A 136,164-nucleotide genomic window follows, 5' to 3' on the forward strand; every position below is an offset into this window, starting at 1 on the left:
TTGTATAGATTCGTTGATGATTAATGCAGATTGTTACGACGCGTCAAACTGCGGGGTTTAGGGGCTAGGTGGCAGAAAGAATGTTTTGGGCGGTAATACTTGTAGGGTGGTTAGCAGAATGGAAGTGCACTAACAAAAAAAATTGGGCCAATAGATGGGCTTAAAAGTGATGCCCGGATAAGAGTGATGCCCGTGTATCAATTCGTGATGCCCGTGTATCAATTCCCTTTAAAAATAAGCTTTACTTTTATAATTTAAAAATATAGCTTAATATCTTTAAAAAGTAAAAGCTAAATAGATTAAATCTTAATATCTAATTCTTAGCTTATACTTCTATTAGTATAATCTCTTAAAGCTTATAACTTAGAATTAAAGCATTTAAGCTCTATTTTATTAAAAAAGTTAGTAATTACTATATAAAACTATCTTAAGTTATTTTATTTAATAGCTTAAAGTTTATCTCTTTAAAAGTTACTAGAAGTAATACTAAAGTTTTTTATAAGAGAGATTATCTCTTTAATAGTTTTTTTTAATATTACTTATTTATCTTAGCTATTAGCTAAGTTCTATAAGATCTCTAATATTTTATTTTACTTCTCTAAGAAATTAAAAAGCTAGTTTAATACTTTAAATACTTCTAGTAGCTTATAGATTATTATAATAATATATTCGATATAGTTATAGAGATTTACTACTAATATTTTCTTTAGGTTTTTTAAAGATATATACTTTAAAAGCTTATTACTATATTAAATAAAAACTATAGCTTTCTCTTTTAGTAATACTATCTTTGTATAAGTAAAGCTTATGGGTTATAAAATAAGTTAGTATTAAATAGGTTTTAATATTCTTACTATTTATCAGTTATATATTATACTATATACTACTAAAAATAGATAGATTAATTTATCTTAATAGGGTGATTCTTTTATAATATTTTTAGGTGGTATTCGAATTGATTTGTAGGTGCTGATTTCAAAAATTTGATTTAAGCTTATGTAGTTGTTTTCTCAGGTACAGCAATGCCTCGTTCTAGCGGTGGAGTTGGGCTGGAATGTCGAGGTGCAGATTGGGGGAAAGTGACGTTGTCTCGCTGTCGACTCGATGTAGTTGTGAGAAGTATCTTTTTGGCGGCACAGTGGGCAAAAGTACATGTCGCCCGCTGAAAGGAGGCTCAAGTTTCGGTTGCCGGCGGCTCGAGGCCAAGGACCCCACTGAACAGCCTCAGGTTCTATGATGACAACCTCCCGGTCGGTACCTCAGGACAGACATAGGGAGAGGGACCATCACCTCCAGGGCAGTGCATGAACATCTCAACAAGGCTGAACACTGCCCCACGCTCTCTGCCGGGGAAATCGTCTCGTCTCTCGCTCGCCTGGTTTCGGCTCCTGTGTCTGGTCCAGTCGGGACGTTGCTCTGGCTGTTCCCTTGAATTTCGACTGAAGGAGCCTCGTCTCGTCTATGGCCTCTAACACCGTCCCTGCCTGGCTGCTGTCTGCCTTTGAAGCATGTACCTTTTCTTGTCAGGCGAGGGGAGGTACCTGCACACCTGCAGTGGTCACAGTAGTGGTGCTGGTAAGAGAATGCCTGCTTCTCCCTGTCATTGGTGCAGAGCCAGTGCCTTGAGGAAGGCACTTGCTTAAGCGCCGTCTTTGATTCGGGAAGCAGCGAGCACAAGTACCCTCCCTCCGAAAACATGTGCAGCGATACTTTCCCCATCCTCCTCCCCGGCATGTACTTCGTCATTCTTGACTCCAAGTACGACGGAGTAAAGTACCCTCCTTCACCCCTCGTCTGTACTTGTACCACCCTCGAATACTCCTACAACAGCGAATCGACGGTACCTCGACATCCATCACAACCCAAAGAGCAAAAAAGACCCCCATTATCGTTGCATTTCCAGCATTGCGCCTGCCCTCGTCTGCTTTACACCGTCGCGACTGCTGCTCTTCCGTCGAGCTTGTTTGCTCGGACTCCCGTCTGCAGTCTGAAGATCAACATCGCGAAGCCGCGAAGAGCAAAAAGCACTGGCAGCGGGAGGTTGGTCACGCGACGACCCTTTATTACCCATTACTTTCCTCGATACCTGCGCCCAAGTACTGTACCGACCAGTCAAGTCATTCAGCGACTACCTACTACCTACCCACCTATTTACGGCACGCCCTACGTCGAGTCACAGGTGCTGCCTCCTCACGTTGCCCAAAAGGTACCTGATCGATTCCCAACTCCGCCTTTGGCCGTTGCTGCTGCTGCTGCTGCTGCCATTGCTGGCGTCGTCTCCCCCTCGACTTGCCATCTCAAAGACTGACTGCGGGAAATAAACAGCTTCATGTCAAAGGGCCAAGCAGTCAACAAGCAACGACGACCCCAAATCTCCAACTCTCCACGAACGCGAGACAGCCCGAGTCTCCCTCCAGACGCCGCCTGCCTTTGAGTCAAGGCCCCGTCGAGTTCCAGCGCAAGCCCAGGGGTGTGTCGGGGTGTCACCTCCTGCCCTCGCTCTCTCCACCGCACCGGCACCAGGCATTGCAGGCCCCCAACCTAACTGCCTTAGCCTCTCTCGCCCCGTCCGCCGTCGTCCCTCGTCGTGTCACAGTCGCCCTTCGCCCTGGAGAGCCTCGACTGCTATCTGTCTGCTGGAGGAATCACTGCTGCCGCCCGCTGTTGGCTCCCTGATGCTACTTCGTCGCCCAGCGTTGCCGCCGCCGTTGTTTCTATCGTCGTCCACCACCTCAACGACATCTTCCTCTCCGGCCTCTCCTCTCTGTCGACCTTGTCTTGCGCTGCTCTTATCCCTGACTCTGTCGTCCGCCTCTGCCACCGCCCAAAGACACGCCTCCGACATTGAGTTCAGCGCCCGTCCACAACCTCCACATCCACGTTGGGCAACACAGAGACCAGATTACCTACCTTTTCGTCTCCTCTCTAAACCCACCCGTGTCTCTCCCTGACGTACGTCGACCCCAACCCGCCTCGCCTCGTCTCCTCCTACGTCTCGTCACAGTTGGCGCTCCATCCGTCACACACAACAAAAAACCATACATTTGCCCTGGTTGCCCTCAGCCCGGCACAGCGCTGCAGCACCAAGCAAGCACAGGTACCTCCAACCCCCGTCTTGCTGCTCGTCATCCGCACCAAGAGGTCAAGGTACCTAACCCAACCAACGCGGCCCAGCAAACTACTCCTCCTCCTGCTGCTTGCTCCTCATCCCCCGTCCGTACCTCACCGTCCGGAGCCTCTCCATTACCATTTCCCGTGGGTCAGGCGTAAGCGTCAGCGTCCACCATCGTCCTCGTGGGACTGGTCCGCCTTTACTACTCAAACGACCTTTTTGGTGACAAATCCTACGGTTCCGCGACAAATCGACAACAAACATCACTCACTCCGGCCCCGTCATCCACACGCTCGTCGACGACCATTATCTCATCGGGGGCTCGACTCCCCGACCTGCCCAAAGCCCGAAAACCCCGCGACTCCCTCGATCGGCCGACCGACCCTTTGCTCGCTCGTCCTTACCCGCTGTCGACGTCTTTGCCGCCCATTTCTCCCACGATGAGGCCCGCAGCCCCCTCAATAGAAATCATGGCTGCCCAGTCAGTCACCCCGGACTCCCGCTCCTCCTCGTCCACAAACTCCCCTGCCCCTGCCGACAACGAGGAGTCGGATTTCTTCATCGCCGGAAACGACTCGCAATCGTCACTCGGCGTGCCCAACATCGAAGACATGCAGGTTAACGACGACCCGTGTCAGCCCGCCGTCAACCGGTTGCCCAGCGAGATCCTCATCTCCATCTTCGCCAAGCTTAATGGTCCCAGCGATCTCTTCCACTGCATGCTGACGTGCAAGCGATGGGCAAAGAACTCCGTCGATTTACTGTGGCATCGCCCGGCCTGCACAAACTGGAAGAACCACATGTCTATCTGCAGCACGCTTGGAATGACTACGCCCTTCTTCGCCTATCGGGATTTTATCAAGCGCCTCAACTTAGCCGCGAGCCCGCTCGCAGACAGAATTAACGATGGGAGCGTCATCCCTTTGTCTGTCTGCAAACGCGTCGAGCGACTCACGCTCACCAACTGCAGACAGTTGACCGACAACGGCTTGACTCAGCTGGTGCAAGGCAGCGCGTCGTTGCTCGCCCTCGATATTTCCGGGGACAGAAACATTTCCGATGTCTCCATCAGAGCAATCGCAGATAACTGCCGTAGGCTGCAGGGACTGAATATTTCCGGTTGCACCCAGATCACGAATGATAGCATGATCGTGCTGGCCGAAAGTTGCAAGTTCATCAAGAGGGTACGTTTACTTCCACGTTGACTCACCAAAGCCTGACCCGGCTCTCGCCTGGTCCACCATGGTACCGCCTTGCATTTTGGGACTTTTGCTGATACGACTCCTGCTCCAGCTGAAACTCAACGAATGCGCCCAGCTACAGGACGTTGCGATTATGGCCTTTGCAGAACACTGCAAGAACATTCTCGAGATCGACCTCCACCAGTGCTCACAGATCGGAAATGACCCTATCACCGCCCTCATCGCGAATGGGCAGTCCCTCCGCGAACTCCGCCTCGCCGGCTGCGAGCTCATCGACGACAGTGCATTCCTATCCCTGCCGCAGAACAAGACTTATGACCACCTCCGCATTTTGGACTTGACCTCATGCTCAAGACTTACCGACCAGTCTGTGCAAAAGATTATCGAGGCCGCCCCTCGGTTGCGCAACCTGGTGCTCGCAAAGTGCCGCAATATCACCGATGTCGCCGTTAACGCCATTGCGAAGCTCGGCAAAAACCTGCACTACTTGCACCTGGGTCACTGCGGCCATATCACAGACGAAGCCGTCAAGCGTCTCGTCCTGGCATGCAATCGTATACGATACATTGATCTTGGATGCTGTACACTTTTGACAGATGACTCGGTGATGCGCTTGGCGCAGCTGCCCAAGCTCAAGAGAATCGGTCTCGTCAAATGCAGCAACATTACTGACGAGTCTGTGTTCGCCCTCGCTCGCGCAAACCACCGTCCTCGGGCACGTAGGGATGCCAACGGCAACATTGACGAGTACTATGCCAGCAGCTTAGAGCGCGTCCATCTGAGTTACTGCACAAACCTCACATTAAAGGTTAGCAACCCTTGGTTCCAAAGATTGTACTTGACTAACAAACAATAGAGCATTATCAAGCTGCTCAACTACTGCCCGCGCCTCACGCATCTCAGTCTGACAGGAGTTACTGCCTTTCTCAGGGAAGAGTTTGCAGAGTTTTGCAGACCTCCACCACCTGGTACGTTCCGCTGATGCCGACAGACTGGATGTTTGCTAACTGTATTAGAATTCACCGACCACCAGCGCGGCGTCTTCTGCGTGTTCTCTGGCAACGGCGTGCAAAAGTTGCGTGAATACCTCAACACCTCGGCAGAGTACGAGGGCTTGCGCGATTCTCCTGGCCCGCGATTCTCCGGCGGCTTCTTGGTCCGCCGTAACATCGGTGCCCATGCTTCCACTGCTGCAAATGCAGGAACGGTGAACGGCGACGCCGAAGGAGATGATGGCGAGGCCGCGGAAGACGACGAGTTCGAGGGTCTCGACGGTAGCGAGATGGCTGTTGATGGACAGCCACTGCTTGCACAGAATCTCGTCAACGGTGACGCACAACAGGATGGCCAGGCTCCGCCGCCCCCGCCAACCCATGTGCCCCCAACTGGAGCAGTGCCAATGTTTGCTCAACCACTTGGCCAGGCCCCGTTGTTGTTCAGCCCTACCAGTCCTAGCTTCCCCCAGTCGGCTCGTTCGCCGACAACAGCGGGTCCCGCGAATCATCCACCACCGTTGGTCGTATCTAGTCACTACTCGCCGACGTCTCCAACAGCCACGGCAGGACCCAGCTTATCAACCGCCACTGCCGTCTCGCCCCAGGGAACGAACCTAGGTTTCCCCGCGTACACCAACAGACGGCCTGCACCGCTCGGTGCCAGCACTGCGTCAATGGAGGCGTCGATGTTGAGCCCCGCATCGCATCGCAGCCGTCCGGCCAGTGTCATTTCCATGGAAGCGTCAATGCTTGGACCTGCGGACTCAGACTTGGCGGAGCCAACCACACCGAGCGCGGTGCAGCATTCTTAAAGCGTCATTGACGAATATGGACTTGGACGAAGCCAGCTCGAGTTCGAAGGGCAGAGGTTTTGACATGTACGGCATGAGATACGCAACGGCAATTATACCCAGGAGCGCGCGGAAAACACGGAACACACCACTAGACTGGCACAAGGGACGTGTCGATTAGCCTTTTGACCCTTGGTTGGGCTTTTATTTTGGTCCTTGTAGCACTTTTTTGGCATTTCTTGGAGGAGAGAGGTTTGGGGCTACATCTCTCCCCGAGGCGTTGACTGGTGTCTTCCTTCAGGGTTAACCCCCCTTGGTTCTTTCGGTTCTCTTACACAAATTTTCATCATGCGCATTTTTTACCCTCAGTGGTATGAGTCACACGGAGGCGATGGTAGGGGGTTAGACATTGGGCCTTGGTTTTGTTTTCCAGCGCTTCCAGCCTTCCCAGTTTGGTATCACAAGGGAGTGGCGAGGAGCAGAAGTATGGCGACGGGGGCGAAATCAAATATTGACGAATAACAATGCATACGTTACTTTGGTCCAGGAATGAATTTCGGCGACATCACATGGTATGACAGCCCGAGGTTATGATCATAGAGACTGTAGTAGGGTGGTTCAGACCGCAAGTCTGCTTGTAGGCCTTTTATTTAGGGGTATTCTATCATCTACATAACTCCCAATGCTATCCCCGCTGCCAGTGATTGACTGACTACATACGACCATACCCATTGGAGACGTATTCTCCATCCGAATGCGCTATCGTCTCGCTGACCTTCAACCGTGTGAAGTAAATGTCTATAGTAACAGATGTTGAAATCGGCGCTCCCAACGCGTCGCTTACCAAAAGCCCATGATGGCTGGGTTCTGATTCTGGGCCTTCAGTTCCACGCACTTCTGCGTCACGAACCAGTGCACCAGGTCTCGGGCCGCCAGGGCATCCTCCAGGCTGTCGTGGCCCATCTTGCCAACCTGGATTTGCCGACCCAGAAGGTCATGGGTGAGGTTCTTGAGCGAAAGGCCGCTGCCCTTTTGCTTTTTCGCCTTGTCCTCCCTGCCCTTCTGCTTGCCTTTCGAGTTCTCATTCTCTGACTCAAAAGAGATGAGATCTTCGTCAGGTACCTCAGTCTCTTGGATGCTCTTAGCTTCCTCGAGAGCCAGGGCCTTTTTTCTCTCCTCTTCCTCCTCCTCCTCTCGCTTCTCCTTCTCGGCCTTGGCTGCCGTAGCGAGCAGCATCGAGTCGACGACGAGGGGATGAATCCAGCGCAGCGAGGTAAGATCGTTGTTCACGCCGTGTCCGACGACGATCGTCTCAGGGCCGACCCAACGCCATACCTCTTGCCGCGCCGCGGCCACGCCTCCGGTGATACACTTGCCCTTCCGCCGGGCCTCGTCCATGGCCTGGCGGGAAACGCCAGAGTAGCGAGTGTTGAAGTGCGACATTCCAACCGCAGGGAAAACAAGGCTGTCCAGTAGAATCTCGGCGGTGAAGTAGTCGACGAGGGTCAGGCGAATGAGCTCTGATTCTCCATCAAATGCGACGCCCATCTCGCAGTCTATGGCTACTGCACGGCGCGACTGGCGGGGGCCCGAGGGCGTGTGGGCGTCTGTCAAAGAGAGTGAGATGAGTGGATCCGGGTTGAGGTCGACAAGGGTCGACGGGGGTGTCCTATGGTATTGGTGACGATCGAAGAGCTCTTTTTGGGTGTACGTCCTCGTGAGATGCTCCGGGGCAAAGGTGCAGCCGGGGGTGGAGGCGAAGGTCCGGCAGCAATTCCAGTGCTTTGCGGTTAGTTTAGGGGGCAAAGTGCAGGCGGAACTGGGGAATTACCATGTTGAAAACGCGGCCAGTGTGATATCGGCACTTCAGAATGGGTTTCTTCTTGTCCTTGTCTTCCTTGCCATCGTCCCTGTCGTTCCCGTCCTTCTTGGCGTCTCCCTGGATGTCGTCCAAGTCGACGATGGGAATGGACCTGGGCTTGGGGTTGGGCTTGTACGCTGCGCTATGCTTACGAGGATTTCTATTCCCCTTTTTTCCATCTTGGGCGTCCCCCTTGTACTTGTTTCCCCCCTTATTACCTGGAAAATATTAGCTACCGTGCTACGACGAGACGTTAGGGCAGAGGTTACTCACAACGTGCATTACATCGTCGGCAGCGCTTCTTGCCCTCGACGTCTGACAGAGACAGCTGAGCAATGATGAAACCACTTTTGACGAGAAGGTCTTTGTGGTGCGTCATAGACCGCAGCTGCTGGATGTACTCCGGGGTTGGTTCGATGGCTGCCGAGGGAGGGCCGTAGGGATTCCGGGCAGGAGCCTGAGCAGCAACTCGCGTCGACACCTGAGGTACGAAGAAGGACATTTTGAGGTATGGCAGTGATCTGAGTTTGGATGAGTGCGCGCAAGGTAGGCAGAAGATATGTAGTGAAGGTGTGAGGTCTTTGAATATGAAGTCGGAGTTTGTGAATTGCGAAAAGAGGGTTGTTTTTCAAGATGCAGGCGGAAAGATGCAAGTCGCCGAGGTGGTAGGCAGCGAAGTTTTGCCACGATGTGAAGGAAGTCGCGAAAGGGTGAAGTGAGGGAGGTGAGGTAGGTGTAGCGGTGGACGATGGCAGGTGGGTTCCTGCGTGCGCCTGCGTTTGTCTCAAATGGGCTGTCGCGTCTCTCGACCGTTTGCTCTTACCCGTTCCGTCGACAGTCGACTCAATTGAGTGAGGAAGGTGTGCCTACCTGTCGTCTACCCTTCTTATTTCCCAATTATTCTCATGCAAGGTTCTTAGCATCGTTGTGGGAAGGCGCAATCACAGATCCGGCGAGGCGCATCCAGGAAAAGGAAGAACAGAAGGACCCACCTCGGTTGATGTTTTTTTGACGCCGGAAGTCGCGATGGGCCTCCCGTCACTGCCCCCGGCCTCCGATCCGGCCAACTCAGCCACGCAACAGGTGCATTCAGAATAACTTGGTGAGGCATATTTGAGAAAATTTGTTGTCGATGCATGTGGAGGCCCTCAAGTGTAAATACTGGCACGGCTGCAGCGGTCCTCGGACAGGAAGCCGCTTAGACCTTGGCCAGTTCCGTTTATTGAGAGGACCATGCAAGCCTCGTGAACTCAAAAGCCTAGCTGGGCATTCATATCAATTGATTTTAATTCATATCGAGTAATGTCAATATCTACGATGACCTTAAGTGTGGACCATGCACAAGCCGGGGCGGGCACGAAACGCAGTCTGGTGGTCTGACACTTCGCTCGATGGCTACCACCAGTAACATCGTGACTACATGAGTTCTCGTCACGTCTGGGGTAGCATAGTATTAGAGGTTGATTAAAGGGAAATGAGACATACCAATCTTTTGTTTTGGGACTTGGACTGTCGTTCATGAAGTATTGGTTTGATTTTGATTATGTATATCTAGTCCTCCCTTGGCCTCGACGGTTGCCATTTAGAACTTTGAAATAAAGAAGGAATAAATTCGAACAAAGCCGTCAATTGCTACTGCACGACCAAATTCGTCATAAACCAGCTTTCATAACACCCAAGACCACCCTTGAATACTTTAAGTATCTACAGACCCATCTAGACACTCCATAGAGTTGGAGTCAATCTCAGGAGACCCCTCCGGAAGCCCGGCGCACGGCCGACGTCACATCACTTCGAGACCTAGCACGCTTTTGTAAGAGAATCAGTTTGAGTAGATGGAAGGTTATTGAAATAAACCGCGCAGGCACCTATGCTAGGCAGCTTCGTTGGGTGTTGTGGCAGTTGTCATCACAGCTGGTTGGGATTAGCAAGGTGTTAGGCCTTTGCCAATTGTAGTTCAAGACAGCAAGCACTGATCCTGTATGGAGTAGTTTACAACAGTAAAAAAAATCATTATAATGAAGGTTTTATTGATTTGCAGAAGGGCTTTTCTCTTACAAGAGCGAGACGATGTCCTTCGTGATGGTCTCGGTGAAGACCGACCTCACCGAAAGAAGCTCACCGAGCTTCGGTGCACGGATCTCCCATACCAAAACCCTGGCACGTGATGCGAAATGCAGCGAAGCGCGTTTGTGGGTCCATTCTCTCAAACAGAGCACAATCATGGCGTCGGGCTGTTGTGATCTAGTGTATGTTTGTCGCGTCTCGATTCATCTCACGACCTTCGATCAACAAGGCTGATAACATAACAAATATGTTTCGCGTTGCTTCAAGACATATGAAAGCTAATTCGAAGCAGCGTGTAACACTAGCAGCTTCTATAATTCCTAGTACGTCTCCACGCCACGACTGTCAACATGCCGAGTCGCGACACGACTCAGTATGTGCATCGACCGCAGTATGAGCAGTCCTGCGAACAAGCAGTGACATCATCGCCGACATCTTCACCATCGCTCCAAGTCAGATCGCCTCCAGCTACTTCATCCACATCCTCGTCCTCGCTGCTCATCACAGGCTGCCCCAGCCATGATGCCCATTTCACCGACACGCCTTCCGAGAACGCCGGAGTCACCCCTGAAGTCTGGGCTCGGATCTCAAGTCTGTCCAGAAGTTGCCGGCTGATCTCCAGCTTTCCGCCTGGCTGAGTCCGGGCCAGGCCGATGATGCGATGCAGTAGCGCGCCCAGCTGCGAGAGCTTTCCGTTCATCTCCCTCTCCCAGTCGCGGATCTTCTCCGACACATCCATGACCTCGATGTCATTGAATCTGCCGCGATCGTGGTATGCGAGTACGAAGTTTGGTATCTGTGCAACCCACATACGAGGAAGCTCCTCGCCCAGGAAGTCCTGACCTCTGCGCATATTAGAACGCGTCTTGAGATCGAAGACCGCCGACTGAGGCACGTCGAATCCACCTGGCTGTATGTGCAGCTCAGACGAAGGGACAGGGTTCACGGAGGTTACCCCATTACCCTCGAAGCTGGCGATGAGTTCTTCAAGAGTGCTCCCACGCCCCTTTCCTAGAAGCTTTGGCTTGCTTGACGAAGTCAACTTGTCTCTGAGATAGCCATCGCCCTCGTGTCGGACAATGCACCTAAGACCGCCAAAGGTGTATTGCAAGATTCTCTGATGAGATGCTGAGCCCCGTACATCGGCGTCCCAGGTTGTGTAGGCCTCTGGAAAAGTGTGGCCGTAGCCTCGGACATTCGGTATCGTCTCCTTGGGCGAGTTCTCTCTGCGGATCAGGTGTACGGTGTTGCCAACTACCTCGACGAGCATTCGAAATGGCTTTTCGTCGCCCCGAATGAAACGAAGAAGATTTCCAAGCGTACTCCCGCACGCAACGATGTCTACCCCTCCTTCGAGAGGCTCCGGGTGCGTTGCAAAGACGGCTTGAACCATGGGCTCCATCGGATGGGCGGGATACCGGGCTGCGTTCTTGTCGCGATAGTAAACACCATCGTCCTCCCGCAGTTTGACAGGCACTGCGAGCGGTGTCCACATGGGTGGTGCACCTTGTCCGATCAGCAGGAGTAGTTAACAAACTGCCTCAAAACATACCAGGAACAAGGATACTTGGTGTCGCTTGGTCAAGCCAGTTGTATGAGGCGAGGAGACTGCACTCAGTCACCCGAGCGGATGATGCAAATGTCGTTGCAGGCTTCGAAAGCTCAGCGATGCTTATCGACTGAATGATGGCCCCGAAGGGTGGAGCTGGTGATGATTCCTCGAGCTCAGGCCGACGCCGGCGATAGTTTCGTTGGTATGCGGTTTGATACATGCTGGTCCTCATCATTCTGGTGTTTTCGTCGCTTGCAGACGTGTTTCTTGAATTGAGACTGATCAGTGATCGCATCTTGGGCTGGAGTATGGCGCATACCGGGCTCTCCTTATGAAGCGCTGCCCACCCTGCAGTCTGCCTTGGGTGTGCATAATGGGCCACTCAGAGGCTGTGATGCTGGAGGCCGACCAAAACCCCAACCGCGCCACCAACGGCCGTCCAGATTGGCCTTCGATGGATTTCTGTTGGTGCCTTTTTCTACTTTCCCGCGTCATCTCATTATCTTTCCAACAAAGCTGTTGGACGCCGAAGCCTAACCTTGTCTCGCCGGCCTGATGCTTCACATGTGATAAGTACAGGCAACCCCTCGTGAAATCTACACTTCTCATCTCGTCAATGCTACATCGCTGCCGATTTCTGTTCCAAGACTAGGAAGCCACTCGGAAAGATCTTCTACAGAAAGGAAGATCTAGACACAAATCCACATAGCTATTGCTTCGTACAAGCTAGTATTCCAGTCCCCGGACCTCTCTCGCTACTGGAACAAACCCGCTCAGCATGACTGCCACACAAGTCCCTCAGACCGACCCGCGTCGCGCTACTCGTCTCTTGAAAGTCTTCAGAGATGTCACCAAAGGAGGACGCACCCTCACGACGGCCGCTGATGCCCGTCTCTTCCTCGAAGCGATTCGGACGAACGAGTCCCCGGCCGCATGCTTGGAGATCATCACAGCCAGCAATGCCGCTCAGAACGTTCTTCGTCACAGCCTTCGAATCGACTCCTCGGTCTCTTTCATCCGCTCGCATGTGCTCTCTTTCGTCGCTTATCTGAGCGAACCCGCCGTCAAGATGGCCTACAATGGCCAGCTGCTCCATCAGGTTCTCCAGCTCATCATTCAACCTCCCGTCCTCTGGGGCAATCTTTTCAAGGCCTACGAGCAAGCTCACTTCAATGAGGATGATCTTCGTGTCTTTGCATGGCTGTGCTTCGAGCTTGCAAGCATTCAGGGCAAAGACCATGATAGTATCATTGGCGACATATCGTCTGCGCTGGACCAGAACCCATTCAAAGAAACTCAGGATCATAGGACCTGCGACCTGACTTATAGGATCAAGAAGGTTCTTGCCCTGAGATCTTCTGCCAGCCCCGGAGAAAACCTTGAAACTGCTGGTGGCCGCCACGATAACGACTTTGCCAACTTCCGAGAGATCTCAATCTTCCCCACTAGCGACGAATTCTATTCCAGCGAAGTCCCATTCTACAGACGGGCATCCGAACTTGCCGCCATCGGGGCTGCTGACCGACCGCGACTCCATCTCGACAACCAGTTCCGTCTCTTGAGAGAGGACTTGCTTGGCGAACTCCGCGATGACCTGAAGGTGGCCATCGGAAGGAAGAGAGGAAAGAAGAGTCCTCAGATCCTCAGCGGACTTGTCCCGTTCGGTATCGATACTGGCGATGAAAAACGAGGACGCTCGACTGCCTTGCTTCTTCATTGTCATTCCGGATTGGAAATATTGCGTCCTCTTTCTCTCGCCAAGCGCAAGAAGTTCCTGGAAGACAACAAAGGGTTCCTTCGTCACCAATCTTTCGGCGCTCTTTGCGGCGACAACAACATCGTCGCCTTTGCATTCCTGGTCAGGGATGTTGACCAGCTAGTGAAAGGACCGCCTGCAATTGCTTTGCAGTTTACTAGCAGCGAGGCCCTCGCTAGAGCCCTGAACGCTCTTCAATCACCCAAGGACCTCCGGTTCGTGCTGGTGGACACCCCCGTCTTTGCCTATCAACCAGTTCTCGAATGCTTGCAAGATATTACTGAGATGCCCATGGAGGGAGGCCTTCTCCACCTACCAGACGATGATGAGGATAGCCGGCCTAAGCCTCTCGAGCTCTCGCCGAGAGCACAGGCTCATGTGAAAATATTGGAGAAGATGATAGAGCGAGGCTCATCAGTGAAGGGTCTCGCCATAGGCGGCAAAAACTTCCGGCTCGATGATTCCCAGACCAAGTCTGTGCTGCATGCGCTTCAGAGCCCAATCGCCCTCATTCAAGGCCCGCCTGGTATGTATTTCACCTTCTAGGCTGCTGTGCCTACACTACCTATATCGGAGAGACATTGTGACTGACAAACCAAACCAAATAGGTACTGGGAAATCCTTTGTTGGCGCATTGGCGGCAAGGATTCTTCGGGACAACAGCAAGCGTATCCTGGTTCTCAGCTACACCAACCACGCTCTCGACCAATTCCTCGAAGACTTGATGAACATCGGTATCCCGTCTGGTGACATAGTGCGCCTCGGCTCCAAGTACAATGAAAAGACGGAGAAGCTGCTACTTGACAAGCAGCTAAGGAGCAGCTCTTTCAAGAAGACTCGGGAGGCATGGATGATGATCGACGCGGCGAAGTCCGATTTGGCCGACATACGTGAGGAACTCCAGAATGCTTTCAATGCCCTTGCCAAGGGCAAGGTCAGCTTTGTCGACCTGTTGGATGCCCTCGAATTTTCGGACGACGACCAAAACTTTTACGATGCGTTCGCTCTCCCAGAGCAAGAGGATGGCTTTCAACTTGCAGGAGGCTCAAGAAGGGTCATGTCGGCCGACTATCTGATAGAACGATGGGCACAAGGCAAAGATGCTGGCGAGCTGAGGAAGACAATTTCAAAGGGCAGCAAATAAATTTGGCAGCTTCCCATCGCGCAAAGACATCAACATGTCGACAATTGGGTCCGGCGCCTACGGGCAGAACAAATCGAGACAGTCTGGCGCCTCGCGGAGCGTTTCAACCAAAGCCAAAGCCAGCTCGAGACGCTGTTCAACGAGTCGAAATGTAGTCTGGTGCAGGACAAAAGTGTCCTAGGCTGCACGACGACTGCGGCTGCCAAATACAAATCTCTCATCAAGGCCGCCAGACCCGATGTTGTTCTCGTCGAGGAGGCTGGTGAGATCCTGGAGGCCCACGTGCTTACTGCCCTGCATCCAGCAACGAGTCAACTGATCCTAATTGGGGATCACAAGCAACTGCGACCGAAGATAAACAACTACACTCTCAGCGTGGAGAAAGGGGAGGGCTTTGATCTTAACCGGTCACTCTTCGAGCGTTTGATACTCCAAGGCCATGAGCATGTGACTCTCCAGAAACAACATCGCATGCACCCAGAAATCTCACATCTCGTCAGGCAGATGACCTACCCTTAACTCCAGGACGACGAGAAAACCTTCCAACGAGCGGAGCCCAGAGGACTGCAGGGCAGAGTCAGCTTCATCAACCACAGCCATCCCGAAGACTCCGCAGACGAGATCGCCGATCGTCGCGACTCTGGTTTCACGGCAAGCAAGAAGAACCAATTCGAAGCTCAAATGGTACTGAGATTGGTGAGGTATCTGGCACAGCAAGAATACAAGACCAACAACATTGTCGTTCTCACCCCTTACCTTGGGCAGCTTCGTCTTCTCAGGGACATGCTGAGCGAAGAAAATGACCCTATTCTCAACGATATGGACTCTTATGAGCTCGTCCGCGCTGGACTGCTGACTGCAGCTGCTGCCAAGGTCAAGTCAGGCTCTGGCCGCATCAAGCTTTCGACCATAGGTATGTAAGACAGCCTGCGTGCATTTGCTTCGCTAACGATCGCAGACAACTACCAAGGCGAGGAAAGCGACATTGTCATTGACTCCATGACTCGCAGCAATAATAATGGCGATATTGGGTTCATGAAAGCGCCCGAACGGTTGAACGTCCTCTGCTCCCGCGCCAGGGAGTGTTTGATCATGATCGGAAACATGGAAACATTCATGAAGTCATCTCAGGGCAAGCAGGTCTGGGTACCGTTCTTTGCTTTGTTGAAGGAGAAAGAGTACTTGCACGATGGCATCCTTGTCCGTTGCAAGCAGCATGCCGACAAGACAGCGCTTCTGGAAAACCCCAAGGACTTCGACATCAAGTGCCCCGATGGTGGTTGCGACGCAATGTGGTAAGTTTAGGCCTTTGTGGCATCGGTTACTGCTGCTCTACCTCTGTCACTTTCCTCCCAGCTGACTCAACCTGCTTAGCAACGCTCCATTGTCCTGTAGTAAACATTGCCAGAGACGATGCCATCCCATTTCGAATCACAGCAAGGTTACATGCCATGAGCGCATCAAGAAGACGTGTGATCGCGGACACAAGTACAGCGTGCCCTGCACTGACGAGAAAGCTGGCTGTGGGGCTTGCCTGAGAGAGGATGAAGACACCCGCAGGAGGATACAGAGGGATCTGCGAATGGAGGAGGAAAGAATGCTGGCGCAAAAGCGATACGCCCAAGAACTTCAGCAGGTGAAGGACGAGCTTGACCACGAGAAACGAAGGCTCAAGTACGCTCAAGAGGATGAGGACCACAAGATCGCCATGGAAAAAGCTCGTGCCGATGTAGAAGCCCTGAAACAAACGAGGGCCCGTACAGAGGCGATGAAGACAGCTGCTGAGGCCGCCAAAAAGGTTCCAGGCGCGTTCCCCGAGACCGAAATATCGTCGTCGCCACCGCCTGCTCCAGGTAGCGCAAGGGAGGAGTGGGACATCTTGAAGAAACAGAATGGAGAAAGTAGCGCCGCGCTGGATGATGTAATGGACTTGATCGGCTTGGAAAGCGTCAAGGAACAATTCTTGTCTATCAAGAACAAGGTCGACACATCTGTGCTGCAGAATATTTCCTTGTCCAAGGAGAGGTTTGGCTGCACTTTGTTGGGCAACCCGGGCTCTGGTATGGCTGCACTCCCTCATAACACAGGTGTTTACTAATGTTCTGTGTCCAGGAAAGACAACCGTCGCACGAATCTACGGGAAGTTCCTCACATCCGTTGGGGTCATCGCCGGCAGTTCGTTCAACGAAACTACAGGCTCAAAGCTTGCGAACATGGGCGTTGGTGGCTGCCAGAAGATGGTCGAAAAGATTCTTGAGGACGGTGGTGGTGTGGTCTTCATTGACGAAGCCTACCAGCTCTCATCTGGAAATAGCCCCGGTGGAAAGGCAGTGCTCGACTTCTTACTCGCCGAGGTTGAGAATTTTACAGGGAGGATCGTCTTCATATTGGCCGGGTACAACAAGCAGATGGAGACTTTCTTCGCCCACAATCCTGGCTTCCCGAGTCGCTTCCCGATACAGATGAAGTTCGATGACTACAACGACGATGAGCTTCTCCAAATCCTGCAACGGCAAGTCAGGCGGAAGTATGAGGGTCATATGAAATGGGAGGGTGACCTTTATCTTCGAATCGTCGCCCGCAGACTCGGCCGTGGACGAGGCAAAGAAGGATTCGGCAATGCTAGAGCGGTCGAAAACCTTCTGAATGTCATATCTGGCAGGCAGGCCAACAGGATCCGCAGAGAGCGCAAGAAGGGAAAGAAGCCGGACCATTGGTTGTTCACGAAAGAGGATATGATCGGCCCAGAACCCTCCAGTGCTCTCGAAAAGTGCCCGGCATGGATAAAGTTGCAGAAGCTCATTGGAATTTCATCGGTAAAGGCGTCCGTCAAGGCATTGGTTGACAGTATTCAAACCAACTATCGTCGGGAGCTTGCAGAGGAACCCACCATCGAGTATTCCCTCAACAAGGTGTTTCTCGGCTCACCTGGTACCGGAAAGACCACAGTCGCGAAGCTCTACGGACAAATACTCGTTCATCTGGGCCTCTTGTCCAATGACGAAGGTGAGGTTGCGACCAAATTCATGTTGGCTTTTCTAATATTTGGTAGTAATTGTAAAAAACCCTGCCGACTTCACGGGCGCTGTTCTGGGAGGGTCCGAGGCCCAGACCAAAGGCATTCTCGCCGCCACCGTCGGAAAGGTGTTGGTCATCGACGAGGCGTATGGCTTGTATGGAGGCGGTGGTGCTTCTGGCGGAAACGCCACTTCAGACCCTTACAAGACTGCAGTCGTTGATACCATCGTTGCCGAAATCCAGAGCGTTCCAGGAGAAGATCGTTGCGTCCTCCTGCTCGGCTACAGAGACCAAATGGAGGAGATGTTTCAAAACGTCAACCCAGGCCTCAGCAGACGCTTCCCCATATCATCTGCGTTTAATTTTGAAGATTTCAGTGGCCCTGAGATGCGGCAGATTTTGGACTTGAAGCTTAAGGATCAGGCATTCACGGCAACAGATCAGGCGAAGCGAGTGGCGATGGAGTTGCTGGACCGCGCGCGCAACCGCCCTCACTTTGGCAATGCCGGTGAGATCGATATCGTTTTAGACCAGGCAAAGATTCGCCATCAACAGCGCCTATCCTCCAACCAGACGACCCAGGTGTCAACCCTCGAACCGTTCGACTTCGACGAGAACTATGACAGAGCAGAAAGAACGGACACTAATGTGGCTTAGCTGTTCGAGGGCACTGTTGGTTGTGAAGCGATTGTGGAAAAGCTGCAAGGCTTCCAAAAGAATGTCCGCGCGATGAAAGAGCTCGGCATGGATCCCAAGGAGAACATTCCCTTCAGCTTCCTCTTCCGTGGACCGCCCGGAACCGGAAAGACGACGACGGCAAGGAAGATGGGCAAGGTGTTCTATGACATGGGGTTTTTGGAGAATGCGAGAGTCATCGAATGCTCGGCAACAGATCTCATTGGATCGTTTGTTGGACAGACGGGCCCCAAAGTACAGCAGTTGCTTGACAAGGCGCTTGGACGCGTCTTGTTCGTTGACGAAGCCTACCGTCTTGCGGAGGGCGGCTTCGCTAAAGAGGCTGTCGATGAGCTCGTTGATTGCGTGACGAAAGACAAGTACAAGGGCAAGTTGATCATAATTCTTGCAGGTTACGACAACGATATCAACAGGCTACTGTCGATCAACCCAGGCATGTCTAGCAGGTTCCCGGAGGCCATTCAATTTCATCCCCTTGGGCCAGGACAATGCTATGACCTCTTGCTTCAGCTGCTGCTAAGACAGAAGTGTGAATTTGAGGCAGCGAAATCGACGACAAAGGTTCTGGTAGACTGCCTGCATCAAACTAGCGACGATTTCAAAGAGGACGTCCTCATGTACTTCAGCGACCTTTCCAGATTGTCCAGCTGGGCCAGTGCCCGAGACGTGGAGTGCGTCAAGAAATCCATCTTCAATGAGGCCATGAAGTCGCGACAGGGCACCACGATCGAAGTTACAGAGGAAATTGTCACGGCGGAGCTGCACAAAATGCTTGAAGAGCGCGAGAGCCGCGAAAGACACGAGGGAACCTTTGGTAACATACCGCAATTGCAAACCCTTCAGATGGGGCCTTCACCCGAAGCTCATCATCAGGTTCGGACTCAGCAGCAGACCCAGACAACGACGACCGCTGCTTCCGAAGGCGAGGAGATAGTCTACACGCCACCTGAAAGTCCAGTCGAAGAGGAGGTTAACAATGGAACTCGGCTGGCCAATCGAGATTATGGTGTCAGCGACGCGGAGTGGGCGCAACTCGAGCTGGACAAGAGACTCCGGGAGGAGAAGGAAGAAGAGTATCGCGTTTTGATGAAGGCTCAAACACAAGCGACCGACGCCGCAAGGGAAGCCATTCTGAAGTCTTTGCTCGAAGAAGAGGCTGAAAAGAAAGCTCAGGAGGAGAGGGACGAAGAACGTCGGCGCCAGATCGAGGTTCGAAGAAAGAAGGCGGCCGCGGAAGCTGCCGCCGCCGCTGCCGCGCGAGACGCCATCCGGAACCAGATGATCAAGGAGGAGAAACAGCGGCAGAAAGAGGAAGAAGAGCGTAGGAAAGCAGCGATTATTGGCCAATGTTGTGCAGGATTCGAATGGATCAAACAGCATGGCGGGTACAGGTGTGCTGGAGGCAGCCATTTCGCCACGGACGCCGAGATTGCCAGCGCTTGAGGGTGTTCGCGAAAACTCGCCGACGTAGAGCAAACAAACGGAGTAACTTGATAAGGTAGCTAAAACAATCTTCAAGTCCAATCCCTCTACCGAGATACCATTCAATAACCCGAGTCAGTCGTGATAGCGGCTGGACGGCATCTCTGGAGAACCCGAGAAACTCTCGCAAGTAGCCAGGCCCGCGTCAAGCCACCTCTTTTCTCAACGGAATCAAGTCCAGGGTTATAAAGAAAGAACACAATCTGACCCTTAAGCCGGTTAAGGTTTGATATCTTTGGTCAAAGTCCCATATTTCTCGGCTTTGACCGACTTCCTGGCTGTCCGCAGGTCACATGGATGAGTTACAGCCTGGCCTTGCGGAGCGTCGCATCGACTCGCGCCGTCTCAGCCTCCCAGATAGGAAGTTTCCTAGTTCATATATAGCCGTGTCAACCCCAGAAAATATGATTTAAACTGGAGCACCGAACCGAGCTGGTGGAATTCGATCCCTCTCAGTTCATCCGTTCTTTTTCGTGCTGCCTGCCCTCTGCCAAGTCCTTCCAACCGCGTCGATCGCTGGATAGTCCTACGTCAACCATCTTTTCGAGTAATCTTTCACTTCTTGTCAGTATTAAATCACAGTACTACACGACTTCTTTCTCATCATCAACATGCATGTTTCTTCAGCTTTTCTTGCCGTCTTGGTGGCCTGTTCTGCCGGCGTTTCTGCGCTCCCGTGGGTGTTCCGTGCTTCTAGCCTTGCTGTTTGTCAACAACCGCTTACGGCGGTTGATCGGTACTTGTCCTTGTTGCTAATTCTTGATGTTCTGGAACGTAGGCAAGCCATAACGGGAAAAGCCACTGACTTCGGAACCTACTTTTGCCAGACTCGCACCGACGCCGGCAGCAAAATTGTGGCCAACAACAACTTTTGCAAGGCAGCCGGCGGAGCAGTCTTGGCTTCGGAGGGTGTAAGTACAACCATATGCCGTCATTCTCTCTCGGCCAAAACAGTTTGCAAGCATTGCAGCAGGCAAGAGATGAGCTACCTGAGAAGAGGGCTAAAATGAAGCCTCACAGTTCTGCTGCATCCGAAACAACAATTTCAAGGTTCTCCAGGCCATGGTGAAGGGCTGCAACGACAACAAGCTGGTCTTCAGCCAGAATGACACTCCTTGCTCGCCTTAAGCAATGAGATTGTTATGGGACGAGCTATTGCCCTCGATACGGATGAAGCAAGGTCTAATGGGTAGTAGCATGCGTTAGAAACAGACCTAGTTACTGTACAAAAGGTCATCTGAAATAAATCAATCATTCGCCCAAACTCATTTGGTCAAAGTTCCTACAATATGAGGAATGACTTCGTTTGGTGACTCGCCCGCCGGTGGCGCCAGATCGACCTCAGCCCACGGTCCAACTTGTTGTAGAGTCTGTCCCGTCCGCCGACAGAGGTGGCAAGAGCCCATCGCTTGTTCCCAAAAGATATTTGTGAATCCTGGTAAAGTTAGCGACTACCCGGCGACACAGAGGTTCGACATCTTACTCTGGTAAAGCGGGATCACCAAGCCACGCTCAGCCTTCACGTGCTCATACACGTACCACCTTCCTCCCTTCTTGAGATAGCCATAAAGCAAGCGTATGTTCTTCTCGGGCTCTGGGATGCTGCATAGACACTGAACGGTCATGATGCAGTCCACGCTTCCGGGCTCGATCTTGCCCCCCCATGCCGTCTCATTCTGCAGGTCCTCGATGCCGACCGGCACAACCTCGTACGTCTTTTCCAGCCCTGCCTCCTGTGCTCGACGCTTCAGCGAAGCAGCAGATAAGGGGTTCGGTTCAACACCATAGATCTTTGTCGGCCCACGAAGACTTTGGGCTTTTGCAGCACCGAGGACTTTGACATGCGCATCCACCCACATGCCACTGCCGGCGCCGATTTCAAGAACGATCCCCTCGAGCGGCTTGCCAGACATCTGAGCAGAAATATTGCCTCCGCGAACGCGACCCTCGAGGAGCGGGAATACCATCGGTTCTGCGCCGGCTTTGGCCTTGGGGCCCATAACGACCCAGAAGTTACCGAACCATGCTTCCTTGAAGGCGGACCAAGACAAGAACGCTTTGACGTCACCGGAGGCGACCAGCTTTGCGACCGTTACGGGGAGATAGACGAGGGAGAAGGCCATGAACAGCCATGGCTGAATCAAATAAGTGATCATTTTGTTAACTAGATGAGTGAATCCTCATTGGAATGATGAGGTTAAAATGAGGCCAGTTCAAAGTCAGGCCATTTATGTAGCGGAGCTGAACCCCGGAGAGTTTGTCGCCCAAAGTGTCCGCGAGACCCCTCATTCAAACCCCGCCCGAACCACAACTTCGGCCGAGGGACACGGGCGACTGTCGGTTGTACAGTACTCAGCACTCGGACATGGGAGCGAGTATCACTGATTCATTCGCAGGAAACTAGTTCGTCGTATCAAGCGATGAAAGACAGCTCGAGTGACGCAATTACACGAATTATGGAAATTATTCCTGCATGGGAGGCCAAAGCCCGAGATGAGATTTTCTATGTACAAGATGCGACTAAGTCTATGATGAGATGGTAATATTACATGAGGCATTACTGTTCAAGCCTCTAGAGCTTCTTGGCAGGCTTGACGGAAGGCTCCTTGCTGACGCGCTTGTTCACGCTGTCGTGCTCGTGCAGCTCGGGCTTGGAGTCCAGGGGACGGTCAAGACCGAGACGGTGGTAGGTGCTGTAAGAAGCGATGCCACCCTCGGGATCGGCCTCAGTCACGAGCTCCTTGCGGCGGGTGTCGACCAGAAGACGAATGAGATCGGGGCGCATGTAGTGGCCGGCGAAGTCAGCGAGGACCTTGGTGAGGTGGTTCTCGTTGAGGTCGATGTCGACGAACATCAGACCGTCGAAGTCCTTGTCGGGCTTGGCGACCAAGCTGCCATCGGGCTTGTAGATGCGAGCATGGCCGTTGTAGACGGAGGGATCGGTCTCGGGCTCGACACCCTCGGGGGTGTTCTTCTTCAAACCCTCGACGGAGAGACGCTGGAAGGGAGCGAGGACCCAGGTGCCGGTCTCGATGGCGTAGGCAGGGGTAACGAGGTCGGAGGCAGGGTCGGCGTAGTTGGTGGCCGGGTCGGGGGCGACCTGACGCTCCTTGCCGGGGTAGACGGGCCATCCGGCGACGTGGACCTGCTCGCCCATGGAGACGTTGAGGGACTTGAGGAAGGGGTTCATGTTCTCCCAGCAGTTGAGCTGGCCGACGCGGCCGATGCCGGTCTCGGAGACCGAGAGGAAGGTGTCGCCGGAGCCGTCGCCGTAGACGAGCTTCTCGACGTGGGTGGGCTTGATTTTGCGGCGGTGGTTGATGACGGTGCCATCGGGGGAGATGAGGACCTGCGAGAGGTAAAGGGTGGCGTGGTCGAGCTCGGAGAAGCCCATGGAGACGTAGATCTGGTTGTCACGGGCGGCGCGGCGAATGCGGCGCATCTCCTCGGAGTCGACGCGGAGGGAGTTCTCGCGGTACTTCTTGAGCATGGGAAGGGATTGCATGTAGGTGACCTTCCACATCCAGTAGGGGTAACCAGGAATCCCTGAAAGGGGTAAGACTGTGGGCTGCTTGATGAAGAACGGGATACCACTTACAAACTTCGGGGAAGGCGACCAGCTTGCAGCCAGCCTGGCCGGCCTCGTTGATGAAGTTGATGGTCTTCTGGACACCACCCTCGAGGTCGAACCACTGTTCAGGTTAGCATTGGGTTGAAGCTGAGGGAAGGGGAGCTATTACACCGGGCTCGGAGGTGACAGCGGCGGCTTTGTACTTGGTGATAGGCATGTTGAAGATTGTTGATCGAACGAGTTCGAGATGTGAGATGGTTGTTTGCGTGAGACTGTGAGTCTGGATTGATGTGTTTGAGTGTGATGCTCCAGAAAGAAGATTCGAACTTTCAAAAGAATCCAACGTCCTTATATGGTTTCTAAGTTTCCATGTCAAGAGTCTGTCGGACAATCAAAGACTTCATGTCTGTCACCGGGCTTTGAGAAGCATGGGCAAACCATCTGTGTCACGCTATGGTCCAACATGGCCTGCGTTGTCAGCATGGGCATCGAAATGTGTACAAACGCCGTTGAACGCCTCATCAAAATGCTCGGTATCAATGCTCAAGCAGATTCTTGGGTCAAGTTGAGCAAGTTTCCTCAAGCCCGAGCCCCGTTCTACGCCGTCTGGGTGTGGCGTGATCGATATCCATCTTTTCCGGGAACCAAGTGCGGAACGCCGTTGCTATGACTAGAGGCACATCAAATTTTACGCAGCGATTACTTTACCATCATAAGGCAATCTGGGGAATGAAGCTCGGACTGCTCCCTAAGGAGCATTCGCTCTGAAGTCTGAAGTATGATTCCGAGAATCAACGAATTTCCTCCGGAGTCACGCGGCCAGCAGAGCAAAAGCCGCAACCTGTCGTGGCACGACTGGTGTGACGTAAAGCCACCGCCGACTGCCGCGTTTCTCCGGATCGATCAGACCAGATCGGTGGATGAATTAATTTAGCTCCCGTCTTCCCGGCGGCGCAGATCAAATCTGCGCCCCTCCGGGACCATCACCGGTGGTGGGGCGCCGGGGTCTGGTGTTACGTGCTGTTTTCAAATCCCGGCGGGGGCAGCGCAGACACCTACATCGTCCGATGTTCGGGAACGCTCGATCCCGATGGCAAATAATATGGAGATGGCCGGCAGTCACGGGGGATGGAAGATATGATGAACGCCTCTTTGCGTTTATTGATTCTGTGTATCTGAGTCCTGGTACTCCCAAGCTTCCAAACCCTGATGTCCTGCTTACAAAATGTCCTGTATTCCCGTTTTCCCAAGTGAACGCCGAAACCTGTTCCTCTGTTGTCAATCAAACCAAATCAAAGACAACCTCTATGAATCGATTCGAAGTCATACGCGCCTGCCCTAGTTGAGCAAGTGGTCACGGCCGAGGACGGTAAGCATGAGGGCCTTCCAGAAGGGAGCCTTCTCGACGTAGTCGCCGGCGGCATTGTTGGTCTTGTCCCAGAGGCTGGGAAGACCCTCAGCACCGTACTTCTTGCGGAGCTCGTCATACTTCTCCTTGCCGTAAATGGCCCAGAACTCCTCCTCGGTGTAGTAGTGATGAGCGTAGAGCCACTTGAGGCCACCGAGCTGGCGAACCTTCTTCTCGATGTTGCGGTTATCCTCGACGAAGCGCTTGAAGGCGGCGGCACCGATGGGGTTCTCGTACAGAGGCCAGGAGGCAGTCTTGAGACCCCAGAGACCGACGTTGATGACGGTCTGGTCGGTGTTGAGACCGTTGGCGAGATGAAGGGTGGCCTCGGTCTTGGCCTTGATGGGGCAGAGCCACATGGGGTAGACGTGGAGGGAGTCGTCGGCCCACTTGAGGAACTTCTCAATGTTCTCCTGAGGAATAGCCAAGTCCTGGACGATGAAGGACTGGGAGCGACCGCTGTGGTGCATAGTCCGGTAGAGCTTGCTGGTGTGCATGAGGGGGTTCATGAAGAAGCGCGAGAAGCGGTTGAATAACGCCGGCTTCTGGCCGTACGTTCCCATCCAGAAGGCGCCTCTGTCGTAGCGGAAGAGGTAGTCCTTGACAGGGACGAGCTCGACGACGGTACCCTTGGCGCAGGGGTCGCGAGCCTTGGAGTAGGTGCAGGTGTCACAATCGGTGTGACGAGCGTGGGCAATGGACTCATGGGCGTGAAGGTAGAACCAGGGATCCTGAGCGCGGCTGAAGCGGACAATGGGAACGCCCTTCTTGGCATCATCAGTGAAAGTGCCGAGGATGATGACACCACTGGTAGGACCAAAGAGAATGGCCTCGACGAAGTTGACGAACGAGACATTGTCAGTGTAGAGCTTCAGCTTCTCGGTGGCGTCCGAGATAGAGTGGACGGGGATGTAGCGAAGCTCGACGTAGCGATGAGCCTCAATGAGCTGAATCTCGAACAAGGTGCAGACGCCAAGGGTACCGCAAGCTCCAATGGCACCGTTGAAGAGGTCGGGGTTCTCCTCGCGGGAGGCCTTGATGAGACGACCGTCGGGGAGGATGATCTCGACAGAGATTACGGACTGGTCAAAGTAGCCATGCTGGAACGAGGAACTCTCGGCAGCGGTGCCAGAGAAGCTGCCTCCAACAGTGATGCCGGGGAACTCAGGAACAACCTTGGGAATGAGACCGTGCTTGAGAGCGGCGGTGACGAGAGCGTCCATCGAGACGTTGGGCTCAACGACGGCGATCTTCTTGGCTTCGTCGATCTTGATGATGTTGTTCAAGTCGCTAATGTCGAGAACCTCGGAAGCCTTGCGGGTGCTGGGGCGAGTGCTGTTGGTGTCGCCATGGTAGATTCTGAACTTGGTGTCAGCGGCGATGAAGCTCTTGATCTGGGCAATCAGGCTCTCGGTAGCAATCTTGTGCTGCTTGAACTTCTTCGCGTCCATGTTTGCGATTGGCGATGCGTAGATCGTCTTCTGGTGGTCGAGCGATGATTTGATGATTTTTGTGAAGCCAGTCGAGATTTTGACCGAGGTGGTTGTGGGTTGAAAATATTTTCGAGGGCAGGATCGCAAGAAGCGAAAATAAAATTCTTCAGGTAGGCAGATCCCATGGAGCAGACGACTAAGCGGCCAGAAGAACAGACTGGTGAAGCAAAGGAGCTGTCCGGAAGGCAGCGGAATGTCCTGAACAGCTGAGTCGTTGTGTCTTGCTCGGGAGTCTCATCCGCAGAGTGACTCCGTCGAGCTCGGAGGGAATGAGAGCAGTGAACTTGAGTCTAACCCTAAGGTATGAAACTGACCGGCAGCAGATTGGGCAATAGCAGAAGGAACGACATAGAAGGCTTTGAGGGATTGAAATTGGACGTCCTCAAGGACAAAGCATTTGGCTTACACCCAGGAGGAACTCAAAATGCAACATTGTTCTTTGGAGGGCTGCTTTGTGATACGTCCGGCTTCTTGGGATACAAAGGCTCTGCAAACAGTCGACCAAAGGCTACCTGAGATGATGGGGTGGTTTTAATTGAAGCAGGCTGATCTTTCGGAGACCTTACGCAAAATTATGGAAACTAGGGTTTTATCTACTAACTGTAGTGGAATGTTCTGGCATGAGGGGTTGGGATGAACTCTCTTGAGTTTGGGTGTGTGTAGATTTTGCCCACTTCGCACCTTTCTATAGAGTTGTCTGAGTGAAATTGCCCATCAAAGGTTTCTTGCATATCTATGAGCTAAATCTAGACTACTATATGTATGTGGGACTACCTTTGCTGGAGACCGGCTTAGTGGTCGCAAGACTGGATACAAGCAAACTTATTGACTGCATGGACAGCCGCATCAAACAATCATGGTGAAACTTTTGATCAAATGCTTTTATCACGAAGTACTCTCAGAAAGAAAAGTGACCCAGTCAATTGATGCGATTGCCCGATGTCGGATGCACACAAGCTATTGCGATTCAACTGGGTATGATACCAGCTCGCCCAATGGCATGGATGGGAGATATGACATGCGACAACTCTCGATATTCGCATCCAGATTTAGCAGCAGAGAGAAAAAAGGGTTTATATCAAGAGGGGAAAGGAGTGCAATCCAAAAGCAACTTGCTCCCCACCGGAAGGAAGATTGGAGGGTTTGTTGATGGCGGGCCGATGGCGGCCTATGAATCCGGATGCATGAGATGGCGGGCGATTAGCTGCTTAAAGTCGGATCTGATAAGTCAAACTCTCGGCAATTGTCAATCTTTCTAAAGGGAAACGTCGTCTGGCTTGCTTATCGCAGATGAAGCCACTTTTGGCTGGGCTCTCAGGGTCCACGAGGTGGCTTGCAGCGTCTTCCATATATTGGACGTCATCATCCCGTCAAAAGCAGCGGGACCGCTCACCGGCGGCACCTGCTTGAAAATTTTCCAACGTTCTCATGGAAAGCATCGTTGAAATCCAACGTTGGTGTTTCCATCTTAATTCTGAGCTGCCGAAGGGAAAGAAGCCACCAGGATGCCATCCGAGATGAAGAAGGCCTGACCGACATCCCCCCTGATATTGCCCATGCCCGTCACACCCGCCTCTTTGCCCTTTCCTGTCACTTCAATATTCTTTCCAGAACTCACATCAGTCTTTCGTTTTGATCTTTCCCAGTTATTTCTGTTTCCCTTTGTCACCTGACTGACATCGATGGCCACTTCTCGACATCCCGACGTCGCCGCCGTGGTCGTCAATCGTCCCTTGACGTCCTGCATCGTCATCCTCGTTTGTCATCTGTCTTCTCTTCACCAATTTCCTTATCAATCCAAGCTCGAAAATCCGTGGCGTGAGTCACTACACCCACGATCGCAAATTTGTCTATACTGTATTTCAATATCGACCTTCGCCGCCCGCCTTGTCCCTCCGACACTACCATAACCTCGTTGTCGGAAAGACATCCAACGCCCTATTCTGCTTCCAACATGTCTCAGAGTAACAGGCAATTGGCCAGTTCCCTCCTAGCTTTTTATACTGCGCTTGATGCACTGCGCCAATTGCATCGCCTCATGGACAACGCCCCCGCGGAAGAACTTGTTTACTTCACCTCTATGCTGGCCCTTGACGCCTGCGACTACGACTGGGAACTGCAGTCAGAATGTTCAGACTCGAACGACAACATCGATGCACATGTGGCGGATCCTGCCGACATTCCTACAGATCCATCGAAAAATGACCACTATACCGATGCTGACGGGGACTTGGAGATGACAGACGCCCCTACACAGGAATTCGGGACTCTGCTGGATCTGGACGACCTGTCAGAGACCTTCAGCCCGGTAGACGAATTAGATCGTCAAGACCAACGATCTGACGCATCTACGCTGAGGAACCTTGCGGCCATAGAGAGTTTCACGAGCATCCAAACCCATCAGATCGCTGATGCAGAAACGCTGGACGTCCAAGAAGCAAAGAATATGAACAGTCAAAGCACTCAGGGCAACGTTCTGCAAGGATTCGTGACTTCAGGAGAGGACTCATCAGATGCGGCTCATGTGGAGCATGTTGAGTTCGCTAAGGACGAAGAAGTTGGAATGGTTGAGCATGTCGAGTACGCAAACTCGGGACAGACCGAGAGCGACGAAGGTGGCGGCGGATACGACGGCGGCAATGATGACACCGATTCACAGCCGAAAGACCCCATGGAGGAGCTCCGACAAGAGCTGAAGGATCAACGTGATGACCTTGACTGTTATTACAAAATGACACGCCGCCAGCCGCCTTTGGACCACGAGGCTACGGCACCATACTTGTACTGGTGGTACCTCCACGTCTGTAACAAGCTTCGGCACCGTGAAGAGCTAAAAGGGAAGGCCGGAATGGCCACCATGCTAGAATCCGAGCGGGGTAGAGAAGCATCCAGCAGATGGAGGGAGGCCAGCGGTAGATCACGATACCAACTGCTGAGCACTGTCAGCCCTCAACCTGATCACAAACGGGAAGCTCGCTTATATGGCACAGGGCTCTTTCATGCTGCGAGGGCAACGTTAATCTCACAGGGGCGGAGCGTTGACTGCGTGGAACAAGTACAAAAGAAAGGGCTGTTTCGTGGAGTATCAGTCGTAAATCGACCGGTGGAAGACTCCTGGCCTGGCTCCTTGCAGCAATTCTCGCAGAGACACTCCTTGAGAAAATCATTGACAATGGAGGAGTATGAGAAAATGGAAAACCCAGAAGACGTTTTCCCGGAGCCTAGACAGATCCAATGGTGATAGGCAAGACGAAGGCAGCGTTGGATCATGATGCTTTGGAACAGCGGATAAATAATGCGCTTCAGTAGATTCTTGGATGCATAAATTGAATATAGCAAGGTGCATTCTGACATTCACTACTCTCTGTTATCTCTGTCCACATCATCTTTGCTGTGAGCATCACCAGAACCGCATGAGGTACATCAACCGCATCAGGTGTGTCAGCATGCCGCAGTGAACCCTCAAGTGATGTCGGAAACGTGCAGAGTAAGGGAAATTCTCTCCAGCTGTTTACAGTGTACCATTCATTCTTTCTCGCGATCCTGTATGCGACGACGAACCCCTGGATCCTGGGTCTGCTTGTGGAGAGCAGTTTCAGTATCATTTCCAGCAGGCTTGCCGGAAAACACTAGAGGCAAGGGTTAGTATTCGGAATTCAAAAAGACGCTTTGATCGGCCGCATAGGTGACTGAAACTTACAGGCTTCCATCTCCTCGAGAGACTTGCCCTTGGTCTCCTTGATAAAGAACCAGACAAAGACGACCAGAGCCCAGTTGAAAATGCAGAACATGAGGAAGGTCTTCCAGCCGAGGTTCTGGACGGCATGTGGCGTGGCTTGCGAGAAGACGAAGTTGAACAACCATTGCGTGGATGTGCCGATGGCAATGCCTGCTTCGCGGATGCGGGAGGGGAAGATCTCGCCCATGTAAACCTGAATTTGGTCGGTTAGTGCTTCGTCTTCTCGGGATTGAAAGTATTGAGACTTACCCAAGGCGCTGGGCCCCAAGAAATGTTGTAAGACATGGCTTCCAGGTAGATCATTGTCATTGATGCGATGGCAGTAGAAGTCAGACCCTGGTCAACGGACTTTGGTGGGTTGGTGGCTGTAAGGCATGCGATGATGAGCATGTACGCTCCCATGAGGAAAGCACCGGCCAGGAGAGAGCCTCGACGACCCATGCGCTCGACGAGGAAGAGGAGGTAGAAAAGACATGAGACTACTTTGACGACGCCAAAGAAGCCGGTAATCAGGAGGTTATCTTGGCCGGCGCCGACAGCGGCAAAGACCTGGGGTGCATCTGCAACATCGGTTAGTATCAAAGGAAAGACGAATCGAGAAAGTTTCTGGCTTGGGGCAGAAGAAACGATGGTTGCTTACAGTAAGCCAAAGAGGTATTGCCGGTGAGTTGGACACCTAGCAAAGTCAGCTTCGAAGTGCAAGTACAATCCGAATCGGCGGTTTACGTACCAATCTGAAGAGCGATGATGAGGAGAATACGGTAACGGTTGGTTGGCTGAACAAGTTCCCTCCATGTCAGACCCTCCTTCTGGCTTTCCTCCTCCTCGATGGTGGCGATGATCTCAGCGAACTCTTGCTGAACCTCAGGCGTATTCTCGCCGCCACGAACCCACACAAGGGATTGCAGGGCTTCCTCCCTTCTGCCAGTCTTGGCCAACCACCTCGCACTCTCTTTGCAGAGCAACATGCCCAGACCCAGAATCGCACCAGGGACGAGTTGGAGTCCGACGGGAATCTGCCATTGCTTCGTTGAGGGTTTCAGATGCTTGCTCACCCCGTAGTCGATCCAGTAACTTGTCATGACGCCCATTGTGAAGAAGAACTGGAACATGCTGCCGAGCATGCCTCGGATGTTCTTGGGCGCCATCTCGGCCGAGTACATGGGGATGACAACGGTGGCCATGCCGACGCCGACACCGCTGATGACTCGAGCTACGTAGAACGCCGCCAGGGAGTGGGTGTTGATCGTTTGGACCACGGCGCCGATGCAGAAGATTGTCGAGGCGAGGATGATGGACCATCTTCGGCCATACTTTGCGGTGAAGGGCCAGATGAAGAAGCAGGAGAAGAAGGCTGGAAGGAACGGTTGTTAGGATTTTGTGTTACGGGATGCTCTTGTTGAGAGTAACTCACCACCTGCCTGCAGCAAGCTCGTAGAGTTAGAGCCGACGTTTGCCTTCTGTGATGGGCCGTATCGAAAGTCAGTTTGAAACCCCTCAAAGGTGAGAATTCCGCCGATGATGCCAGTGTCGTATGCAAAGAGGAAGGAGCCTACGCAGCAAAGTGCTACGAGGTAGACGGCTCGGAACGTCCCAAGTGCCTTCGACATGTCGAAACAGATAGGATGCAAGCTTTGATGATAGATCTTCACCCAAGTATCCCGAGGCACCGGCTGCTATTCATATTAAGGAATTTCATGCTTGAAATACTGATCCAAGTCCGATATCCTGACTACCTTACTCTGTTCAGCACAGTCCAGCACGCCATACCGAGACACCCATTGGCTGGATACCGCAGGATTCACGAGAACCGCAACATTCGGGCGATTGTTGAAGTCCTCCAAGCACGCAATGAGACCCTTGACCCCAAAACCAGGGCCTGCCATGCTCACCAACCAACTTGCCCCATTGTTGCCCCGGCCTGTCTGCCGGATGTCGGTCGGGAGGCCCAATCTGGGCTGGTGCAATGTTCGGAGTTGCTCCACATTCCAGTTTGGGCGACCGGACCGACTACCGAGAGTCTCGGCCAGCTGCGGGGGACATCTCGGCGAAAGCTAGGAGAGCCGCCCATCCGCAGCCATTGACCTCTCAAATTGTCTGTTCCGGTGATGTTCATGCCGGATGTCGCGCGGTCTTCTGTTTCGAGGATGATGTTGGGCCACGTTATTTACCCCAACGAGGGGCACTGATGGAACAGTGATGCATAGCTGTGGAGGGGCATCGTTGCAGCATGGAGCTATCTTGAGCTCTCATCGAAGGACTATATGCCCAAGCTGCCGTATATGAGTTCGACGCGTTCGTTGAGAGATTTACGTGTTTTTCTCAGACTCTTTCTGCCTGGTAACTCTCTCTTTCGACCTCATTTCCGTTGACTGTATTTCAAGATGACGACCCAGAGGCCCAACATCATCTTCATCATGGCTGATGACCATGCTTCCAAGGCCATTAGTGCCTATGGAGCTGGCATCAACCACACGCCCAATATTGACCGTCTGGCAAGCGAGGGGATGAAGTTCAACCACTGCTACGTCACCAATTCCATCTGCACCCCGTCGCGAGCAGCTATCTTGACCGGTACTCACAATCACGTCAACGGCGTGATGACCTTGAACGACAGCATCAACAAGCATCTACCCAATGTTGCAAAGCACCTACGAACAGGCGGTTACAACACGGCTATGGTAGGGAAATGGCACTTGGGTGAGGGCAAACAAAACGAGCCCAATGGCTTCGACTACTGGTCTGTCCTCCCAGGGCAAGGTGACTACTGGGATCCAGAGTTCATCGAGCCATCCGGCGAAAAGATCGAGGAGGGCTACGTCACAGACATCATCACAGACAAGTGCCTCGACTTCATCAGCAAGACCAAAGACACCGACAAGCCCTTCTTCGTCATGTGCCACCACAAAGCCCCCCACCGCTCGTGGGAGTGCGACGAAAAGCACAAGAACCTCTACACCGACCCGATCCGCGTCCCCGAGACCTACGACGATGACTACAAGAACCGCGCCGAGGCGGCGAAGATCGCCAAGATGCGCGTCGCCGAGGACCTGACGTACCAAGACCTGGGGCTCGTGCAGCCCGACGGCGGAAACAGGGTCGGCGAGCGCGTGGTGCAGGAGTCAAACTCTGCGCAGCGCAAGATCCCGACCGATGCCAAGAGGCTGATTGACAAGGAAGATGGGACGGTGTTCACTTTCAAGAACGGCGACGACCTTGCGCACTTCAAGTTCCAGCGATACATGCAGCGCTACCTTCGCGTCATCCAGTCTGTGGATGATAACGTTGGCCGTATGCTGAACTACCTCGAAGACAACGGGCTGGCTGATAACACGATTGTGATCTATACGTCGGATCAGGGGTTCTTCTTGGGTGAGCACGGGTGGTTTGACAAGCGCTTCATGTATGAGGAGTCGTTCCAGATGCCGTTCCTTATTCGCTATCCCGCAGCAATTGCCAAGGGCGCAGTATGCGACGACATCATCTGCAATGTTGACTTTGCGCCGACATTCCTCGACTTTGCGAATCTGCCAGTGCCAAGCTACATGCAGGGCGTCTCGTTCCGGGAGCTGCTCAGCGGCAAGACGCCGGCAGACTGGCAGCAGATTGCATACCACCGATACTGGATGCACAACGACATCATTCATCACGCCTATGCGCACTATGGTGTTCGAGACCAACGATACAAGCTCATTTACTGGTATAACGAGGCCCTGGACGTGGCGGGCGCCAGGCCAGGCGGCGAAAAGGATAAGGAATGGGAGTTGTTTGACTGCGAGAAGGACCCGTTGGAGCTATTCAATGTGTACCACGACCCAGCATATGCTGAAGTTGTGAAGCACATGACGGGACTGCTGGAGTTGAAGATGGTGCAGATCGGGGATGAACCCGTTCATCCAAGGCTTGGTGCGACGAGTGGGTCGGTTGAGCTCGCGAGTAAGTTATGAGACAACCTCGTAGGTCGCATCTGATGTTTCCATGGGCACTCTGAATGAATCATGAAAAGTCTATTTTGATTATTAGCTGGGTGAATGTTCGTCCTTGGTTTTATTGTTCCTGTGCAGTTCAATGTGATGCTGAAATACTGCTGAAGAAACACCCGCGATGTGGTTTTTCAGACCAGCGCAATTCCCCAGAAATTCACGCCGACATGGTGTTAATTGACCGGGGCACAGCTCCTGTAGACATTCTGCCATTGGCTCATGAAGCTCCGTCTTGGATGTCGTTACCCAACCCACTCCTCACGTCATGTAGACCTTACTTGAGTAGGCAAAGCGCGAGTTCTCCGCATGCCCAGAGAAGAAGAAAGGCCCCGCCATTGTCCAGGGGTCCTTCGGCACCGGGAGACGGGGATGTCATGTGGGAAGGCGCAAGAAGAACCCTTACCAACCGGATTCAATCATCTGCTGCGTAGCACGTTGAGCAGTTGTTCTTCAGACCTACGTCCCTAACTTTCACCGACCACCGCGCGGGCCCGATAGACTGGTTGAGTCGCGACAGGCATAACAACATGAGACGAGAGCTAAGACGATGAACCGGGATGCCACTGTTTCAACAACAAGATGATGGACTCGTTCGTTGGGTGCTTCCAGGCCGGACCAGCCACCGCACGTCAAACATGCTCACAATGCAGATGGCGAAAGGTAAGCGATACCGACAGCATGGCCTTCGGTCCATCTCCCGTCCCTACCCAGAGTCCTTGGGCCTAACTCGGTTCAGGTCCGATGCGATGCTGGTTCCGAGCAGTGTTGCGGGAACTGCTCACGCCTAGGGCTGAGTTGCTCTTTTTCAACAGCAGAGGAGGACGCCAACATAACGATGTTGGCTGCGCACCAGCTTGCTTCAACCAAACCACGGCGACTGCGAGGAACCCGGGCATGTCGGAGCTGTCGAGATAAAAAGGTTCGGTGTTCCGGAACATCTCCATCGTGCACAAATTGCAAACGACACGGGCGAGAATGCACATACCCCAGCCCTGCCCGCAGCGTCCGGGCGCCATCTCCGCAGAGCACGTCCACCGAGGGGGAGGACTCTCTTCACGGTGCCGAGATCGCCCAGCACATACCCGCTTGCGTAGAGTCCTTCTTCGAGAAGGTTTACCCACTTCCATCCCATGCGTTTCTTCATCCGGAAACGACAATGGAGAGGTGCCGGGCTGGCAAGATTGACCCGGCCTTGGCGTATGCCATCTGCGCCCTGGCAACGCTACACTCGGCTTCGGACCTTCAAACCCGAGAGAGAGCCACTCCCTGGGTTCAAACGGCCGAACAGAGGATATGGCACCATCTGGAGTGTCCTACAATAGCACGTCTCCAGGCTCTTCTGCTCATCATCCATTATCAGATGGAGACTGGACGGTTCCAAAGGGCTTTTATGCTGACCGCTACGGCAGCGAGATTTGCTGCCGCCATGCGGTTAAATCATGAACGGCCTGATCTAGACCTTGTTGCTCAGGAGGTGCGACGTCGTATCATGTGGTCCCTCAAGATCACTGAAAGATACTTTTCGGTTGGGCTGCCGGAGTTTGAGGCTTGCCCGATTGAAACAATTTACTTACAGTTCCCATCAGCCGAGGAGGACTTCTGTCCAACGTTTGAGCCAGGAGATGGCAGCTGCTACAGGCTATATGTCAGGCTTGAGATTATCCGGAGAGACATCATGAAGTTGACGAGGGGTGTTGCACTCTGTGACCAGCCTTTCATGCCCCTGGCAAAACTCATTGGGGACTTTGAGAGAGACTTGGCTGAAATCGGATCTCAGATGCCTGATGGTACAGAGTTCCCTCTGTCTCAACTTGAGGTTCACTTCAATGACCGATGGCTCAGACGACGACTCTTCATGCACGTCTCCTTCCACCAAGCGCACTGCGATCTTTACCGAATCTTGCTTTCTGGCTACCCTGAATCAGCGCCTCGGGTGGTCCTCGATGCTATCGATGAAGGCTACATAACGGCTGCATACCGCAATTGCCTCAAGCACTCCACGTCTATCATTCAAATTTTGACCAACTTGAATCAACACAGCCCCAGCCATCTGCTCCTGGAGTTCGATACCGCAATATGTGCATATCATGCTACAAGGCTTGTGCTGTTCCTCTCTCGCTCTGGAAGAACGCAAGATTTGCCATCTCCCGAGTTTGCTCAGAGTCGCGCAGCTCTGTGTCTGGCGGCGTTGAAGCGGTTCTTCCCAGCATCCGCTTTGGTCAAGCCCATCATCAACGATATGGAGCGTTTGACCCAGGGACATGCGCCACAGAAAACAGGCATTGGTGGACTTTCGTCGCCGGAGTTCCAAGAAGGGAGAAGGAACTTGGAGCAACAGCTCTCCACAGCCGCTAAGGCCAGACAGAGGCTCGCCATACATAGTTTGTTGAGACAAGCCGATTTTACCGACGAAGATGACGGGGAACACTCGTCTTCAATGTCAACAACCGGACTATCCCCCGTCATGACAAGACGGACGCCGTGAGACCTCGTCTAAAACAAGCCTCTGTCAGCTCAAAGTTTAAATAATATATGAAGAGTCAAGCTTTCTTCAACTCGGAAAGTGGGTTGAGTAATCGGGTAGCTCCTAGGTAGCATCGTGAAACTATTAGATTAGTGGAGTGGGCCATGTTTTAGTCGTGAGGCCAGAAGTCTGGTTGGCCTGGAAACTTGCATCAACCTCTCTTATCCATAAATACGAGGGATGAATCCGATAGGTAATAGGTGCAAGGACTTACACGAGAACAAAGCTTATCAGTTACGGCCCAACAGGAAGCTGCGGCCCGTTTGGATGGCGTGGCCTGTTGTCGCAAATAGAGAGACTTGACACGAGCTTGCGCGCGCGTTAGGGCGCAGAATGGCCTTTCCAGCATATCAGCAGTCGCTTATTCCCAAGAGTGCAGTTCATGATCTCGAAATAAACTTTCGCATCCCCCGCAGGACACTTATTTATTCATTCCGTACTTCGCCTTGTAGGGCCCCTCCTGTCTGCGACTACTCTGCGTTTCAGCGCGCCTCACGGCGTGCCCGCCCTGTTGGTACCCTAGAGGCCTCAACTGTCAGATGCCGTCTCAACATCCCTGCCAACTGACTCGAAGGCGTAACTATCATGGTGATACTGCCGGTGGGAGGACTTGTAAGTGAGCAAACTGAAGAGGATAAATATCTCTTGATTCTCTGGGAATAATCACGCAATCAGCCCAAATCAAGTTGCAATCATCCAGTCTTCTTTACAACATCTTAATTAATACATTTACAAACGACTTGCCGGTCAAAGTCTCATTATTAAATCATTCAAAATGAAGTTCTTCTCCGTCCTCCTCTTCGTCGCCTCCGTCGCTGCTGTCGCCCTCGACACCGACGTTCCTCCCGAGCTTCACCAGCCCGGCCGCCGCGGCGTTGACTGCGGAGCTTGCGCTCGCCTCAACTTCTGCCCCGGCAAGCCCAACAACAACGTCGAGTGCGAGCTCGACGGCTGCTGCAAGAAGTAAATTACTTCAGCTGATTTTCGAGTCACAAAGCTACCGGTAAGCATTCGAAACTTTGACGGTGACTCACTGGAGCTGTTCACTAACTCACCCTAGAGACATGCACACCTGATACCCTAGACCAATGGAAGCTACTGTGGTCGAGAACAACTTGGGAGTGAGAGGCCCAGAATGGTTCTGAATCTACGTCGACTTAGGAACATGATATTGCAATAAGATACCAAATTTCTCGCCCAAAGGACTTGCTCAATTGTTCTTGCTTTAAGTTGTGACTTAAAGGAAAATCCCACATCAATGCTAATATGCGCCATAACAAAAGTATGCTCTAGCGACTGAGCAATTTCGAGAACATGAATATTAGGATACGTATTGTGATGAATTACGAAACTAGGCCTTATTCTGTGAGTCTTGTTGAGATGTATGATTGATGAAACAAGAGCGCCGTTGCGTTACCTGTGAGTTACACCAGAGTTGCGTTCAGGCTTTGCAGATCCTCAGTTCTTGAGCTGCTCCCCACCCAGAAATTGTAAAGTCCTGTCTCAACCTCCCACTCTCCACCGACGAAATAGCCGAGTTCGTTGTACGGGACAGACAGTGTGACTTCTTTCGACTCGCCTGCTTTAATTCCCACCTTGTGAAAGCGAATGAGCTTCATGACTGGAAACTCGATCTGGGTATATTCCGGACGGTAGTAGAGTTGAACAACCTCTCGGCCGAATACACTGCCAGTATTGGTCACATCTACTGTGACGGTCACCTGGCTGTTTTGGTCGCACACAGCGGGAACGCTGCTGTTGCTGGCAGATTGACATGTCAGAGAAGGCGACGAGATGTTGAAAGTCGTATAGCTCAGTCCGAAGCCAAATCTAATGGGAGCATAGCGTGTTAATTCCGGGAGATGCCAGTCGTATTGTGTCGCAGTACCGAAGCCGCCCTCATCATCAGACGGGAAGTAATCGTAGGCAACAGGAAACGCGCCCTCTGCTTCGGGGAATGTGATTGTCAGCTTCCCACTAGGGCTGACATCTCCGAAGAGAATCTCAACCAAAGCATCAGCCGTGTATTCTCCAGCGAGCCAGGTATGAAGAATCGCCTTGGATCTCTTAGTTAACTCATTCAACAGGAATGTCTGTCCACCACTGAGGACCAGTATTGTTGGCACACCCGCATCAAGGACGGCATCCAAGAGATCTTGCTGCAGACCCGGAAACCCTAGATCAGGATGACTAAAACCTTCGCCATCGGTTCGATGCAACGACTCATATGATGTATCGAATGATCCCCAGCCAGATCCGAGAACAACCACGGCGAGTCCGATCTCCTTCGCGGTGGCGACGGCTGCATCAATGCCAGAGCTATCGTTCGTGCTGAGAATGTCGACGCCAGCCACATACTTGACATTTTCGGCCCCAAGCTCCCGCTCAAGACTTGTTCGAAATGTGTCACCGTAAGATGAGTCCGATGCATTGTTGGCGGCGTACTGGCCGGTGTTCAGGATGTCTGCATAAGGCCCTAGAAGTGCGACGCGGGGAACGTTGCTTTTTGTCAAGGGCAAGGTTCCGTCGTTTTGGAGCAGAACAATAGCTTCTCTGGAAATGTTCCGGTTGATTTCGAGGTGTCTTTCGTTCCGAAGGGTAGCGTTCATGTTTTCGATGGAGGGTAGAGGAAGATCGAAAGTTCCAGTTGCGAACTTGATCTGCAGAATTGCGTGCACTGCCTCGTCGATGAGCCCCGCGATCTCCGTGTTATTTATCGAATCGATGAGTGTTGGGAAGGCGGATGGTGGTCGCGGAGATAGCTCATGCTCCAACCCACCGCGAAGGGCTTTCAAGCCAGCATCGGCATACGACTTGGCCACCTTCGACTGGGTGTACATGTTTCTAATCGAGCCGGCATCGGACATAATCAGCCCCTTGAAGCCCAGTAAGTCCCTCAAAATGTCCTTGTTGAGATACTTATTCCTGGACATGGGTACCTGATCCACGCTTGCATATGAGACCATGAGAGATAGGGGGCTGGCCTCTCTGATAGCCTTGACGTATGGGGCCCCGATGTCGTTCAGAATGTGGTTCAGTCCGCCCTGCATGCTAGCTGTGTTGACGCCACCACTGCTCGAGCCATAGATCCAGTGCTTGATCGTAGTGGCCACCTTAACAAAGCCGTTTTCGTCTTTCTCTTGCATGGTGTTGATGTAGTGAGATGCAAACTCGCCAACGAGGTATGTGTCTGCTCCGAACCTTGTGTCATAGTTGGTCAGTCGAATGAGGCCAATCATGAGCATGGGCTTGGATCTTACATCTCGCCATTCCGACCATTTCTCGGATCCTTGGCCAAGTCAACCTCGGGCGAAAGTACCCAGTGAGTCCCCACCGCCATGTTCTCGTCACGAATCGCAGCGATAGCTTGCTCGTAAAGTGGGATATTCCATGTTGCGCCCATGGATATGGCCCCTGGAAAGATGGTGGCGCCTGATATCATCAAGCCATTGACGGAATCGGCGATTGTGATGTAAGGAATGCCGAGACGAGTGTTGTTGATTTGCTCGGCCCGTACCTTGTTGGCGATTGGTAGCAGCTCATAGGCGTAGTTCGTAGGGGCACCGAAACCTGCGATCGTCTTAGCTCCCAAGCAAAGTATTGCACTTATTAAACCTACCAATTTGACCATTTTGTGTCTTTCTAATCTCTTCAAAAGAGGTCTCGTTGTAAGACAGTGCACCGTTGACCCTTTCAGCAAGCCGACGGATACCGCCCAACTGGCCAACCTTCTCCTCCCAAGTCATCAACTTGAGGAGGTCGTCGGCTCTCTCTTTTGGAGACCGTGATGCATCTTGATACACCGACCCGTTGAATTGGGATGCCACAGATGCAAGCGCTGTGATCTGGCACAAAGAGATGGCGAAAAGAGAGGCCAAAACTTTCGCCATCTTGAATGTGAGGTCCGCCTGATGATCAAAGTGGATGAAAACATGATCTCATTCCGTGCTTTGACTTGCTGTTTATATCGCGAGAAACTGCATGATGAAAGCACGTCATTTGATGAGTCCCACGTTGGACCATCAAGCCGGTGACAAGAGTGCCTGGCTCCATGTGTTCGGCAAGGAAGCCCGGAGCGGGTGACCCACTTAGACACCCGGGCCTCCGGGCTTCGAGCCGGATGTCGGTCGGCAGTCCCGAACAGGAAGGGTGCAGAGAAAATATCCAGGCACCCCCGCTTCCTACCACGGCGCTAAAATTGCGTCATTATAGCTAGCGGTGTGTCGGCTTTCACACCTCGGTGACGGCTTTTATGACTGTGAGCTGACCTTATGCAGAGTTTCATGCTGCTCAACATAGGTAATGCATGTCATTAAGCACGAACATCGCAGTTCCAGATGGCCTAAAGGCGCTTCAGACTCCACTGATTCACTGTTGGCACTTTTGCGACTGTTGCTCTACCAGTGTCACCTGCAAACGGCAGTTGCGGCTCTATCTCGCGGTTTTCGTGTACTTCATGGCCGCAGCGACGCCCGAGCACCGTAGTGAGCATGAAGCCGAGAAATCACCCTCAACACGCTGACTGGAGAGAATTCCTTGCATCATGTCATACTCCGACGCCTGGAGTCGACTTGATCAGGGCGTTTTTAGTAGATAAAGACAGCCAAACATTCAACCTCCCGAGGGGGGGAGAAGCCATTTTGCGGCTTGAAGTAAGGGGCCATGACACAATTCCATACCCAAGGTTCTAAGTAGGACTTCTACCTGCAGCCATCAGCAGTAGGATGATAAATCAGCGGAAAAATACTCGATAGCGGTAAGAGATGAGCCGAAGATGGTGAGGTTCTCCTTGCTCGTCTTTGGCGGAATAATTGTTGCTTGGTGAACTATATGAAGCCGAGATATTGACCACTCGTCTAGATCAATCAACTGACTCAAATAATCGCATCTCACTATCTAGCCAAGCATCGCTTCCCTGTACTTATCCGCTCATCTGATATTCGTGGGCATGGCAGGGCGATACAAACATCCAAGAAACGCAAGAATGCGGTAATTGGTGTTTCAAAAACCCGATCTCCTAGCGATTGGTTCATATCGACCGACCAGTAGTATGTAGCTGAGTCGTTGACATCAGCTGAAGCAGAAAACGAGGACTACTGCGCAGGTTGCATATTCGAGGTTGCTACCGAACTCGGGTATCTCGTTTGATGGAACGGCGTGCGAACATGCTGGCGATCATTGTCTGGCAACCATCTTCCTGCTCGGTGCCATTTCCGTGTGGTCATTCGGTAAGCTGGCGATTCATCCCATTCGTGCGAAATCCAAGTGGTGACGATCCCAGCCTCACTTGGACAAGGCGTGGAGAACGGTTAGGCCGATCGGCGCATGGAAGCCTCGGTGTTCATGACAGCAAGTCTGGAACTTGGTGTCAAGTCAACACTTGGGATGCGTGGTAAGATTAGGCCAGGATCGGGCGGCAGCAGTTTGCAGCTTTGGAGATGGAAATTGGTGAGAGTCTGCCATTCACCAGTCTCAATTGTGTACCATCCTGAGAGGCGGCCGATCTTGTGCGAGTGAGGAAGCCTACCCTACATGTACCGTGTTGAAATCATTACTGTACTATTATAACGGTCTCCTTTCAAAGCCTGGCATACGCTCGGTTATTGTCTCTCCTTTTCCCTCAGATAGAAGAGATTCCCGCCTCTTGTGGAGTTTCGGTCTTTTCTCTGGTTTGAATACGAGCTGCTAGGAGTTTCAGGTACTAATCTCCTGCGTTGTATTCGTAGCCATGAAAAAGCTGCCAAGGCTGGATCGATATAAAGCTCTTGGCGTAATTGTTTTGGTTGGGCCGACGGGAGATCACAAAGGCCGCATCAGGCGGGCGAAGCAGAGAGGCGCAGAAGAGGAGTCGAGCTGGTGAAAGGTGAGAGATGAGAAACAGATGTGAGAGGGGCAGGTGCGCAGAAAACTTGCGGGTGATTGGCAAGAGACTTTGCCAATGCAGAATGCCAATATTCGCAGTCTTGGCGGCCAATCCCCCTTTTCATAGTGCTACACGCCAAGACCACACTTCTCGCTCACTCACTTTGTTTCTCACTCCATCGGTCGCAATCTCACTATCTGGTTTTTGAAAAATCGAATTGACTGTGTTCAAGCTTTCGATGCCAGGGAAGACGGTCGTAGAGATGTCGTTGCACGTTCTTAAGACTATTGGCTTGTATTTAGGTGAGAAGGGTTGGCAGTTGTATTGCGTCTCACTGTGTTAAGGAACAGGGGTCTGCCCCCTCCTCAGGACCACAGCACGCAACACCCATGTCTTCCCCCATCCGATCAGCAACACATCTGCTCAGATAGGCGACGGCTCCCGCTGTAGCTGCACGGCGACACTCTCATTCAAGTTCTTCCTCCAACAGCCAACGCGTGTTCATTTGGATGAGTGCTTGGCATTCATCTATCTCTGAGATGCCGCGCGCGCTACCGCACTTTCAAACGCTTGAAACATGCACGCTTGGCAACTCTAGCGCAGCGTCACATCATCGCGTGCTGGGCAGCGGTACTGCCCATTTTGGGGGCTGGCTGGTTCGTGGTTTCGACGATGAGTGGGTAATTGCTAGTCATCCGATGAGCCTATTCCCAACCCCTGTAACCTTCTTCACTTCGTCTGTTCTTTCCAGCATCCCAGTTGACAACGTCCCAGTACCACAGCTACGCAGTACATTCATGACATACCGAATCGCAAACGAGCTCTGGACTCCACACAGCAGGCTGGCTACTGCCGGACCCCTTCCCGTTCTATTTGTCTCCTACACTCTTTAGGAAGTCAAGCCATGCCCAGCCCACTGGTTCTGGCAAACATGCCAGCCGTAAGGGACCAGAAAGTGAACCTCCTTACTCGCGCCGTTCATTTCAATGTGACGGTCTTGTGTGAGGCCAATCAGATCTGACGGCGGGCGGTCACAGCCAGCTCTCTGTCCACGGCCTTTTCGTCACGAGATTCCCAACATCCTGGCGTTCCTCTGAGGCTACCCTAGTCTTTGCTGACGGGGAAATAATCAAGGGAGTCGATGGAGCTGCGGAGTGCATGCGATAGGTTGATGTGGTTCTGGAAATCAACGTGGGTTGACCTCGTTTGCCGCTTCCAGGAATCACGAAATACCCCATCTAAACTAGAAGCCAAGATTCCGGATCTTCGATCTTTGTATATAAGACCTCAGTTATCGTCCCAAGTTTGTGCCCACAGCTTCTCTTGCTCCTCATTCGCGCCTTCTTCAGTCTTTCATTCTACCTTCAGTTCGTCTCATTATTCTGACCAATTTCCAGTGCTAGTCACTCGGTTCACACTATCTTATTTCAACCTAAACCAAACAACCCCGTACAAACATCAAGATGAAGTTCTCCGCCGTTACCCTCATGGCTGCCCTGGCTGCGGCTTCGCCTACCAACATCCTCAGTGCTCGCAACGAGCTTGCCCGCCGCCAGGCCGCCGAGGCTTGCAATATCGGCTACTGCACGGAGAACGGAGGTACCACTGGTGGTGCCGGTGGTGACACCGTCACCGTCAAGTCCGCCGACGAGCTCGTCGCTGCTGCCAAGAAGGAGGGCCCCCTGACCATCATCGTCTCCGGTGCCATCTCCGGCAGCGCTAAGGTCCGTGTCTCCGCTGACAAGACCATCATCGGAGAGAAGGGCAGCTGTAAGTGGCATACTGTATCAAATCAAGTAGATTGGTTGAGATTAACTGGCTGTTTGCAGCCCTGACTGGCGTCGGTCTGTACATCCGCCAGGTCAAGAACGTCATCGTCCGCAACATGAAGATCGGCGGTGTCAAGGCCACGAACGGTGATGCCATCGGCATTGACGAGTCAACCAATGTCTGGGTTGACCACTGCGACCTTTCCGGTGATCTCTCCGGAGGAAAGGACGATCTCGACGGTCTCCTCGATGTTTCCCACGGTGCGGACTGGATCACCGTCTCCAACGTCTACTTCCACGACCACGTATGTTTACCATCATACACAGTTCTATCTCAATCATATACTAACAGAGACACAGTGGAAGGGATCTCTGGTCGGTCACTCTGACTCCAACAGCGGCGAGGACACCGGCAAGCTCCACGTCACCTACGCTAACAACCACTGGTTCAACGTCAACTCCCGCGCTCCCCTCGTCCGCTTCGGTACCGTCCACGTCGTCAACAACTACTACGACAGCTTGATCCTCACGGGTGTTAACACGCGCATGGGTGCCCAGGTCCTTGTCCAGAGCTCCGCCTTCAACAAGTGCCCCGCCAAGGCCATCTTCTTCGCCGACTCCAAGCAGACCGGTTACGCTGTCGCTGAGGATGTCGACCTCGGCGGCTCTGAGAACTCTGCCCCCAAGGGCACCCTCACCTCCTCCTCGCTGCCCTACAAGATTGCGGCGCTCGGCTCCAGCAAGGTTGCCGGCACCATCCCCGGCACCGCTGGTCAGAAGCTGTAAGCGGCTCTGTGAGACGTGGATTGAACGTGGTGGGATGAACGCATCTTTCTTTGTACATACTTGACTCAGTATATATGAGTGACGGCAATGGCCAGTTGATATACACCCCTAATGTGTACATATGGGGTCGAAATGTTTTGCCAGAGCTGGATATTTGGAGGCATTGTATATAAATCTGCCGTCTACTACGTAGACTGAACAAGATTTTCTCCCTACAACCTGGCCTTCTTGCATGAATTCCTGTGCTTCTCTAACGTCGCATTACTTCGAGAGACGTTTTGGAAATGTATTTGGGCTGATGATCCTACCCCGTTATTGACATCCAATGATCTTCTAGTCTATTGTGCCACTCTACAGAGCCATGCCCAGAGTAAACGCCTAATCTCTCTTCTTAATGCGAGGGAAACACAGCCATACGATAGCGACCACAGCAATGAGAGCCAGAATAATGGGCTGCAGCACAGCGACACCCTTGCTAGTCGCAATCGCGCCAATGATGAAGGGGAAGACAGTGCCGCCGGTGCCACCAATCGCCATCGCAAATCCGATAGCACTCACATGGATATGTTTAGGAAGTAGCTTGGCGGTCATCATCACAGCACCGGGAAACATGGGTCCCAGAAAGAAGCCCAAGAAGGCCACAGCAATAGCCGAGACGACGAACTGAGGAATGAGCCAGAATAACAACTGAAGGGCAATGCAGAAGGCCAAGTAGATGGTGATGCACAATCTTTCGCCGTAGCGCTCAGTCACGAAGCCCAGACCCGCTCGACCGAGGGCTTGTCCGGCCCAAAAGCCAGTGGCGGAGATACCTGAAGCATAGGCAGACGCTTTGCGGACTCGCAGCATGAAAGTGACGATCCAGCCACCAAGGCCAACTGGGGATGGGATTAGCTATGAACGCATAGTGACGCCAAGTATTTCGGCGACATACCTTCAACACCCATGTATGCAAAGAAGAAGAGGGAGCAGAGCCAAGTGACCTTGGACTTGAGTGCAGCTCTGGTGCCAGCACCGCCCTCCTGATCCTCGTGCGCGTGCTCAGCGCGGTAGACAGCGCCCGTCTTTTGCCAAAAGGTGATGGTCAGACCGACCAGCTCAATTACGGACATACCGACCTGAGAAGTGGTTAGCACAGGCTCTTATTGGCTGGATTCGTGTTCCTTACCATGAAGTAGTAGTAGTTGTACCACGGTAGCTCAGCCTTGACCACCATGGACGTCGCGATAAGAGGTGAGATCAGGGCCCCTACGGAATAGAACGAATGCAGGAAGCCCTGGATGGTATTCGCCTTGTCCATTGCGCCAATCCAAGCACAGAAGCATGCATCCGTCAACCCATTACCAAAACCACTGATTGTGTTGGCAATGACGAGAACAGGATAGGGAGGATGGAGGGCGAGGATGATGTAGGTAGTAATGTGGCAAATGGGCGCCATGATGGCGACGCCCCGCTGGCCAAGCTTCTGGTGAATGCGAGCATTGGTGAAGGCCGCGACGGAATAACCGGCGAATGGGGTCAAAAAGATGAGAGATACGATGGTGTAACTGAGGTCATAATAGGTTTCGAGCTGTTCATCAGTGAGCATTGTGGACCCCGCGTCTTGAATATGAAAGCATGACATACATATGGGATCAAAGCCTGTAAACTGTCAGTCAGAGTTGCGGGTCAAGAAGAGGTAAGATGACTTACACCAACTGCCGCGTCGTTCATTCCGGCAATGATGAAAGAGACGAAGCAGAAAGCGAGCCGGCCCATGTTGCCTTTCGGCGAGTTCCATCGTTCAATCTCTCCATGGGCATTCGGTGGCGGGGTGACATCACCGCCCTTCGAGTCGATGGACTGGTGCTCTTCGGGGCCGTCTTTCTTGGGCGAGATATCTCCAACAGAGCGGCCGTTGTTCGAGCCAAGACGGCCGAGCTCGTACGCCTCCGGGCCGAACGCCGTGTGGCGTGTGTCAACGCGAGTCTCTGTAGCAGTTTGTGACATGGCGATTGGAGACGCGACTGCGCGCTGTCGTTTTCAAAATCAGGGTGTCCGACGAGGCCACTTGAAATTCAAGAAGATGAAGAAGTCATCTTGGATTAAAATACGGTCAGCGGATTTGACTTGGCCCGCCCTCGCTTTCGCATCCGATGGGTGAGAACGGCGGGGCGGGGAAGCCGGTGACGGTGCCCCGATGATTACCCGGGCGATCGGAGACTCAACCGGAAGAGCTAGCGGAGTGTCGCTCGGAGTTTTCGATGACTAAAGCGTTTTGAAGGCGGCTTTGGTAGGGTGTGATTGGCTGATTCTCCTGACTCGGCCCAGTAAAGTGGTTCATATCATGCGGGCCGAGTCAATTGAGGAAGTTCTCCGCGAGTTTTCCGCGACTGAACGAGACAGCGAACGCGACCTTTCTTGTCTGACTGAGGTTCAACAATCTTTTGGTATATGCTGGTGATCTACAAGAGATAAGCTTTGGCAAAGTCTGCACAATGATCGAGCTTCTGAGCTCAATCACCGATCATGCAATTCCTCATCTGCTTATTCACCGATAGGAAAACATGTGTCATTGACATATTCATCGGAATGACAAATTACGTACAATTGATCGAAGCGACCGCCTGAATTGTCACATCCCTGATCGTATGATGTGATTCACAGCCGGGGTAAGCAATTGTTTTACATATTCGGCGCTCGCTTGGATCCCGGGCGCCGTCAGGACCGAGATGCCCCATATTTGCGGTCCAGATACCGGGTCCGTCATGGGATTTTCGTCCGGACGCCCTTCCGGTAATTCTGGGGAGTCAAATCCACGATGGCAGATTGGATGCTCGCATCAAATGTCTCTTCAACCATTCAATTCAACCCTTCATAGCGCATGGCTCCCTGTAAACAACATCACGAAGGACCTTGCTTCCCGGCCTACAAACGGTAGCTTTCAAATTGGCTACGTGTTGACTTGATGCCCTAGGAAAGATGAGCTTCATAGCGCTGAGCCTGTAGAGGCGATAATGAGCTGAGATAATCCCATTTACTTCGCACCTCCGTCACTCGTCAGCATGAAAGCCCGCAGTGTCTCTACGCATATAACACACATTGGAATGGCCTCGGAATTCCCATTCGTTTAATACATCGAATGGGGTGAATTGAGCTACCGATCTCAGGTTGTTCCATTCCACACTTCAATCCAAGGTGCGAATCAGGCGATGCGCCGGAATGCGCGGGAGCCTCCCTTTCGTGACAGTGGGAAGACCCGGATTGTGGGAGCCCGACACGAACCGGACATATCCACAAAATCTCCTACTCCGGCAAACTGGCCCAGTCGTGCCCCAGCGGACTTTGAGGTCATTGAAACATGCGCCAGTCAAACGCTAACTGGGAACCATCAGCGGAGACTTACGCGTAGTTAGGTAATCGCGTTGTATCCGGAGCCAGCATTGAAGAATCATTAGCGGCGGCTCCTTTATTCGCTGTGGATGATGCGGATTGTCGCAAGGTGCCGTCTTAAAGCGAAGCTGACACCCGACTCCCGTGGGCGGCACTTGTTACCCCGCCTGCACCTCGTGTAGCTGTCGCATTTCCACGAAAACGCCGCACGATTGCAGATTGCAGATCACAGAGGATCCCCGGCACTGATCCACATCGCCATGGCCACACCGGGTGCCGACTCGGCGACAACAGCGGGAGAGCCGCCCGAATTCATTGAGGTGGGCGACACGGCCACGCCCGAAGAGGCGTCTGAACCTGAGGACTGGGATGCGCGCTCATCAACGTCGACCTCGCTAGCATCAGGTATCCAGAGGCATGCGTTTGCCAACGGTCGGAGGTGAGATATTCTCAACTTGGCTGCGGCACTGCATCGGGACTGACAGGTCTATCAAGGTATCATGCCTATCGCGATGGGAGATACCCCATTCCCAACGATGAGACAGAACAAAACCGTGAAGACATGAAGCATGCCATGGTACTGGAGTTGAGTGACGGGAAGCTTTTCCATGCCCCGATCGGCGATCACCCCCAAAAGATTATCGACCTTGGAACGGGCACTGGTACAGTCATCCTGCAAGTCCGAACGCGGCGAGATGCATGCTAACAATACTTGAAAGGTATTTGGGCAATGGAAGGTATGTCAACGATAGTATTGAGATCCCATCCAGGTCGACTGGAGCTGAGATGATTGATTCAGTTGGAGACCAGTACCCTGGTGCCGAGGTGACTGGCGCCGACTTGTCCCCGATTCAACCTGATTGGTAAGTCATACGCAGATCTAAGCCAACTTTATTGTCCTATTCTAACATTACAAAGGATTCCGCCAAATGTGCGCTTCATAGTAGATGACGTCGAAGACGAGTGGTTGGTAGGTGTAACCTGTGTGTTACTATCAGTACCTATGAAGGACTGTTACTGATAGAGAGCCGCCCATCTCAGTTTGACAAGGACTTTGATTTCATCCATATGCGCAACCTTGCGACTTGGGTTCACAATCTTCCCAAGCTCTTGGAACGCTGTTTCGCGTAGGACTCTTCTTCCCCGAAGTCCCTGTACGCCCTGCTGACTCCGGAGCTGTAGTAACCTTAAGCCCGGTGCTTGGGTTGAAACCCAAGACTTCAACTCCAACGTCAACTGTGACGACGGGACCATGCCAGATGACTGGGCCCTTATCAAATTTTGGGCCCTTCTTCACGAGGCAATGCTCAAGCTAAACGTTGACATTCGGGTTGCTCCACAAATCGGCGAACTGATGGAACAGGCCGGATTTGTCAACGTGAGAAAGACAGCCTACAAAGTGCCGATTGGCACTTGGCCTAGAAACAACATCCTCAACCTCGTCGGCGAGTACATGCGCACAATTATGGAGGATCTGCTTGGCGCAGCTGCGAGCAAGCCACTCAAGACGTTAGGCATGACGGACACGGAGATCCAAGTCTTCCTCGTGTCTGTACGAAGCGCGCTGAGGGATCGCAACGTGCACGCTTATGGCACATACTACTCATGGGTTGGGCAGAAGCCGCTTGATGCATAGTCACGGTCGACAAGAATTGTCAGTGTCATCCTTGGTTTGAATGTACGATCGATTGTTTTCTGTCGAGCTCTTCAGTGAAAGTTTGGATATCACATAAACGGCCGCTCTTTATGGTATTGGATCATGTATAGCAACATTCAGTCAAGCCATTTACGAAACAGCAGAGAAGGAACGCACCTGTGGTACAACTTTGGGTGACATATAAACAAGAAAAAGCAGAATTTGTCTCGGAACCAAGAAGAATCTGGAATGCAGTGGGAAAGACATCTTGTGGTCACTTTCAGCTGATGAGAAGACAGGAGAGGTCCTGATGTCTTTAGCCACAACGTGCCCCCTTTGTTTATGAGAACTTCGCCAGTGCCCCTTCAACTTCTGACAGGTCAGCTTCTCGCGATAAGCAGACGGGACTCGGGAGCAGAGGATCAGCCAAGACGAAAATTGTCAAAGCACACACCGCCAGCAGCGTTGGTCTGGTATGCGCCAACAAACTCATTGCCTGAGACTTACCGTACATCGGGGCTTGCTGGAATCGCGGGTGCCGTAGTCTGGATCGGTACTGGTCTTTATCATATCTTGCAGTGCGAACCGATCGTCCTGAACCATGCACACATGTGCGACGACACGAATGATGGCGTTCTCATGTCGCTCCGCAATTTTCCATGACCATTCCAGGTTGTGTTCAGAAGGCACATCTCATTTGGCATGGGGACGCGAGTGGCACAGAAGGATGCAAGTTACCGATTGTGCTTCCCTATTGTCTCGAAAACTCAGAACCGTCCAACAATTCACTCGCGCGTCAACCCTAGTTCGCCCAGCCATGCAGGTGCCCTTCTGTGAAACCAGCTGAAATTCTGTACCACGTTGGAGAAAGAGGGGATGATCAATTGTCTGGGAATGATGGCTTCTTGACCTGGGCCAAGACGATATCGGTATGTTTGTCGAAATGCCGAGAGAAAACGATCCGTAACGGGCTTGTCTCCTCCATCTGATTTACTCGAGCCTTACTGGGTCGGGAAGGCCCCGGTATCTCGGTAGTCACAGGTAAGACATTCCCAAGTCCAATCGGTGTGAGACATACCATGTGGACTTGGCACATCTGCAATAATAACGCCAGATGCCCGTGGCTTTGGGCCAGCGAATCCTGCAGGCAAATGTTACTCAACTTTGAATGCCAACTGCACTCGACCGCTGTCCTCCGGTTTCCATGAAAAAGGGGGCCCTCTCCGAGCTGCCATCTTGTCAACTTTGAGGGGCACAGTGTTACGTTTGTCGGAACATTACAGTCCACACATCGTTACTTCTCGTATTACACGCTGGTATATCCTTATTTGATCCCTCTCCCCCGCTGCCGGTGTTTTCCTGAGCTATTCAAGAAGCCTTATTCACAGTGCCAACCCTTACCAAGGTAGATTCACATATCCATCGAGCTTCTCAACTCGACGTCTATCAGCATGTCGAATCTTCACGGCGACAGTCATGAAACGGGGAAGGTATTCCCCCGCGACATTGAGCGCAAGGCAAGCGATGCCGAAATCAGTAATACCACTCCGGACGCCTCGTTGAGAGAGAAGCACAGCACCGCCCATATCCAAGGCATCTACTCAATCGATGACGGCGACAAAGCAAAGCTGCGGTCTACCATTGTACGCAAGTTCGATGTACGCCTGGTGCCAGCAATGTTTCTGGCTCACCTTCTATTCTTCCTGGACAAGGGAAATATTGCCCTCGCCCGTATCAATGGTCTCGAAGAGGATCTCAAACTCAAAGGCAACCAATTCAACTCATCGTTGGCGATGTTCTTCATCCTCAACATTCTATTCAACATCCCTGGAAACCTCGCTGTGCGTCGTGTTGGTGGCGCTGTCTGGCTACCATCCCTGATCGTCGCATGGGGGCTCGTCACAATCTCTTCAGGCTTCATACGCAATTTTGCCGGATTATGCATCACTCGCATATTTCTTGGTCTGACCGAGAGCTCTTTCCTTGGGGGTGTTTTGATATATCTTGGCTTCTTCTATACGGCCGACGAGCTTATCCTGCGCGTCGGACTATTTTACTCCAGCACTGCCCTAGCAGGATTCCTCGGAGGTCTTTTAGCCGGCGGACTTGGCCAGATCAGAGTCGCACACTACAATGGATGGCCTTGGATCTTCTTCGTCGAAGGATCTCTAACCGTCATTCTTGGAACTGCCTTGTTCTTCTTCCTTCCACACACACCGGCCGACGCAAAGTTCTTGTCTCCCGTAGAGAGAGCGCTCGCTGTCAACCGCATGCAGGCCCAAGATCGCTGGCACTTCCTGGAACCCCAGCAGTTGGATGATCGCGAATCGCATGAGAATGATTCAGCTATGGAAGCGACCGTTTCGAAGGACCCTCTTAACTGGGCAACAGTAAAGAGCGCCATCTTTAACGTTATCACTCTCACTATTGCTATCGGCGCCTTTTTCTCTATCGAAGCCATTTACAGTTTCGCCATGTTCTTCCCGACCATCATCGCTGCTATGGGCTACAAAAGCCTGCAAGCATCGTTGATGACGGCTCCGCCCAACTTGCTCGCCCTGATCTTCACAGTCGGCATTTGCTTCTGGAGTCAAAGGTCCGGGAAGACAGCCCTTCCTCTGAACGTATGCAGTGTCATCGGTGTTTTGGGATACATGATGCTCATTGTTGGAGCAAAAGTTGGCCCGCCGCCGCTGGACATGAACGCCAAGGTCCAGTACGCTGGCTCGTTCCTCGTTGCGATGGCAGTCAATGGAACACCGCCTCTAGCTCTCACTTGGCTTAGCATCAACGCATCGCCACACTACGTGCGAGCCATTGCTTTGGGGTTTGTGTTGTCAATTGGAAACACTGCTGCATTCCTGGCATCATTCACTTACATCAAGACAGAGGCGCCTCAGTAAGTTCCGCACTTTGATTGACGTTTTTGATGCTGACTTCACACGCAGATACATCAAGGGGCATTCAATCAATTTTGGATGCCTGTTTGGTCTCCTTATCATCGGTGTTACACTTCCGTTGTACATGAACTGGGAGAACAAAAAGCGTGAGCGGGGCGAACGAGACTACAGGCTGGATGAGAGCCGGCAGAATGGCTTGTCCAAGGAGGAACATGAGTTTAGACTTGGGTGGATGCATCCGGGTTTCCGTTTCAAGGTCTGAATATCTTTTCAGAAGTTTTCTGGGCGTTGCGTGTCCGGCGAGAGAAGACTTGTAAACATGAGGTGAAGTACACGTACACATGGGAGGGCAGATGGTCGAGACGTTGTTGGGATACCACAGTGAATACACCACAACCTTACATCGAGGACAGTAAGTATCATTTTGCATTGTGCGCCTAGGTTGACATCACGGCACACGACTAATACATGTGGTTCATCTGCCCGTCTATCGAGTCAGGAGTTCCCAGAAGCGCCTGGAACTCACCACCAAACACGGCCCGTGAGTCTGCCAAGAGGTTGTCTCCAGCCCACGCCTTATTCTCCTTACTCGTGTATTCAGCTGACGCGGCTGTACAAGAACCTGCATCAACGATGAGCGATGTCACCAAACAGTCTAATTTCAAAAGCCAAAGAAACGAAGGCCTTTGTAGCTCATCATCAAGGTCGTCAACGGGACCAGACTGATGAAAGATACGTACCGGATGCCATGCTTAAACGCCGATCCGCTCGGTTATCGCCGCTGTGCAGCCGCCGTCACGACGCTAAAACACAAAACACAGGGGCAAACAACAGCAATTTCGATCCGTTGCCGAGGTGGATCCCCCCGTCAATCAACCTCCTTTCACCCTTCACTTCGACTTCGGACGACACCAGTCTTCGGCACTGAGCCGACTTCATCTGTGCGGGCCGTGCTGCATGTTGCGAGACGGGCTTCATCAGAGCGTGCATCCATCCAGACAGGAACGATGACGGGCCACGGTCTCCTTTTCTTCATCCCGGGCAATCCAGGCCTTGTCGACTACTACACCGACTTCTTCGACTCGCTCAAGGCCCGCATCGGATGGGCAGATGGCCACATCCACGTCCATGGCCGCGATCTGTTTGGCTTCCGCGACGACAGCCATGAGCCCTTCAGCAATGAGCATCCGCCGTACGACCTGGAGCACCAGATCGAGGCTGTTTACAACCATCTGGCGTCGCTGCGGCGAACAGATTCGACGCGGAATGCGCCGGGAAAGAAGGGCGAGCCGTATGACTTCATCATCTTAGCGGGGCACTCGGTGGGCAGCTACATCGCGCTTGAGATTTTTCACAGACAACTCAAGGACCCCTCACGTGCACCGCACCTCAAGCTTCACGCGGGTATCTTGCTGTTCCCGACGGTTACGCACATAGCCCAGTCTCCTGCAGGAAAGAGGCTGGACCTCATCCGCACGACACCCATGCTCAACAACACCGCACATGTCATCGCGCAACGGTTTTTGGACCTGTGGCCCGCGGCTGCATTGCGTTGGTTTGTAAGCAACGTGTTAGGGATGGGTACCAAAGCTGCAGAAGTCACGACGGGGTTCTTGAAAAGCCGCGACAGTGTGTGGCAGGCTCTGCATATGGGCAAGGATGAGATGAAGGTCATCACTGAGGAGAAGTGGGACAAGGAACTTTGGGAAATCGAAGAGGACGACCTTGGCAGTGGCAGCGGGAAGAGAAGTACGCCTAGATTCTTCTTCTACTTTGGAAAGAAGGACCACTGGGTTGCAGACCACTTCAGAGATCACTTCATCCGAGCCCGTGAGAAGCATATTGAGAACGGCTGGGCACGAGTGGAGATTGATGAGAGAGGACTCCCTCATGCGTTCTGCACTACAGAGAAGAACAGCGAGCTGGTTGCTGACAAGGTTGCACAGTACTTGAAGGAGCTTTGGGATGGGCTTACACCATCAGAGTCGTCGTAAGGCGAGCAGGGAACATTATGATTTTAGAGGGTTCATGATACTAGACAATAGACAATAATTGTATTGCTCCCATCACTCTTGTGATATCCTACACACAAAGAAAAGTTTTTTGGTGTCAGAATTTTGCTTGCTCCAAAACTCCGTTCACTCCCCATGCAACAGCTTGCCTCGAGTCTTCCACTCTACATGCATGCTTCCTGTCGTCGCCCCTGAGGCCTAGTGTCGTCTTGCTGACATTTAGCTGTGATCTATATTTGCCGGATCTCTGTCACGTCCTCCGATTCCTACGTAGAGTTTAGTTAGGCATCGGCCTGCCAATCTGCAGGCTACTAACACTGGCAGTCTGTGGCGAACGTCAGTATGATATCCATTGTACTCGCACTGATCTTCAACTCACCTCCGCCTCAGCCTTCTGCTTCTTACGCCTCATCAGGCCGTAGATAAACACTCCCATCGCCAACAGTGATACACCGGCTGCGAGCCATGTCAGTTTAATTTCAAGTGAAGCTCATGACAAAAACTTACCAACACCACCAAACACACCCAACAACACAACAGCGGTAGGAGTTCCACCAGCGCCCTTGGGCATGGAGCTGGAAGAAGCAGAAGATGCGGGAGGAACAGCCGCAGCAGGAGGTGGTAATGGGTTTGCGCCGGTCGGAGGAGGAGTAGCACCGGGAGGAATGGGAGGCGCGAGACCTAATGAGGAGCTCATGGGAGGCAGGGGAGGAGGCGGCGGGTTCATGACTGGCGGAGGAGGTGGAGGCGGCGCGGTGTTGGCCGGAGGCGGAGGAGGAGGAGGTGCCGCACTGGTAGCTGGCGGCGGCGGCGGCAGCGGTGCTGGCTGAGGATTGATCACAGGAGGCGCCGGCGCCGGTGTTGCAGTGACCGTGACTGTTGTCGGGATCATGATCATCACCGTCTGTGTGATGGTCGCAGCTGACGGGGTCACTGTGACGAAGATCGTGACTGTCGGGACGTTCGCATTATTATTAGGTGGCAGTCCATTTGCCGGGGGAGCTGTTCCTGGAGTTCCCGGCTGTGGTTGGCCATTGTTGATGATGATACCGCCAGCTTGACCCAACACAGACAGAAGTTGGTTCGGATCGATGGGGAGAGCGTTGGCGTTGGGAGGGCCATTCGCGGCTGCCGCAGCCTTCACCGCGTCGGGGTTGGTCTTCGCATTTTGCTCCTCGCGCTTGACAATTTCCGCCATTTTGGTATCCGTTCGGCTTTCCTTCACTTCGACTTGTTCTTGTCCTTCCTTCCTTCTTTCAAGACAACCCAGGTCTTGAGTCTGACCAGCGAAGGCGAGGGTCTTCTTCGGTAGACGGGCCGAGAGACGACTACACACTTACAAGCATATCACAGATTGCTTGCCGTACGAGACCGATTTGTTGCGCAACCGAGAGAGGGTGGTGCTAGGGTATGGTGAACAGCCGCCCGTTGCTGAAAGACGTGGAGGCACCCATGCAGTTTTAATTCAGGCCCTGTCTTGGACGTGCAACTATTTGACTTCTGGCTCGTGTCAAACTTACAGGACCGAGGCGCCACCACTCGGGCCTTCGGTATGGCCCTACGGCATTGGGATTGCCTCATTGGGTAAGTGGGCAGCAGGTTTCTGGGTGAAGATGCTGAGGTTTTGGGTGTCAAATCCAATGTCCCCGAACACTGGAGGAAAAGAAGGTGTAATTGTGGGCTTTGGGAGAACGTGCGCTCCCCGACCCCCTCGTTTCCCCTCATCGTTCTCATCTTCCACTCTGAGTTCAAGGTTCGGCTGCTCTGATTTGCGTTGAAGGGGCCCTGGAGGGGATTAGGGGCCACACCCTCTGATGGGTGTAACCGCTGCGACGCCGTGTCGAAGCAGCCTCGGTGTTTCATGAGCAGGCCAGAATTGGTCCAGAAGATGGGATGCCAAATGGCTTTTTGTGTTTTTCGAAACCAGTTTCTGTAACCTGCAGTCGCCGTGCATATGAGAGGGTGGGAGCTCGGCCGTGCGTAGAGTCGCAGGCTACCCCCGTCCAACTCTTCAAGGGGTCAGACTTGTTCCCGCTTTCTGCCACGCTCTTCCATCCCAATGGGTTGTAATTCATCAGCTTGTTTTCTGAAAAGGATCAATTGCTCCTTGAATTTCTGTATTCGCGATCCTCCTGACGTCAAGGCCGATTATGGCCAGCAACCGGCTGCGTCACTGCGTGGCGGTGGAAAATAAGGCTTTCCTTCAGTGAGAATGAACGCTGGAGCCCTTATATGCTTCCATGCAACCGAGCGCAATGTTCATTAGTGCCGCTTAGATAGGTTTCCATAGACTCTCTTCGACCGACGACGACCGAAGAGAAGGCAAGATCAACAGAGCTATGAACCCCAACAGACTCCAATCGCAGCAACAAAGGCCCGGCGTGAAGAGGGGTGTTCTGGGAAGTTTGTCTGCAGCTTCAGCGGCAGCCTACAACTTTCTTGCTCACGACTTTGAATTTGTGCCGGACCGGTATCATGACGACAAGTTCTTTCCCACACGGCTATCTCGGGCGGGATCTAGTATCCGACTCGGTCGCGCTCGCGGCCGGAACAACTATCCACTGAGACCGCCGCCAATTCGGAAGAGGACATGGCAGAAGGATGCGAACGGGGAGTTGCGCAGCAAATCATTCGAGGACTCGCAGTTCAGCCACCCATACGATGAAGCACGCGGAGGAAACGACCGAAACCCGTTTGACGACGCCAATGAGGTGGAAGAGCAAGACGATGAAGCCGACGACGACGAACCGTACCACGTCTTTCCGAAGCGACAAAAATGGCTGGTCATTGTGATCATTGCTACAGCCGGCCTCTTCAGTGGGTTGTCATCCAATATCTACAACCCGTCTCTTGATGCCGTTGCGCAGGTAAGACTCGGCCCGTTCCAGCGCTTGCGGTGAAAGCGAGGGTGATGCTGATGCTGATTATGATTACTCGCAGGACCTCAAAGTCAGCTCCTCGCAGGTTTCCCTGACAATCACGTCTTACCTTATCATGCAAGCCGTGTCTCCTCTCCTATGGGGACCCATGTCAGACACATTGGGCCGGAGGCCGACATACATCGCCTCCTTTGCGGTCTACATAGGCGCCAACGTCGCGCTTAGCTTCTCACCGAATTATCCGGTGCTGCTCATTTTCAGGGGTGTCCAGGCCGCAGGGAGTGCGTCAACTGTCAGTATCGGTAAGTTGCCATAGTCTCCGTTTCTCCCTTCGACTACCCAATTTGGCAACTAATGGCAGTTCCAAGGCAATGGAGTCATTCAGGATATCTCACCGACTTCCGAAAGGGGTGCGTTCATTAGTTTCTACCAGGCCAGTAAGCTAAGTTGTCAACATGCTACAACACCCTCAACTGACACAACCGCAGTTCGAAACTTCAGCACAGCGATAGGTCCCGTGCTGGGCGGCGCCCTGGCTAATTCGCTTGGCTTTCGTTCAGTATTTGTCTTCTTGCTCATTGCCTCGACGCTTATTATTATTGCAATCATTGTGTTTCTTCCCGAGACAATGAGAAGCATCGCTGGCAATGGTGCAATCAGACTTAAAGGTCCAGTCTACAAGCCTTTGATCAGGTACATCAGGAAAGAGCCTAGGTACATGCAAGATCCAGACGGTCCTCTAAATTCCAACAAAGTCACCATCTGGACGTTTCTCAGACCCTTCAGACTGTTCAGGGAGAAGGATCTTGTCATCAACCTCATTTGGGGTGGGTTCGTCTACGCTATCTGGAACATGGTTACCACCAGCACCACACCCGTTTTCAAAGCACGGTTCCCTTTCCTGAACGAGCTGCTCTTGGGTGTGGCATTCTTACCCAACGGTAAGTGGGGACTCACACTCCAACCCTTACCTCAGCTGCAGCGAATCCCAACGCTTCTCTCGGCTGAGGGAAGCATATATCAACTCGACTGACATATCATATGCAGGCTTCGGGACCATTGTCGGCTCTGTCTTGGCCGGGAAGCTGTTGACCCGGGACTACAAGGCCATTTCGGCCGAATACAAGGCAACGCATAACATGAGGGAGGACGTAGAGTTGTCCCCAAAAGACATACCGCCAGACTTTCCCCTTGAGAAGGTTCGCTTACAACGGCTTCCGTGGATAGTAGCATTATTCACCGCTTCCATCACCGGCTACGGCTTTTCCTTGGCATATCCTGCAGCGACATCTCGACCCGGTTGGATAGCACTCCCCCTCGTGCTGCAGTTCCTCATTGCAGCCTCGGCAAACGCTATATTTGCTCTCAATCAGACAATCATCTCGGACCTTTGTCCCGGACAAGGTGCGAGTGCAACAGCTATCAACAACTTAGTGCGATGTGGTCTTGCCGCCTTGGGCGTGGCCTTTGCGGAACAGATGATTAACGCTGTGGGACCGGGGACAGCATTCCTGGTGTTGGCTTTGGTGGTCATAGCCGTGTCGCCCATCCAAGTTCTTAACCAATACAGAGGGCCCAAATGGCGGGCGGACAGGGCAAGGAGAGGCGGCTCAAAGGCCACTGCGGCCGTGGAGGATCGACAAAAAGCCTAGGTACGGGTCTGGCATGACACAAAAACATTTGGAGCATTGTCTGCAATCACATTGGGAATCATATTGGACGAAGCGAGCGTATTTAGCATTGTTAGAATTCACACGACACAGATCATTACATGAAATACCATCATACAGACCATGGGGTGTCGAGCATAAGCCAATGATATCCATGGCTAAGATACACTTATTGGAAGAACTGGATACTATTTCTGTAGATCTCTCAAATTCTATCTGCACTGAAGTCATTGCAGCGAGATTGACTCCAGCTCTAATTCATATGAGATATCATAGGACCCTTCATGAGCTGGAGTAGACTTCCGCCTTGTTGCTAGGCGTTGTCATCCACTGCCATCAATCGAAGTCAACCTCGCACGATCATCTAAATGATCCTTCATGATCAACATACCCATATTTCTGGCGAAGCGAACGATTCGACTGGGGTAAACCCTCCACCAAGACAAATCATATGGCAATCATTTCCGCTGAACACAGTTTAGAGTTGCCCAGGGGGCGATCTTGTGCGTTGCAGGCCGTCTGGTGTTTGCGTTGAAACACGGGACCCGGGTCCTGTAGCCAAGGAGATCCCGGCAGTAAAGCATCCCAAACCAACATCGGTGGTCCGTACTCGATGCCTGGCTGCCGCACAGGTTTCCCAAAGCGGTGGGCATTGGCGCCACTCGTCGTGCGCCGAAAGTCGCATTCACGTGGCATCTCGGCTATTTGGCATTGTCACATTTGATAGATTAGACAGCTCCTGTCAGATGGAGTACGGAGAAATTTGAAAAGAGCCGGTCGCCGGAGTCACGGCAGCGCTAGGGCTGCAGGATTCGGCATGCTCATGTCAGTTTGACAGATGCAACTGCCGCCTTCCGTAGCCGGTGTGTTGAAGGATTCCAACCTGACCTGCTTATCTGTGAAGGTTAGTTCTACCGCTGCTCTATCCTATAGCATAGCCTTTTAAACTTAGCCGATTCCGCAAACCAAGCGGAGCAGCCCGCCCTCTTCCAAAAGTCTACTGGAACTGAACTGCAAATCCCACGCTCACATACCGTTGGTCTGAGCTGCTGAGACTAGGACATCCCTGCGGCGCGATAGAACCCTATGATCTTCTTGAGCGGCTGTTTTATCTGGCTAGCCAGTCTATCTGAATCTGGATTGACGAACAACTTACATCAGCCGCTAGAACGTGTCGCGAAAGGACGAAGATCCAGCAGCAGTATGGGCTGAGAAGCTTAGTCAGACTCTGCTGGCTTCGGGTCCAAAGGCCCGGAAATTATGTCGACGATAATAGGGCATGTCTCGCAAGTTGTTCTCCTTAAGAAGTGGCCGGAGTACAGAGGTGTTTCCGGCGTTTATTCTGATATTCCGGTCCCTTTCGGAATTATCCAACCCCGATTGAGTTTTGTAAAGTCTGGTTCGTGATTCAATGAAGGGCATGGCGACAAAGATAGAGGCGCGAACTCGTATGATTGATTCACTGTCTGGGCTGCGACCGTTCAAGACCATCTTATGGATTCACTAGTGAAAGGCGTGATGTATTTAAGGAAGGGATCTTGTGATATGTTTCTGGTTTTCGTTCTAGAAATAGACACTTCAAAATCATCAAGACTCTGCAAAAGCAAGTTCCATGATCAAAAATGGTCGACTTCATGCCTCTCCCAAGGTCTGACAACTATGACGTGAATGGGGCAAGATATCTCATTCACTTTTCACTCCCAGAGTACTCCGAAAGGTGGCATGTTAAATGCATGAATCTTGCAGCACTTGCCAAAGATGATCCGGATTGGGGATGGGACACGTCCGATCCTCTGCCCGACGAGAAGTTTGCAATTTTAGAACGAGGACTCGAGCAACTGAAAATGAACGACATCAGCATCAACATCAGAGATGACTCAGAAGATGTTATCTTGATCACAGGCTTTGACGACGCTTACAGGGCCAGGCAGAATGCAAATATGAGAGTACCGTATCTCGATGACGATATCGCAGAACTGCTTTCTCAATTTCGATTCATCGCCTTCTTCTTCTATGAGGTCGAGTTGCTCACTGCTGTTACTCACTACTGCCAAGGAGACTTCGAGTTTCCTGGTAAGAACTTCGCGAAATTTGTGAAAAGAATACCCCAGCCTGGCCACAGCCTGCAAGAATGGGTCGCCCCTGACAAAAGACAGCAAATCATCATCTACTTCAGCCACAAAAACTATGAGAATATCTCAAGGTCAACAATCGGTCTGTTCGACAGATATGACATGGACCAAGACCCAGAGTTCCTCTTCATGAGTGAGTACGCGTCTAGCTATGACGCGTGTGCTTCCGAGTCTCGAGCGCGCGGGGAGCTGTTACCTCAGTTACTTTTCGGGCTGGACGATGATGCTCTTGATGACGAGGATGTTCCTTCGCCAGGTGAGGGCTTCGGAAATTTCACCGTCATGACGTTACGGGACAGTAAGGATCAGTAAGAGATGAAATGGTTGGGATTGGGATGTATTCAGATAGAGAGCGAATCAAAGTATCCATGCTAGATTGAGTATCTCACTTTGCCCAACGAATATCCCATGAGAGACATAGATCTTTTCGTGTTTTCTTCATCTCTGGTCGCATTATGATTTCAAAGAGGATTTCGTAATACTTCAAGTCCCAAAACTCATATACACAGCTATTCCGCTCTAGAAATGGCGAGTACGTCTCCCTGACCTCATCAGTAACACGTTGGAGATCTATCTCACATTCTCTAGAGTGGCTTCCGGAATGGTATTGTGATTCTTGTTGAGCATGATCTCTCGAATTTACTAACCTTGTCCTCACGAATAGAAAGGGCTCATAGCACTTGCTGACGGACAGGTCATTTATGAGCTTTTCCAAGACACAGAGAGCCTATACATACTTCTTGATGTTTTAGATATCTGAGTAGCTCATCTGCCACATCTTCGGTTCGCATTAGACCCGTCGCTATACACGCAGGTAGGACCCGTGGATCTCCACAGTATCAGTCCCTGTCTATCTTACATATGGAGGATGCCGAATTAAGTATCAGAAGCCAATTATCGCCATTTTACACCCTCACGATTCCCAATATTCAGTCGTTCTGTAGGCCTTCTCCAGTGTTTCACCAGCAGATGCTGTCCCCCGAGCGTCGATGCCGCTACGGCTGACAAGCACTTTTCTCTCAATATCGAAACAATTGTCTACGTTCGTTTGAGTACAAAGATCGTACAGCCTTTTGACTGCCATGTCGCAATATTTCCCTTCTCTGAGAGAAACAACATCCCATCCGTCAGAAGTTGTGCTGTTGCATACAAGTGAGGCTTCATGACCTTCGGCTTCTGTCACGATGAGATGGCTGGGATCGCGGTTGGATCCTCGCCGCTTGGTGAGAACATTCTCAGGGCAGTTCTGCGCGGGCTCCGGGATAGAACGCCGCAGCTCCTTGATCGTTTTGGTGCTCTTGATCTTAGGCCTGGTGTAGACGCCTTTGTCCCATACGACTCTGTCGACAGCCAATTCAGGACTTTTGTCGCAGCCCTCCAGCCCGGTTTCCTTGTCCACATCATACTGAAGCGGTGGCTTGAAGAATGGAACAGTTCCATCAGGTTCGAGGCGTCGCCACCAGCCGAATCGTGGAGTGCTCCTGCAAAGGTACTTCTGCTGATCCTTGCGGTACATCTGAATCTTGGAAGGTGTCCCGAGCATGTCGTTTACGTGGAAGCTGATAGATCGAGGATAGTTGTCCACGATACCGCCAGAACTCATATATACGCATTTCGGGTACTTGTCCCCAACTTTGCGCTGGCTGAGAAACCACTTCGCACCGCAGTACATGGCGAGATCGCCATACCATGTTGCACTGAGTTTGCCGTTGGAGACCTGGACAGCTGAGATGCAGATGGTCTCGGAGTACAACTGTGATATCATCACGTATTTCGCTGTTGCCATTGGGTCCCTGTTCTGGGTGTGTGGGATCTTGTAGATGTTGTCATTAAGGTCATTGCTGACCGGCAACTTGTTTCTGTTGTCCTCGACCCAGTGCTGGCCGATTCTTCTTCCATCGTCGTCCCAGAGTGAGATGAAAGGCTCAGAACCAGACGCTTCCAAGTTGGCGCCATCTCCAGTGACAATGGTCACCCATGTCTCGGGTATGTGTTTGTCGGGAATGCCAGCATCATGTGACCACTTGAACGGCATGATGAGATTGTCTGGGCTGAAGAGAAACCCTAGGATACGGGCTCCAGCGGCGAGGTTAACGTTGACCATACTGAATGTTGCGAAAGGAGGAAACCATGGTCGGATCACCGAGACAGTGAGTCGCCGGCGTTCAGGCTCGAAGCGTCAGTTTTCGGGTTTCGGGGGCAGAAGGAGGAGTAGGGCAGCCACAGCCTTTGGTCAGGATTCTTGGAGCTGGTTTTATATAGTGCAGTTTTCATTCACCTTGGGTTTTGAAATATCGGAAGATTCCTCCAAGAGGGATTGTTGGTGGCTTGCAGCCTCCCTACGACGAATGTGGTCGTTACATTGCTTTATTTCCTCGCCTATTTTCGGGTACCAACATAAAGGGAGAGACGCATGCGTCTCGACACGAAAATTTGGCGTTATACAGTGCCACACATCTGGTGACATATTTCAGGATTTGTCTCCCAGTGGCAAGAACGTGAGGGAGGTTTTCGTCCTGAAGCTCCCTCACGGACAAATGGCGGGTTCGAAAACGTGACATATGTATCCATAAAGCTTCATTCTGCACGCAACTCATTCGCAAATGACGTCAAGCCATTTTACCAAGGTCTCAGGTACTGAATTGAAGCCGTCTCCGTTCTGGACGGCGAACACGAGCAAGCTAGACTCGGCAAGAAAGAAGTCTTAGCGTAGGGGCCGGAGTATCTTGCGATGCAGAGAGTCGCTGGCAGTCTCTTATCGTGTGGATCGACTTTGTGTTGGGCTTGTGATTTATGCGTCCCTTTCTTGAATCCCAGCTCCGCAGCATCCAGTAGCCTGAATATGTATTACTATATCCGCTTGAGTTGGTCTTGCTGCGTGAACGCTGTGCTTGCTGACTCTATCCTAAGATTTATGAGATTTCTCATAATGAGAGGTCCTTTTTGTATGGGAAATCCTATCACTTGAGAGCTTTGGCCGATTCTTACGTAGTATTCTCTTAGAATATTGCCCTGGCAAATATTACTAGCTCATTTCTGCCAGCTTTGAAGGCGACTTTCATTGCTAGGTGTTTCTGATCTTGCGAAAGAAGCAGGATATCTTTGGGACTTCAACATTCCAAAGGCTATTGTTTTAAGCTTAAGCTTGGTGAGGATACCAGTCACCTCCTTCGTTGCCATTCAAGAGCGCACCAATGATGTAATTTGGAGGCACACATTATTCCCGCTATGGAAGTCTTTCGGCGGAAAGCGGTAAACGCACGAGGCAGCTCGGTTGCCGACTTTACACTGAGCCTCTCAAAATCTTTGGATGGCATTGCGTCTAAGGGCCAAAGTGTTCAGTGTGGTCAGCAAGCGCCAACTCTACGCCTGGAAGCTTTCAAATGAGGCAACAACTTGAAATGGCGAGACCGAGGTCTCCGCCAGTCACAATGGCATTAGGCAAGCAAACATTCTCGTGTTAGCGTGACTAATGTCAAGATGCAACGGCCGTTTCTTTGTCGTGAGCATTCCATTTTCATTCTGAGAAACACAGTGGAACGACGATGGCTTGGCCCAACGCACCGTGTCTGAAGAACGTCTGGCCATAGCCATCCCACTGACGAGTATTGCACTTCGCGAGGGCTATCTCATACCGGGAAGAAGATCTCAAAGCAAGACATGGTGAGCCGTCTTGATCATACGTAACCCTCATAAAACGATTGTGAAAAACTAAATCAGCGGCTCATTGACGAATGTGGCTATGTCATTGGCCCGGGCGTGTGGCCACACGCATCAACGCACCCCATACGAGAGCGAAGCTGCTTCAGGAACAAACTTTATAACCGTGCCTCGCAGCGTTGAAACTTTTTAACCTGCATAAGAAGTTTGCTTAACCGGAACAAGCTTCAGAGTATTTCTCCGCTAGCCAGGGGCCGGAGACGACCGAGAGGGACCAACCATGTCACGGTGAGGCACCAACGGGTTAGAACGACCAACGATCGCAGGTCATAAATCATCAATTTTCTGAAATCATACCTATGTACACAGTACCAATATTTCCCCTGTTTCCGGCCAAAGCCATCCCATACCACACCAGGCACCGTCAACCCCTTATTCGTCACAGTTCGGTATCAAACCACCAGGAAGAGTTACCGAGTTAAAAGGTTTAGATTGATTACCCACGAGCAATGAAATGACCGTTATCGATTTGAATCCAAGCTGTCTGTTCCCGTGTGATCGCTATCTCCGTAGTGTACGCTAAACTCAATTCCCTGCACAAAGTGACTCGTCAACACAAATTCACTCGGCTTGATTTCTCGACGGAACGGCTAGGGGCAGGCCTGCCGCTCCGGCTGGCTTCGGGGGAGGGGCGACACCAGGCTTCGGAGGCTGCGTGCCGGGCTTGGGGCCCTGAGCACCGCCAATGAGAGCACCGGCCTCGATGGCTCCCGGGGGTGCGGGAGCCGGGCTATTTGGATCGGAGCCTTTTTGCGGCGCGGGAGCAGCGGCCGGTGGTGGCTGCTGCTGGTTCGGTGTTGCTGGGGTGCTGCCCGGCTTGGGCTTGACACCACCCGCAGCAGCACCAGCAGCAGCACCACCTCCGACCAGAGCCCCGGCCGCGACGGCTCCGGCGGGAACAGGAGCGGGTTGGTTGTTGTTTGGTGGAGGCTGTTTACCTTGAGTAGCGCCAGCTGCGGCAGCACCTGCGTTGGCAGCGCCAGCACCAGAGGCCTTCTTCGGAGCGCCTGCGGGAGGAGCGGCTGGGACAGCGGCGGGCGGTACGGCGGCAGGAGGAGCGGCGGGCGGAGCAGCTGGTGGAGGAGCAGCCGGAAGAGGCGGGTTGCTGGCCTTGGCTGGAGGAGTCGTCGCCTTCGCCTTCGCCTTGGCCTTCGCCGGGGTGGCAGCCTTCGCAGCCTTCTTCGCGGCCTTCTTGGCCTTCTTCGCCTTCTTCTTCTTCTTCTTGCCGAGGACCTTCTTGAGCAGGCCTAGCAGCTGACGGGTCTGGAGTTCGGTGTCGTCACCGCCGCGGGCGGCCAATGCAGCATTAGGCTGTTCAACAGCGGCTACATCGCGACCATTGATCTGGGGAATGTCGGCCTGGGGGCCAAGTTCACTGATTGTGTTAGTGACCTATTACCTGTAACCTCCATCACGTGTGCCTACTTGAAGTCTCCTCTGGCGACGTCCGTTCCAGCTGGGGCACCGTTGATGCCGACCAGAAGGGCCGAGGCGAGCAGGAGTAGGGGAGTTGAGAACCTCATCGTAGTGAGTGAACTAAATATTGACTAATAGTATGATGAAAGAGAGATGAAGTATCTTTGACCAAGTCAAGCTTGGTGGCTCAGTGGGAAGATTTTCTCGTATCTGCAATGCCTTGGGGGTGGGCGTGAACTGAGGGACCTGCCTGCTCCTTCAAAAAAGAGATTGGGTTGGGCCATCTTCCTTTAGTAGTTTCTCTGAATGGCCTCGACTGTGTATTGTTGTCAGGGATACTCTACCCTCGTCCAAACCTTGGGCGAAGTCGTCCACACTATCCCAACATGCGGGTGTGCCGATCGATTTGTCGCGATTTCAGATTAAAATTCGCCGGAAGGACGACTCGCGAGTCTCTGAAACCAATAATCGCAACTGCAGAGAAGAGAGAGAGATGCCAAAGTTCACCGGTTCGAAGTGCCCGACCCCGCGTGGATTCGCGCCTCCGCATGTTGCCGGATCGACGGGGACGGGGATACCACCTTGCATTGGAGTTTGTTATGGATCAGCGCAGATGAAGGCATTGCCCTGCGACGCCCGATATCCTGACTTATTCGGGCGAAGTGGCGTTTCGCTGTGGTGTTTCGGGGGTGGGGAGGCTCTCCTCGTCTGATGTCGACGATAGGCAAACTCCTGCAGGAGGAAGCGAGAGATATCAATTCGTCCCATCTGATGTCGTTTCAGTCCCCCTTCATTGGTGGTGTGCCTGAAAGGCGAAGCTCCTCACAGTCTTCGGCAAGCGGAGCCCTGGTCTTAAGCTTACATAGGGCACGATGTTGCGAGCGACCGGGGCATCCAGGCAGGGGGATGGCGGTCATTGTGGAGGGGAGCCAACTGGCGGTTCGACTTCGCCCGATGCAGGCTGGAGGCTTCGGGAACCTTGCACCTCTCGACCTTTCCCTGATTCTGACGATAGTTGGAAGTTAGGTTTGTGTTAGTTCCACTTCGAAAACGTTTTGGAAGTCAGAGGGCGCGCTGCGTGGCCTGGGTCTTGGTTGGCCACCTGCAGGCTGGGAAGTTATTCATCGTCTGCCGAAAAAACTAAGCTTCTCAGCCCATGCGTGGGAGAAAATTGTATTCGCCCGGATCCATCTCGTCCTAGAACCCACGTTGTCCCTCGCGCGGGCGCGCGGAGAAAGGGGGAGAGATCAAGGGCAGCATAGTTGGATTAGCTTGCGGCTCTAAGCAAAGTTTTGCCTTTGCTCACGCAATGCCAATCTTGCGTCACGAACGAGGCAAAATCGACGTCGACTCCATGATGCGACTCCACGTCGTTGGCAATCCCATATCCACAATCGCGAACAGTGCTTCCTTGAACGTCAAGCAATCCTCACAACGGTGACAGCTGCCGTGTGGAACGACAGTGGGTTGCTTCAGATGGCGTTGAGAGGAAGCGCAGCATCTCGTAGCGAACCGCAGTGCAACAACAGACAGGAGACAGTCAGATGACAAGACCGGCGCTCATTCCTGTTCTCATGCGGATGCCGTGGCAGTTCCATTCGCAGTTGAGACGGCAAAGCAGTTGTCCGCTCACGGACGTGCCTCGGAGACCAGCAGAACATGGCACGACCCGTGTGTGGTGGCCCAGGTGCGGTGCATGAGTGCGCGGGCAGGCATGGTGCGAGTTCATGTGTGTCCGACGGTGCTCTCCCAGCGGCTTGGGATGCGCCCACCGGGATCGACGCCAAGCGAAAATCGTTTCATGCGCCTGTTCGAACGAGGGAGGATGGGCAACTATGGCCGACAATGGCTTGCCAAGACTGGGTGTTTGGGACTCTTGCATGGGGTGATGGGTGATAATGGGAGGCTGTCTTGACTTATGCGGAACGAGTGAGCGTATCAAAAGACAGGATGTTATTTCTGGCGGATATGCAGGTACGGCGACGATGGTCCAGTGATATTCGGTGCTTTGTGATCTCGTGTGTATGTTTATTCGTGAGTGAGGCGGCTGTCGTGTGCGAACAGAGTTTATGAGGGCTGTCGCGGCTGTTCCGTCGCATCTCTTCGCCTCGGGGCGGAGATCTCGGCAGTCCCAATAAGCAAGTCATTGGGGCTCCCGCTTCAACATACACCGCGAGGATGTCTCCGCGCAGAAACGCATCCCACGGCAAGGCAAGGACCTGTCGCAGCATTGTGAGAGTAGAGCCCTTGGAGAATCAGCGTGTGGTCCAGGCCCCCTACTCTACACAGCCACATATGCATATTCGGCGGGGAACGTTTGTTGCACGTGTGAAAAGACCCCGGCGGATGTCGCTATTTTCAGGATTAAACATGCTCAATTAGATGGGTCCATGATCTCCCAATCGGATCTAGCCAAGCTCTGGGCTCAATCTCGTTACCAAAAGAAGGGTCTCTTAGAGGTGCATGACCGAGTCAACGAAGGCCTGGAGATGGTTATGTCATGGCGTCCGAGAGCGAGCTGCTGCTGACGTACGCTCGTCAGGCACGAATAAGGGCAGGAAAACTGGTCCGTGAGGAAAATGAAGGCATCACGAGCCATTCGCAATGATGACATACGCAGTCCGAAGGTTCCGACCGCGAAATTCTTGCGTCCGGAGATGAGCCGGAGTTGGTCCGAATCCACCGGCCGGAGTCCTTGCCGCCCGGAGGTACGTACCGGTCTCCACCAACGGAGTTTGCCCCGCAAGTCACCGGAGTACAGTCTTCTCTTCCCCGCGCGATCCTTCTCGGTTCCCATCAGCTTGGTAAGACACTTGGATCGGTATTTTGTGCAACTCGCGCTCAATAATCACCCGCATCCAATTGCTACCGATAATGGAGCTGTGCTGAGGACCTGTCTCTCCGCCCATGCTGCATGTAACCGAACCACTTCCCAATTATTTACGTCATGACTTTTCTCCCCCGGCTCTTATCAGAATGAGCTGCCTGTCCGGGTCGAGGACGCAATCAATCTGTGCCGGCTCAAGCTACGCGATCCCCGGAACTGCTTATCACTCGCTTGCCGTTGTCGGTGCCGTGCCGAGAGTAAACCACGCGATGCACCGGTAAACCGTGCTAGACATGCAGGACGAGATTGGCCTGACCGGGATATCAACATGCATTTATATGTGCTCGCGTCCAAGTTATGGTCCGAGCAACCTCAGGAGCCCGTGAAGCATCACTCAACACCAGCCAATTGAGCTGGTCCCAAATCGCCGACACTTGCCTCCCTCTCCTCACCCTCAAACATGGCTGTGCAGCGGCCGTTTCTGGCCGTGGCTCTGATCTGGCTTAGATTCGCCAGCATCGTCAGCTGCTTGACTGGTGCGTGTCGGCCGACCAGTCACCTGTCTCACGTTCGTGAATTGACTTTCGTCTCAGTCAAGGGGACCCCGTTCCCGAGTCTCATTGATGCTAACATCGATGAGCTGGCGGAAGGTCTGGAAAACGGCCTCTTCACCAGTGTCGATCTTGTGAACGCCTATCTTGGGCGCATCGGCCAAGTCAACAGCACCTTGAACGTCGTGACGGAGGTTAACCCCGACGCAGTCTCCATCGCAGCGGACTTGGATGCCCAGCGGGCCAATGGCACTATCAAGGGACCGCTTCATGGGATTCCAATCCTCATCAAAAACAATATTGCGACGGCTGACCAGATGAATAACACTGCCGGATCATGGGCTCTAGTTGGCGCCAAGGTTCCCCAGGACAGCTTTATGGCGAAGAAGCTTCGTGAGGCTGGAGCGATCATTCTGGGCAAGACAAACCTCAGCCAGTGGGCAAACTACAGAGGCAACAATACCAGCAACGGCTGGTCTGCTTACGGCGGACAGGTTTATGCGGCCTACTATCCGCAGCAAGATCCCAGTGGAAGCTCGAGTGGCAGCGGAGTGGCATCGGACTTGGGACTTGCCCTCGCAGCGCTGGGCACTGAGGTTTGTTATCCTTGAGTGAATGATTTCTCATAGCTCAAACTGACAACATGCAGACTGACGGTTCGATTATCTCCCCTTCACAACGCAACAACCTTGTGGGGATCAAGCCCACAGTCGGCCTGACTTCTCGACATCTCGTGATCCCCATCAGCGAGCACCAGGACACCATAGGACCGATGGCCCGAACGGTCAAAGACGCAGCCTACATCCTCCACGCCATTGCCGGTGCAGATCCCAAGGACAACTACACCTCTGCAATCCCCAACAACGGCGAGATCCCAGACTACGCAGCCGCTTGCGACATGTACGCCCTTCGCGGAGCCCGCATCGGCATTCCGCGTAACGCCATAGAGCTCTTCTCCGACAACACCACCGGCACAGAAACCGACGCCTTCGAAGCAACCCTTGAGGTCTTCAAATCAGCCGGTGCGACCATAGTCGACAATGCCAACTTCACCGCGGCAGCCCAGCTAGCCAACTCAACCTCGGAGACAATCGTGTTGAACGCAGACTTCATCACCAATCTCGCAGCCTACCTGGCCGAGCTCAGCTTCAACCCCAACAACGTGACATCTCTCGCGGATGTCCGCAAATTCACGCAGTCTTTCGGTCTTGAGGACTACCCAGACCGCAACACGGCCATCTGGGACGACGCCCTGGATGTGCAGGGCTTCAACAACACAGACCCGCGGTTCTGGGCCGCGCTGCAGGAGAGCAACTACCTCGGCGGCGAGGGCGGCCTGCTTGGTACTCTGGAGAAGCACAAGCTCGACGCTGTGATCCTGCCGACGAGCTTCTCCAGCACCTGGGCGGCCATCATCGGGGCGCCGGTCGTGACGGTCCCGCTTGGGTTCTACCCGGCGAACGCGACGGTTATCAAGAATCGGAGGGGCAATCTGGTTGACACTGGCCCACACGTTCCGTGAGTACATCGATGGAGTTTTGAGCGGTTTGCCATCAACTGACAGATGTTAGGTTTGGAATCAGCTTTCTTGGGGCCAAGTTCCAGGAGGCCAAGCTGATCGGGCTAGCGTACGCTTATGAGCAGAGGACGCTGACTAGATCCAAGGTCCAGCCGTACATCACGCCGAACATTGAGATTGGCGACTATGCTGGGTACTAATTGAAGTTTTTCCGACTGTTAAGGGGTTGCCTGTACAAGATTATGACTGTACTTCTATTCTGCAGTGCTCACGGATACTATGAAGCCGTTGGAGATACCTACTGCATTCGGCCGCAAGCTACCGGACCTTTTTCAATGGATATTTGAGCGTGTAATACAGCACAACATTGTATATACAGGACCGGAATCTTGTGCAACGAGGCTCATCAAAAGAAAAGGTCCATGAAGCAAGGAGGGGTGCCGCGAACACTCCGAACCGTCCGCAGCCCGTGTCCCCACTCGGCACCGAATGGCCGGCCCGGTCGTCTGAGGGCTGGTCCGTCTTCACGGATGAGGAATGGCGGTTGAGCGTACATATTTCCTACAACGATGTCAACCGGAGTTGCGCTATGTGGCCCTGTTACATTGCAGCCTACGTTCTTCTACTTTTTCAAGCCCAGCCACGTCCAATCTTTGGAGGTTCATCCCACACCATGAAATGTCTGGTGTATGCTTCGATAGATACGTCCTAAGCATTGCAGTGCTGTTCATGAGAACCAGGTCCAGGTTCGCAAGAATCTTGTCAACGGCATAGGTCAACGGCATATGTTTATTAGAAGCGGTAAAAGTAGCAAAAACAGTCTTCCTGATTACCTGGTGACCAAGCCACAGCCTCCGGAGAGTGCAAAAGGAAGAGCAGTGTTGTGAAAGAGAACCCAAAAGAAAAAAGCAAAAGAAATGGTAGCACAACCTGGTTTCGATCCAGGGACCTCTGGGTTATGAGCCCAGCGCTCTACCCCTGAGCTATTGTGCTTGGAGGGTGGTTGCTAAACCCTGTTTCAGTCACACAAATGAAGGGTTGAAGGTGTGACTCATCGTGCGGTGGAGAGTATTCCCCACGCTAACTCAACACAGACACAAACAAATTTAAAGCCGATGATCTCCGAAGGGCAGTGTCAATGCATTTCTCGTCTTTTAAATCACATCCATTGCATTTCACCGTCAACTTTTGAAGAGATTATTATGCGCAAAATCATGATGCTTGGTCTAGATTGGGATATCTATGGAATGACTAGGCGGACCAAATCGCCTTGGTATATTCGCAGGACATGATATTCAGAACGACAGTAAAACACCCTTTTTCTTTCTCCCATTTACAGCAGCCACGAGACGAAGACTCTGTAGAACCATCCTCCACGGCTCTCCTTGCCGCCGCGAGCCTCCTGCTCGGCAGCCTGGCGGGCCAGGAACTCCTCCTCCTCACGGTCAATGATGTCCTTGCCGGTGTAGAAGTCGGCCTCGTGGGGCTTGACGCCGCGGGTCTTGTAGTAGAACTTGTGGCCGAAGATGAGGATGAGGTAGAGCGGGATGCCGAGGTAGCCGGTGATGAAGGTCTTGTACTTCTCCTTGCCGAAGTCGCCGCCGGTGAAGACGTCGTAGTTCTTGGTGAGAGCGACGATGCAGCACATGGCCAGGGCGGCGTAGGAGCCCCAGATGCCGAGGGGAGCGACGTAGGGCATGATCTCGTTGGGGATGTTCTGTGCCTTGCGGGCCTTCATCCACCAGATGTGGGTGACGAGGATGGAGATCCAGGTGAGCAGACCAAAGATGGTGGTTAGGTTGACGAAGTAGCCGAAGATCTTGGTCGAGTCGCTGGAGACGTTCATGAAGGCGAGGAGGGCGAACAAGGCAGAGAAGCCGAGGGCGTAGACGGGGACGCCGCGCTTGTCGGTGCGCTTGAAGATGGCGGGCGCGGAGCCCTCGGAGGCGAGACCGTAGAGGGTTCTGCTGGCGATGTACAAGTCGGAGTTGGACGCGGAGAAGACGAAGACGCAGATGCAGGCGTTGATGATGTGAGGGACGACCTTGACGCCGGCAACCTGGGCAGCAACGACGAAGGGGGAGGCGGAGGCACCGGTAGATTGCTTGTTGGCGAAGGCGAGCTCGGGGGAGTTGTAGGGGACGAGCATGCCGATGAGCAGGACGCTGAGGCAGTAGAAGAACAGGATACGGTAGAAGGTCAGCTTGATGGCGCGGGGAACGGTCTTGCGAGGGTTCTGGGCCTCAGCGACAGTGACACCGACAAGCTCGGTACCGAGGTAGGCGAAGGTGGCGTTGACCATGCAGGACCAGAAACCGAGGAAGCGGCCGGCATCACCGGTGTCGATGTACTCCTTGAAAGCACTGGAGACGATGTTAGCGAGGGGGCACTGCGAACTGCATCGGGCACAACACATACCCAGGATCCTTCCAGTAGCGGAAGCCGGTCGCTTCGCCGTTGGGTCCACCACCGCAGACGAGAATCAAAGAGAAGAGAATGATGGCGACGATGACGATGACCTTGAAACTGGACAGCCAGAACTCGAACTCGCCAAAGAATTTGATGCCGAAGTAGTTGATGCAGATGATGACGACCAGGAAGATGGCGATGAAGACACCGGGGTTGACTCTATCGCGGTCAACCCAGTATTGGATGACGAGGGCCGCGGCGGTAAGCTGGTTGGGCGTGACGATGATGTACTTGAACCAGTAACTGTATGTGACGCCCATTAGCACTCTGCCCGAACGGTTGCCGCGGGGAACATAGCAGGAGAGACTCACGTCCAGCCGAGCGCAAAACCAAGGGAAGGGTCGCAGAATCTCGAGGCGTAACCAGTGAAACCAGAAGAGATGGGCAGCCAGGCGGCCATCTCACCGAGACCAGCCATGACGAGGAAGACGATAAAACCGACGAGAGTGTACGAGATGAAGACGGAGCCCGGGCCGGCCTGCGCGAGGGCCTTGCCGGTTCCGATGATGAGACCGGTTCCAATGGCACCACCGATGGCAATCATGGTGATGTGACGGGCCTTGAGGCCTCTCTCCAGCTTGGTGTCGGCGCTGGTCTCGAGACCGCGGATGTGGACATTTTCGGTGTCGTCGTAGGTCTTGGTCTGGAAGGCCGTCTTCTCGGGGTCGTGGGCGCCCTCCGAAGAGGACGTCCGCTTGACGAGGCCGTCGCTCATGGTTGCGGCGTGAAGAACGACGAGTGGTGGTTCTTCTTACACGTCAAACACGGGAATGAGACTCTCTTGTCTGTGGGAGAGGGATATCAAAAGAGGGTCTCGATTGGGCAGACAAGAGCTCAAGGAGCGAGAGAGGGATGAGAGGAGAGAAGAGGGAATCACAACCGAGCAGTGAGGGGGGGATTGGAGGTTCTTTAATTAAGTTCTGGGTGCCGCCTCGACGGGACGGAAGACGGGGGGGCGGACGCGATAGAGGCGTGTACCGCATGTGAGACGGAAGCACATTGGGATTGGCATCCGGCGCACCGCACCACGACCTGTGTCCCTCCCGTTTCCGCATGTAAGAGCAGCAGAGCTCACCTCAAGTCCGAATTGCCAAATTTGCCTCGCGGGTTCGTGGGCTGGACCTGGAACCTGGCCACACTAGCTTGGTCTTGGGGGTGATGGAAGACTGGGGGTGCGGCCGGGTTGGCGTCGTACGCTAAGATAGACCCCGTCGAGCGATCCCTGCAGACGCCGCCGGGTTGTGTTGGGTTGACTGGCTGCCACGGCGAGGTACCGAACGGTCCTGACTTGTATGTATTACATGTAGGTTATTGACTTGCTAGCGCGGGAGGCTGCTATCTTGCTGCTTGCCTGCGGTATCTCTATCTCTTGTGGGTTCTTTCTTGGGGTTGTGTTCATGAACCCCGTTATGGAGTCAGTGTCCCGCCCCGAGCTCGCGGTTCCTTCTTCAGTGTGGAGACTGGAGCAGGCAGACCGGGGGCACAGTGAGCAGCGTGCGACGTGCGTACGTCCCCTTGTTGTGTCTCCATGTGTCTCCTCAATGAGCTTCCCTTCCCCGTCTCTCTGCGGCCTGCGGTTGGGCCAGCGGCGGCCGAGGGTTCTCGCGAGCATGAGGGGGAATTGTCATTGCCAATGGGCAGCGGGTTGGAACTTGGAGGAATGGCGTCTGGCAGCAGCTAGACCGCACTGGGAGACAGAGCTCAGAGAGATGGGGTCGTGGCAGGGATACGGTAGGCGAAGGGAGGTAGTGGTCACTGGTCAAAGACAAGGATGGAGAGGGTTTGGTCTTCGGTGGCTACGGTGAATCATGGCGGCAGAGGCAAAACGGTTCGGAGTCTGTCGTGTGTAGTGTAATCTGCAGATATCTCTGACGGTGATTGGGCGCGCATCCAACGCCATTCAGCCTTGGCGGACGACACTGACGGCAGGTGAGAAGGGCGTAAGAAACTTGATCGTGCGGGGTGGGCGTGATAAAAGTTGGGGGCGCTGTCACTGTTCATCTCGAGAGTTCCGGGTGATGATGGCGGCGGTACTTGGCAGACAAAGTCACTCGTTAACGCCAAGTATCGTCGACCGCCGAGCACGAGTCGTGAATTTGCAGCTGACGACCCCGGCTGCGGTGCCTGAGATGCCTAGAGATTGCCCAGTCTCGACAGCAGAAGTTGGCGTGGTGATACGGGCAGTTGGGAGAAGCTTAGACGGGACAAGCAAAAGGACCAAGACGCAAAGTACCTGGAGCCGCGAGACAATCCAGACGATCCTGGGACTCCTGGCCGAGGGTGGGCAGCCATCGGTGGTACCAAGAAAACACCAAGACATTGGGCGAATGCAAGAGATTCCTTCCATGCCTTGCTGCACGCATTCGGAGTGCCCTGCTGAAGAGCTGCAAACAGCGCCCGCAGACACGGAGTTGCCATTTCATCCATGGGAACATCACAAGAAAAATTTGCACAAAAAAGAGACCTGTCGCGTGTTGAGTTCCTACTGAGACCATGCGATGCTTATCTCTGGGGCGAACTGAATGAAGACGACTGAAGGTTTTTTCCTCGCTAGATTTCCTTGATCGCAGATTTTAGTGGCTCCAACAGCGAAAACAACCTTGTCTTGTCCGCTAATCCAAGACGGTCCGTCACATTGAAACCACGCGAATCCGCCCGTCAGACACGGGATATTTCGTCAGCCTGGCGCGGATGTTGGGAAGCGCAGCTGAATGTGCAACAACTACAGAAGAAAGCCTACCTGCCAGAGCAATCACAGCTTTGAATTAAGGTATCTGTCTAGAGTAGCAGAGGCGTGGGTGACCCGGACAAGGCGCATCTCCAACATGCAGTTTTCCAGTGCCTCGGGGGGTGTTGTGTAGTGTTGCCAGGGCCTCTTCCTCCACCACACCACACACCACCATGACCACAGTCTTCATCTCCAGCAACTCACAGAGAGCCAAGAGATAGAGAGCTCACGCGATGCGAGTTCATTCGGGCAATCTGCGGGGGCATATTTCAGCCACGATTCAGCATCTTGCCAATCATGCCCCAGACACTCTGACCCAGAAAGGCTGCTCGCTCGCTGCTCAGTGCTCAGTGCTCAGTGCTTCTCATCACTCACTCGGACTCCCGCTGAGGTGACCAGGTCCTTTCGCGGCTGCTGCTGCTGCTGGGAAGACCTAGCCTGGCAACAAGGGGTCGCCTAGGAAAGGTTCACAAGACATGATAGATATCGGCGTGCCCGTTCATCCAGTGACATTGCCGCTGAAAGTAAGTAAACTGACACGGACAGCTACAGGCTACAGAGGACCAGGCCATTCACAGCCTAGGCTAGAGCCGTCTGCCAAAGTGGCTGCAGTGGCCCTGATTCCTGAAGCTTGGGTGGTGGAAAACTGCCCTGGCGCATCTGCACGAGCGGCTTGTCCATCTCTTGGTGGTTCTTGTGGCCTCGAACATCCCGTAGCTAGGCATTGCTTGTTGCTCAACACAGACTAAAAGGGCAGAAACGCCTAGCAAGTGTAGGGCCCGCGATTGGACGCCTCCCAGCCTCTCCCGGCCTGTCTCACCGAAAGAATGCCCAGCAGCCTCAGCTCATATCTCAGGGTCCTTTGCGAGAGCCTCGCGGGACCAGGTCCAGGCCTAGGTGCTCGAGTCACGATGTTTGTATTCACCGTCAAAACACAGCAAAGAGAGACTGGACTCCGGTGCAACCAACTGGAGCACACAGCATCTATGTCGTACGTACTCGTTATGCGAAACTGTTAGGTGTCCAGCTGATGGCGGTACATGACTTGAGGGCCTAATCACCCGCTGCCACTAACATGAATTGATAATATCAGCGTCCCTGAGGATTCCATTTTGCGTTCTAGAAACGAAGGATGCGTCTCTCACCTCGCACAGCTCCGCCACCCTGCCACCATCTTCCCTGCCCGCCCCTCCCCCATCACTTTCCCAGCTTCTCCTCGTCCATTCAGAGGCGTCCATCGTCTCCCCGCCAAGACGTTTATCTCTGGCCTAAATAAGCAGGTCCTTATCTCCTCCACATGACGGGCCCCCTCCCCTGTTCACAGTCGAGTGGGCATTCAGAGCATGGATTTGGCCGAGCTTATCCTCGCCCTTGACCGCACTTGGCTTAGACTGCCGAAGGGCCACTCCGGATGGCTTGCGATGGCCTCGGGCAGATTGTCTACTCCTGACAAAAGTCAATGGCTGGAATGTTTCGACAGCAAGCAAACACGCACACAACAACTCGCGTGTGTTGGTACTGTTTGTAACTTCGGACCGGCGTTGGCTTCAGGTGGCTTTCGAGTTTTCTTAGTCCCTACCGTTCGTCGCTGACACGGACACATGGCCGAATGCGTGTCCCCTGCTAGCCCTTCATGTTTTTTTACGAATCAGTTGGCGTCTTTTGACGTGCGGGAGCCATTCCCAATGGGTGTGTAGCCCTCTCCCACATTCCACGCCCATCGTCTGATTTTGCATATGTCGGGACCTCTGGCGCATGGCGTCTGCCCTGGCGCTGGCGTACACACATACATATTCCCACCAGCTTGGGCTGACGGGGAACAGGTTCCAGCTCAGCTGTCAGCCTTCTCCTGCCCTCTGTAGACGGGCAAAACGTGAAGACGCGATGCAACGGTGGCCTGGGCTTTTCTCATATGCAGCCGGCGAGGACCTCGCAGGGTCGGTTAGCATGCCGAGAAAACCATGACGGCTTCATCGAGCCTCGATGCGCCAGGCCATCACAGGTAGTTAGTGTTAGTCGAGGTCTGCCAAGTGCACTGCCATCACAACGTGTCGTTCATAGCTCATGATGCCTGGCGATCAATGCGTCTTTTACACGTCAACCAAACGGTCTACGGACTCCATCTTCCCCTCCATCACGATCCTCCAAGACGGCATTCCATTTCGTCTCCAGTATTCAGCGGCAGACAACTTTGCCGACAGTCGACTCAAGACACGCCAGTTCGTCATTTCAACAGACCCAACGTTTAATTCCCGACGTCCATCCGGCGGTGCTAGATCTGGGATCTTAGGCGGGTCAACCACCGGGTTGGCCCCTCTCCAGCAGAGCGTCAGGGGTGATGCTCGCGCGTCGGTGAAGGGGCCGTTGGCGGTTGAGGACCCTTTGGTCTCCGTCTTCCAGTGCGCGCCCTAGTTCATGACGAATTCCATCTAGTCACCACAAACCGACCGACCGCCAACCAGACCACCAGACGGTGTGGTGCCGCGAGGCGTCCCCCAGTGCCGGGACGATGTGCGCGCGTCTCTCTCCACGACCCAAGACTCGGGATCCCGAAGTCGATAACAAACGGCCTCCGCTCCGGCGCTTCCAGCGTAGTGCCTGGGCGGTGATGGAAAGACGAAAATTGGAATTGCGCCATTCGCGACCCGGGCCAACTTCGCCAAGACTCTGTTAGATGAGGTATTTTTGACAGGCAGTCAAGTCATGGTCAATTCCTGCTCATCGCTTCCCCATCGCATTCGTATGTGCGCCCGCGTTGGACATTGGCAACATGGTCTTGGCCCCGGCTACTCGGAGACGTGATGTGGTATTGATCGACTATCAACGCGATCTCGAGCCGCATTAAGTTTACGGCTCTTCCGCGAAGGTTTGCCGCATCGGTGAAGACGTTGTAAACATGTAGCAGGCTTTTTTCCCGAGCCTGCCCTGCGATGCGCCTTCTGTTCTCTTCGATGTTTCTCATGAATGGTGTTTATTCTCTGACTACTGCCCTCAACTGCCCTACGCTTGTATGTGTAGGACAGAGAACCAATACTGGATGAAGCCATCGCCGGCTTGGGTGCCATCCCACCACCACCATCAATCTTCCCCCCAGCCTAGACCTCTTCGGCTACCGACGGGCAGTCCTACGTTTCTCTCGTGAGCGTTTGAGTTTGCCCTGCGCCTTAGGGCTCTTTGCCGGTCCAACCCAAAGCTGCTCCCTCGTAAAGCCCTGTCAGACACTAAGATAGCGTGCTTCCATGCATTTTCTAGCGCTTCCGTCGCCGTCGCCTCATGTTCAGCGGTGATGTGAAGCAACACTGTTGATGCGAAGGGATATGATGCGACGCGATGCCTGCCAGTGCCTGTCCCAGTCCCTGCGCGTGTCCCCTGAGAGTTGAGTGTGGACCTTTACCCCAGTCTCCAGCTTTCCCCCTCTCCATGAAGCTGTCACGCCCCCAAAGATCAAACCCCAGACAGGGCAGTGCAAATGCAAGATGATATTAACGCCGGTCCGTGGTTGCTTTTCCAAGCTTTTCCAAGCGTCCAGTGGCGTTTGATTTAATTCCACGGACAGAGACGCACAGTTGGGGAAATGGGGTAAAGAATGGAAACGATGGGGTAATGTTCTCGTAAGAGTTCACATCGTTGCGGAACCGTTCTGACGCCATTCCACGCATTGGCCGTCTGAAGGTCAGGACAGTTGTCACTTTGGCACCAGCCGCCCCGAGAGGAATCTCATTACGTGAAAAATAGGAGACGGATTGATTGAAAACGTGCAAGCGATCTGGGGTAATGGGGTACGGATACGGGGGAGGGGAAAGGTAGGAAAGCCAAGATGCCGCCGCCGGTCTTGCGGATGCTGCGGAGAAAGCAACGACGACGCATTGAGGCCTGGTTCGTGAGCAATGAGGACACAACAGCGGACGCCGCGAGACGCGCATGTCTTTCTCGAGCCCAGCGGCCATGTGCACAATCAAAATGCAATTCCCAATGGAATCAGCCTCATGTGTCGTTCCAATGAAAGAGAGCTCAAGTGAGCCCGGCGTCTCGGCTGCAACCCCCGGGCGGCTACTTCAAGTCGGCGACTCACTCGGCTCAGCTGAAAGAGCCGCTGGTATGTGAGGCTTTCTTGCTGTCGCCGGTGAGCCTCACTGTCGATCTTTATGCAGGGCCACTTGTCTGATGCCGGAAGGGACCTTGAGTCAAATGCAGAACGCTGCACTTTGGAGCACAATCGCGAGAATGGTGTGGTTGGCCCGAAGGCTTGCTCTTACATCCAGAAGTCAGGCTTCATCGTCTTCAGCCTCCAGCGCAAAACCGTTCTCAAGGCAGACTTCGACGAAGGGACAGGTCTAGATGGAATACATCGGGACTGTGGTGCTGGCTGGGAGCTTGGTTGCCGTGGCCAGACAAGTACACGCCATCGTCGCGTGCCCAAGACTGCTTGGGCACGATTGACACCGGGGTAAATGGAACGATCGCCTGAAATACTCAATCATTGTCCAGGCTATTTGTTGCGATGATGACCTGTCGGTATTCGCTCGCCATGCCTTGTCAGTGTTTGGATCCATGGAAATCCCATCAGTCGCAGGCCGATGCTACACGATGAAGGAAGCGACGTCATGCCGGACGAAGATCACCAGGGCTGGAATTAGCCTGGCCCCGACTTAGCCATGTTTGTCAGGGTAGACTCTGATCCAGCAGTTTCGAGTGGCGTGTGGAGATATTCTTGTTCCATTATTGCTCGCCTCTAAGCCCGCGTGCCTTTCTCTTGGGTATCTGGCTTTTAGGAAGTACAACCATGAAGACCCCATCTCCAGCACTATCCAGTGTACAACATACCAGCAACGCTGGCGGAAGTCAGAGTCGACAGGATACCTGAAAACAACGCGGAGACGGCTACTCTGGAGACGTCGGCTGCACGACCGGGCGCGATCTGAGAGAGAACGCCGATTTGCGTGCCGAGGGCGCCGACATTCCCGAAGCCCTGTGAGGTGTGAGATTGAAACGTTACCGATATGAAAGATATATACTTACACAGCATGCATACGTAGCAATAAGCCGTGAGCGAGGTGACATCGAGACGTATGGCTCGGCGTTGCTTGAGAGTGACTTGAAAGCCAGGAACTCGTTTGTTATGATCTTGATGCCGATGAGTTCTCCTACGACCAGAAGGTCCTTGTTCGGCACCCCGAGACACCATGCCACCGGATAGAAAACGTATCCGAGGATGAGTTCAAGCGTCAGCGGCGGGTTGATGATATTCAAGTACCTCCCCCACCAGCCGAGGAGGCCATTAACGAGGGCCACAAAGGAGATCACGCAGAGAAGAGTTGCGACGATCATGCCAGCCACTTTGACTCCCAGCCACGCCCCATTTGCGAACGCATGTAGGGCATTGGCAGCCTTTTCTTCGTCTTCTGGGACTGTGATCTTGCCCGAGCTGATGGTCTCTTCGGTCTCCGGGTATCGCAACTTCGACACTGCTAAGCTCGCAGGTATCGACATGATGCACGATGAAACGAGGACTTGCGCGTTGAGGCCGAGACTGATGTACCCGACCAGCACCGACCCAGCTATCGTCGCGAACCCGCAGGTCATCACCTGGTGTATCTCGGCGAGGGTCAGATGTGGGATGAAGGGCTTAATGAGCATCGCCGATTCTCCTTGCCCCACAAACGGGGTCGCGGTGGCTACTACGGCTTCGGCGCCGGAAACCCGGAGGGTCCAGAAGAAGAAGATGGCGAACTTTCCGATGAACCACTGCAGTAGCCCGCAATGATATAGTAGCTGTACAAGAGAGATAAAGAAGATGATTGGCGGGACAACGTTGATGAGAAACCATGTTTTCGTCGGGACCTCGTCGTCCGTGAGAAACCGGAGGCCATCTTTTGCAAACTCAAGGAGCGTCCTAGCCATCTCTGAGATGAAGGCGAAGATGTCGTATCCCACGCTCGTCTTCAGGACAAACACGGCGATGAGAAACTGGGTGAGCATGCCTCCGATGACGGTATGCCATGGAATCTTCCTCCAGTCTCGGGATGTGGCCGTGAGGAGAGCGATCAGGAGGACGAGGCCGAAGAGTGAGATCGCTCGACTTGCGCGGGTGTTGTCGCCGACTTCTGCGGGAATCATCGCGCCGACGATGAAGACTGCCACAGTGATCACGGCGGCGATTGGTTTATGCAGCTTTTGCGGCGTCATGTCGTACGCCATGAACATCGTGTTTCGCCAGATGAACCGCAGAGGGATCATCACCGAGGCAGCAGGGAGCCATAGTGTGCTGATGCGGATGGTGATGGCAAGGTACACCAAGAACGGCTTAAGCCATCCGAGGCTATCTGACCGATGGAAGATGAGGCCGACGATCCACCATCTGTTCGCGTGTGATGTCAGCTCAACACCTCCGATGACATGTGTTGTGGCCGTCATCTACTCACGCCGTCCATGCCAGCCATATGACAATGTGTATCGGAAGCCTGTACTTCTTGTAGAATTTTGAAATCCTGAACTTCTTCTTCTTCGTGTCTCGGACGCCTTCCACCTGCTCAACGCCAGCTTCGAGGTCGCTTCCATCCGTGCTTCCTCCGGTCTTCGGGCTGTGGTCCTCCCGCTGCTTTGAGTCGTCATTCTGCGTCTGTTTTGTCTTCTCAAAATCACTTCCATTGCTGGTTTCATGCGCTCTATCTGCGGATGGCCGTGCATCTATTGAAGTCATATTCGCTGGCGTTACGAAAGGATCATGACCCACGCTCCTCATCCAAGACGCGAGGTGAAGGTAGGTCTATCTCAGATGATCGTGGTAGTGAAAATGGCGCTGGGACAGCAGACAAGCTAGTGAACAAGGTGTGGCGATTAGATCACCGTGTCTTAGTTCGATAGGGACATCGGACGATGATGCAGGACAGAACTGTCAAGTCTGTGTGGAATGCTACAAGCGAGCTATGGAGTTGTTTGAAGAGAGGAGATAACATAATCGTCAGAGACAGTCATTCTTGAAAAGCCCTTTTCATCATATCTTTGAACACTAACATGTCGTCGTCGCCAATGCCGAAGTTCATGAATCGACTTGCATAGTGGCGGCCAGCCAGGTACATCCTCCCACGCGGCGCTGATGCCGCGTCGCACTTACACGATTTCACCACGATCCAGCGCGAACTCATGACATGTTACTTCAACAATTGGAACATTGCCCCAGAGAAATATTGAAGTCAGAGAGAAATACCATGGTGTAGTGACCTGCTGGTCAACAAACCTGTCTGGTCGCTGTTCTCCGCACCCGGAGGTCTTCTGCGCAGCAAGGTGTGGGGTAAACGACGGTGACGTCGATGTTTCACCGATGTCAGCCGCGCTTATGTATGGTTAGGCGGTCCGGACGAACTCTATCTCAAAAAAACTTTGCCGAATTCGAACGGCCTGGACGGGCCTGCCGATCGCTGAGGGATCTTCACCACATACTGTCCACGAGATCGTGAAGCGCACGAGATGGGTTCGCAGGCAGACCTGAGCAAGGGATCTCGACCCCAGAGGCCAGTCCTCTTCTTGTGAGCCACCATCAAACACTATGAATACTGGCCGTGTGAACTTGTTGCTGACTTGTGCACCACGCAGCGACATCGACAACTGTTTGTATTCGAGAGGTGAAAATTGTACAGATTTGCGAGAGGGATTGGACGCCGTAGCTAACCGTTCGGCTAGATGCTAAGATCTTTGACCTGGTTTCCGACTTGATCGATGAATACTTTGAGAAGCACCTATCTCTGACTCGAGAAGAGGCAGTAAAGCTACATCACCAGTACCATACGGACTATGGACACTCGATCGAGGGCTTGGTCCGACACCACAAGATTGACCCCATAGAGTACAACGCCCAGGTTGATGACGCGCTGCCCCTCGAGGATATCTTGAAGCCAGATGTGCAACTCCGAAAGCTGCTTGAGTATGTCGATACCTCTAAAGTCCGGCTCTGGTTATTAACCAACGCGTACGTGACTCATGCCAAAAGAGTTATCCGGATTCTTGGTGTCGAGGATCTCTTCGAGGGGTTGACGTACTGCGATTACTCGCAAGTGCCCTTCATCTGCAAGCCGAACAAGAATATGTTCCTAAAGGCTATGAAGGAAGCTGGGGTGGAATCAGTTCAGGATTGTTACTTCGTCGGTATGGCCTCCATCCATGATGAGTCCTCAGAGGCGTTTCCACGTTGACATAGATGCATAGATGACTCTCACGGGAATTGCGTCGGCGCTCAGAAGGCTGGCTGGACAGCGGCTCACTTTCTTGAAAGAGGGCTTCCAATGCCCTCGAAAGAAGCATCGCAGTATCAAATACAAAGTTTGGAGGAGCTTCGAGATATCTTTCCTCAGTTCTTCAAGTCTCGAACTTGTTCTAAGACCTCATGACAGAAGCCAGGAGTGGCAGTAGCGGCTTGGAGCAAAGATCAGCACCTGACAACTGAAAGAATATGGAGTAGACCATAGGCATATCTAACAATCCAGCTTTGCAGGAAGCTAGACATCATAAACACTAGATTAGAAAATCACTTGTGTGCTGCGAAGAATCGACTTTTTGCCTCATACTGTTCTTGTGTCACGGAGTTCAGTCACACAACCAGCAAGTTTGTGGAAAACAATTCCCAATGCGGCCTCTTCAATTTTCTATCATGTTTCTTTCAGTCTCCTTTGCAACGAGAGTTTTCCCGACATTGGATCCTCATGGAACAGGATTGAGACAATCACATAGCTGGTAATCTCGGAGGCGGCCTATTTCTCCACTCCGGAACCGGAGACACTTGAGTTGTCCAATTAAGTCATCCCTTTGGAGGATTTAGTGGAGCAATAAGTCCGCTATTTAAGGTTTCGCGTCCGAGTCGTCATCTCCGCCGTCCACCGGAAACACTCCAGACGGACGGAGAGGCCACTTTGTGAACCTGCTGTCGGCTTCAACCCCATCAGAAGACTGTCGAATACGAGAAACCGAATCCTCATTTGACGCGTGTGCATTGACGCGGGAATTCTCAATATGCCCTGCGAATCGGGTTGTTGTGGTCCGCCTAAGGATCCAGTCCCGACCCCCGGACCAGCTGCCCTCCCTGGGCCGAACACTAGTCTCACCGTTGCAGAGGAACGGATTGCAGAGGGCGATGGCGAAGACAGCATCGACAACGTTGAAGATTTGAAAGATAGAGACGGCACCCAAAGCGGCTGCGGCTCTGAGATCGACAAGCCAACCTTGGGCCGTGGAGTCAATCCCACAGATCTCAATGAGAGTTGCCAGGATCGGTGTTGTTCTTCAACCGCTGCAGATAAAGATGGCTGCGATGCCGAGAAATCGAAGAGTGAAGACAATTGTCAGGACGGTTGCTGTGGCACCGTCAACATGGAACGATGCGATAATGGGAAAAGTATTAGCTCTGCGGCTGCCAAAGTTGTCGACTCTTGCTGCGTTTCCAACATTGCAATTGAAGACACCTGCAAGAAGGAATGTTGCGGCAACAACACTATCAAGAACACCAATGTCGCCTCCACTGACCAAGTTGCACTCGAAGATGATTGTAAGAAGGAATGTTGCGGCGATTCCGTCAAAAATGCAAGTGGGATTGTCGATGTTGTTGGCGACAACACGAGCAAGCCAAACGAAACCTGTGGTTCGAAGGTCAAGGCTGAAGAGAACTGCAACAAGGGATGTTGCGAGACAATCCGAGAGAGCAAGCCCGTCCAGCCAAGCGGCACTTTGACTGCTATCGAGGATGACTGCTGCGCTCTGGTTGCCAAGGCTGAAGAGAATTGCAAGAAGGGATGCTGCTCCTCCCCAGCCCCAAAGTCTCAGGAGGAGAAGGTTCCCAGCTGCTGTGAAGGCAAGACCTCTCCTTGCTGCGACTCGACTTGCATTGATCGTCTCGCTCTACGCGAGTGTACCAGCGGCAAGCGTTCCAACAGAAAGAGTGAGTCACACGCACGCCACCTCAATCTATTTGCGACTGACACGGCTCGTAGCTCGATCAGGAGCGGAAGGCTGCACTGGGGGAAAAGACGGGAAGCCATGCCGCGGCCACGCCCGTACCGTTCGCGAGACCTATCAGGCAAGGCTTGAAGCCTTGGGCTGCATCTGCCGCGCCCTCCTCGCTCTCGGTCAAGAATCATGCTGCGCACCTCGTGATCGTTCGTCTGTCGAAAAGAAACGAGCATCGATCACCTCGGTTCGGACCCGCAGTTCAGTTGATTCCTGTTGCGTATCAGGGCCGAGCAAACCGGTCTGCACAGCCAACAGAGGTCTCAGGACCAAAAGGGCAGGTCGGTCTGCAAGTCCAAAGTTTAAAAGCAGAGGGTGCGCTGATGGATGCTGTGCCGCAACCAACACCCCGAGAATTGTTGGTTCTTGTGCGGATTCTTGTTGTGGCGATGGGGATTCGCCTGCCGCTTCCCAACCTCTCTGCAAGTCTGGTGCAAACATCACCAACGATAACGACCTTGAGAGGGGCGTGTCTGGAACAGAGCATGTTGTTCTCAGTATCTCGGGCATGACATGCACGGGTTGCGAGACTAAACTCAAGAGAACGCTTGCCACCGTGGACGCAATCAAGAATTTCAAGACTAGTCTTGTTCTTGCGCGTGCAGAGTTCGATCTAGACGTCGGAGTTGGCTCGGCGGACGATGTCATCAAGCATCTCGAACGGACGACGGAGTTCAAATGCGAGAGGATCACGAGCCAGGGGGGCAGCAAGCATGTTCGCCATGTTGGGGTGATGACTTTACTCTCCATCGTCCTGACTATTCCGGTTCTCGTGATGGCTTGGGCACCTTTGCCGGATAATGAGATTGCTTATGGGTCAGTTTCTTTGGCATTGGCAACTATTGTTCAGGTTGCTATTGCTGGACCATTCTATCCTACAGCACTTAAGAGCTTGATCTTCTCCAGAATGATTGAGATGGACTTGCTCATTGTGCTGAGTACTAGCGCCGCGTACATCTTCTCCGTGGTGTCGTTTGGTTATCTAGTCTCTCACAAGCCTCTGTCGACCGGGGAGTTCTTTGAGACGAGCACACTCCTCGTCACTCTCATTATGGTTGGCAGATACGTTGGTGCGCTGGCTCGTCAGAAGGCCGTTGAGTCCATTTCCATCCGATCTCTGCAGGTGTCCACAGCGACAATCATCGACACCTCGGGCCAGGAAAAGGACATTGACTCTCGACTGCTTCAGTATGGAGACACTTTCCGAGTTGCTCCCGAGTCTCGCATTCCAACCGACGGCACAGTCATTTCTGGTTCGTCTGAGCTAGACGAGTCTATGGTCACGGGCGAATCAAGAGTAATCGAGAAATATGCAGGCTCTTCTGTCATTGCAGGCTCGATCAATGGTTCTGGAACCCTCAACATACGCCTAACCCGTCTGCCCGAAGACAACACAATCAGCAACATCGCCGGGATGGTTGACGAAGCCAAGCTGTCCAAGCCTAAAATACAGGATATAGCAGACCGAGTTGCGTCATACTTCGTCCCAGTCGTAGTCACATTGACGATAATTACATTTGCTGTATGGATTGCCGTTGGAGTCGCTGTCCGCAAACAGTCCGGCTCCCAAGCAACGATCCAGGCAGTCACATACGCAATCACCGTTCTCATCGTGTCATGTCCATGCGCTATTGGACTAGCAGTTCCTATGGTGATCGTCATCGCCAGTGGAGTTGCTGCGGAAAAAGGCGTCATCTTCAAGTCGGCCGACAGTATCGAGATCGCTTACAAGACCTCGCATGTAGTTTTCGACAAGACAGTGACACTGACCCGTGGGGAATTAAGCGTGTCTAAAGAATCGTACGTTACTGGCGATCCAGAAGCGACGCAATCGTTGCTTCTTGGCCTTGTTGGTAGCATCAAGCATCCCGTATCCGCAGCGGTTGCCGCCCATCTAAAGGCGAATGGTATATCGCCAGCGCCGGTATCCGATTCCAAGACTTTGACGGGTAAGGGTGTCGAGGGTCAGGGAACCATCTCTGGTCGCAAGCTCCGCGCTGGCAATTCGCGATGGCTGGGTCTATCGTCTGATCCTGCTGTCGAGTCCTTCTTGTCGCAAGGATACACCGTCTTCTGCTTCACGGTCGACGGGACGTTGGTTGCATTGTTTGCGCTAGAGGACTCGGTGCGGCCCGAGGCTTTCGCAACCGTGTCCAAGCTGCAGGCCTCCAACGTCTCGGTCCACATCCTTTCGGGCGACGATGACGGGGCGGTCCAGGCGGTTGCTTCTCAACTCAACATACCCGAGGCTAATGTGCACTCGCGATGCAACCCCGCAGACAAACAGGACTACATTCAGCAACTCTTAGCCACACCCTCCACCCATGTGTCCAAATCGGAAAAGAAGCCGAAGAAGCCCGTCGTGATGTTCTGCGGAGATGGCACTAACGATGCCGTTGCACTGGCCCAGGCTACCATTGGCGTCCACATGAACGTGGGCACTGACGTGGCTAGATCTGCAGCCGATGTTGTCCTGATGCGCCCCAGCCTGACCGGTATCCTCACCGCCATCGCGGTGAGCAGAAAGGCCATCCATCGGATTGCATTCAACTTTGGCTGGAGCTTCGTCTACAACTTGTTTGCCATCCTCCTCGGCTCAGGGGCTTTCGTCAACGCCCGCATCCCACCGGAGTTAGCCGGCCTCGGCGAACTTGCCTCCGTCTTACCTGTCATCGCCGCTGCGGTGCTGTTGCGTTGGAGTAAATTGTAAGGTACTCAGGCTGATGGGTAATCATAGCGTCCATCGGGATGCTTCCAGGAGGGGTGTGTCGGAATACTGGCGGAAAACACTGGCGGGAAACTTTCCTGGAGAGGAGGGTGACGGCCAAAGGGGGGACGCTTGAGGATGTGCGTCGTCAAGCAGATTCAACATCTGTTCTGCGGGGTGAGACTTCTATTCACAAAACTTCATGCTTTAATTGGGCGATTGCAGCTTTCCGCAGCGTTGATGTGGAATCATGCTACCACCCGAACGTGATCGATTATTTCAATAGGACAGTTTGTGATTGTCTAAGTCACATTTCACATTCATCGCGAATGCCCCACGGTCTCCACCTACAGCTGTGTGCCTATCGTCTCGCGGAAGCCGGATGTTGCGCGTTTACCCACTTGGGAACGTGTCCCTGCGAAGGGTTGCTCATTCGGAACCCTGTAACATCCTTTCGAAAATCTAGACAAACTTCGGACCGGGGACCTTCTGGTTTGAAGCCTTGAACGTGAGCAAGCCTTGTCTGTTTGTTGACCCTCCTCCACCCGCCCTACCGATATGAACCCTGCGAGCCTCAACCCAATCTCAAAGTGAACGAAGTTGAGATCTTTGCGGTCCTCCGGGACGCCACATTGCTTTTTCCAATTTGATGCAGGGTTCCAGAGAGGCTGTGTCGCTTGCCGAAGTACAGGCTACAAACATCCAAATATGGCCACTTGACAAGACAGAGCGGAGGGGGCTCCGACGGAGGCAACAAACCAAGGCCGTCACGCGTCGTTAATTGGCCGTTTACCACTAATTTCCGATCCCTCTTACATACATGCGATGTGCAGCCCCTTTTAGCTCCAAAGCATGGCTCTAAGGATCGAAAAATGACGCGAAAAGACCAAACTCCGATGTGAAGCCTGCGGGACGGGACGAGCCAAGACGCTCAACTCGCTTGTGTAGCGCTAGCACGTCTCTCAGACATACATACCGCCCTGACTTTTCAAAGCAAAGCTTACTCGCTCAGAGAAGGTCTCTGAGACTCCTTGCCTCGGTATTTGAGTACCAAAGATGAGGGCCACCTGCTACTGGGTACCGATCGCTTATTCCTTCACCGGTAGTTTCTGCGCCATTATAATCATGACCGCGGAGATAACAATGACCCCACCTCCTCAGTAGATCAGTCTTGGCCGAACGAGGACTTCAATAGCGACAGGGGCATTCTAAGACCCTGGTTTTCTGCCGTATACTTGGACAGGACTTTCACATTTCGTACCCTGGGTGGACCAGTCAATCCTCCACAGTCCAGAGTTGCACGAAGAGCATGGCAGCACAACGGGTCACCCGTCCGTGTTCCGCGCAACGCACGACATGCTCATGTGGTCACTGCCAAGAGGGTATCTGCCCCTCTCGGTGACTTCAGGCTGTCCGGGATCTCAGGTCTAGACTTTCGGTGACCAGACGGCTTTTGGCCTCACCGGGCGTACGCTGAAATATGCATGGCCAAAAGCGCAGCAGGCTGTACCGGGACAAGGGATTACGACCCGCGGCACGATTTGGTTGGTAAATGGCGCAAGAGATGATGGTGTTTACGGCCGTTGATAGTGCCGCATCGAACAGAATCACCTCGAGCCATGGAGCCGGCGCCGCTAGGGCCCAAGGCCTTAACCCAGGATTCAGGGTGCTGTCAGCCTGCCAAGACCTCATGCAGAGGTGAATAAAAACAGCTCAAAAGAAGAAAAGAAGACCTTATGCGAACCCGAGCAAAACGAGCCATTTTTCATTCGAGGAGGACACGTGAGCGTGGTTCTATCCGGAGCTAAGTTCCGGTGTCGGAGCCGGACACATGCGCCGGAACAAGTGGGTCCGGCATGCGATTCAGTCCGAGCGGCCCCGGTAACCCCGGGGTGCAACCGCCGGCAGGCAATACTTAGATTGTTCTTGGTGTTTCAAGACTCTTTTCCGCCGCCCGCTGTAAGATTGTACTAAAGCGCTTGTATCTGAGATCCCACCAGCCTGAAGCGTACATGCTGCAAGCATTCGGAGGCGCATTAATGCGATGTCTGAAACGAAGATGTGCAGGGCGGACAGAAGACAGAAGGTTTTCGAGGGCTGCGTGTTCATGCACTTTGAACAGGCTAAAAGGTCTTTCTTGACTCATAGATCAGCGATACTATGGCTGTTTGGCGCGAATGAAGATTGGCGTGTAATGCCATGGGTGTGCGAACTCATCCAGAAAGCGATCTGCGCCACCGAAGTTGCGGTGTAGTCATGAGAAATCTGATTGTACAGTTTCTGCCAGCGAATTATCATAGCGACTCCTGTAGGGTCTGATGGGCGAGATTGTCTGGAGTTCAGCACGCTAGCTAGTCGTCAAATGAGACCTATTGTCTGTGTCTTTCACTGTCGGCACGCGGTGGTTGGTGGGCCTGGTGGGAAGTGACAGGGTCGCAGTAGGACGCTGCACAGTGACGAGCGAGATGCAGATGCAATGCGACCAGGACTTCAACACCCATGATAAGGGTAGTAAAACGGTAAAAGCAAACATGCCATGGGCGGCTGACCAGGGCCGCCCCGTGCCACAACGCCCCGTGCCGGCCGTTATGTCGAGTGACGCTGGCGAGGCATTTCGAGACAGCAGCGGAAAGCACTCGGCCCACTCCCGCACCCGACTGAATGGCACTGGCGTCGCAAATATCCCCAGGTCTTCGGCGGTAAGCAGCACGTTTGTACCCAAAACAGTCCCTGAACTTGGTTCTGAGAAATCAGCCTAGCGTCGTTTCCTCTTTTCTCTGTAGATGATATCTGAGATCACGTTGATGTAGTTTTTCTCCGATGCCAGTGCGTGATCTGGCAAAAGAAAATGATAGAAAAGCTCTTGGGCAGAATATCGACAGTCGCTTGAATTACTTGACAGGTGTGGGCAGAAGTGGAAGCCCTTGAGCTTCCCGAAGTAAGATAGCGACCAGGCACGCAACGTGGGAACCATGTCGCCTTGTCCTAACCTGCAGTTTACTGCGGCTAGTGAGGAGGATATACCTGGGGATGAACATTCTGTCATAACCTTCCTTGCTTGGGAATGGCCGCATCCCTCTCGGACTTGAGAGTATTGCCGGCAGTACCAACAAGGAACCAAAGTAGAAGCGGATGGAGCCATTGACTCGTGGTAGGTGCAGTTTGGGATCTGAGAATCATCGCGGCCTCCGAGCAGCAGCGAGCCGGCAGACCCCGATGAACAATCATTGGCGATAGCTTCCTGCGAAGGGGGGGTGGTATGGATCCTGTGCGCAGACCTAAAGTACTGTGCAGATAATGATCTATCATCTCATCTAATTGTTTCTCAATGGAATTTCTGCCAAGACTGACAATCCAAGCTGAACTAAGACGTTTGTAGCTACTAATCTGGTGCCGTTAGAGCGAACAAATTTATGGTCGAGTACGGAGTTTCGTTCGCTCATCCTGCGACTTTGTCGGAGTTTGGTACGTGCCAAGATTCATCGGGCCGTGGAAAAAGAAGCAAGCTGAGGGACGCCCCCTTTGCCCACAACCGCGTCGGCCGCTCGGGTCTTTCTCCCCAGCCTCTGCAGCAAAATCAGCAGAGGTCGGTTTCTACCATAAATGATATCTGATAAGTGATAAGTGACCCGCCTTCAGATCCCGGAACACCAATGTATTCAAATCATGGTAACGCTCAAAGTATCACCAACTACCACATTAGATACTACTATCATGATGAAAAGGTACTGGAAGACCAGTATGGCGTAGGTCTATCCCGAGTTCGTACCTGTTCGCAACCGCTTTGGCGGTATTCCGCCAAAGGTGCTCATATGCGCAACGCGCATTGTGCATGCAGGGAGCCTTCTCACCTCGCTCCTCATTACGTACGGACACTAAGAGTCTCAGACGCAAGCCACCAGGCATGCTGACTGACTACATCCCAAAGGAGACGAGTTCACTAATCAATTGCATTTTATACCGCCAATCAAGTTCATGGAAGACTCTCGCCCTATGAGACCTCCAAGTTGGTCCGGATGCCATCCCACCAATAGGTAGCAAGGAAAGCACCGGAGCGTCTCCCATCGCCTACGGACTGTCACGAGGGGTGGGCAGAAATTTGATGCAGCATGTCAAGGAGAGCCCATACACTCAGCCTGAGCAGCAGGTTGCTGATGCTGCAGGCAGTAGTCATTGCGACAGGAATCGTCACTGTCGGCCTAATACTAGGAAGGAATTCAATTACCAGGAGGATGCGGTCTAGTATCATTCATGGAGCGGGAGGCAATGGAAAGTACATGTTGAATCGAAAAGATGTGAACTCGTACTACACTTGAATTGCAGGCCTGTTAAGTCTTCGAGAACTGGAAAAGCGACCGCGTCTTGGGACTTCTACGCGTCCACCGTCCGTCATGCTTCTACTTCCCTCTGAAATAATTTTCCGCCAGTCTTTCCAATTAAGTGCACTTATCAGAGGTGAATCCACAGATGAGATAGAAGCACTAGCGATACGGGCGTAAGTTGTCGCATTTTCAACAACTTGAGAACATTTTGAAGCCACAAGCTTCTCTACTTAAGCAAGAATCGAGTAGGCGAGAAGACCAAAGCGCAACATTGCCTCAACACACTTTTATCGTCACTCTCGTTCATGGATTATCAATTCTTGCCTTGGATGCTACGGGGCAAGCTGAACTCTTGGCGACGGTTTTACTCTTCCCTCTTTTCGTTGTTACTAGTATTGTTCGGCATCCGTCGCCCAATTGTGCCAGAGGGGTCTTCAGTCGAATACAAAATAATAACTGCATAAGGACCTGTTATTAGTTTCGTTCCAAACATTCTCTGAAACCACGCTGGCAATGTCTCGCGCGGGCCGTGGCGAACACTTGTGTCTTTGTATTACCGCGCCTGTGGGAACTAGTCAGCCGTTGGGGAGCAGTCAGAACCGTCCGCGGCTTTACCAATTCCGCAAGGAGCTGGTATTCCATCAAAAACTGGTCTTGATGTCGCATGCCGGCGCGATAGAAATTGCTGGCACGAATTCCGACCGTTATTCAAGGCGTGATCCGGTGTATGGACATGGTATTTCTGTTGACAAGACATTCGGGGGAAGATTTGCCACACCGACTGGACTGTACCAGCCGCAAGGGAAATCCAGACCGCTGCTAGGGATGAAGCGCCTCCTTCTTGCACATTTTCGACATGTGCAAAGCAACCAATGGTAACTTGCGTTGGCCACGTAGTTGCTGTTGGATGGTTGGCATATTCGGAAACGCGTCAGAATGCAGGATCTTGCGCCGAGTAACGTATGGTTCGATTCGAAGGCAGGAAGAAGTCGGTTGTAACGATCGGGAAGTCGACGGTCTATCGCTGAGGATTCATCGAGTGGATGTATAACGCGTACGCGATGGCTTGGAGTTTGTCGAGATTCGTCGATCGAAGTAACGGGATGCCTCGATAGGTAAGGACTGAGGAACCTGCAAGTTCGAGATGGATGTCTGCTTCGCTTCTGCTGGATGCTGCACTACTGGACCATCGAAGAGGGGTTGCTATCGAGGCGCGGCATCTTGCCTGATGAAGCAACCACCTTGATGCAGAAACAACAAGTGGTCAACTATGACGGCGGCAATCTGCGACCACAGGAGTGAAGGGAGGTTGGACGAGGTAATTTCGGCTGTGGGAGCAGAAAGTCTGCTACGCGTACGTAGGGCACCATCAACTTTGGTCGTAAGGCATCGCGAAGGCGACCCAGTCACCAGAGCAGGGCGAAATACCGTCGGTAAAGCGTGAATAGTTGTCGATGATGGCCGTGGTCGGCCTTTAACTCAGTGAAAGAGACAGCAGACATGATTCAATATTCAATGGGGACAGGTTGCGATTAGATACTTTGTGTGGGTTGTAGCCCCCTTTTCCTTGCGGGACATCAGCACACAGCATCACCATGTCACTGTTGCTCAGCCCCAAACAAAGCTCCAAAACTTTGAATGGTTACCAATACGCGCAATACGAAATGAGGAATGAAGGAGGATGTCTTTTTGACCATCAAGCTCTCCTCGGTCTTGGCTAACGCTTCTCGAGGCGCCCGAAATGACCAAAGCTGAATCAATAGCTATCATCCACAGCAGAGTACTCTAAAAATGCCCAAGGCCAAAGCTTTAAGAATCTTTGTTCGCTGATTTGCCGCTTTTAGGGGGGCTTGGCACTGTGGTGCAGTGCAGTCCGCATCGCGAGTACCTCGCGAGCGCAACGCATCGTCACTGTTACAACAGAAGACTTTCTTAGACGCAAACCTTGCGCTTGCGTATCAAATGGAACTCATGAGCCCACCCTTGAAGGCATTATCACGCGTAATGTTATCTAAAAAGAATTGTCAGCGTCGCAGGATGCTACCTCTGCACTGGGAGATGCTTTGCCAGCCGGCCGAGAGTTGTCTTACTTCTTCGTCACCCCTCTCAGCATGTTTCACAATGTCTATCAATCTAAGACTCCAAGAAGTAGCTGTACTGATTCAAAACAATGGGAGGCTTGCTGGCGGCTGAAAACGCGTTCCGCCTAACAGCGCGTGGGCGCCTCTTTGGAATCAATGCTGTGTCAGCCGTCTTATTGTTGCGCTTTGGTTTCGTCCGACGCCTTCGGCCCAAACGAACTCCCCGGTCCGTTAATTGTGGAATGGTCTGGCAACACGTCGCCTTCGGCCCCGACAGGCAGGGCTGGGCGGGGTTGGCAGAAACATGGAGAAACATGCAATCGCTGTTGTTCTTCCCACAGGACCGGCTCAAGGTCTCCCTTCACACATGCGTGACTTACTTCGCACACATCTGTTTCTCCTGGCGGTGTATGGAAATAATGCGGATGAATTTCTCTCAAGCATGCAAGCCCCATTGCATGCGCGTCACATGATATGAGCAACTGCACCAGCTGTCCGCCGTAAAAAAGCAAAGATGGTCTCCACAATGGGCACATCGAATGCTTGAGACACCTCGAGGCTTTCTCCAAGTTGAGCATTTCCAACCGTTCGGGAGCGGTCACTTTACGAAGGAGAATGTTAGCTCGATATGCTCGTTTCGGTAAGAGAGAACATGCAAGCTTCACAATTCGTTCCGTTTGATTACGATGGCTACTCAGCTTCAAGCTATCCGCAGATCTTCTTCGCGCGTCATGGGTGCTCAGCGTAGAGTAGACAGCGTCTTACAATTGGCCGCCAGGCCTGTCGCTCCGCTGTAAAACAGGACGCGCTGATTCGAAGAGCATTTTCCTCATGCGGAAAGGCGCCCATCCACCGGACCCGGGCCGTGAAGTCCTCTCCAAGGACCCTCAAAAAGAGACAGTCCCTTGGATTTGATGTTTCCACAAAGACACCCCCAGACCCGAAACCCCAGCAGCTGTAAACATGTACACTCTGGGTCTGTTCTGCCTTCCTTACCCATGTCCCTGGAGTGACCTGCAAATGCCACGCGCTAGCTTTGCACATGCGCCCCGGGTGCCTTTGACACTGAACGGACACCCCACCCCGCCGTCCATCGGCCACACCTCGTCCGGTACATGGGCGGAAGTATACGCAACGACAACGCAAAGATCTATACCATGATGAGACGCTCGAATCTCATGCCGCGTCCAAAAAGCAAGCAACATGGTAAGGTAACATGGCAGGTCGCAGAAAGAATTACTGTTAGGGCTGTGGCCTATGCAGCCATGTCACTAGCCCATGCTAAGCATGTTTCTGCGATAACATCCTCCTCATCTCATAGAGCTCCAGTATATCTCTTTCACACTGTTCATCTTACAGCTCGCAACTATTGTTCCACTGCTGTCTTCTTTCCATCCTGTCCGACAGAAACCCTTGGTCTGACCACTCGCAGTGGCATTCTTTGTCCCAGTCACACACAACGGTTCACCTGGCATGTCGGATCTGACAAGATCTATCAGATAACCATATTAGCCCGAAGCTGTGTATCCTTGTCACATAGATCCTGCACACCATCGTCAGCTGCGCCCCGGTCTTCTGGTCGGCATAGGTGCTTCTAGGCCCGATACCGCTCCAACCCGGATATGTCCGTCATCTGATTGCGGAACAAACAGCCCTCGGTACTATTAGATACTCTTCATTGCAAGATCCGGTGAACAAAAAACGAACGCAATGGAAGTCGAATGCGGACAGTGGAGTGAGCATGAGCAGCCGTTGTGGCCTAGGGGGAAAGAGCCAGACAGGCTGGTAAGTTGACGCCGGCATGTTCCACAGGAACACCTATGACAGAAAGCGAGAGAGATTGCTAACACACAACTTCAGCACCCGGTAAGCTCGTATTTTTCGAGCACAAGCTTGCCGGAGCATGTCGGCAACCCGGCGTCGCAAGGAGCAGAGCACTTTCCTTCGTTGTTCCCCATGACAGCAAATGGAATGGCTCAGTCTCCTCGCAACGGAGTCACGACGCCAGTAATGCATTGTTTCGGCGGTATCAACATGCTCGGATCTGGCGTCAACATGGATCCGCAACCTATGACTGCACAGTACCCTTGGGCGCAGGATGTTGATGGCATGTTCGCTCCTTCGCACCACATCAATGCCCCCAATGCTTTTCAGTCCCCTATGTACATCCCTCTGCAGCATTGTGATTCTGCGCCCTCGGAGAAGCAGACTCTACAGCCGCATGCGAACACGTCTACGAGGTTCCAGGGCAGTGATACACGCATGCAGTTTTCGGGTTTTGGGCATTCAGCCGTCCAGTACTCTGCAGACATCCATCCAAATGGGGCATATTCGTACCGCTCGCCGCCAGAAAGCGAGACAAGCTCGCAATCTTCACAAGGATCTCCTCCTGAATCTTTTAGCTACCCTTCACATGGAGATTCAATCACCAGCGAAGCATCGAAATCGCCGTTACTTGAACAAGAGCTCCCAGGAGACACAGAATCTACGATCCCTGTTGACCCGGAGCTTGGTCGGCCTTCGTCTTACTTTGCGTCAAAGACGGCACATCAACGCAGGCTGAAAGCTCACCTCCCAGCAAGCGTTGACTCCCAGTTGATGCCTCCCCCTTCAGCTGTTCCTGCGAAGAGACATTTGGTGGACCTGGAGGCGGAGGAAGGGCTCGGCAAGGTTCCCTGTCGGGGCGGCCCCTTGACGCAGAAAAAGCGACTGGATGCGGCATCAACGAGGAAGTTGGGGGCATGTATTCGTTGCAGGATGCAGCATTTGACGGTATGTTTTGGTCGAAGGTTATAAGTTGTCCAGCAGAAGCTAACACATTTATCCATAGTGTGAACCTAACCCGGAGCATCCTGAGGGTCCCTGTCTCACCTGTACAAAGCTCAACAGAAAGTCGCCCAAAGTTGTTCACAGGAATCTCTGCTGTCGGGCCAAGATGGGAGAGATCCAACTTTCCTTGCCATGCAATCTAGGCATCACAGAACGAAAGTTTCAGAGTCTCGCGGAGCACGACCTCACTGATGATGAGTGGATGTCCAACAAGGTTGAAACGGTTCAGCTTATGACTAGAGGATTGTGTCGACATCCCCTCAACATTCGAGTGCGACTTTTCTCCCAAGAGAGATACGACAGACTCAACTATTCGATCAGGACTAGATCGGGAGATAAAGAGCACATGCATCTCCCGCCGTACGCCTTGGCCAATGTAAGGGATACGAGGCGCTCCTTTCAAGCATACTTGGACGAAAACTTCATTACTAGCTTGAAGGAGCAGATCGACAAGGAAGGCACTCATCCGATTATCAGGGAACACTATTTGGAGGCTCTGATGCATTATGACAAGCTTTGTGACGACTTCGATGAGGACAACAAGGAAAGACAAATTCTCAAAGACTTTTTCAAGCTCAGAATGGCACTCCGTAAGTGTTTTGAACAACAAGGTCTCTTCATCGAGATGAGAACGACTCCAAGCTGACTTTCAAATGGCAGATCACTGCATGAGTCCTTCTTGGGTGTATGATGAGTCTACTGGAAGCCACAAATGCCTCGGGGTCTACAGAGTCAAGGACGAGAAGCATCCTCTTCTTCACCGAATCCCAACGCCTCGAATGATTGTGGCTCAGCTTTACGCGATTGTTTGTACGAAATTTGTGGATACACTTACCGAGAAAGTGCTCCATAATCTCGAGCAGCTCTACAGCAGAGCGAAGTTCCAGCCGTTCTTCACAGTCTATGTGGTAACCTTTCTACTTCTTCATGAAGTCTCATTGACTGTTGGCCACTGGAAGGATGGAAGGGAGGTTTTCACCGGCATCATAGTAAGTTGATTCCCATTTGTTCGTGAGCAGTCTTTCATCCTAACATTCACTCACAGAAAGAGCCGATGCTACCCCAAACAACAGACCCTTTTGCCACCAAAATGTGTCACAACGCAGAGATTTTGTTATTGCATTGGCACTACTACAGAAGGAAACCCAATGCTTCGGTTGCAGGCGACAACTTCTATGGCGACGACATGAACAAAGGCTTTCTGTCGGACGTCTCTGGAAGTCAGAAGTTTCTTGTCAAAAAGACTTGGGTTGACCTGAAGCAGAAGTTTACAAACGAACCTTTTGATGAAAATGGTAATCTAAAATGGTCCAACTTTGTCATAAGTCTTCGCTAACATATCTATCAGATTTCCAAGGCTCGGGTGGACTTGAACTTGACTTTCATCCCCTCTACTGGGCTTCGCAGATGTTTGTTGAAAACTGGGTACCCTTCCAACACGTCTCGGTCCGTCGCAAAGGTACGTCCGCGACCTCGCCGTGGACACCAGGGACGCCACCAGAGATGCCATCGCTGGAAGAGGATTGCCGCACCTGATCCAAGCTGGCCAGAAGAAGCTTGTAGAGCCGAGTTTGACATGTCATGCTATCCACGAATTGACGAACTCATGTGGAGGATGAGGGGAAACATTGAGTGGTCGATGTACCCATGGTGTTGATTCATTAGAGAGAAATGTGGTGCTCTCCACACTACCATGAGGTACTTTGGAGACAGCTTTTATGCTGAGACTGTGGCTGGATTGGCATCCTGTTTAGGTCACCTCTTGTTCGGTTATTACCATTCAATCCTGTAGGCAACAATACATCGTTTTACCCTTTCGCATTGCATAAAGCTTTTATTTTTCGCCTTTGAATAATCGTATACTAAGTTTTTGAATACAAGCTCCAAGAATTTCACCCGAATTCATTTCAATGTAAGTCAATAGTTCTAAACATATTATACAAAAGATCCCTAGATTATGCCTACATCAACTGTCATCGTAAAGCCAGCAAACCTTGCCGTAGTACACGAGATTATCGCGCCTTCAGTGAGTGGCTTTTTTTGCTACTTTTCCCAGATGAGGACTTGTGCCTCTTTGCGTTATACTCCAAGTCGACTCTGTAGTTTGAACCTCGGCCTAACGATGATGACGATGTAGATGAGCCATACGAAGTGCTGCTGCCGGCAGACGACTTGTAAGAGACGCTGCTCTGTGACGAGGAGCCGGAAGTCGACGTTGAAAATGCTTCTGCGTCCTCTTCCACTGGAAGAAGCCCGTTGATCTTGGACAAAGCCGAGCCTCGACGGTGAGAGCGGGTAGCGGAGGTGTACCCAAACTTGCGACTGGCGGTCCCCTTGCGAAGCTCGCTGAACGTCATGTCAGGGGTTGTTGCACGAGTTGGGACTGGGGGTGAGCGGTTAGCTACTCGGCCGACCGGCGGGAAAACGCGGAGGATTTCTTACGGTAACGTGCACATTCAGCGCAACATCCGTGATCACATGTCTTGGTCTCCTCCGTCGACATGCCGTTCGAGTCTTGCACTGGCTTCGGCATGGTACACCAGCCCTGTGTGTTGGGTCCCTGACCACACTGGCAACAAGTCCAGGTTCCACCCATGGCCTTATACTGACAGTTGAGGAGGGGGCAATCAGCATTGCTGGGCTGGGAGGTTGCATAACTCAGGTGGGTGCAGGGAGTCTCCACGCCGGTCTCGAGATCGATGAGAGCCGAGGGGCAATAGTGCCAATTGATAGAGGTGTGGGAGCAAGGATGCCAGCGAGGATGACCGTGACACATTTTGGACTACTTGGTTACTGGAAAAAAATGAATTGGCCTGAGGGACGTGAGATCTTGAGTGAAGATGTACAGCGACTGATAATGCTGTAAAAGACAAGACCACATCATATCACTGCATGCCACCTGCTGCATCTTATATACTCTGCGTGATCTATTTTCAAGCATTTAGTGGTAAGGTCTTGTTTTCTCAGAGCCAAGAGCACTCGAAATGATCACTATTCCACTTGGTCTGCCGGTGGACGCCTCACTTGATTGCTTTTCCCACCACCTCTGACACACATTTACTTCTCGCCAACCATCTCGAACATGGTCACGTTTTCGCATCGCATCTGTCATCATGGCTGCTTCACCGACAGTAAGGATTGTGCTACCCTGCAGTGGAGATGGCCAAAGTTTACTCTATCAGGACCCAATGTCTCGGAACTCGATATTGGTGGATATGGTGGTGTGAACAAGGTGTTGTACAGCTACCAAGCAGGAAGAAGCCTTGTATACAGTGTCCAATGGGATTCTTACGCGACGTCGCTCAAAGACATCGAGGACACCGTAGACAAATCTGGGTGAAGTCCCCGACGGCTACCTGCAGCTGGGGTTACACCGATCCACAAGTATTGAATCGCGGCGATCTCGTCAAGCCTTCCTCGGTCACACAGCTTACTCTCCTTTCGATGAGTGGGAATTACTCCACGAGTCAGCGATCAGTGGAAATCAATGCCGGTCTCCCGGTGCCTTGGGTAATGGAGATCTTACTCTCGATATGGTGAGCAAAGTGTCTCGTATTCACCTTGTTGGTGGGGTCTCACGATAATTGTGAGACCATGGGGCTGAGATGGAGCCCGAGACTATGGTTTGCTAATCGGCTGGTATGGCATCTGAGTGGACAAAAGCAGCACTACGCACGGGTCTTGGGGAGGATGTGGCTGGATCGAGATGCAAGAGTGCAGGATCTGGAGGCTTATCAAAGGTTCCTTCCACTTGGGTATCTGAGAAGCACCCGATCTCGCATTGCAGTAGCTTCAGGCGTTTTGTGCGAGTACCGGCAATGACGTATCTCATCAATCAGTAATCCTGACAGCCTTTTAGGCAGATCCGTAGATCACTCATCACTCGGCCGAATATCAGGGTTATTCATGAATGTAAACGGGTTAGAAGAATAAGTCTTGGTTTCTATGTATGATTGCCACTGGAATCGTCTGATGATCGTCAACCTCTCCATGAAGATGTCTCTTCAGCAGGGCTTAAGACTTCGTTATCTATCGAGAGCTGCCAAAGTTCCTTGTGCGCACTCAGGCCCCATTCCACTCCATTGTGAAGGGGACTCCTTGAAATCAAACAATGGTTACAACATTACTTGAGCAGTAAGAAACGACATACCATCCAATAGTTTCCATGCTCACTGAATCGATTACCTGATATCCTGGACTCTGATGTTTCCTTTATCCGTCCAGGGCAGCCGTGCAAGTGTTGCAGCAGATGTGCTCGCAGCGATACTCATTTCCGTCAATGATCATGACGCAGCTGCAGCGACCCCCGTCATTCCAACCCTTGCCACACCAGCAGCAGTTCCAGCAGCGATTTCGCATCTCGTAGGGGCAGCTCTCGAGGGGGCATTTGGGCAGCGGCCGTTGGTCATATCCAGGAGGAGGAGGGTAAGGGATGTTGTGCTGAGTGACGTCTCTGCAAGTCTTGCGGTTCGATGAGCTCTTCTTCGAGGCAGAGGGTGCTTTGGAGCAGTAGTCGGTCTGGGACTTGACGTGCTCGCACGGAAGCTTGTAGGAGGTGATGTTGCACATATTGTCTTGTTTCGGAGTTTTCGGGGTTTTTGAGAAGTTTATGAGATGGAGATTACGACTTTGGAGAGACTTTGAGATCTCAGGGGTGCATAAGCAGTATTTGAAGGAAGTTTGATGAGTGCTCATGCAACGAGGGAAAGCTGATGACTATCTGATCTCCTGCTCTTTACCTTTACGAAATACGAGGCATCTCATCTTGATCTTTATAGTCGCTGCCTACGCTGTGAACGTAGGATGGTTCGCCGATAATTTCTCCTCTATCCCGAGTTTTCGAGTATTGGATGACGTGGAGGCGGCCACGATCTCAACTTTTCCCCTGTCGATCAGTAACCCTCCATCTAGATGAGATCTATCCGAGAGCCCGTCGTGTTCCGTCGCCAAACTGACGAGGACTGACTCGCAAGATGCATCCAAAAGAGCAAATAGTCTGAGGGTTATTGAAGGAAAACGTGGCAGCCAGGTTTCTGATATTTGTCAGTGGCCACTAACAGCTTGTACGAATGACACTGAAGTCCGGAACCGGGTCCGTCACCGGTGGAAGAATATTAGTATATCGCAAATGATTCCAGGCAAGGCAAGCATGCGAACCATGTGTATGAAACATGCAACTGCAAGGAAATAATAATGATTGGTCTATCTTGCACAACGAAGTATGAAGGCTCCCAAGCCACCCCGAATTCCCTGTTCAGCCTCGCGCCAATGATGGACTGTTGATGACTGCCTACTGTTGTAGCCGGCTTTCGGAGGCGTCCCTTGTAGCTATTGATCCACGTCGCGAAAGCCCCGACCTTCACTGTGACTGGCCCCCTCGCGATCTTTGTACCACATACTTTCAGCTCTCGGAGTGCGGCTCGTATGTCTAGACTCCGCTAACCCTAAAAGGTAGGTCCACATCAGATACCGAGCACTTGGATATGACAGCCGGTGACTAGCATCAGTCGGCATGTGGCGCTGTCTAGACTCCGGGACCCAAACTTCTTCTGTCCTGCAAGCTCTTGTAATCTTGCAATTCTGACAGACTTGTGGCCCATCTTTGCTGGGCTTTTCGTGTATTCCTTCCTCGTCAGTTTGTCATTGCTTATGAACCGAAATGGCTTTGAAAGCCTCCAGATTTGTGCCGTGATTTTAGCCGAAGGCTGCTTTCATGTGGCGGAGTCCGGAGTGCAGTTCTGACAAACTCGGTGGTAACAGAAAGTGTCTGGACTTTTCTTCATCTTGTGCCGACACCATCGGAGAGAGTTGCTGCCGCGGCTGCATTGGCAGCATATCCAGTGCCCATTGAGTTCCTGAAGACGGCAGTTGCCGGAGCTGCAGTCAGGTGAGATGAGACATCCTCCCGTAGCGCACGGGTTGTCGAAGTCGATCGACTGAACTGGATCGTAGAAGACTCTCTCGCACGGAAGTCGAGTTCTGCCGTCAGAGTCCACGCCGGCATCCCGGCAGAACTCGTAATGCACGACATAATCGATCGGCCGAGCGCAGGGCTGGACATGATGATGGTGAAGGTAAGAGTAGGTACACATTGTTATGTCTTGCGACTTGCGCACTTGTGGCCTGATATCTACGTATCGATGTGTATGTTTCGAATCAATCGACTGGTTGAGTTGCTTTTGTGTTCGGTACTTTCAGACACCTCGTCCTGAATTAGGCAGTATCGAGCGATCAGCGGTCCGTCCCGAATAATGAAGTTCGTGATCGGATATCGAGGTGGCACAAAGTGGTGGGCCCAGGAGGAAATTGCTTAGAGCTGTTTGATTGGGCTTCCTGGTGTGATTATGGCGAACTCTCGGCGAACCAGGGTGAGCGGTTGCGATGAGGCCGGCGGCCGACTCAGACAATAAATAGATATTTTTGCCTGGCCGAGTCAATGAGGACAACCGGCCTGCATATGCAAGGCAATAATCAGCCAGGGATTTTATGGTAATGAGAATGGAGTGCTGAAGCTCTCAAATCGAGATTGAGGGGTCAGAAGCGAGCGTTTGATCTGTGGGCTTCCGGGTTGAGTTGCTCGGTGAGGGTTTCTTCATGTTTGTGAGTGGAGTATCAATGGTCTTATATGATCATGAGAGGTGAACATCTTATCCATAGTGTCTTCGTTATGGGCTACCACCGCGTGCCTCCGGCCTCAAGGATGACACATACTAATCTCGCTCACTCGGCCATTCATGATGTCGTTCTAGGGTGCCAATCACCACATCTTGCTGGCAGTCGCCTTGCCATAGACATGAGATGGTATGATTCTGGTACCAGGCTTCAATAATTGGCCGCCATTGTCAAACCCGTGGGTCGCAATTCCTTCCTGTTCTTCCGGAGGATGGCAAAGCACGTGGCGTCCGCATGCTTACCGGCCCTGCACCCGCAGACCCTTTCAGAACATACCACCAGTGAGGGAAAAGAAACCCAGACAAGGGGGCGCATAAATGTAACAACACGCGAGCTTTGGGAGGCCATCTTCCAGACTCCCATATGGGAGCCACATGTGATGGTCGTGGCAACGAGCCACAGGTGCGAGAGTGGCTCTTTAGGATTGCGTGTTTATCCCAGCTACCACGAGCGTTACCCTCCATTGCAAAGCCTCCTGTTTCAAATACCGGGCTTGCCATGGAATTCAACCAGTTTTCATGTGCCGATGGAATATTCCAAGGGCATTCTGGAATCTAGTTGGTGCGGAAGATGTTTGCTTCTGGCTTGAAGTTCGTGCGACGAAATGTACCCCAGAGTTGCCTTATCACACGACGTCGTTACTTGATATGTTATCACAGCTTATTCCCGGGGATGCTCGAGGTTTCAGTGTCAGTATGAGTCAGAAGATACTTGTGATGAGACTGACAGGACTTCATGTTGGGGATTGATTGCTGCATGCAGTTCATCGGTGATCACATCATCATCGTCTCGGAAATGGTACCCTTGCTCCCACGGTACGAAGCACTCGCACTCCGACCAAACCCGTCGTATGAAGACCGGAGCGGATAAGGAGAATCAGACTAATTTTCAGCTTTCAGGTCTTGATACTCTGACATCTTGACGTCTGTTTCCTTTCTTCGGTGTCTCAAACGTCGGAGAAAGTGAGACAGGCAGGTCACTTTGCCACTTCATAGCATCTCACGAACCCGGATAGATACTGACGGACTGCTCCGGATCATAAGTCTGATTTCTTCTCTCTGGATTCACAGACTATTCAGAAGACTGCCAGATCCAAGAAACCAGACATCAAGGTCCCAAGAGCAGTTTCGATATCTACGAAAAGTCAATGACGTGTGTAATGCTACTACGGATCCCATAAGGTCTATAGAATAATCGAGTCTTACATCAAACAATGCCGGAACCATTCTTTTCAATCAGTGGTTCAATGGTACGGTCGACTTCGGCTTTGAGCCTCTCACCTGAGCAGGCCTGACTTCTGCAGACGCAATGCATAGTCATGAGGTTCTGCTGATGGCCAAGGCATTTCGGGCACATCCGACGGGCGTTTTCCTCGGTTCCGGTGGTAAGGTAGACTAATCACAGAGCCCCTCACTCCACCCCCGTGGCTGTTTAGAAGAGGTCGCACAACAGAAGATCAGCACACGCCAAGAGCCTGGGCTTTCGAGTTAATGCAAGGGGACTGGAAGGGGACTGGGCTTTGAGGGGTTTGGTCAGTCGGTGAGCCAACAGCTGCATGCATTAAACTTGATTGGCCCTTGGAAACGGGGTCAACTCCTCGGTGAGCACATATTCAAAGAGCCAACGCCGCTTTGGGCGTTGTTTCCTCCCATTTCTTTTTCAATGATCTTGGTCTTGACCTCGCAGCTTTCAGATCGGTTGAAGAGCCTCTCAATATTTTGAACCGGCTGCGACCTCGAATATTCCCAGACATTCACACGGATCATATGACCACAAAGGGAACATTTGCCGGAGATATATCATACGACACCACACCCGCGTCCTGAGACTGGGATGCAGCTGTGGCTTCCCGTGGGTTGCACAAAGCTAGCCGAACGGACATTACGCTGCTTTCAGCTGGGCTTCCAGAATGCGCTGGTTTTGAATCTTCAGCTATTGCCATAAAAGAGAAAATATCGAGGGGGCTATGTCCATTGATGGCGTTGGAAGCTGAGCAATAGCTTAAGAATTATTCAGCGATTGAGAACTTACGGCCGTGTGATCAAAGGCAACTTAATCTTGCATGTCCATCACTTCCGAAGGAGGCTTGTGCCATGCAGATGCTTCGTATCACGAGGGCGTTTGATACTGAGTGTGGGTATTTACGAGGGGTTACACCAGGGGCCTGGACCGACTCCTCGGGACAGAACTCTGTTCAATGCCGAAGACCACCGAAAGATGAGGCTTTAAGAACGGACAATATTGCAGCGACCCGCATACCGGGAGACATGAGCCGGTGCCGCTGGTCGTGTCGATTACGGGCACGGCTGACTGACGCATCATTGGATCAGGCCTGAGTGGCCGGCGAGAGAAGTCTCGGAGTCTGCCTAAGAGGTGAACATCACATATCACAATTTAGAGAAATCCTTGAAGTAACCTTGAAGTAAGCTTCGCCTCTCGGGTGAATCTATTAAGAGCTTGTTCGCCTAGCCACAAGACGACAAGAGATAAACGACAGCAAAGACAAGGAGCGGGCTAAGTTGTTAGATCTCAATAATCAAACGAAATAACCTGGACCTCACGCCCGTGCAGCTGACAAGTCCTAATTAAATATTTGTCGCTTAAAAGCGTCGAATTCCCTATGAAGAAATTCTGCTGGGACTTCTGAGCTGGGGTTCGATGTTCAGCAGAGCGTCAGTTGGCCATGCTGCGAACGTCCTAGACTCGTTCGTGAAACATCTGCATTTTCCCGCTTCTTGGAATTCACGATGTCTTGCAATAGAAGCAGTGATCCTTTACATTCAAATGAAGGCCTGTCTGTCTGCTCTATATACGCAACTAAAATGCGTGTTTCGAACACATCCTTTCACAGAGGACGGAAACAAGCAGGATCAAATGATGATGCCTCTAAGCTCCGCATCATCTTTGCAACGGCCCGTCCCTTGTGCAAGGAAGAAGCAGCAATCCGTCAAAATGCAAGCTTCAACTTTAACCTCGTGATACCCAAACAAGTAGTGTATCATTGCTCAGTGCTTCATCTCGATTCCGGACCAGAAAGTAGCATCAGCTTATTTCAGGGTCTCAGACCTCCCGCATTCTTCGGATATTCTTCTGATTATTTAGGTAGGAGCCACTGCTCATAAGAATGCTAGCTGTTTCAACGACTAAGATTGCTGAATGTCTCAATTGCTTGGCAGCTAGGAAAACAAAAACATCATACTTTTAGCCTCCAGACTTCCTCCATCAAAAATTGGAACTTTAACAGAGAAAAGAGCCATGAGTGGCGCCACTCCGTTCCTAACATAAAACATGACACCTTCCACTTGACATATCGCAAGCCATATCATTGAAGTAAACTGGGCATGGTTCGTGAGACGCTGAGTGGCGCAATCAAGTGTATTTCTTTACGTTCTCTCCCCACGAGGGACAAGCCTTGAAAGTTACCGCGCTCCCACCATGAGCGAGTCCAAGGGACTGACGGTTTCGTGAGTGGATTTAGCCAACTCTTTTGAGCAAGTTCTCTAGACCACCTGCGCGACAGCCAGTCTGCCTCTCAAGCGTCGCTATGCTATCACTACGGCAAATCTGGGTCATCGCGACTGATGTTTCCCGCTCACTCTTTGGCGATCCCCTGCTAAGAGACGTATCACGAGGTCACACAAAGTTCGACTTGTCCAACAATGTCACCGCCGCGGATAGCGACCCTGGATACCCCGACTTTAGTCCCACTGGCAGCAATATTGAGAATTTCAGATGCCAGTATCCCAGTATGAAAGGCTGGCATTACTGTGGTGGGTCTGAAGATCAATCATGCTGGCTGCGGAACCCTGAGACTGGGGAGCAGTTCAACATCACCACTGATTACGAAGACTGGATGCCTTATGGTATTGATCGCTACTTTACTCTGGATGTCACAGACGGTTGGGTCAATGTCGATGGACTGAACTTCACTGAAGCAAAATTGTTCAACAACACCTTTCCCGGCCCTCTGATCGAGGCCTGCTGGGGAGACCGAGTCCACGTCAACGTCACAAATTCTCTGGGGTTGAATGGAACGAGCATTCACTGGCATGGAATCCGGCAAAAGGACACGATGCACATGGATGGCGTCAACGGCATTACTCAATGTCCCATCGCCCCAGAAGACTACTTCGTCTATATCTGGAATGCTACACAATATGGGAGCTCTTGGTACCACAGTCACTACAGTGTCCAGTACGCCGACGGGCTTCAGGCTCCTATTGTAAGAGTGTCTCGCCCTGAAGAAGGATGTTTTACTAACTTGCTCTAGACCATCCATGGCCCTACAGTAGCTCCGTATGATGAGGCAATTGAGCCACTCATCATCACTGACTGGTGTAAGTCAAGACATAGCAGAATTGTTTCCGACTGGTGTAGCTGACCCGCATGAATCAGTGCACAACGGTGCCTTCAATGCGCTTTACCAAGATGCCGTCTTTCCTGACATTCTCCTTGGAAGCGTCGGGCACACTGTTGGTAACATTACTCGATACAACAGCAGTGTGGAGGCGCTTCTGCCCGTCCAGGCACCTTATGAAATCCACTTTGATTATATGGACCCCAATCCTCTCACAAGAGCCAAGCGTTATCTCATACGACTCATCAATACATCCTGGCAAACGACCTTTGTCTTCACTATCGATAATCATCTCTTGACCATTGTTGAAGCTGACTTTGTCCCCGTCACTCCATTCAATGCATCGTCTCTGCTGGTCTCGATTGGGCAACGCTACAACATCATCGTTGAAGCCAGTCCTCTTGTCAATAGCAGCAACCCAGCGCAAAACCCTCTGCCGGGGGACTGCAACTTCTGGATTCGCACCTGGGTTGCAGGAGACGGCGTGGAATGCGGCAGGATCGGCACTACCCCAGAGTACTCACAAACAGGAATCCTTCGATACATCGCAGAGAGCAAGACAAGCCCTTCCAGTCTGCCTTGGACCTTCAATCAAAATTGTTCCGACACGGAAGCAAACTCCAGGCTGGATCCAGTCGTGCCATGGGCGGTGGGGCTACCGCAAAATAATAAGACCAATGACAACTTTAACGTGTCTCTGCTTCATGGGGAAGGTCCATATGGAACTTCATTCATTTCACTGGACCGCGCAGGGAGCGACAAGCAAGATCCATTCCAGACGGACTATGGTAACCCGACGTTTCTGAACCTGGCCAACGTTCGGGAGAAGTGGCCTGTCGGATGGGTCGTGGTTCCAGAGAACTACACTGAGAAGGACTGGGTGAGTCTATAGGAGAATGATGTATGTGTTTTTTCTTACTAAGTGCCGACATAGGTTCACCTGGTAATGTTCGGCGCAAACGACTCATCACAGGGAACCTTTGGGCCTCATCCAGTAAGTCAACCTTTCAAGAGACCGCCTATCTTTCCTGTGCTAGCGTGACTGCTTTTCCTGCGATTGCATACTCTACCTTACTGTCGTCGTCGTCGTCGTCGTCGTCATCGTCGCTACTATCGTCGTCTTCGATAAGAGTCATTAAGTGTACAGGAAAAGCAATCACTCTAGCACAGAAAATTAGGCGACACCTTGTTTGATTACCCAGTGCCTCGAAGCTGACACTATCTAGATCCATCTACACAGCCATGACTTTGCCATTCTCCGCGAAGTGGACGACGAGCTTTGGGACCCTGCAACATACGACCCCACCAAGAACAACCTGAACAACCCTCCTCGCCGTGACGTTGTTCTCCTCCCATCTCAGGGCTACGTCGTCATCGGCTTCAAGACAGACAACCCCGGCGTCTGGCTGATTCACTGCCACATTGCCTTCCACGCCGCGGGCGGGCTTTCGATGCAGATTATGGAAAGGCAGAGCGCAGCTAACGAGTTCTGGCCGCCTGGCAACTCGGCAGATCTGGATGAGGCGTATCGAGTGTGCGAGAATTGGAACAGTTGGGCGTACGATTGCAGAAATCTTTGGCCGGGAGAGGTGCCCAGGAAGGATAAGGATGGAAATCCGACGAACCAGACTCATTGGCCGGCTTGCGAGGATGCGGTTATGCTGCAGAACGATTCAGGGGTGTAAGCACCGACCGATTGGAAAGTTTAATGATTATAAGTGCAATAAGATGATGAATTTCAAGCGCGACATGTCACATTTGAAAGCTGCACCGCAACGAATGCTGTCCTGCGAAGGCTTCCGCGTCTGGTCCGGCTTTGCGCCCCACCTCTCCGAGTTTTGCGCCCGCTACCCCGGTCCGAGGGCCGGTGATCTGCATCTTCACTTTTCAGGGCTCTATTGAAGGACCGGGGGGATAAGAAGCCAAGCGCCAAGATTGAGAAATCCACCTCTTCCCTCTCCTATTGCCGGAATTTGGCGGCATCGAAGGATCCGTCCCAACGCTGATGCCTTGCGCCCGTCAGCACTTAGAACCTGCCACCAGCCGAATATCCTACTCTTCCCACCCATGAGGCCAGCGACTTTCGAGGCAATTGGCCCACAGCCAAGCCTGAATCCAATGTGCGAGATCAAATTCTCTCAGCTCAGCCTCCTCCCAAACAATTCTTACATTGCTGCGCTGGCATCTCTCAACCCCTGTGAGGCCCTTGTCACCGCGACCCAGAGCGGCGGTACGAGAGAAAGGGGCTTATCAACGGCCAATACGGAAATGGCGCCGCATACCCGGTGTAAGCATTGGCAGCCAGCCCGTCAGACGCCGGGCGCGTTCGCGTGGCTTCTTGCGCGGAACGTTACAGGGTTCATTGTCTCCGTGACTGGGTCGGTTCATGTTAGTGCTGAGCTATGCGCAAAACCTCATAAGGAAAGGGTGATCTGTTGAGAAGAATCAAGTATACGATCTGCCCTTTTGAATGAGTTAAAATGAAACTTATGCGTGCTTGAGCACCAGCGACAGATGGATGCGTTGTTCGACCTCGCTGCGGAGTATTATGAGTGGCTGCTGGCACAAGTTACGATGCGTCTTCGGAAAGATATAATCGCAACTACTCCGTCTAGATATTTTCATCGCTTCTGGCCACGAATCCAACTTCACTCGATCAAACCAACAGGCACAATGACAGCAACAAGACATCTCACAACGTCACCGAGGTCGTTCCACAGATTCGCCGACCTTCCCGCTGAACTCCGTCTCAAAATATGGGAAGACGCATCGACAGGACCCTCAATGCACGTCTTCGACGTCTGCTTCCCATCCTGGCGCGGCGCGGAACGCAGCAAACGCACGTTCCAAGACGTTGACGGCCACATGTCGGAAGCGAATCAGGCGCGCTGGAGCAAATACAGCCAGTGCGTCTTCCTCGATGCCTTAGAGGCTGGACCAGCAGAGCTGGCGCGCTCCACGCGCGTCGCGAGACATGCGTACGACCCGAGCGTGTATAAGCAACGGCGCGCGCAGCAGTTGACGTCCGCCGAAGCCTCGGGAGCGACTACAAAGCCGGGGAAGGACGTCAATACCGTGTGTCTGCCTGGACGGAACGAGAAGATCGTGTACGACAATGAGGAGGACGTGATTTTCCTGAGGTTCAGAGACGGCGGCGCGGTGACGGAGCTATCGCAGGGAGTGCTGTTTGGGGAGTATGATGCCTCTGGGGCGAACAGTCTGAGCGAGGTGCTCGAGGGGCCGTGGAGCGCGGAGATGGCGGCGACGTTGCACGGTGGGAGGAAGATTGCGCTGGACGTTGCTGAGACGTGGACGAAGGAGACTGTTGGGGCGGTCTTGTTGGAGGAGGTTGCGTATCTGGGGTGCTGTTTGCAGCAGGGGCTGCGGGTGTTGTATCTGGTTGATCATTGTCCTGGACGGTGTTCACGGTGCGGGAGGAAGGACATGGCTGCGGACAAGTTGCAGGAGAGGGGGGAGCTGTACCGGCAGCTGCATTACGACGAGACCCAAGGCCGGGAACCGGATGTGGTAAAGGGGGTTGGCAAGACGTATCGCGAGGTTTTTGATTTTGAGGGGATGGGGTGGTCCGATAAACACCCAAGTTTTGTGTTCGCGAGAGCCATGGATGAGACCATTCGGAGCCAGCAGGCTGACGCGGATGCGAGGAGATTTCAGGGGGTGAGGGTTTTGGTGGTTGAAGACGAAGCCGTGGATGGGCTGGATACGACAACGTTGATGGACTGTAATCCGGAGGGCGCTCCGGAAAAGAAGATGGACATGGTTTGGGAGATGAGCCTGCGATGGTCGTGCTGAGACCAATCAGAGTGGATTGGATGCAGACTCGGTCTCTGAGAGGGTGTAAGCTTACCCGAGCCCGGATGTTTGGCGCTGACGTGTGTTGACGAAGTGCGAGCGATGGGTAAGAGGATGATGGTCTGGGGTTGGCTGGAACACCTTGTATTACTATTGCCTCGAATGGAGACGGATAACAACGTGGCCACCGTAAACAACGACAAAACGTGCTGCCCTCCAGCTTTTCGACTGGGAATACCCTTTGACGCCGTACTATGCATATACCACAAGCTGAAACTACAATAATTACCCCACTAGAATCTGTCGGCGTGTTAGCTCCGCCCGGGCACGGAATGGAGTTGGCTGCAAAGACTTACCGTATCTCATAGGAACCCGCCCTCGTCATGTACCGCACCCACTTGACACTAGAATAGTTGCTCTTCTCAAATACCTTTAGATATCTAACCAACAGGCCGGAACTTGTAAACATCAACAAGCTAAAGTTGAGGCTCAGGGGCGGCCGCGACCAGGCGCGCTGATTCGTCGTGCTCGACAATATGGCCTCGGCGCTCAGCACGAACTCGCTCTGACCGGTGAAACGGCCAATTTTCCATACGATGTTGTTCTCGCTTGGCTCGTACTTGGCCTTGCCCTGGGTGCAGCGCTCCGTGATCTTAGCAGTGTTGAGCGGTGTCGGGATGCGGACAACGACGTTGGTGGCGAACAGCTTCGACCCAAAGTTGGCCTTGATGCCGATACTGTACTCGACCTTGGTGCGCCCGACCTCGTTCACAATGGCGTGGACCTTGAAGGGCAGGTTGACGTTCTCGGTGGCACGATAGCGCATGAGCTCGAACTCGCCGTCGGGGGGCACGAAGGAGATGATGCGGTCGCTGTCGAACTTGCCGAGCTTCACGCACTGGTGGAACTGGCAGTCCTCCAGGGTGACGCTGCCGGCAGCCGCCTTGGTCGCCTTTGTGCCCATTCTGTTTCCGCTCGGTAGACTCAGGAGGCCGTCGTTGTCGAGGAGGAGGCGGTCGTTGAGGCCGAACTTGCACTCGGGGGTGCCGGAGAGGTAGGCGCGCATGATGATCTGGCCGGTGACGTCGGCGCGGAGGACGGCGCCGGTGGCGGACATGAGGAGGTTCACGTCTTCGATCACGTCGACGAAGGCCTCGTTCTTCCTGTACTTCACATCGGCCTTGCGCCATGACAAGGCGCCAGTGGCCTGCATCGTAATCTTGGCCGAGTCTTCGGCGGCGCGTTCTGACTTGACACCTTCGGTGGTGATGTACATTTTGAGGGTATCGGTCTCGGTGTTTTGGGGGTAGCCAAAGTCAATAATCTCTGGCACGGATCGTTAGACAGAGAGTTTGTAAGCAGGACATGGAGGGAGCGTGTACCATCGAGCAGCTCATAGACAAGCACGAAGTTGTTCTTAACAGCCTCCTCATCAAACTTGCCAAAGTACCCCCTTCCGAGGCCAATCAGGCGGTACAGAAACTCGAAGACGAGAGCGGCATTGGCATTGCTCTTGGTGATGGCGACCAGGTAGATGTTCTCGTGCTTGACATGGCTGAAGGTGGTGCTTCCGAGGGTGAGGATAGGAGACCGGACCTGGGCGTTCGAGATCACTTGAATCCGGAAGACGTCGGCCAGGCGGGGTCTGCAGTCGTTGCGGAAGGCGCGGAAGATGAGGTTCTCGCCCTTTTGGTTGAAAATGAGGATGCCGGACAGCATGTTGGGGGGTGTTATCGGCGCCCACGGACGGCGGCCAGCGATTCGGGACTCGGTGTCGGTGGGAGGATGGGTCTTGTCGAGCCGGGAGGAAGCTTATCGACGCGTAGAAGAAGCTTCGAAGTGCTTGTCGCGGGGAGACGTTGCAGGGCGCAGGGCCGGGTGGGAATTGGGTCGCGACGGGATCTCGGGCGGCTGTCAGGGGACGGAGACGGGAGCGGGAACGGGGAGCTTGATTTCGAGAGTTTCGGGCTTGGGCGCTGGCTGCGGAATTCTGCCGTCCATTGGAGGGTCCGGGCGGTGAAGCTAGGGTGCCCCGTGCAGGGGACGGAGCCTGCATTACGTGATCCACCTGCCAAATGAAGAATGGCACGTGCACGAAACGGTCGGTGGTGGGGCATTCTCATTATGTAATCACAGTCTTCAAGACAGTGCGCTGGCAGAATTGGCACTCCTCTGTCCTCCTTCCCTTCGCTATTCCGTTGTCTGCTCTCCTCGACCACCAACATCGTTGGACGACATGACAATCCCAATTACGATCCGATGCGATACCATTACCTTCTAGAGCTACAGTATAGAATACCACGCACATTTCTCCTACGTTCAGTCTCATTGCCTCTGAGATAACCAAAACAATACAGTGTCATCATCGACTGCCGCACCTGGTCAGCACAGCCAAGATGGCCTCGTCCGCCGGCTGAAGACCACTCCTGTACTCTGTACCTTGAACTGCTTTCGTCTCGCTACACAGTCTGTCTCGGTTCGATATTCAATCTGCACTTGTTCCATCAGACTTCGCATCCGCGTTCCTCGTCAGTCGTGATCGTGACACTGTCGAAACGACATGAAGTCGTTCAACCAAGAGATTGGTCGCAACATCAATATCCATCGTTTCCACAAACCTGGGAGTGCAAGATGCTGATCAAAGCTTGTCAGGCCAAAGCAATCACTATTGATTGCATTTCCTAATGATTTCATCAACTCAAGACAGAGCCGAGTACTACTGCACCACACACAGCCGCTGCCCGACCACCAAGAACCCCAATTTCCCCAATTCGCTTGCCATCCCCTGTCGTCCCTTGCGTGCGGCTCGGTTCCAGCAAGCAGGAGGACAAGAGACACATATCGTCGCTGATGGTACCTGGAGCCAAGCCTCTTTCGCTACGCCTTCCGATCACCCAGCTCGGTTGTTACCTCTGCTGCTGCTACGCCTGGCCACCATCTCTTCCGAGGATGGACTCGCGACGCCTTCATCACGCAAGCTTCCGGTAATTGATTAATCGCGCCCGGCAAGCCTCTCCAACCAGCTCATCTCGGATGGTTCAGCCGGTATTCCAGCTCAAGAATCAGTCCAAATCCCACCCGGCCGGAAAGATTTGAAGCCTTTCCGACCCCTCATGGCACCCTCCTCAACTGTCTCCACATCCGCCGCGCCCCCATGACCTGAACGCTCTTCCGTACACGGCTATCATGGAGCGTCGCCTCCGAAATAACTAAGACTGCGTTACATCCAACCCGAAGTCTGGCCATGCCTTGGTTGGCGGACTTTCCCCAAAAACGCCATCGAATATCACCATCAGCCATATCAAGATGCGCCTTCGACGAACTTTACCTCAATGCCCAGCTTTCGCCCCCCGTCTTGACGTGCCATCGTCCTGGTTCAATCCATGGAACCGATTCCAGCTCGGATGTCTCTTCCACAACCCCATGGGCACGATAGCACGATGGTTCCTTCGGCTTCGCCCGTGCCCTCAGCGCTTGTCTGAAAGGGGCAAACTGGACTCAGAATGCCGAGGCCTCCCTCCGAGATCGTGGGGCAAAGGGCCTCCCTGCCTCGCGGGCCCAGACTTCACTTATCCCGTCGATCCGAAAGCCTAAGTAGTGAGCCCATCGGGAGCTGGTAGACTGCCATGGCTCAAGACATGATAAAAGGGCAGTCGCCCGGTTCCCTTCAAGGTTTTCATCTATCAGCCACGGACAGCATCATCGGATCAGTCAATAACATCCTCTTGAACTTCACCACCAATGGCTGCTCGATCGCTCCTTGCCGCTGCCCTTTTGGGCAGCGTTGCCTTTGCCGTTCCCATCGAGGAGAGGCAATCTTGCGGAGCCGCCTGGTAAGACTGTCTGAAAGATTGCCATGCGCGTAGACTAACACCCTGTAGGACTCAGTGCGGTGGCAACGGTTGGACGGGCGCGACGTGCTGTGCTTCTGGCAGCAGCTGTGTCGTCACCAACGAGTGGTACAGCCAGTGCATTCCTGGTGCTGCCGCTCCGTCTGCCACTTCGACTACCCGCGCAAGCTCCACCACTGTCGCGAGCACATCTCGAGCCTCATCAACCACCGCCGGCGCGACGACCACCCGCGTTACTAGCTCTGGCACCGCCCCCGTCCCTACCGGCGGCGCCACTTACACCGGTAACCCTTTCGCCGGCGTCGACCTCTACGCCAACTCGTACTACGCCTCCGAGATCTCGACCTTGGCTATCCCGTCTCTTACCCCGGCCCAGGCTACCGCGGCCGCAAAGGTTGCCAAGGTCCCTACCTTCATGTGGATGGACACTCGCGCCAAGATTCCCTTGGTTGATTCCACTCTCGCCGACATCCGCAAGGCTAACCAGGCCGGCGCCAACTATGCGGGTCAGTTCGTCGTCTACGATCTCCCAGACCGTGACTGTGCTGCCGCCGCCTCCAACGGCGAGTACTCGATTGCTAACGGCGGCGTTGCCAAGTACAAGGAGTACATTGATGCCATTCGCACCATGATTCTCAAGTACTCCGACATTCGCATTCTTTTGGTCATTGGTTCGTCAATCTATTATCTTGCTGCTGTGTCGTGCTGTGTCTGACATACAATCCAGAGCCCGACTCCCTGGCTAACCTTGTCACCAACTTGAATGTTGCCAAGTGCTCTGGTGCCCAGGTTGCGTACCTTGAGTGCACCAACTACGCCGTTACTCAGCTCAACCTTCCAAACGTAGCCATGTATCTCGATGGTGGGCATGCCGGCTGGCTTGGCTGGCAAGCCAACCTTGGCCCTGCCGCCAACATGTATGCGAAGGTCTACAAGGATGCCGGGTCCCCCAAGGCTCTCCGTGGCATCGTTACCAACGTCGCCAACTGTTCGTATCTGCCTGTCATCTGTTTTGAACTCTTTCTGACACGTTTCACAGACAATGCCTGGAGTCTCAGCTCTCCCCCCTCTTACACTCAAGGTAGGCATCACGCCCTAACTCAACGTTGTCAAATCTAACTTTGCTAGGCAACTCCAACTACGACGAGAAGCATTACGTTGAGGCACTTGCCCCTCTTCTTAGCGCCCAAGGGTGGAACGCCCAGTTCATTGTCGACCAAGGCCGCTCTGGCAAGCAACCCACTGGCCAAGAGGCGTGGGGTGATTGGTGCAATGCTGTCGGCACCGGCTTCGGGCTGCGCCCATCAACCAACACAGGCTCTTCGCTTGTTGACGCCTTCGTCTGGGTGAAGCCCGGTGGCGAGAGTGACGGTACCTCTGACACCAGTGCGGCTCGCTATGACTTCAACTGTGGAAAGAACGATGCCCTCAAGCCCGCTCCCGAGGCCGGCACGTGGTTCCAGGCCTACTTCGTGCAGCTTCTTACCAACGCCAACCCTGCCTTTTAAGAGGCTTGGTCTGGTTCCGATGCACCCTTTCATCTTTCAAAGCGGACACGTACATCTTATTTGTCACTTCTTGTACATACTTAACACCATTTTGGCGAAGGATTGTATATACAGCACAGAAAATATTGCCTGATTCTCATTGGAGCCCGACTCTGCTAGCGTTTCCTGCTTGTGGCATACTTTGAGGCACTACCTTTCTGTCAGCCAACCAAGTCTCTGTACTCTCCTATTGGCCAATAGTGTATGGCCTCAGAGTATCAACGGCGGGGGCTGGCGTTAACACATGAGTTGAACACAAACCCGTTTGACTAACCTTGCTACCTTTTCAACCATCCAATGGCAACTCTATCTAATGGTCGTTCTTCAACTCCAAATTACAATCCACTTGTCACATCAACACCGAATTCGGCATCTTGAGATCACGTCTCGCAACCGCTATCGACGGATTCTGACTCTCATTATTACCCTATGGACGTTTGGACAAAGAACCGGCCGAAGCGCGTTTCCTCTAATTACCTATCGTGTACTCTCTTACAGGTTGGACTATGAAACTTCCTCGACGTTATTCCTTTGAGGTTTCCGACATGCGATGGACCGATACTAAGGCCCCGTGGTCTGATTTTGACCCGCCCTCAATCTTGGACCCATTTCCTTTTCCGTTGAGCTGCGAGCAGGCTAATGTATCGTGCGTACACGGTTAATCCTGCGATGCAACTTTCAAACGACCGACCACATGCTGACACTCAGAATAGAGACCTCGACATGCCTTCGATACCCTCTTGCGACCCGGTCCTTGAATCCTTCGGTTCTTCGTCGTCAAATCCGACAAGGGAAGAGAAGGCGATAAGATACTTTGTACACCGTATTATCCAACACAGATGTCCCACCTGCCGACGGGAAACTATGACGGATGACAGCAGAGTCCTCTTCGCGTACACCCAACGTATGATGCACGAAACCATCATGGCTGCCGCGTCCAAAGGTGACTGATGCTTCTTAGCGCACTTGAGTCACATCTAGTGCTTATTGTCAGTTTTCTAACGGTTGTCAAGATCCTGCGGTATCCCGTCTTCCAATCGTTGTCGATCCTCGTTGGAGTCACAAGATCGCCTGTCCCTACCCTGACTGTAAAACCGAATCGTGTCCTTGCTGCGCTACCCAATCTTCCGCTTCGATGTGTCTTGCACCTGGGTCGGAAACCCACGTATGGTGCTGCAACGGAGGCCGTCTTTTCTTTATCTTCGCACTGCTCTGCGGTCCGTATCAGCATCCCGGAGACAAATCCGCGTCCATCTATCAAGATACCCAGGTGAAGACCAGGTCATCTCGTGCTGGCCCGAAGACAAGAGTCAACACCGCACCCGGTGCTGGAACGGGCTATGGTGGCTCTGATAGTGATGCTCCATTCAAGGGATCTAATCAGAACTCGCTCAAGGACATTTCTCGAAGCCTTGATGTCCTACCCGAGGTGCTCACCGCGCTAGCAAAGGCCTGGCCTTCGACGTCTAGAAATAGGAGCGCCTTTGACAAGAAACCTCCGCGTCTTCTCGCCGCCATGACGCGACGAAGCCCTCTTATTATCAAAATTGCCGAGCTCATGCAAGACGACTGCATCGAAGAGATTATGCGTCGACCCAAGCTATACGATTCATTGTTCAACTTGCTTCTAGTCTGGAATCAACGTCACGTCTCACGCCCGCTTTTCGCTAGACCCCGACCAGAACACCCTTTTGAACAGACGCTTCTGCGGATTGCATTCAGAAACACTGATTTCTCGCTGCATTCCTGTCCAAGGATTCTCAAAATAAAGTACGAGGAAAAGCACAACGGGTCGCAGACACTCAATATGCTGCCGCCACTCGTCAGCTTGTTCTCTGGTCTAGCCGTTCCGGTTCGCTTTGCCTTAAAGCACCACAAGGATAGCGACGAGCACGCAAAGCAGGTACGCGATGCATATGATCGCATTTGCAAATTCGCCGAAAAATACGAAGCTTACCAGAAAGGCCATCTCTCCGGTGACGGTGCCACCGCCGTAGGTAAAGATGATACGCCCATCACCAAGAGCTACAGTGCTGGAGAACAACGTGTAGAAGAGCTCAGGCGAAGCCTTTCTGATAGCCGTGTCGTTGAGGTTGATGAAAAGGCATGGCACCGAGAATACCACTTTACCAATGACCTGAGGCGGACCGAGACGCAAACCTCTCCACCAGGTCGCATGAAGCGCCTCGTGTGGGAACTCTCCATCCTCCGAACGTCAATACCCGAGGGCATCTTCGTCCGGCACCATAGCGACCGACTCGATGCCATGACTTTCTTGATTGTCGGACCTGCCGGGACACCATATGAGAATGGGCTTTTCGAGTTCGATCTCTTTTGCCCCATGGACTATCCCCAGAGCCCGCCACACGTGTTCTTCAGGACTTCTCCGCCCGATCGGAAGTTCAACCCTAATCTTTACAACAACGGTCTTGGTGAGGTTTTCCCACATACTTTAGCAGGTCTTCGCTAACCACTTTCGACGCAGTCTGCTTATCCCTTCTCGGCAGCTGGGAAGGACCCAGCTGGGACCACGAGAACTCGACCCTCCTACAACTCCTCGTCTCCCTGCAAGCGATGGTCTTCACCGAGTCGCCGCTATGGAACGAGCCAGGCTTGGAAAACACCCTGACGCCGCTGCATTCGCGGGTGTACAACGTCGAAGTCCGCGCTGACACGACGCGGTACGCGCTGGCTGAGTGGCTGACGAAGCTCAACAGCGGCGAGCTCAAGTCCAGCCCGTGGCGCGAGGTCGTCGCGGCGCACTTTGAGCTAAGGTGGGAGGAGATCTTGGAGGTTGTCGAGCGGTGGGAGGCGGACCAGCCTGGGGACGAGGTCCGTCTTCCGAATCAGCGGGAGAAAGGCCAGGAAGGCCTGAAGAGGGCTGCGTACACGACTCACTGTGCCCCAGCGCGGTTCAAGGAGGGCATTCGGATGTTGGAGGAGGGGTGTAAGCGCTGGAGTGAACGGCCACGGGTTCGTCTGCCGGTCGTTATTCCAGATCGCCAGGTGAGCACATGAAGGTGGCCTATATTGTGCTAGTTTGGCACAGGAGGGGTCCAGATGTGGTTGTGTCATCGGAGATACTAGTGATCTGAAGGAAGAGGAATCAACCTGCAAGCTTTGGGTTAAGGCTGGACGGGGCTGTGAAGCCACAGCTGTTGTATCGAGTGTAATTCACATACTTGAGAGATGTCGCGACACGTACAGCCGGCTTGCGCAAGATGGAGTGCTAGCTGGTGCTGGTACAATAATGCTTTCTCCATATAGAATGGGTAGCTGCATGATTCACACTTGAGTTCTAGATGGCTTGCTTCATGGAGGTGACTATCAGACCCTGCGGACGGCCGGCCTTAAGGCGTACCGGTGCTGTTAACTTGAGGACGTCGTCGCAATGAGGTCGATGGAAAATCTGTGATTATCCTTTCTCCCACACAGTTAAAGGCGGACGTTCAAAGACGCAAGTTGTTGCATCTTCTACGTCCGAGGCCTACCTCTAGTACGGCAATCAAGAATGCTCCTCGCCAGCTTATTTATACCATGCTCGTACGAAGGATCATCCACAATGACTGACACGGGACGCCAGCATTGACGTCTGCAGGAAGCACCTTGGCTGGGAGGCACAACGGAAGACGAGACGCTTTGGATATGTGGATGATGGGCGCCGCGGAAAGCTGAGCCGTTTGCCTTCCCGCGGCACCCATCGTCCCGGCATCCAAAGCGTCGAGTTCCCTCCTTACAATAGCACCCGATGAGTAATGGGCCACTTCATCGGATCGTTCCAAAAACCTGCGAAATAGTTGGTGGATCAGCCTGCTAGCGAATCATCAACAGCCTTCAAGCCGCGGTTGAGTCTCGCAGTGGCTCTTCCAGAAGATGATGGTATTACTGGTGGGCGGCTCCAAACAGTGCGCTCCTTTCCAGGCCAGGTGGCCAGGTTGAACTTTTGGACAAGTTGATGATGTCAACCCTCGTCCCGTCCCTTCGTCAGGCGGCGATCATCAATGCAGCCGCCCGTGAACAATTCGTTTCATGAGACGACGACAAAGCCCGGGACTTTGACCGTTCGTTTGCCTGCGAACAGGCAACGCACCCCAGAGGAGACGACAAACTTACTTGAGGCACTGGCCTGTCTTTCACTGTGGTCCTACCGCCCCCTCCACGGAAAAAAGAAATCTTGGCTACGCTGCAGTTGGAGCTGGCTCCGTCGAGGGTTCGTCAGTCTCCGCCGCCCCGGCGCTGCAGGGTGGCCAGTGCATCCGTTGACAAGCTGCAGCACGCAGACGGCAGTCGGCAGACGCTTGTCAGGGCCGCAGCTAACAAGCCGGCGGCCCAAGCGGAACTGACGGCGAGCTAAGAAGAAATTGTGCCCTGAGACAGGCCGGTTGAGTCGGGCTCGTTGCGGGCATGGATGCTGAATCAGTCTTGCAGCCCAGCAGTCGGCGCCTTTCTGACTTTGGCCGGAGTTCAGTTTTAGGCCTGACGTGCGCAAATTGTCTCGTTGATATCGTGTTCGGGGGCGATCGTCTGGCGGTCATTACTTTCCCCGGTACGGCTGACACATGTTTGCCAGGAGGTTGATTGAGGGAAAACTCAGACGGCGCCTGCGGGTAGCATTTGTTTTGGTCTGGCAGATCGCCCCCACCAAAGAGCGACGCAGCGTTGCAAGCAAACAGCCAGGCCCCAGGGCTTGCGGTTGGAGCAGGTATCGCGGAGACTGTCCATCGATCTTGACGACACGCGACCCGAGAGACACGCCTCCAAGCCGATGAACACGAGAAAGTTGGCGCTTAGCGGCTGTCGCGGAACCAGACACACAGCTAAGTTTACGGTCATCCAGGATAGCCATCTGTATATCGGCGTGAAATGCCAAATATGTCGGCAGCCACCAGCCTTTTGGAGGTTTCCACCCGACCCGAACGTTGGCGTCGTATGGGGGCTCCCAGGAATCTGTTTCCCATCTGCGGGAAACCACGTGGAAGAGGTGGGCACAGTGACTCGGACCGCGTGTGAGTGGGCAGTATCCGTTTCCCGTCGTAATCAAGTCCGAGCCGAACGATTTCCATGACTCGGGGCTGGCTGGCGATTCTGAGCCGTTCCGAGAAAAGAGCGCCGGTTGCGTTGGACATATTGACACGACGACAAACGGATGAAGTCAAATGAGAGCCATGGCGTGGCCAGGTCCGGAAACGAGGGGGTTTTGGGGGTCAACATGCTTAATGAAACTCAAGAGCTGGAAAGTTTCGACAGACCAGGGCGGGCAGGGGAGAAGAAGGAGTGCCCAAAGCTTCTTGAGCGACGTGAGGGGGACCAAGAATGAGATGAGTTCCGCCTGGTGAGCTTCAAGAACCCTGTCATAGTCCAGGACGTGAATCATGAAATGGGCAATTGCGAGTCTGAGTGATTCGTTCAAAAGGCAATCCGAGATGATGCTATGTTTAAAGGTGGCACAGGCAGCGAAGCATGTTCCACGGCAGGCAGGAAGTAGCCTTCAATTGGACATCCAGCGATGGGAATGTGCCGTCCGTTGAGATCAGAAAACCCATGCAGTCCACGAGGCTAGGTAGTGCCTGACGGCCGGGAATGAGTGCGTTTGCCACGTGCGAAGCATGCCGCGGACGAGGCAGAAGGGAAAAGCGCGAGAGAGGGGAAAGTGAGAAGATGAGGGGAAGCAGCCACTGGCGTGTCGAGATTGACAGAGTGGTATTGAAAGTGGTCTGAGGAGGGCGAGTTGGTCGTATCGATGGGGTGAGAGGACCGAGGGCCACAAAGAGGCATACGATCTGAGACGAGGCCATGTGTGCGTGTAATTATGAGAGTGTGTGCCATTTCCGGCCAAGTGAAGAGGCCGAGATGCTTGATGGACACGAGAATTGCCGGTTGGTGGCTGGTCTCGTCAGATGCCGATCGACAGGTGCAGGCTCAGTGATCGATAATCGTCATTCAATGGCCGTTTTCGAAGAGATGAAGCGCCATTTGGCTTGCCTCACCTGTCTTGACAAGCCCGCCGCGAGCAGTCAGTATGGCACTAACATTGACGACCGTCCCCGTTACCCTCATGGCTTACCTGCCACCCTACCCTGCCCTGCGCTGCGTGGCTGGCACAAAAAGTGCGTGTTTTCCCCTGTCGGAGGAGAACAGAACTGTGATGCGTTGCGGCGTCACAGCGTCGCAGTCAGGGTCTTTTGAGCGTGTTGGAGTGTTGGCCAAGACGAGATCGACAGTGGGCTAAAACGCATTGCGGACTGGTGCTAAGCTGTAACCATCAGTACGCCGAAATGACTTACAAGACACAGCAGCGATGGCCACATCATGTTTGAAAGTGAGCGAGACCTGTCTGGCTGCGAATGCGTCCGCCAGGCGCGTCCGGCAATGTCGGTGTCATCGGCTTGCTTCCGATATCCGAGGGCATATTAGGTCAGAGTGCGAGATCTGTAGGCAGGCGGGGATACGGCGAAGGGCGGAAGGATTGTCGACGGAGTTGATACTCGGAGTTGAGGCGGGTCAGCCGGGGTTGACTGCATCGTGCATGGTGCATCTGAGTCGAAGCAGGGCTACTTGGCGTATACTTTGGTAGGCGCTGGATAGCCGCAGTGGGAAGCGGACCAAACTCAATTGATGCAGGTGACACGTGGATTTGTCGATGTGTTCCTGGGCAAGTGTCTGTGGTTCTTGCGAGTGGGTGTGAAGATGAAGAGGCAGGTTAAACGGTGATTGATTGAAGTGGCTCTCGGACCCCGTAGGCGCATCGAAAGGTGTTGGAGCCGGCGAGGAGACACAATGCAAGGCGTCGCGGATGGGATGGATGTGACTGGCAGCGAGGTACTCTGCAGAGCACCTAGTGTACTCGGTATGCAGTAGGTACTTTGATCTGAGGTGTACCGTATGGCCCCCTATTGCAGATAGTGTTGAAGGACGTCTAAGCGGGCCTCTGTGAGTTCAGCGTAGCGCATCGTATCTCCGTGATAGCGGCCACAGGCGTAAGCCGGGGCACAGGCACGATAGGGGCTAGGCTCTCGTCTCCTGTCTCCCCCTGTCCGTGGTGACTTGAGCGAGAGGGAGGCTGGAAGGGATGGATGGATGGAAACGTATGTGCGTGTGTCTGCATCGGGCTGTAAGCGACGATGGGTGGATGGTAGCGGGCGGTGATGGCTGGTGGTGGCGGGTGTGTGGACTGTATGAAGCCAAGCGGGCTGACTGACGTGTGGACGTGGACCGATATCAGCAGATAGCGGCATTGGCTTGCAAGACTGCGTAAAGTAGAGTCGGCAGCGGCGGCGAAGGCGGTTGTGCAAATATTCCTGAATGTGATATCTGGCAAGGCGTGGGTTTTGAGGAGTCGCGCATGTGTTTCTTCAGCTGGTGAGCTGCAGGTCGGACGCATGCGGCCAACAACGGGAGGCGACAATGGGCGCCGGGGGTCCAGACGCGGTGCAAACTGCAAGGTGCAAACACTGCGGCCGGGGCATGGGCTTCGGGGCATCCAGACTTAGCATCGGGGGATATGCGACATGGGACGGGGGAGCAGGGCGGAAAGAACAAAGATTGGGAGAAACAGATTGGTGGGTGGACGACGTGGTGGTGTGCCAGGGTGAGGGTGATGGATGATGGTTGGGAGATGGGAATGGGAAAGGCAGAGAGGGAAACATGGCATCCACAGGACTGGGTGTCGGGAACGAAACCCAAGGCAGGGCAGGGCAGGAGGCCCGCCGGCATAAGGAAGCTGATATGCCAGACCACACCCGACATCCATGAATGGAAGGCGAGAGGGAGGAAAGAAGCATCCTCCATCATCAGGAACGGCAACAGCGACACGCGATGTCCTTTCTTCCCTTGTTCCTTCCTTTTTTTTTTTTTTTTTTTTTTTTTAAGGTTGGTGAGTCTGTATCAAGGGGAAGGAAGGCACCTCCATCGTCGGGTCGGCCTGGCTGACACTGCACTATTGAACACCAGGCTGTTCCTGCCACAGATTGATTGCTTGCCTGCCTGCCTCGCCTTACAGATAGCCGTGGACAGCAGGAAGGGATGGGAGAGTACGTACCCGGCCCCTCCGTAGGTAGGTACGCGTACCACAGGAAATGTCCGAACGGGAAGGCAGATTTGACGGTGGATGAGGCGGTCAGCGGTCCTATTTCTGGCATCTACGCAGTACCTACGAAGGCTCATGTGGCTTAGATGACTGGTTTACCTACCTACCTTACCACTAGGTACTTTACCCAATGGAAGGTAGAAGCAGCATAGCAGAGCTGCCCCCTTACCAGCTCACCTCAGCTGGAGACCCCTGGGGAAAAGAAAAGGCTGGTCGCAGTCCAGTCGTCCGTCCTAAGACGCAGGAACTGGTCTCTTCTGTTGGTAGGGCGGCTGGGAATGGCGCTGCACTAGACATTAGACACAGAGACACGGAGCTCTAGATCTCTACCTTGGATCTCGCGCCGCCTGTCACTGAGTCTTCTCTCAGTGGGTACGCAGGAGGGGGGGGGAAAACTGGTGCAAGAAAACGGCGGGCATGGATCGGCCCTGAAGATGTGTACATGCCTTCGTACTACTGCATATCAGTAAGGTATGGGAGTGTCTGCCCAGTGGGCGCTGGTCTGGCCCCTGTCCCGGGATCTCTCCAGATCCCTGACCTGCACATGGCTACTGTCTGCGTGCCGTTTTCTGCTTAGCGGACAGCCCGTCTCTGCGAAGTACCCGAACATCGGTCTGCGACAATCGCCTGTGTGCAGCGGTTATTAGGCACGATTAGGTAACTGTGACTGCTGCTGATGCTGATGCTGATGCTGCTGCTGCAAGTCGCTCTTTCCACATCGCAACCTCCCGGAGAAGGGCCCACACAGGGGAGGAAGTTGCCCACTCAGGCGCACCTTCTCCTGATCTCGTTTGAGATTTGGGCCGCCTTTCCCAGACAGGCACTCACTCCCTTCCTTGCTGCGTGCCTGCCATTGCAGCCGGGCTCATTCACTGCAGGCAGCCTACACCCTCTGCACCTTCTGCACCTGCACCTGCCTGATCGTCACTGGCCATAGGTCACTGACTGACCCAACCACTATCTTGCAAGCAGGTACGGTTCCGTGGGCGGAAGGAGGCTACCTTGATCGAACGTGGCTGCCCTCCTTCGTCACCTCCCGCCCTCCGTTCCTGCCTGACTTTTGCTTAGTGCAAGTGAGAGGTACCCGAGCCGACCGGCCTGAGTACCTATTTTACCTCAAGTACCTGCCTTAGGTACCTGAGTGAGATGATTAACAAATCAACCCCGATGGCCACCGGTTCTCATCTCTGCTAGTCTCTCTTCAGCGTAGCCTTAGCCTCTGCACTGTCTGCAGACGGGAAAGGGTGAGGTGAGGTGTGTCTGTCACTGGTGCAGTGAGGTGAGGTACCTACCTGGTGAATGCTGTCCCTGATGCGCTGCTTGCCTGGGCTGCTTGCTTGCTTGAATTAAATTATTATTTGCTCCCTGCCTGCCTGCCTGCCTTCCTTCCCGTGTCGTGTCCCATGCTCCTTCCTGCCGCTCTTGCTCTTGCAATTGTTCCCTCACCTTGTCTCGCTTGACTAAGGCAAGGTACCGCCTGCCTTGCACTTGCACTTGCACTTGCACTTGCACTTGCTCCTGCTTGCTGCTTGCCTTACCTTACGTCTCCGTACCTACCTTACCTTACCTTGCCTTGCTCTGTGCTCTGCCCTGCATTGCACTTGCTGCTCCCCGAGTCGTTCATTCTAACCAGAGTCTCGACTTTCTTCATCTCCATCTCCCTCTCCTCAATTTCTCTCTTCTCCTTTTCCCGGACATCACGCTGCCTTGCTGCCCACCGCATCATCGTGCCCACGACCGTTTTGCACCCGATACGACCCAGTCCCCAGTCGGGACCCATCGATCGTCCCCCCCGAACTTCAATCTCGCCTGCGCTGCCCTCTCTCACCTCCCATTTCGATTCCACTCTGACCGACACACTCTTCGCCAACAATCCACCCGGCACTCCTCTCAACCACTCAACAACCTCAAAACCCTTCTCCAGTCCCCGTCGCTGGTCTCCTCTCGCCTCCATACCTTACCATCAACTGTAGTGTACGGATACACTCCAGAATACGCAATACCGGCCACACCCCCCGAAGCGATCGAATTTCTCCTCTTCTCGCCCACCCCCGGAGCCCCTACCGACACCTGTCGTTGACTCCCGTTGCCGCTGCCGCTGCCGCCTACCTCACGGTCTTCCTACCTACGCTCACGCCGCTCGCTGCTGCAAACCAACCCAACCCAACCCGCAGAGCCCGCTCGCTCTCTTCCGTCATCCCAATTGCGCCCTGCACCTGTCTGCCTTGGTCCGACAGTCGTGAAGCAAGCCCCGGGCTGTGGAAACTCGAACCATTCTCTCGTCAACGAACTGGTCCGGACGGGCACTTTGACGAACCTTTTCAAGCAGGGATCCCGCTAAAGTCAAAAATTACAATGCCCACCTCACTCGATTCCTCTCGTCCCATCATGGCACCCTCAGTACGTTCTTCTGTCTCCTGATGTTGCCTTTCACGCTCTAGCCCTCACCTGCCTTGTCCTCCTCCTTGACATCCCTCCCGTTGGCTGCTTTGCTGGCTGCAAATCCGTCCATCCCTTCTGCTCCCTGCTGCGCCTCGTCCTCGATCCCTTTTTTGGCCTTGTTGGCTCTTTGACGCCGCACCTCCCGACAGCTCATCCCACACGTGGACCTCCTCCGTTCCTGCTGCCGCTGCGCTGCTACTATCTTAATCCTTACTCGTCCCGTTCGATCCCCCCTTCCTTCCATCCCCCTCTTCTCTATCCTACCCAATACCGCCCAAAATGACCGCCGTTCTGACCGAGACTCCCGTTCCACAGGTGCGAGCCTCTGTGCGATACAGTACCTACAGCATGGCGCCCTCCTTTGCGAACACCGTCCAGACCACCGACTCGGCTCACGCTGAGATCGCCGACATCGCGACCGGCCTCGACCGCATGGAGAACAAGGCTCTCAGCTCCCAAAGAGTCACCCTGAGCGAGGAGAAGACGGCCAACATGAGCAAGCTGGCCCTCGGCGCCAAGTTGGAGCGTGCGCTGGACCGGAGAATGAGCAGCCAGGACGCCGTCATGCGCCCCCGCGGCAAGACCTTGACCGAGAAGACCACTGCTGCATAAGCGACGCTGCGCCATTCGTCACTCAGTCAATCATGGCAAATTAAAAGAAACGGCCGCCAGAGTCCACGCTCAACACCAACTCGAATGTCGACGAGGGACCAGGGCCGATGAACAGCGGCCGATAGGATCAAAAGGATGAATGATTATGTTTCCGGTCCTGGTTAGGGAGGAACAGAGGCAGGCCAGACCGGCAGATGAACGAACCGGCCTTGCGAAGCTGTCGAGCCGAATATCAACCTACGGACCTGCGAACGGTAGCAAGGGAGGATAATGGGAATAGCGGCTGCGAACATAAGCACCCCCTCACGCATGTTTTGATTTGGTCTGTTGGGATATCCAGAGGATGTCGGAGCGAAACGCCATGATGACATCCCACGCATAGTGTTTAAATGGTTTACTACGATGCTCCCCCTGTCCACGTTACATACCTTTTTCTTCTTTATTTCTCGCTGCGAGGCATGGCTACCACAAGATGCGACATGAATCACGGCACGGGGTTTTTCTTCCTCTTCCTCCGCAGACTTGGGGTTCATAGTCATGGTATTGGTACATGTGGTATACTACTAGAAATGCTAAACGACCATATCTCCCACGTTGGTCGGATGCTCACGACGGCCATGTGACCACCATATGATGTATGTGTCCACGGAAGTGCTCCTCCAGCAAGCCTCGGTGCGCATGCGACAGCCCCTCGGCAGCGATCTATCAGGATGCGCCCAACTCCCAAGCTCTCTGCCCTCGGCCTGACTGTCCTCCGCTGGCATGCTTGTGTCGCACGTTTGAAGCCCTCGCGACGTCTAGGTGCCTGATCAATCATAAAGAAGTTCCTGCTCCAGCACCTCTCCCTCAGGCACTCTCCTTCTTCTCAATCTTGGCCTCAATCTCCTTCAACTGCGCAACCAGCTCGCCCTCCTCGCCTTCGTACTCGAGCGCCTTGCCAACCCACTCCCTCGCCTCCTCGAGACGGCCCATCTCCATCAGACACCTGCCCCTGCGCCACCATGCCTTTGCGTTGCCAACCTTCCTCGCCTCGACACTCGCCTCGGCGTCGACGGAGCCCTCGGCCCACTGCTGCAGCGCCATGTGCGCCTGCGCGCGGTTGGCGTACAGGCTGGCGACCTCCTCGCGGACGAGCTGCGAGGGCTCCCACAGCGGGCGGGTGAGGGCCATCTGCAGGCCGAGGGTGTAGAACTTGACGGCCTCGGCGTACTTCTTCTTGTGGAACTCGGCGTTGCCGGAGTCGCGGAGCTTGGAGACGTTGGCGGAGCGTTTGGGGTTGACGGGCATCGGCGGGGGCGGGACGCCGTGCTGGGTGGTGGTGTCGGAGGTGACGAGGGAGCGGTGGAGGGCGTTGAGCTGGGCGAGCTCGGCTTGCAGCGCGCGCGAGGAGGAGGTGGAGGAGATTGCTTTGGACTGGGGGTCTATTTGGAGGGGGAGGAGGTCGAAGTGTGTGAGTTCCGACATGTTGGGCGGTTTTTGGTGGTGTGTGATGTGTATTAAGGTGGGTGAGGTGTCTTTCGTCTTCGGGTATCTTTTTTGGGTGGTGAAGGCGACCGTGTTCGTGACGGCGTGAGGGTTCGTTTGCTGTTGTGGTGGCGGTGGTGAAGACAAGAAAGAGAGAGGTTGTTTGTTGCGAGACGAGCGAGCGGACGCCTGGGTGGTTAGTTAGTCGGTCGCTTTGCGCAGGACCTCTTTGGGGGAGAGGACACTTCTCCGAACGTTATCCTTATCGGGCTTAGGCGGTAATTGGGTCACGTGCTGATAGTGGGATTGACCGAGCTGACCGAGGTCGAGCTGCCTCACCTTGATGGCGGCGAAGAAGAGAGACCTTTCGTTCCGGGTGTGAGACAGCTTTGATCTAGCATTCCGATCGCGTCTATTGTTCCATTGGTTTACTCTCGCGGTCGGCTCATATCTCATTACGGTGCTTCAACGTACATCCATCGGGGAGCATGTCCACATCGTGTAGCATCTGTTGGTGTAAGTCGTGAAGCTTGCGCTGTAACAAGTGTACGTCCAGCCAAACTCATCCCTGGCTTACGGTTCTTGCATTAAAATAGTCGCAACTGCATGTTTTGGAGGCCTCACTATGGGGGCGAGTTCAAGCGATAACACTCACATCGTCCTCCCAACGGCTGCCCGCGAGACCCGAGGTGAGCTGCTAGCAGACTTTGTGTAATCATCACCATGTTGCTTGGCCAGCGATTTGAAGTCACTCGATTCAGACCCATCATCACGAACCGTCCATGTTTTTGAACATAATAACTCCTTCGTTCCTTTGGTGACAGTTGATGCACCGGCCCATCAGAATGCTATCCCGCCATCCAACCACGTTGAGCGCCATGTTGAGTACCTTTTCCCCAGACTAAATCCAACAAGCAGATATCCAACCCAATGCTATACCTCATCCCAAACATCCAGGTCTTATGTCTCCTTGTAATAAGACTTGTTCAGGCCCTTCTCGACGGCCGCAATCTGCAGCGCCAACGGCAACGAAAACTGGCGGCAGTACATGAAGCTGCCGGTCATGTACCAGAACCCAGGCACACCTGTTGATCGCCACCACTGCACCAGTCAGCATCGAACTATCATTTCATCGAAATATCAACTTACCCCAGACCGCTCCTGCTCTTCGTCCAACTGCCCAAACTTGCGCAGCCTCTTCGATACCTCTGGGCCCATCAGCTTCTCAATGGTCGTCGTCTCTTTTTGGAACCCGGTAGCAAGCACCACGACGTCTGCCTCAAGCTTCGTTCCGTCAGCGAGGACCAGCCCATCCTCCACAAACTCCCGCACCCCCTCCTCGCATCTCTTGATCTTGATCCGACCGTCAATGATCATCTGGTTTGCCCCTTGGTCAATGTAATACTGGCCCCCCTTGATGAGCTGGTAGTCCGCCAGTCCGTACCCGTCGTCGCCCTCCTTCAGCGCCAGACCGGCCTTCTTCAAGCCGTCGTGGACGACCTTGTCGTGTGCCGCCATCATCTTGGTCAGTCCGATGCTCATCTTCCGGATGACCGCCAGCGGGATCGCGTTGCCGACGATGTCGGCTTCCTCGGTGCTGAGGCCGGGGATTTCCCACAGCGCAAGCATGAAGTTCTCCCAGGACTCGCGAGAGATGGAGTAGATGGCCCGGCGCTGCATCATCGTCACCTCCTTGGCGCCGTGGGCGACAAAGTCTGCGGAAATGTCGTGACCGCTGGTGGCGGAGCCGATCACCACGACCTTTTTGTTGCCCACATCCTGAATGCCGGCGGCGGACCTGTGGTGTTTGGAGTGGTAAATCTGCCCCTTGAAAGACTCTTGGCCCTTGAACTCGGGCACAATCGGTTCATCTCCAAAGAGGCCGGTGGCTAGGACGACGTGCTTCGCGGAGAGCGTGCGTGTTCCCTCTGGCGTCGTGACTTGGACAGTGTACTTTTTGGCAACTTCATCGTAGGCGACCGTTGTTACGTCGGAGTCGTACTGGATGTCGAGACCCATCAGCTGGCCGTAGTGCTCCATGAACTCTGCCACCTTGTCTCCGGTAAGGAACCTGGGCCACGTCTCGGGGATCTTCATGTAGGCCCAGTGATCCGTGTAAGTCGGCGTGTGGAGCGTGACGCTCTGATACCTCTTCCGCCAGGAGTCTCCGAGGCGAGAGCTCCTCTCCAGGAGACGGGTCTTGATGCCCATGTGCTGCAGTCGCGCACCGAGCATCAGTCCAGCTTGCGCTACCATACTGTCAGTCACTAATCTTACCAGAGCTCATGGCAACTCACCTGCGCCAACGATCAACACCTGCAGTTCCTCTCCGTCCGTCCCATTCGTCCCATTGGTGGCCAACGCAGGCGGCACACACGCAGCCCTCTGCTTCTCCAACTCCCTCTGATAATCCAGCCTCTCGAGCTGCGTGAACACAGTCCAGGCTTTCCACTCGCCCACACCCACATTCATCAGCTTCAGCAACCCCTTCCCTTCTCCGTGAGGCGTCCGGAACGTGAACCCAGACTGGATCCAGATCTGCCCGCCAAAGTCGACGAGCAAAGGCTGCAGGCCCCCGAACTTGTTCGGCTCAAGCTCCGAGAGACCGTGATCTGCGGAAGAAAGGTACGCCGCGATGGTCGCCTGGCCCTGTTTGCATGAAAAGTCCCATGACAGCGCGACGATGTCTCTCCACCAGCAGTTCTCGATGAACAGGTCGGAGAGGGTGAAGTTCTTCTCGGCGAAGCGCTGCGAGAGGGTTGTCAGCCAGGATGTTGTTATTTGCACGGCGTCGACGGATTCTTTGGTGACGCCCGGCTGGAGCTGGAGGTCCGGTAGCTCGGGGAGTTTCGTGCCGTCCATGATGTCGGTGATCTAAAAGATGCAAGGGGGACGGGAAGAGGCGCTGAAGAATAACACCGATCGTGCGGTCGAGGGGGCGGGCGCAGCATGACTTACATGGAATTTCCGCGCGGGATGTACATAAACCAGCGCGATAGCGTCCGATAGCTTAAACGGGCCAATGCCGGGCTTCTCGACCGCCGGGCGCCGTCCCCGCAGCACGTCTTCATTGGCGGGGCGTCTTCGTCCCACCCCGAGTTCGGATGGTTCCCGGGGGGCGAGCGTTGAAGGCTTTTAAGGTTGATGCAACGTTGTGGCATGGGATAATCTTATCTGATCATCCCCCACCGATGATCGCGGGAGCAGACCAATTGGACAAGGGAGGAGGATGGCGATGGAGGGCAAGACCGGTGGGATGCGGTGGTAAGCGGCCGAATTATGTAAGAGATGGACGTGGTATTTGGGATCGGAGGGTCTTGGCGAGGGGACGATGGTGTCTGCCCCTCATCTTCCATCTGTGATGTGAGAGATGGGTTCATGAGAGTGTAGTCCGTGGCATGATGTTTCGAGTTGTTCTCGTCTTATTGAGCCGTACGCAGACTTCAAGTAGATCACAAATTTCAGCATGAGGGGAGAAATAAGCACCGAAAATGTCCATGGGGTTCTCTTTCCCAGCGACATCAGTTCCTCTTATACTGAGTCATTTCAATTTAGGAAGCTTTTCCATGTGAATCCAGCCCTCGCCGAAGGAACTTGTAGACCCCCGAATCGCTCTCGGCTATCCGTAGTAAAGCAACGTCCCGCCTCACGTCCTCTGAAGGACACTATCCGCATTGTTCTGGATGGTTATATTGGTGTATCAAAGCCTACTCCAACGTCTTCCCAAGTATCGAGACGGTTCGCAGCCTGATGTATGTGGCATCATGAGATGCCAAGTTGATGTTCTGAATCCGTTTCTTCTGACAGTCGTGCAGTGGCAAATGAGATCCGCCATTCGCCTTCTTTACCCCTAAGTCATGAGACCGCCTATTTTCCTTGTGCTATACCGACTCCTTTTCCTATGGCTATAATCTACCTTACCGTCGTCACTTCTATTATCGTCGTCGTCGTCGCTACTATCGTCTCCGACAGGAGTAGTTCAGTACACAGGAAATATAGCCGCGCACACACTGTACACAGGAAAATTAGCCAGTCTCTAAGTCATAATTTCAACGACTGTTACCAAGCAAGGCCAAGGGGAGAAGAGAGGTAGGACTGATTCGACTCAGCTACATGCAGCTTACAATTCTGTCTTATCGTATTGAATACTTTCGCTTTCCTGATCTGGTCTACTCTCATACATTCCTGAGACACTTGCGACGTAATTTTCAGCACTGAATCCAACCAAGCCTTGGTTCTCGTTCAGCCAGATGCGGGATGCCGTCCCGCTCTTGATTTCACGCAACACTGAAAGTGGCGACAGCATGATGCTAACACAAGCAAGGTTTGCGCAACCAGACACAGCAGAAATACGGGAGTCTGGAGGGATCTGCTTGGCGAAAGGCTGCCTCGGGGCTTATGTGCGACTGTCAGATTGGTCTGTACCACAATAGCGAACTCTTGAAATATGAAAAGCCAACTCCCCAATGCGAGGGGCATAGGTTTCTGCGGTAAACAGCAAGCCCGCAATCGAAATACAGCAGCCACCTGTACTGAGACGCTTCAGTAAACCAAGATGCAGGGTTCTTCTTCACACACGTCACCACAATGCAGACCCTATGGTCGGCAATCTTCCTCTTCCAGCCGCGATCATCCCATCTCAGTGGAATGTCTTCCTACTCGGGATGATTCTAGCCAAGCATCACCCCATAAACGTCCTATTGGACAAGCCGTCTATGGCATAGCAGTAGAGAGCAGCATCTCTT

At 53.1% G+C, this 136,164-nt stretch overlaps 37 protein-coding genes and 1 non-coding gene across 38 annotated transcripts; 20 read left to right on the plus strand and 18 right to left on the minus strand.

The window, feature by feature from the left end:
* Positions 1–3,582: 3,582 nt before the first annotated feature.
* COL26b_004532 (uncharacterized protein) lies at positions 3,583–6,121 on the plus strand (the record flags this gene model as incomplete). Its single annotated transcript, XM_053177407.1, has 4 exons — positions 3,583–4,296; positions 4,406–5,122; positions 5,171–5,282; positions 5,331–6,121. The coding sequence occupies 4 exons, from the start codon at positions 3,583–3,585 to the stop codon at positions 6,119–6,121; spliced, it is 2,334 nt and encodes a 777-aa protein (XP_053038521.1).
* Positions 6,122–6,940: 819 nt separating this feature from the next.
* On the minus strand, positions 6,941–8,463 carry COL26b_004533 (uncharacterized protein; the record flags this gene model as incomplete). Its single annotated transcript, XM_053177408.1, has 3 exons — positions 6,941–7,882; positions 7,932–8,179; positions 8,235–8,463. The coding sequence occupies 3 exons, from the start codon at positions 8,461–8,463 to the stop codon at positions 6,941–6,943; spliced, it is 1,419 nt and encodes a 472-aa protein (XP_053038522.1).
* Positions 8,464–10,398: 1,935 nt separating this feature from the next.
* COL26b_004534 (uncharacterized protein) lies at positions 10,399–11,430 on the minus strand (the record flags this gene model as incomplete). Its single annotated transcript, XM_053177409.1, has 1 exon — positions 10,399–11,430. One exon carries the CDS (start codon positions 11,428–11,430, stop codon positions 10,399–10,401), a length of 1,032 nt encoding a protein of 343 aa, XP_053038523.1.
* Positions 11,431–12,358: 928 nt separating this feature from the next.
* COL26b_004535 (uncharacterized protein) lies at positions 12,359–14,480 on the plus strand (the record flags this gene model as incomplete). The annotated part of the gene is made up of 2 exons (XM_053177410.1): positions 12,359–13,862; positions 13,945–14,480. The coding sequence occupies 2 exons, from the start codon at positions 12,359–12,361 to the stop codon at positions 14,478–14,480; spliced, it is 2,040 nt and encodes a 679-aa protein (XP_053038524.1).
* Positions 14,481–14,514: 34 nt separating this feature from the next.
* COL26b_004536 (uncharacterized protein) lies at positions 14,515–19,637 on the plus strand (the record flags this gene model as incomplete). Its single annotated transcript, XM_053177411.1, has 8 exons — positions 14,515–14,580; positions 14,604–14,927; positions 15,006–15,393; positions 15,439–15,775; positions 15,918–16,540; positions 16,593–17,486; positions 17,533–18,080; positions 18,156–19,637. 8 exons carry the CDS (start codon positions 14,515–14,517, stop codon positions 19,635–19,637), a joined length of 4,662 nt encoding a protein of 1,553 aa, XP_053038525.1.
* A 1,490-nt stretch (positions 19,638–21,127) lies between these two features.
* COL26b_004537 (uncharacterized protein) lies at positions 21,128–21,832 on the minus strand (the record flags this gene model as incomplete). The annotated part of the gene is made up of 1 exon (XM_053177412.1): positions 21,128–21,832. One exon carries the CDS (start codon positions 21,830–21,832, stop codon positions 21,128–21,130), a length of 705 nt encoding a protein of 234 aa, XP_053038526.1.
* A 416-nt stretch (positions 21,833–22,248) lies between these two features.
* On the minus strand, positions 22,249–23,464 carry COL26b_004538 (uncharacterized protein; the record flags this gene model as incomplete). Its single annotated transcript, XM_053177413.1, has 3 exons — positions 22,249–23,222; positions 23,275–23,368; positions 23,417–23,464. The coding sequence occupies 3 exons, from the start codon at positions 23,462–23,464 to the stop codon at positions 22,249–22,251; spliced, it is 1,116 nt and encodes a 371-aa protein (XP_053038527.1).
* A 1,121-nt stretch (positions 23,465–24,585) lies between these two features.
* Positions 24,586–26,106, minus strand: COL26b_004539 (uncharacterized protein; the record flags this gene model as incomplete). The annotated part of the gene is made up of 1 exon (XM_053177414.1): positions 24,586–26,106. One exon carries the CDS (start codon positions 26,104–26,106, stop codon positions 24,586–24,588), a length of 1,521 nt encoding a protein of 506 aa, XP_053038528.1.
* A 1,996-nt stretch (positions 26,107–28,102) lies between these two features.
* Positions 28,103–28,982, plus strand: COL26b_004540 (uncharacterized protein; the record flags this gene model as incomplete). The annotated part of the gene is made up of 2 exons (XM_053177415.1): positions 28,103–28,948; positions 28,977–28,982. 2 exons carry the CDS (start codon positions 28,103–28,105, stop codon positions 28,980–28,982), a joined length of 852 nt encoding a protein of 283 aa, XP_053038529.1.
* Positions 28,983–29,673: 691 nt separating this feature from the next.
* COL26b_004541 (uncharacterized protein) lies at positions 29,674–31,497 on the minus strand (the record flags this gene model as incomplete). The annotated part of the gene is made up of 5 exons (XM_053177416.1): positions 29,674–29,777; positions 29,849–30,080; positions 30,137–30,447; positions 30,618–31,241; positions 31,302–31,497. 5 exons carry the CDS (start codon positions 31,495–31,497, stop codon positions 29,674–29,676), a joined length of 1,467 nt encoding a protein of 488 aa, XP_053038530.1.
* A 774-nt stretch (positions 31,498–32,271) lies between these two features.
* On the plus strand, positions 32,272–33,834 carry COL26b_004542 (uncharacterized protein; the record flags this gene model as incomplete). Its single annotated transcript, XM_053177417.1, has 1 exon — positions 32,272–33,834. The coding sequence occupies one exon, from the start codon at positions 32,272–32,274 to the stop codon at positions 33,832–33,834; it is 1,563 nt and encodes a 520-aa protein (XP_053038531.1).
* Positions 33,835–37,169: 3,335 nt separating this feature from the next.
* COL26b_004543 (uncharacterized protein) lies at positions 37,170–37,470 on the plus strand (the record flags this gene model as incomplete). The annotated part of the gene is made up of 2 exons (XM_053177418.1): positions 37,170–37,357; positions 37,455–37,470. The coding sequence occupies 2 exons, from the start codon at positions 37,170–37,172 to the stop codon at positions 37,468–37,470; spliced, it is 204 nt and encodes a 67-aa protein (XP_053038532.1).
* Positions 37,471–37,818: 348 nt separating this feature from the next.
* COL26b_004544 (uncharacterized protein) lies at positions 37,819–39,639 on the minus strand (the record flags this gene model as incomplete). Its single annotated transcript, XM_053177419.1, has 1 exon — positions 37,819–39,639. The coding sequence occupies one exon, from the start codon at positions 39,637–39,639 to the stop codon at positions 37,819–37,821; it is 1,821 nt and encodes a 606-aa protein (XP_053038533.1).
* Positions 39,640–39,650: 11 nt separating this feature from the next.
* On the minus strand, positions 39,651–40,284 carry COL26b_004545 (uncharacterized protein; the record flags this gene model as incomplete). Its single annotated transcript, XM_053177420.1, has 2 exons — positions 39,651–39,964; positions 40,014–40,284. 2 exons carry the CDS (start codon positions 40,282–40,284, stop codon positions 39,651–39,653), a joined length of 585 nt encoding a protein of 194 aa, XP_053038534.1.
* Positions 40,285–43,720: 3,436 nt separating this feature from the next.
* On the plus strand, positions 43,721–44,812 carry COL26b_004546 (uncharacterized protein; the record flags this gene model as incomplete). Its single annotated transcript, XM_053177421.1, has 3 exons — positions 43,721–44,027; positions 44,087–44,331; positions 44,387–44,812. The coding sequence occupies 3 exons, from the start codon at positions 43,721–43,723 to the stop codon at positions 44,810–44,812; spliced, it is 978 nt and encodes a 325-aa protein (XP_053038535.1).
* Positions 44,813–45,190: 378 nt separating this feature from the next.
* On the minus strand, positions 45,191–46,801 carry COL26b_004547 (uncharacterized protein; the record flags this gene model as incomplete). The annotated part of the gene is made up of 4 exons (XM_053177422.1): positions 45,191–45,690; positions 45,747–45,930; positions 45,981–46,382; positions 46,505–46,801. 4 exons carry the CDS (start codon positions 46,799–46,801, stop codon positions 45,191–45,193), a joined length of 1,383 nt encoding a protein of 460 aa, XP_053038536.1.
* A 1,643-nt stretch (positions 46,802–48,444) lies between these two features.
* COL26b_004548 (uncharacterized protein) lies at positions 48,445–49,820 on the plus strand (the record flags this gene model as incomplete). Its single annotated transcript, XM_053177423.1, has 3 exons — positions 48,445–48,623; positions 48,955–49,047; positions 49,367–49,820. The coding sequence occupies 3 exons, from the start codon at positions 48,445–48,447 to the stop codon at positions 49,818–49,820; spliced, it is 726 nt and encodes a 241-aa protein (XP_053038537.1).
* A 1,451-nt stretch (positions 49,821–51,271) lies between these two features.
* COL26b_004549 (uncharacterized protein) lies at positions 51,272–52,982 on the plus strand (the record flags this gene model as incomplete). Its single annotated transcript, XM_053177424.1, has 2 exons — positions 51,272–52,719; positions 52,769–52,982. The coding sequence occupies 2 exons, from the start codon at positions 51,272–51,274 to the stop codon at positions 52,980–52,982; spliced, it is 1,662 nt and encodes a 553-aa protein (XP_053038538.1).
* A 745-nt stretch (positions 52,983–53,727) lies between these two features.
* Positions 53,728–54,714, plus strand: COL26b_004550 (uncharacterized protein; the record flags this gene model as incomplete). Its single annotated transcript, XM_053177425.1, has 1 exon — positions 53,728–54,714. The coding sequence occupies one exon, from the start codon at positions 53,728–53,730 to the stop codon at positions 54,712–54,714; it is 987 nt and encodes a 328-aa protein (XP_053038539.1).
* A 248-nt stretch (positions 54,715–54,962) lies between these two features.
* COL26b_004551 (uncharacterized protein) lies at positions 54,963–55,930 on the minus strand (the record flags this gene model as incomplete). The annotated part of the gene is made up of 3 exons (XM_053177426.1): positions 54,963–54,998; positions 55,112–55,188; positions 55,240–55,930. 3 exons carry the CDS (start codon positions 55,928–55,930, stop codon positions 54,963–54,965), a joined length of 804 nt encoding a protein of 267 aa, XP_053038540.1.
* Positions 55,931–57,071: 1,141 nt separating this feature from the next.
* Positions 57,072–59,263, plus strand: COL26b_004552 (uncharacterized protein; the record flags this gene model as incomplete). The annotated part of the gene is made up of 5 exons (XM_053177427.1): positions 57,072–57,599; positions 57,673–57,913; positions 57,980–58,048; positions 58,100–58,552; positions 58,659–59,263. The coding sequence occupies 5 exons, from the start codon at positions 57,072–57,074 to the stop codon at positions 59,261–59,263; spliced, it is 1,896 nt and encodes a 631-aa protein (XP_053038541.1).
* A 1,640-nt stretch (positions 59,264–60,903) lies between these two features.
* Positions 60,904–61,725, plus strand: COL26b_004553 (uncharacterized protein; the record flags this gene model as incomplete). Its single annotated transcript, XM_053177428.1, has 1 exon — positions 60,904–61,725. The coding sequence occupies one exon, from the start codon at positions 60,904–60,906 to the stop codon at positions 61,723–61,725; it is 822 nt and encodes a 273-aa protein (XP_053038542.1).
* Positions 61,726–62,540: 815 nt separating this feature from the next.
* COL26b_004554 (uncharacterized protein) lies at positions 62,541–63,517 on the minus strand (the record flags this gene model as incomplete). Its single annotated transcript, XM_053177429.1, is given in 2 exon segments — positions 62,541–62,552; positions 62,564–63,517. 2 exon segments carry the CDS (start codon positions 63,515–63,517, stop codon positions 62,541–62,543), a joined length of 966 nt encoding a protein of 321 aa, XP_053038543.1.
* Positions 63,518–65,694: 2,177 nt separating this feature from the next.
* COL26b_004555 (uncharacterized protein) lies at positions 65,695–66,656 on the minus strand (the record flags this gene model as incomplete). Its single annotated transcript, XM_053177430.1, has 2 exons — positions 65,695–66,508; positions 66,559–66,656. 2 exons carry the CDS (start codon positions 66,654–66,656, stop codon positions 65,695–65,697), a joined length of 912 nt encoding a protein of 303 aa, XP_053038544.1.
* Positions 66,657–69,836: 3,180 nt separating this feature from the next.
* On the plus strand, positions 69,837–71,646 carry COL26b_004556 (uncharacterized protein; the record flags this gene model as incomplete). Its single annotated transcript, XM_053177431.1, has 3 exons — positions 69,837–70,523; positions 70,577–71,445; positions 71,499–71,646. The coding sequence occupies 3 exons, from the start codon at positions 69,837–69,839 to the stop codon at positions 71,644–71,646; spliced, it is 1,704 nt and encodes a 567-aa protein (XP_053038545.1).
* A 721-nt stretch (positions 71,647–72,367) lies between these two features.
* COL26b_004557 lies at positions 72,368–72,439 on the minus strand. Its single transcript has one exon. It is a non-coding gene; the product is annotated as a tRNA-Met (tRNA).
* A 340-nt stretch (positions 72,440–72,779) lies between these two features.
* On the minus strand, positions 72,780–74,630 carry COL26b_004558 (uncharacterized protein; the record flags this gene model as incomplete). The annotated part of the gene is made up of 3 exons (XM_053177432.1): positions 72,780–73,809; positions 73,865–74,158; positions 74,227–74,630. The coding sequence occupies 3 exons, from the start codon at positions 74,628–74,630 to the stop codon at positions 72,780–72,782; spliced, it is 1,728 nt and encodes a 575-aa protein (XP_053038546.1).
* Positions 74,631–81,447: 6,817 nt separating this feature from the next.
* On the minus strand, positions 81,448–83,343 carry COL26b_004559 (uncharacterized protein; the record flags this gene model as incomplete). The annotated part of the gene is made up of 3 exons (XM_053177433.1): positions 81,448–81,612; positions 81,663–83,001; positions 83,066–83,343. The coding sequence occupies 3 exons, from the start codon at positions 83,341–83,343 to the stop codon at positions 81,448–81,450; spliced, it is 1,782 nt and encodes a 593-aa protein (XP_053038547.1).
* Positions 83,344–84,189: 846 nt separating this feature from the next.
* On the plus strand, positions 84,190–84,832 carry COL26b_004560 (uncharacterized protein; the record flags this gene model as incomplete). Its single annotated transcript, XM_053177434.1, has 2 exons — positions 84,190–84,250; positions 84,324–84,832. The coding sequence occupies 2 exons, from the start codon at positions 84,190–84,192 to the stop codon at positions 84,830–84,832; spliced, it is 570 nt and encodes a 189-aa protein (XP_053038548.1).
* A 2,312-nt stretch (positions 84,833–87,144) lies between these two features.
* Positions 87,145–89,346, plus strand: COL26b_004561 (uncharacterized protein; the record flags this gene model as incomplete). The annotated part of the gene is made up of 1 exon (XM_053177435.1): positions 87,145–89,346. The coding sequence occupies one exon, from the start codon at positions 87,145–87,147 to the stop codon at positions 89,344–89,346; it is 2,202 nt and encodes a 733-aa protein (XP_053038549.1).
* A 19,336-nt stretch (positions 89,347–108,682) lies between these two features.
* On the plus strand, positions 108,683–111,289 carry COL26b_004562 (uncharacterized protein; the record flags this gene model as incomplete). Its single annotated transcript, XM_053177436.1, has 5 exons — positions 108,683–108,711; positions 108,752–109,469; positions 109,518–109,584; positions 109,643–110,484; positions 110,831–111,289. 5 exons carry the CDS (start codon positions 108,683–108,685, stop codon positions 111,287–111,289), a joined length of 2,115 nt encoding a protein of 704 aa, XP_053038550.1.
* Positions 111,290–112,277: 988 nt separating this feature from the next.
* COL26b_004563 (uncharacterized protein) lies at positions 112,278–113,008 on the plus strand (the record flags this gene model as incomplete). Its single annotated transcript, XM_053177437.1, is given in 2 exon segments — positions 112,278–112,971; positions 112,983–113,008. 2 exon segments carry the CDS (start codon positions 112,278–112,280, stop codon positions 113,006–113,008), a joined length of 720 nt encoding a protein of 239 aa, XP_053038551.1.
* Positions 113,009–113,710: 702 nt separating this feature from the next.
* COL26b_004564 (uncharacterized protein) lies at positions 113,711–115,136 on the minus strand (the record flags this gene model as incomplete). Its single annotated transcript, XM_053177438.1, has 3 exons — positions 113,711–113,717; positions 113,774–114,743; positions 114,800–115,136. The coding sequence occupies 3 exons, from the start codon at positions 115,134–115,136 to the stop codon at positions 113,711–113,713; spliced, it is 1,314 nt and encodes a 437-aa protein (XP_053038552.1).
* A 2,022-nt stretch (positions 115,137–117,158) lies between these two features.
* CBH2 (CENP-B-like protein Cbh2) lies at positions 117,159–118,776 on the plus strand (the record flags this gene model as incomplete). Its single annotated transcript, XM_053177439.1, has 4 exons — positions 117,159–117,250; positions 117,299–117,939; positions 117,996–118,256; positions 118,397–118,776. 4 exons carry the CDS (start codon positions 117,159–117,161, stop codon positions 118,774–118,776), a joined length of 1,374 nt encoding a protein of 457 aa, XP_053038553.1.
* Positions 118,777–120,622: 1,846 nt separating this feature from the next.
* Positions 120,623–121,833, plus strand: COL26b_004566 (uncharacterized protein; the record flags this gene model as incomplete). The annotated part of the gene is made up of 2 exons (XM_053177440.1): positions 120,623–121,247; positions 121,301–121,833. 2 exons carry the CDS (start codon positions 120,623–120,625, stop codon positions 121,831–121,833), a joined length of 1,158 nt encoding a protein of 385 aa, XP_053038554.1.
* Positions 121,834–129,622: 7,789 nt separating this feature from the next.
* On the plus strand, positions 129,623–129,955 carry COL26b_004567 (uncharacterized protein; the record flags this gene model as incomplete). The annotated part of the gene is made up of 1 exon (XM_053177441.1): positions 129,623–129,955. The coding sequence occupies one exon, from the start codon at positions 129,623–129,625 to the stop codon at positions 129,953–129,955; it is 333 nt and encodes a 110-aa protein (XP_053038555.1).
* An 846-nt stretch (positions 129,956–130,801) lies between these two features.
* On the minus strand, positions 130,802–131,419 carry COL26b_004568 (uncharacterized protein; the record flags this gene model as incomplete). Its single annotated transcript, XM_053177442.1, has 1 exon — positions 130,802–131,419. One exon carries the CDS (start codon positions 131,417–131,419, stop codon positions 130,802–130,804), a length of 618 nt encoding a protein of 205 aa, XP_053038556.1.
* A 960-nt stretch (positions 131,420–132,379) lies between these two features.
* Positions 132,380–134,281, minus strand: COL26b_004569 (uncharacterized protein; the record flags this gene model as incomplete). Its single annotated transcript, XM_053177443.1, has 3 exons — positions 132,380–132,520; positions 132,569–133,668; positions 133,717–134,281. The coding sequence occupies 3 exons, from the start codon at positions 134,279–134,281 to the stop codon at positions 132,380–132,382; spliced, it is 1,806 nt and encodes a 601-aa protein (XP_053038557.1).
* Positions 134,282–136,164: the final 1,883 nt, after the last annotated feature.

The sequence above is a fragment of the Colletotrichum chrysophilum genome (assembly GCF_026319265.1).
Source record: "Colletotrichum chrysophilum strain AFK26 chromosome Unknown scaffold_28, whole genome shotgun sequence".
Taxonomy (NCBI): domain Eukaryota; kingdom Fungi; phylum Ascomycota; class Sordariomycetes; order Glomerellales; family Glomerellaceae; genus Colletotrichum; species Colletotrichum chrysophilum.